Source organism: Bolinopsis microptera, chromosome 4, assembly GCF_026151205.1.
Source record: "Bolinopsis microptera isolate Bmic1 chromosome 4, MBARI_Bmic_1.0, whole genome shotgun sequence".
NCBI lineage: Eukaryota > Metazoa > Ctenophora > Tentaculata > Lobata > Bolinopsidae > Bolinopsis > Bolinopsis microptera.
The window spans coordinates 9860159-9982757 of NC_087075.1; the positions used below are offsets into that span (position 1 = coordinate 9860159).

At 37.8% G+C, this 122599-nt stretch overlaps 7 protein-coding genes and 1 long non-coding RNA gene across 17 annotated transcripts; 4 read left to right on the forward strand and 4 right to left on the reverse strand.

Moving 5' to 3' along the window:
* Window positions 1–9861: 9861 nt before the first annotated feature.
* LOC134813944 (glutamate dehydrogenase, mitochondrial-like) lies at window positions 9862–14132 on the forward strand. The gene is made up of 11 exons (XM_063821889.1): window positions 9862–10010; window positions 10411–10553; window positions 10785–10928; window positions 11113–11298; window positions 11425–11573; window positions 11711–11844; window positions 11969–12100; window positions 12304–12547; window positions 12847–13014; window positions 13147–13218; window positions 13506–14132. The coding sequence occupies exons 1-11, from the start codon at window positions 9891–9893 to the stop codon at window positions 13634–13636; spliced, it is 1623 nt and encodes a 540-aa protein (XP_063677959.1). The 5' UTR covers window positions 9862–9890; the 3' UTR covers window positions 13637–14132.
* A 1582-nt stretch (window positions 14133–15714) lies between these two features.
* LOC134814289 (glutamate dehydrogenase, mitochondrial-like) lies at window positions 15715–23505 on the forward strand. Its single transcript, XM_063822383.1, has 12 exons — window positions 15715–15818; window positions 15998–16147; window positions 16323–16458; window positions 16613–16741; window positions 16904–17098; window positions 17296–17447; window positions 17626–17751; window positions 20036–20146; window positions 20899–21037; window positions 21227–21359; window positions 21804–21916; window positions 22110–23505. Exons 1-12 carry the CDS (start codon window positions 15717–15719, stop codon window positions 22232–22234), a joined length of 1611 nt encoding a protein of 536 aa, XP_063678453.1. The 5' UTR covers window positions 15715–15716; the 3' UTR covers window positions 22235–23505.
* On the forward strand, window positions 23385–30052 carry LOC134814286 (uncharacterized). Of its 4 annotated transcripts, none has more exons than XM_063822372.1 (9): window positions 23385–23505; window positions 23645–23764; window positions 24130–24298; window positions 24681–25073; window positions 25679–25777; window positions 26028–26102; window positions 28135–28834; window positions 28997–29193; window positions 29452–30052. In XM_063822372.1, the coding sequence occupies exons 1-9, from the start codon at window positions 23407–23409 to the stop codon at window positions 29556–29558; spliced, it is 1959 nt and encodes a 652-aa protein (XP_063678442.1). In that variant the 5' UTR covers window positions 23385–23406; the 3' UTR covers window positions 29559–30052. The 4 variants fall into 4 exon arrangements, with proteins under 4 accessions (XP_063678442.1, XP_063678444.1, XP_063678443.1 ...); XM_063822374.1 differs by having other exon boundaries at window positions 23386–23505; window positions 24687–25073; XM_063822373.1 differs by having other exon boundaries at window positions 23407–23505; window positions 25682–25777.
* Window positions 30053–30102: 50 nt separating this feature from the next.
* LOC134814290 (cilia- and flagella-associated protein 107-like) lies at window positions 30103–72061 on the reverse strand. Of its 2 annotated transcripts, none has more exons than XM_063822384.1 (8): window positions 72036–72061; window positions 35808–35924; window positions 35523–35636; window positions 33880–34054; window positions 33683–33751; window positions 33093–33206; window positions 31417–31546; window positions 30103–30424 (listed from the first exon to the last, which is right to left on the reverse strand). In XM_063822384.1, exons 2-8 carry the CDS (start codon window positions 35916–35918, stop codon window positions 30379–30381), a joined length of 759 nt encoding a protein of 252 aa, XP_063678454.1. In that variant the 5' UTR covers window positions 35919–35924; window positions 72036–72061; the 3' UTR covers window positions 30103–30378. The 2 variants fall into 2 exon arrangements, with proteins under 2 accessions (XP_063678454.1, XP_063678455.1); XM_063822385.1 differs by lacking the exon at window positions 72036–72061 and adding an exon at window positions 67622–67631 and having other exon boundaries at window positions 35808–35926.
* Window positions 53660–55819, forward strand: LOC134813783 (uncharacterized). Its single transcript, XM_063821663.1, has 3 exons — window positions 53660–53686; window positions 54298–55113; window positions 55274–55819. The coding sequence occupies exons 1-3, from the start codon at window positions 53660–53662 to the stop codon at window positions 55817–55819; spliced, it is 1389 nt and encodes a 462-aa protein (XP_063677733.1).
* LOC134814528 (uncharacterized) lies at window positions 60873–62063 on the reverse strand. The gene is made up of 3 exons (XR_010160175.1): window positions 61963–62063; window positions 61711–61810; window positions 60873–61304 (listed from the first exon to the last, which is right to left on the reverse strand). It is a non-coding gene; the product is annotated as an uncharacterized LOC134814528 (long non-coding RNA).
* LOC134814287 (uncharacterized) lies at window positions 64574–97816 on the reverse strand. Of its 6 annotated transcripts, none has more exons than XM_063822381.1 (15): window positions 97705–97816; window positions 95141–95255; window positions 86726–86858; window positions 81984–82125; window positions 81667–81773; window positions 81389–81472; window positions 81011–81164; window positions 80495–80650; window positions 79856–80000; window positions 69705–69810; window positions 69378–69538; window positions 68853–68968; window positions 68473–68630; window positions 67765–67898; window positions 64574–65556 (listed from the first exon to the last, which is right to left on the reverse strand). In XM_063822381.1, the coding sequence occupies exons 3-15, from the start codon at window positions 86843–86845 to the stop codon at window positions 65442–65444; spliced, it is 1698 nt and encodes a 565-aa protein (XP_063678451.1). In that variant the 5' UTR covers window positions 86846–86858; window positions 95141–95255; window positions 97705–97816; the 3' UTR covers window positions 64574–65441. The 6 variants fall into 6 exon arrangements, with proteins under 6 accessions (XP_063678451.1, XP_063678447.1, XP_063678450.1 ...); XM_063822377.1 differs by lacking the exons at window positions 95141–95255; window positions 97705–97816 and adding exons at window positions 67107–67224; window positions 90423–90494; XM_063822380.1 differs by lacking the exon at window positions 95141–95255.
* Window positions 97817–97900: 84 nt separating this feature from the next.
* LOC134814285 (uncharacterized) lies at window positions 97901–113314 on the reverse strand. Its single transcript, XM_063822371.1, has 19 exons — window positions 112896–113314; window positions 112051–112133; window positions 111682–111823; window positions 110394–110552; window positions 109652–109839; window positions 109339–109503; window positions 108976–109101; window positions 108055–108143; window positions 107016–107106; window positions 106528–106592; window positions 106152–106282; window positions 105817–105922; window positions 105315–105421; window positions 105091–105161; window positions 104391–104517; window positions 101570–101709; window positions 100583–100663; window positions 100289–100415; window positions 97901–99330 (listed from the first exon to the last, which is right to left on the reverse strand). Exons 1-19 carry the CDS (start codon window positions 113037–113039, stop codon window positions 99196–99198), a joined length of 2277 nt encoding a protein of 758 aa, XP_063678441.1. The 5' UTR covers window positions 113040–113314; the 3' UTR covers window positions 97901–99195.
* Between the last annotated feature and the right edge of the window lie 9285 nt (window positions 113315–122599).

Consider the following 122599-nt stretch of genomic DNA (forward strand, 5'->3'; position numbering starts at 1 on the left):
AAACTGATTAAATACTATAACAGACCATGAACGAGCCATCATTACAATTCGCAGTAACCCGATTTATAATATTTTATAATCAATAATTATTTATTTGAAAATAAACATACAATTTGAAATAAACATACAATATCCATTACTCCAGGAGTGATGACAGGATATATAAAAAAAATAATGGTCTTGTTTGTCAGAATATTTAATCAGCATTTTTGATGGCTCTTACCAATTCACTCGCCCAAAAATCATCACGTGACTTTGAATTTAATTGTTTTGCAGCCGAACAATACAGTTTTATATAAACCTTAATCCCAACCCTAACCTAAACCCTAACCCGAAATCTATCGCCATAACCTTAACCACAACCGTAACGCTAATCTGAGCCTTAAACAATTGAATTCGTATTTTACTAGCCTGTCACGTGAGCGGAATGGTTATTTGCCTATGAATCTTCAGGGGTGCATTTTACTTTACTATTTTACCTATTATACGTTATGGAGGTGCGAGAAGCATTATTTGATGCGCGTGCGACCCAGTAGTGCATCGCGCTAAAATTTTGGACATTGATTCACGATGTCAATCCTTCGCATCTCGCCGATCTGCATACGGATTGATGCATTCCAACAAGACACGTGCCAAAGACGCGCAGTTTACTGAGTGATGCCAACGATTTCTTTAGACACATTGATGTCATTATAATTTAGCGTGACCGGTAATAGTCTGGAAATCAGAAGGAGACAACACATGTATAATTTACTAAAAAAGGAGTATCAGTTTACAGGATTGACTTCGAATAATATTAGGTAGGAAATTAATAACTCTCGTGTCAACTTTAGAGACGGTAACCACATTAAACTGATTATGCGACATCTGTCATACTCAGAAAATAGGTTATTCGGACAGTAGTTCATTCATATCCTACTGTACGATTTTCTTGAAACTTTCCATAAAGTATGGTGGTTTTATGACGGATAATCCGTGTAAGTTTGAAGTTTGAGCGAGTTTCTATGTGCCAAATTTGAGACATCACTTCAAACACAAGAAAATAGTACTGTCGGACAGATGTCGTGTTACCTAAATTAAGAGGACGTGTAATATATTCATTATCATATTAATTCATGACCTATATCTCCTTCGAATAGAGATTAGGCGGAATGACAGGCTGATCGCGGCCCAGTAAAAAAATTGTTAATAATGAATAAACAATCAAGTGACAAATATACCGTAAAATCTTTACCTGACACGCCCTTTCCTATGCACGGCGTTTTTTCAAACTTCATGCAAATACGTGAGTTGTAGCGCGATGCACTACTGGGTCGCGCGCGCGCATCCAATAATGCTTCTCGCAACCACACGTATGCAGATCGGCGAGATGCGAAGGATTGACATCGTGAATCAAATACGTGAGAGAAGCAAGCATGATATTACCAAGTTAAAAGGTAAATAGAAAGTGCGTTGTTTATACATTATAACAAAATGAATATTTTGGCAGCGCATCAAATCACACATAGTTTCGCTCACCTGGGGATTACCGGGGGATACTCGTAAAATATTTGTTTCAGCATTCAAACTCGAGTCAAACTCGGCGCGCGTCCTGGTATGGTAGGTTACAAACTTACCCTTAGGGTATCATGTTCATAAATTTTATTAGATTAGGCGGAATGACAGGCTGAGCGCGGCTCAGTAAAATTTTGCTAGCATCCCCAAGAAACCTTACTGGCTGGAGCCTAACTTTGAAAGTAAAAGAGATAGCGTCTTCCGGTTTTTTGCAAAATGTTCGTTTCGCAAAAATAACGTTTCCCCCAGGGGGAAAATTGAAAACAACGTAGATTTTGAATTATCGCGAAAAGTCATATTTTAGGCCTTATAAAACTGCGTAGCTTTAACTTTGCAGATTGTTGTGCTCTGATTGGCTGAATCGTATCACGTGGTACGCGGTACAATTGCATTCTTGGAATATTTGAAGCGTGCAAATGCAATGAACTAGCGAGCGCGCGCGGAGTTCAACATGCTGTGAAAAGGCGATCACCTTGTAGTAATATCGCTAGCCAGTAAGGATTGCTGGGTCTCTACTATAATTCAAAAAATTATTTTTGTTGTTTGTTGTTAGTCTCTCTGTACGACTGCCCAATTGCAAATCAAACGAAAAATATGAATTTAGGTAACAACCAAAAGGTTCCATAGCACCGGTGTTTTAATGCACACATGCACGTGCAAAGAGTGTTTTAACGTCATTTTGATCGGGTTTGTGGTAATTACGTTGTGTTTAAAGTGTTTTATATCAGGACACAGCACCTAACAAACAGCACCTAACAAACAAAAGGGCACTGGAGTAGCCCTTTATGTTGACGATAGATTAAATGCTACAGTAATTGAAAATATATCACAAGTCACAGAACATCTAGAAATACTTGTCTTATCATTAAGTAACGAAGATCAACCTGTTAATGTAGGTGTCTTGTATCGTCCACCAAGTGGCTGTATTTCCCAAGCTCTAGTTGAACTTTCTAACCTTCTTGATCACATGCCGAAGTTCAGTTATCTAGCTGGAGACTTTAATATTGATCTTCATGATAAAGATAACAAAAATGTACAAAAATATGAAGAAATATTGTTCAGTAAAGGATTTTGTCCGTTAATATCTATTGCTACTCACGAAAAACCAGGCTGTAAAGCATCTTGCATAGACAACATAATTACCAACGACATTGAGAATGTTATTACTTCAGGCACCCTAAAAGAACGAATAACTCACCACTCGCCTATTTTTAACACATTTAACTGGAATGTTGAAGTCAACTCTGGAAAAACTCCTATTAAACAGTATTACGATTTCTGTCAATCAAATGTTAACGGCTTCCTAGTGGATCTTGAAGATGAGCTTAAAACTAAAATAATCCATAACTTTACTGAATTCCATGACACTTACAAAAACTGCATCGAAAAATCGTTTAAACTAGAAACCCCGAAAACCTCTAAGAGAACTGTTAAGGTTAACCCTTGGATAACTCCCGGTCTCATTTGCTCAATTAATAATCAGCATAAACTGTACGAAAATTGGGTTGAGATAAGAAATAGAAAATGTAAACTCGGGGAAACTGATAACAAGGGCGGGATTTGCCAGTGCCCTGAATGCTCACTAAAACGTAGTCGCTACCTTATCTACAAAGAATACAGAAAAGTCCTAAAGAAAACACGTCAAACTGTGAAAACAGATTACTTCTCTGGTAAATTTGCAGAAAATAGCGGAAATAGTAAAAAGACCTGGGAACTAATAAATAGTATAAGAGGAAAACGGCGGCGTGAAATAAAGCCGCTGTTCACCATAGACAACGTTAAGATAACAAACAGGAGGATCATAGCAAACGAATTCAATAAGTATTTCGTATCATTGGCCTCTGACCTAAATACTGCTTACAATGAACTTGGTCAAATGAACATAAACAATCTACCTAGTTTCTATGACTATTTACCGCTCTCAAACACCTCCAGCATTTACATGCATGACTGCACAACAGACGAGGTTAGCAAAATCATATCTGAACTTAAGAACGGTAAGGCAAGTGATATACCAATTCATGTTGTAAAACAGTCCTCAAAAATAGTCACTCCTCTACTTACTGTACTGTACAATGAATGTATGAAAGATGGCATATTCCCAGATGACCTTAAGATTGGAAGGATTAGTCCAATTTACAAGAAAGATAACCAGGAACTCCTTGAAAATTATAGACCTGTGTCGACACTTGCAGTATTTGGTAAAATATTTGAAAAAATTATATTCAACAGATTATATAGCTTCTTTCATTCACAGAATTCCTTGTATGAAAACCAGTACGGATTCCGTAAAAATCATTCGACTAGTTATGCTTTAAATTACTCAGTTAACCACATAGAATCACGTCTCAAGAAAAAACAACACGTACTTGGAATATTTATTGATCTTAGCAAAGCTTTTGATACAATCTCACATGAAAAGTTACTGCATAAGTTAGAAAATTATGGGATCCGTGGAAATGCAAACAACCTTATAGCAAGTTACCTGTCGAATAGATACCAGTATGTCTCAGTATTAGGTGAAGACTCTGAGAAACTGCCCGTTGTCTACGGAGTGCCCCAAGGGTCCTGTTTAGGTCCCTTGCTGTTTATCATCTATATAAATGACATCCGAAACTCATCAATTATAGGAACGTTTATACTATTTGCCGATGACACTAACATATTTATTGAAGAAACATGTGTCAGAAGACTGTACGAAAAGGGAAATGAAGTTTTAGCATCTGTTTATAAGTATATGAAACTAAACTTATTACATATTAACATTAAGAAATGCTGTTTTATCCACTTTAGACCGTCACGTGCCAAAGAGGAAGTAGAAAATGACGAGAACATATTAACTTTGAACAATGTTGTCATTAAAAAAGTCAAAGAAGCTAAATTTCTAGGTGTCATTATCGATGATCAACTTAATTGGAAAACTCACACACGGTCAGTTAACTCTAAACTTAAATGTGAAGTAGGTAAGTTATGCAGAATACGACACATTGTCCCTAAACAGTATTATAAGGATTTATATCATACTTTATTCGAATCACATTTGGGATTTGGAATATCTGTATGGGGTGGTATTAGCAACAACCGACTCGAACCTCTCTTTAAAACACAGAAAAAGTGTATAAGAATTCTATTTGGGGATAAAGAAGCTTACTTAGAAAAATTTAGAACTTGTGCCCGGACACGACCATTTGGTGAGCAAAAACTAGGTGTGGACTTTTACAAAAAAGAACACTCTAAGCCCTTGTTTAAGAATCAGAAATTGTTAACTGTTCACAACCTGTATAAGTACACTTGTCTCTTAGAACTATTCAAAATCAATAAGTTAGAGGAACCATTATCACTGTACTCATCATTCAACAGGTCACCACGACGAGAGAATTATTTCATCACATCACAACCATCCTCACAATTCATCTACCAATCATCCTACATGTGGAACAGCTGTCGACAAACATCAAGTAAGATAAGTTTTAATACTCCGACAAACGGCTTTAAGAATACATTGAAAATTGCTTTACAAGAATTGCAATTCAAGCATGATACACTTGATTGGTGTGAGCTTAATTTTGCCACAAATGAGCTCAAGTTTTGATTAATGTGATTTACTAAAATAACCACTTATATTTCCTCATACATGCAACCACTGCACTCCAACTAAAAACATTATTTACCACAGTCCACACACCATACTCCACAGATGATATATATATATATATACACACAAACACACTAGTACCGAACAATTGCACTGTAAAACATGCTCACGATACACTCAAAATTGGAAATATTCAACGGCCCGTATATGAAACTTAGCGACTTACACTCAGTGTACACCCAGTGTTAACCAGTATTACACACTAGTAAATTCTACGTAACGCGCGAAAACAATAATTCTGTAGCGTTTTCATTGTCATATCTCACGTCGACGGGATTAAACGCGCGCGCGCGTAACAACTTATCTTCCTGCTAACTCAGCGACTAAACACACAACGACTTTGACAATTGACAGATGATTAAACAATTGTGAGTTATGACGGACTTAGCTGTATGGGTCAACTACTGAAACTGTATTGTTTACTATCTTATTCATTATACTGGACATGAGATGACGAAGTATCTTAAGCAGCACTTTATACCCCCCACTTAGAACTTGATTAGTCACGCACAATAGAATCATCAAAAACCAATACAATAAAACATCTTGATCAATAAATGCCTAGCAGCACCAGACAGCAGCCGTGTACCTTTTTCGACTCCGTGGAGCCCCTGATGGACTTTTGTTTACTTTTGTTAATAATCGGACCAACCTTTCTTTCTCGAAACATGTATCCTATTGTATTTCATTATTGTATTAAAATGTAAAGATATACTAGATATTACAACGAAATAGCGGTATACCAAATTGGCCCTTGATATTAACCGTGTTGATGGTTTTAAATTTTGTATGTTGTTAGTATTATATTTTAGTTTGTGAAGCGTTTACTCCTCCCCCTCAGCAAGACAGTTAGATGTAGATTAATGATAATAATTGTCAAATGACGTTATATATTATATAACAGTTATAAATGTTCAATAGTTGTAGAGCGATTTCAAGAGTAGTGGTCCACAGGGGTCCGAAAAAGCCGTACAGGCACTTGGGTCCTTATCCTTGTCACTAATCTCAATTGGATTCAGTTCACACAAAACATGAACATTTAGACGTACACATTGACACGATAATTATTTGTTATTAGAAAGCAAAAAGTATAAAATAATAAGTGCGTGCGCGGCTTGAGCCGTGCCGCATAAGAACGGATGCGTGCAGGGGCTGGAGTACGCTTGTATGTAGATTAATGAAATGTTGCATTGTAAATATTGAGATTTGACGATATATTATGATCTAATAATAAATTTTACAAAGCTGGCTTTGGATTTAGGTAAGATTATAATTTATTTTAAAAAACCACGGATAGTTTAATTTATTTCTATTTGACGTATAATCATAAACAATTTAATCCTGTTTTCAAGAATGCGCGGCTTTGGCGGCCAGTTATTGACTTATACATTAAATTGAATTTTAAATAGAAATGTGAATATATTAAAATTTAAAACTTTCAAAACGGAGGCTTATAAATATTATTATATTATGATTGTAAAATAAAGGATAAAATTTTAAATTTGTTTCACTAAAAATTTGTTTCACTATTTAAACCGGCTGTATCTTCGGTTGGGCTGGATATTTTTTGATGCGATTAAAAATTTCTTTCAAAGAATACTACTAGATTCGTCCCTGTTACCACGGGCTTTCTAGTTCTTAATAAAATCGTTATCAAGCTACAAAACTACAAATTTGAAATTGTATTTATTGAAAAATTAACATCTTTAATCAAATCAATGACCTTTCCTATCTCAATTTTACTTTCACAGTATGGTACAATCAGTGCAGTTTGTATATCCAAACACAAAACACCTGCAAAAGAAAACATACTTCGATCCCCAAATTAATTGCGCGCATTTTGTTAATTAATTTCAAACTTTTTTCAAAATTCCGTTTTGTGTGTTGTGTAATATGTTTAAAATCAACATACGCAGTTGTACAAATTACGTTTACTACTTTTTAAATAAGAATGACGAACTCAAAAACGTTATTCTGTATTCAACTGTTTTCTTTTTCCGTTAAAAATAGGACGGCAAGTCTTTTGATAGTTACAAATTATAAAATTATAAACTAAATTATTAACTGAATTGTATTCTAAAATTGATAGTCCATAATGCCTTGTTTCACGTTGTAGCTCTTCCGCGCACAAGTGCGCGGCCTCGTCATTCGTGGCTTTCGCCACAAATACCTAGCCAAATTTAGTTTTTCCAACGTGCAGTAAAGTGGTAATTTATTACAATTAAGGTCTCATGACTTTTACTGGGCCGCGCTCAGCCTGTCATTCCGCCAAATCTATGTTAATGAACATAATAGCCTGGGGTCCTCAGGTAACATTCATTGTATTACCTAGCTTCAAGCTTGTCAGTATCTTACTCCATACCTGCTTTTCTCCCTGTGCATAAATGTAAAAAGAGCGCCGCGCGTACATTTAACTTTGTAAGTATTGGCGTGTCTGTGGTCCGGTAACTATTGTATCTATCCAAGTAAAGACAGTTTACTCTATGAAAGGGGAGGTACAGATAAAGTACCAAACCGTATTGTGTATATTTGGTTGCAACTCCGTTAAATGATGAAACATGTCTCTTATGAGAGTGATACCGTGAGTTGCTTCCTTTTAAAAAAAAAAGAAAAAAAAAAGAAAAAGTAAAGACAGTTTTATTGAGTATGAATCTTCAACCATAATTGCTGAATTCATCTGTGTTAACTGTTGGTATTAACCCTATTGATTTACTTTGCGCTACACTGGGATGTTGCGGTTTACCATTTGCAATTTGGGGGAGGAAATCTGGCTGAAGATGAATCATGACTCACTTTAGATTAGTGTGTAACTTTTGAGTTCTCCCCCATTCCAAAAGAAGTTTATCGATTTTGGTTAAAACCTCTTCGCTCTGACTTCTTCATGTATAGGGACTAAGTTTAAGTAAATTAATAAGTTTGCTTAATTTGAAGATTTGTTGATTTATAAATTCACTACAATGACTACACATAGTACGATGACATTTTGTAGACAAGTGTGATAATGTGAGGTCATAAATTTTACTTAACTTTTCTTAAATTCCAATAGAGTTAATTTTTTAATGCTTGATCAAGCATTAAAAAATTCAAGCTTGAAGTCTTCTGCATTCTTCCGGTTTTCCCCGCCAATTGTACATGTCACCTTCTTAAGTGATTTATCGTTAGGTTTTTTTAAACGACAGTATAGTTCAGTTGTCTTGCTAGTTCTATCTACGAACTCCTGTGACTATTGTGCAGGACTATGACCCAAAAATGAACTGCAAAATGTCCAGAGAAGGTTCACACGCCTTATTGATGATATTGGAACACTTCCTTACAGTGACAGGTTGGATGCCTTACAGATTACAACACTCGCAGAGAGACGGGTTAGAGGAGATTTGATTGAAGCCTACAAAATTGTAAATGGATTGGTTGAGTATGGAAAAGATATTTTCAATTTAAGTAGATCGGGAGATAAAATTGTTAGCACTAAATCTAACAATATTGATAGAAATATTAAAACCTTGTCTAATAATTTTTTTATCAGAGCGTGTTATCAGCTTTTGGAATAAATTGCCATCTTTTGTTAGAAATTCAGTGTCTGTTATTGATTTTAAAATTAATCTAGAAGAATTTAAAAAGACTAATAATTTAGTAGACACAGGCAACTTTTGGGAAGTGTCAAATATAGTTTTAGCAAAAATAGAGGGTGTAAATTATATCGAAAAGAAGAAGCAACAAGTCCAATATTTATATAAAAATCCGTGTGTTGCCAAGAGAAAGGGAATAAATATCTCATGAATTTGTTTTTATTTATTTATTTTTTAAATTAACGGTTTTTAACTTTTTAAACTTTTTTATATGTAAATAAATTATGACAATTATGTTAGTTATAGAATTTGTTTGTTTTTTAATGATGAAGGCTGTGAAATGTTCACAGTTCTGATAATGAGGAAATCAGAAAGAATGTTTAAAACTAGTGATGATGTTTATGTCATTATTCTTAATCTAATCTAATCTAATCTGCATTCAGGAAACGAAGCAGTTTCCTGAAAACAATTATGTTGGCGCATGGTCAATGGTTAGAGCTTTCGCCTGAGCAGCACCTTTAACCCTCCTTATAGCTGACATTTCTTGATTGATGCTTTATGAATGGAGATGTTCCAACGCCATTCCTCCTGCGGTATTGAAATCTAGTGGTGTGAAGGGGCCTGTTAATAATATGATAAATTAGTAGTTATTTTAGATTTATTAAAGAGCGGTGTGAGGATAGCTCTTTCTACATTTAAGACCTTCGTTACATACACGATCTTGTTCTTCTCATGTGTCTAATACGTCTGTGAAATGCTTTTGTCACTTTTGGACTGATCTTGAGGGTGAAGTTCCCTTGTACCTGTGAATGCTCTGTCTAGCAGCGATCAGCTCTCACAATGAAGTCTATCCTTGCACAATGAAGTCTATCGGTACCATTCGATAATTTGAGTGTTAGTGGTACTGAAAGGAGCGGAGTCTCTGTTTCAACATCTTTGCATCTGATAACTTTTAAATTTTTTTTCTAGTTCAAAATTTAAAACACTGATATAGAAATGTGATACTATTTTCATTTCAACATGTTTAGGATAAAACAGTTTTCGATTGAAAACTCAAAGTTGTCCTTTAAAAATGTGTTATTATAATAGGTTATATGGAAAGTAAAAACTGAAGGATGCTGTGTACAAAATTCAGCCGGGGTGCATTCCCTAAGCTTATCTCGAGCTTTCGTGGGTTGCAACAACTTGATCTAGAAAATGAACTTGGTCTGGGCTGGGCTATAGATCTCAAGAAGGTATGTCTCAGTGTTAGATTATTCAAGAACATAACTTTTATTGATCAATAATCAGCAAATATTTACATATTTGTTCTATGATTATAATAACTTATACTAATACTATGGATAATGGATATTGATTAAAGAAGAACGTATATACATGATCACAAGCCTTACATTTCGATCACAGTGATTTTGAAAATTGTGCGTTCAGAAATATTGGTAGCAATGGACCATTTCCGTTACCTATGTATTGTGCTCTGCCAATTGCATCACTTGATTTAATTGAATGTATATATTGTTTGAAACTTTATCTAGCTAGTGATGCTAAGTGAGTGCTCTCCTTTAAAAAAAACTATTGTATTGTAGAGTTACTGAAGAAGTCAGATCTGTCGTAAATGACCTGATTTCTTTACAGGAGGTAAAAGCGGGTCTGGCAGATAAGCCTGCAATGAAAGACATTGTAAATTACTACTTCAACAAAGCTGCTCCCATCTGTGAAGAGGAGTGCCTCAAGAATTTTAGAATTGGTAGCTATGAAAAATCTCTTCAAATGATTAGGTGAGTGTGGTTTTAAGTGCTAATTAATGAATCTCATGGCTACTGCAGACCAGTATAAGTCTAAAACAGCTGTATTATAAGATGATACAGCTAATACAGATAAAATGTTCGGATTGATGCTAGAAGGCTGTGCATCATACCGATACAATGCAAAATGAGCCATTTCTAAAGTACTCTAAAAATAAAGCAAGAAAACCAAAACATTCTCTCACAGAGAATTCCACTACACAGGGGAACACTGGGTGTGATAAAACCGTGTAACAACGTCATAACAATCTCGTTTCCCCTTCGTCGGGAGAGCGGAGAGATAGAGACGATAACTGGTTTCAGATCCCAGCATTCTCATCATCGTACTCCAACTAAAGGTGGTCTCAGGTATTTTACTACCTTCATCTCTTGGTCAATTTCTTTTTTGATCCCTTTATTTCAAATGCCTTGTTAAATCTATTAGCATCTTCGATATCCAAACTATGTGTATTGCATGAGCTAAGAAACAAATCTAGTTTAATTAAAATTTGCCGAATCCACGAAATTCCTTTTAACATTTTTTTCATCTCAGGTTCTCAGAATCGATAGATGTAAGTACAATCGACTGCCTGGCTCAAATTAACAGTTTCACGTGTTCCCTGATGGACGTTCCCTTTGGAGGTGCTAAGGGAGGAGTAAAGATAAACCCTGCTAATTATACTAATAGAGAGCTGGAGAAGATAACGAGACGTTTCACTGTCGAGCTCGGCAAGAAAGGGTTTCTATTTTCACCACTTGATTTATCTTGCTTTTCTAAGTCTCATATCTTTATATAATAAAATCTATACGTAATAAAATGTCCAGCTACTGCCACTTCTATGCCATGCTAATAAAAATTCAACAGGTTTATTGGACCGGGAATAGACGTGTTGGGACCTGATCTAGGAACCGGAGAACAGGAAATGAACTGGATAGCTGACACATACCGTAATACTCTGGGATCCCAGGACTTAAACGCCACCGCTTGTGTTACGGGCAAATCTCAACTTATGGGTGAGTATTGAGTAGTCACTAGTCAATACTATTTCTTGTTCTAATTCAGACACCAGCCTTAAGGGGTACCAATATGAGCCAGTAGCAAATGTCTCTCATCTGTTTAAGATTTTAAATAAATCTCCCAAACACAACAGGTGGTATCCACGGTCGAGAAAGTAGTGCTGGTAAAGGACTCTACTTAACCACATCTCACTTCCTGGACAACGCGGACTTCATGAAGATAGTCCAGCTTATTCCTGGGGTCTACAGCAAGTCTATCATCATTCAGGTTAATTATTTTATTCACTTATTAAACTACTTCGAACAGATGGCTATTTAATATTTATAAGCGCATTATATTTAAAAGTTATTTAAATGACCGGTATAGTATTTGTAACACTTCTCTACTACAGGGATTTGGTAACCTGGGTAAGCACACAAGCAAATACTTCTCCCGGTATGGAGCTAAAGTTATTGGTATAATAGAGAAGGATGCTTCTTTGTATAACCCTGAGGGTATCAATCACCAAGCTCTTCAAGACTGGGTCAGTGAACACTTTCTATTTCTTTTATCCATCGGTAGAAGTTCACGTCGTGAAATCTCCGTTATTTTGTATAAATTCAACCGTTTTTAACTTTCTCATTCTTTGAGCTGTCATCTATACCTGTTTTGTCTATCTCTTCAATCTTCATGAATAGAAATCAAATTAACAAAAAAAAAGCAAGTTTTTATGTCAATCTTGTCCAGGTGGAACAAACAGGATCTATAAAAGATTTCCCCGGAGCAGAAATGACAGACAGAGATCTTCTCCACGAACCTTGCGACATCCTGATACCTTGCGCCGTTGAGAGGATTATCACCAGTGACAATGTCAACAAGATTCAAGCTAAGATTATTGTTGAAGGAGCTAACTGTACTATGTCCCCGATGGCGTATGAAATGCTGCTCAAGAAGAATGTTCTTATCATTCCTGACATCCTTGTTAATTCCGGTACGTGATTTTCCCTAGTCAGCCACATGGGGTTTTCTTTTCCCTCTCCATATAACATATATCCACATATCATAATGTAAATTAGGCTCTAGCCTGATTTCCGATTTAAGCATTTAAATAATTTTGGCGGCGTACCAGGGAAATCGCACTGATAAGAATCGTTTTTATCAACATCATTCATTATCTACATAACATAGCGACTAGCGTACAGAACTTTCTAGCTCTAACTTCATCATGGGTTGTTTTAGTTCAGCAGCAACGGAATCCGGGAACAATACCAATAATACCAAACATTCCAGGTAGCGTTTGCAGCTCGTACTTTGAGTGGCTGAAGAACATGAGACACGTTTCCTTCGGGAGACTCACCTTCAAGTATGAGCGTGAGGCAAACCAACATCTCCTCAACTCTGTTCAGAGCTCTATTGAGACTCTCTTCAATATTGATTGTCCCATCATACCATCCGCTGGTTAGTATTTTACTTACATTTTCTGATGTACTGGTTATGGGACTTGTTTTTGTGAAGTGGCTTATTTCAATGTATGTCCAAGTTGGTGTATAATTAGATAAGTAAAGTTGCTGAAAGAAATATTATTCCCAGATTTTGAATCGAAGATGTCCGGTGCTTCTGAGAAAGACTTTGTAAACAGCGGTCTCTCGTACACTATTGAAGGTAAGCCTGAAAAAACCTTACTTGTCTACCATTTCCAGTTTCCTCATTGTGCTTGTACAGATCAGCAACCTCTACTTTCCAAGACATATTTCTGATAATTCTAGTTTCTAGTATCAATATAATTTGGAAAATTCTATCGATATCAGTTAAAGGGGTTAAAAGTTGTCTGAACTCTAATACTTATCAGTGAAACAATACTCCACTTCTCAGCAAGTTGCAAATTCTAAACCTAATTAAAATCTCACATTACCAAACTCCTACCTATACTAATCTCCAAACCCTCACAGGAACTGTTGACGACGTTAACAAACTGAGAAAAAGACACGATCTAGGTCTGGATCTCCGTCAGGCTTGTTATGTTCTAGCTATGTCTAAGATAGTGACAACCTACGCTACTGCTGGCTACACCTTCACGTAGTCAGGTATGTTTTGGCATGTTGAAATTTGTATTATATTTGTTTAAAAATCATATGATGCATGATTTATTCATTAATATCGTAGATTTATGGTCGACTTTTAATCATAAAAAGGTTCAGAATTTTGAGATTTTTGGGTTTTATGTTAAACTATCAAACCAAATTCGAACTTCAGTATTTTAAATCTTAAATTGATTTGGTATAACGATTAGCTGATTTTAATTAACTTATTGATTTATAAAACCTAATAGAGAATAAAACTTTTCCGCTAATACGATTTTTTAACCTTTTGAGGGAGATTCTTTTGGAAATATTATAATCGATCCTGGTAATATTTACCCTTTGATATTACATTTTTATATGGAGGTTCCAGGGTTGGAGAAACTCGAGAATTATCTGTAATAATAAGAGAAATATTATATATTTTTGAAAAGTAAATGTTAAGTGTTCAGTATGTTTAGTAGAGTTCATTTTGTATAAATTTTTAAAAAGAATGGAGATCCGAGTTTCTTTCCTCTAGAATCAGCTGGAACTGGCAACCAGTGTAAACGTTTAACAAATTAATAACGTTTAAACAGCTGCAACTGGCAACTAGTGTAAACGCACAACAGATAAGGAACGTTTTAACTTATTAAAATTCTCGATTACATGCTTGGTAGGTATTTGCACTGGCAAGCATGCAGCAGAGGGTATTGCTTCTCAACATACGATTGTTCTGCGTGATAATCGCTTAAACTTATCTTATTCTGGCATGATGGAATTATGAGTCAGGTACAAATAAATATTCAATTTGTACGAAAATAAGGACATCTGGAAACAAGTTTATGACAAGATCAGTTACGTAGATATTTGAGTAGTGCAAAGTTGATAACTGTACATTTGACACTACTTATCAGTATGTATTAAACAAGTGTATTACTTTACAGCTATAATATTAACGATATTGTACTATTGACTATTGTACACGACAAACCCTGATTTAGCAAGCGGTTTCTTTCTCAGGTCCCCCGAAAGTTATAATTTACTGGGTGTGTTCTTTAGTATTTACCGGGATTATTTAGTATTTACCGGGATTATTTAGTATTTACCGGGATTATTTAGTATTTACCGGGATTATTTAGTATTTACCGGGATTATTTCATTTCTCCGACAACTCCGTTAAATCGGATCCGACTGTATAGCACTATACGACTGTATGTATGTGAGTAGAGATATAAAGATATAAAGAGAGTATACTCGCAGTATTTTGTTACAGTGCCTCCTAACTTGACACAACATACCACTGCAACTACTGTACTTTAGCAGGCTTCTGTTCGTTGCTTTACACTCCTACTTTGGTACTTGCTATACTCGGTAATACACCGTTTATCGCTTACTCCAGATTATCGTTAGGTAATTACCGAGTGGTAATTGCCCCATTACGGTAATTACACTCTGTCCGTTGCCTGGTGAGATATTTAGTCGTTGGCAGTAGATTCTGCAGTACATGTGTGACGTGTGGTGCAGTGTGTGGGTTAATGTTCTGTGTGGTTGTGGTAACTTTCAATGCTTACATACAACTTTTATTTAGTGTAAGTATGCACAATGAGTATTAACTATACATAGTTTGTCGCAGTATTCACAGTGCAGTGTATACTGTGTGTATTGAATTGTGTGCTCCACCCTGTATTACTTACATCACAGTGTTTAATGTTAATCTGCAGTGTTCGTTTCCTTACTCTCCTTTATCTGGTGTGAAGTTAGTTTAACCGTGTGTTGTTTTAGCGTCCCTTTTTTTGTGTGTCTTTTTTCATACTCAGTGTGGAACAGGCTGTAGATCTGTTGAATCCTTTTAAGTTTTTATCAGTTTTTCTGTCCAACCTGTTTCCGGTATAAGGCCCAAAGCAAAATATTCTTCAAACCATGGTAACCTGTGAAACTGTATGAACCGTTTTATTATTTAGCCATTTAACCGTTTCATTATTTAGCTATTTAACCGTTTTATTGATCAGCTATTTGAACTATTTAACTTATTAACCAATTAATTAACCAACCAACTAATTAACGAACCAACCAACTAACTAACCATTTATCGTAGCCAAGATGTTCAGTAAGGGAGTAGCACTAAGACATGTGCTCAGAAGGGCGCCCCTCACACAGACTAGGTGTATGGCTGATAGTGGCTGGCGTAGTGATGTAGAAGAAGTAAGTAAAAGTTTAACTAATTAATTGATAAATAAACTTATCGAAAAATTAAATGATTGATTTATTTTCCGATTGATTTATCTATAATGAACTTCTTATTTATTGATCAATCCACGTGGTCAGGACATGAATATTTATAAGTATTTAAGAACAGTTAACTGACCAGGTAATTTTCCCAGGTAAGAAAGATAGCACTGAGTGAAAATCCACCCTTCTCTACAATTGTTGATTACTACTTCAACAAAGCAGCTCCTTATGCAGAGGAGGCGATCAAGGCTCAGACTCGCAGTACTAAGATGCCAACTGAGATCAAGAACCGCCTCGTCTCGGTGAGAAATTTAATTAATTAGCTCATTAGGGAACTGACTAGATAATTATTGAAAAATTTTCGGTATGCAAAACTATGCGACATGACATTCCACAAACTAAACATAGAAAAATGTCTAATTCAGCATAATAGTTTTTGATAATTCTTAATAAAAACCTAATAACTTTTGTCTTCAGGGTGTACTCTCAGATTTGAAGCCATGTAACTCAGTTCTGTCCCTCTCCTTCCCTCTGAGGCGAGATAACGGAGAAATTGTAACCATCCACGGATACAGAGCCCAGCATTCCCAACACAGGACTCCTTGCAAAGGAGGTCAGTTAATTAGCTAGTTGGTTAACTAATTTATCGCTAATTAGGTTATCAATGTTTCATTCTAAATGATTTCATGGCATTAAATTCCTTTTCCTGTAGAAATGAAATGACATTCCTTTCCTCAAGGAATAAAATAACATTCCTTTTCCCCCAGGAATGAGGTTCAGTGATGAGGTACACGAGGACGAGGTTAAAGCTTTGGCTAAACTCATGACCTACAAGTGTGCTGTGTGTGATGTACCTTTCGGTGGTGCTAAGGCTGGAATCAAGATCGACCCAAAAAGTAAGTGTTATTTCTCTTATTTTTAGTGTTTTTAAAGTCATGCTATCAAGTCGAAGTCTCTGGTGAATATTTAACCTCCTTCATCTTCATCAGATACAGTTTATGGCCCTAATTAACCAATAACCCCATTTAACAATCTTAACAAGTTCATCACCCTATCAGTGTTCTCTGATATGGAGTTGGAGAAGATCACTAGGAGGTTCACAGTAGAGCTGGCAAAGAAAGGATTCCTGGGACCTGGTATTGATGTGCCAGCTCCTGACATGGGTACTGGTGAGAGAGAGATGAGTTGGATGGCAGACACGTACAAGAACACAATTGGAGTTACTGACCTCAACTCTCACGCTTGTGTCACTGGTTAGTCTTTAGCACGTGATTTGTTTGTGTTTTTAAGGGTTTTAGAGGGAAATCAAATCTTTCAATAGAAAGAATCTGTGGACCTTTGAAAATTCAGTTAAAGATTATGCCAACTTTGCCAAGTACAAGTTTGCAAAACTTGATAAAAAGATATCCTTGTATTTAAACTATGATATAAATATATCCTTGTGTTTCAGGTAAGCCAATAGTAATGGGAGGTATCCACGGCAGAACCTCAGCTACAGGACGTGGTGTTTACCACTCTACCAACATATTTGTGGAGGACCCTGAGTTTATGGAAATGGTTGGACTTGTTCCCGGACTTTCAGGAAAAACTTGCATCTTACAGGTTAGCTAACTTAATGACTCTTACAATTTTCTGTTTTAAATTCATATCGGAATTGATGAAATGCGGATACTTATACTGGATATTAGGAAAGAGTCCATCGCGAAATATTGATGACCTTCTATCCCGTTTTCTTTCGTCGCGATCACATGACCTCTCACGATCACATGACCTCTCCCAGGGTTTCGGTAACGTAGGTCTGCACACAGCACGTTATTTCCACCGAGCAGGAGCTAAGATTATCGGAGTTATCGAGTGGGACGGCAGTATTTACAACCCATCTGGTATCGACCCTAAAGCTCTCGAGGTTAGCATATTTCTACTGCCTTATTTATCTGGTTTATTTATTATATGGTCTCTTACTTGTGTTTAGCTGATTTCATTATATTATATAGGGTATATACTGCTGAGTGTTTCTACTCCATTCGGCAGAGGCTGTACTGACCAATTTCGATCATTTTGATCTGTATCGTATGTATCCGCGACGCGACTGTTGCTCTCAAAGAACTATCAAAGAATTTACGACTAACAGAATATATCCCCGTGTAGGGGGGGTTGCAACGACCATTAATGTCAGTAGATGGAATTTTGTCAAAACTGACATTGTCATTAATGGTCATTAATGGTCATTAATGGTCATTAATGGTCATTAAATAATTGAAATTCTGAACTATCTTGGAAGCAACATGTCCAAGAAATTTACAATTATGATCACTTTGTATCACTTCTATAAAGTTAACCACTGCCCATACCCGGGGAAAAACATTATTCCCAAAGCGATGGAATAAGCACCAAGATAAAGGTGAAATCGTGGAGCAGGGAAGCACAATTAAGATGAATAAGCTTCTAGACAGCATGAAAAGGGGTTCAAAATCGGGTGAGTTGCTGTTCTCCTCATCTTCTGGGTACAAAAAGTCCTACTTGAATAGTGACAGTGATTTAATTCGTGCGAAGGCCAACCGTGTTGCATTGCAGTTTTCCGAACTGTACCCTGGTGATGATGAAAGAGAAGAGGAATCAGATAATGAGTCAGATTTCGTCGCACCAGATAGTGAAAGTGAAGACAAGGATCTTCATGACTTAGTTACTATAAAAGACAAGAAAATCAACAAAAACGGGAAAAACACCGCTATTACGAAGTTCTGTAATTTTGGTAAGACGATATTTGGAAATAAAAGTCGGAGATCGAAATTTTTTGGTACCGGCTGTTTGCTGTTTCGAGGGTTCTGTGCCATACCAACCGGGCTGCAAAAATTCTTCTAAGCCCTGTCAACGTCGAACAATTCGAAAGGGCGACTCATTAAGTGCTACCTTTGTTCCAAAAAAGGCTAAACGTCCCCTTCGTTGCCTCGGTACCATCTTATCAATGAGTGTTTCTGCTTCAAAAAAGGGCAACTGCAGATCTAGACGAATTCCTGCCGCATCAATTTGTCCCTATCATGATGACAGTGCTCGATTTTGGGTCAAAACTGCCGAAGGCAGAGTATTGAACTGTAAACGAATTGTTCGATATTTGGAAATAAAAGTCGGAGATCGAAATTTTTTGGTACCGGCTGTTTGCTGTTTCGAGGGTTCTGTGCCATACCAACCGGGCTGCAAAAGTTCTTCTAAGCCCTGTCAACGTCGAACAATTCGAAAGGGCGACTCATTAAGTGCTACCTTTGTTCCAAAAAAGGCTAAACGTCCCCTTCGTTGCCTCGGTACCATCTTATCAATGAGTGTTTCTGCTTCAAAAAAGGGCAACTGCAGATCTAGACGAATTCCTGCCGCATCAATTTGTCCCTATCATGATGACAGTGCTCGATTTTGGGTCAAAACTGCCGAAGGCAGAGTATTGAACTGTAAACGAATTGTTCTATCTAATCCTAGGAAAAGATCAGCATTTTTGTTGTCCGATTCAGACTGATGACGATGTATTTCATGAATAGAAGTGCTAAAGTTGAATAAGTTCATCTACTATACTGTGTAATTACTATATAATCGACTAGCATAATGATTTGGCTAAAATATAAATCTTGATATGATATAAGAACGGGAACGAAGTATTTAATTTTAATACCCGTGTTATATTTATTTTATTATTGATTGTTATTTTACTATTGATACGATCTGATACTCCTAAATTGCCCTTTGAATTATTATTATTGATAACTATAAGTCACCAACTGTTATCTGGTTTAAATCCCGTGGCTGCAAAATTTGTTCTTCATTACATTCGAACTTAATAAATGTAATCCCCCACTCAAGTGATATTCTGGAAGGTCTGCCTAACCACGGAAGATTCTATCCTAAGTTTTCTCTTTCGAATCTCTAATTGTAAATGTAAAATAATAACATATACTTGTAGTTAGTTAACTTAAGGTAGGGTCTAAGTGATGCAGGCGTCCGTCCTTTTCGCTCTAAGAAGTGCCGGAAAAAACATGACCATTAATGTCAGTAGATGAAATTTTGACAAAACTGACATTGTCATTAATGGTCATTAATGGTCATTAATGGTCATTAATGGTCGTTGCAACCCCCCCCCCCCCCCCCCCCCCCCCCCGTGTAAAATGACACCCTCCCAGTGATCTAACCCTTATACTCCCCCCCAGGACTGGAAGTTAGAACACGGCACAATTACAGGATTCCCCGGAGCTACTGCTACTGATGAGGATTTGCTGGAGGGAGAGTGTGATATCCTGCTACCTTGCGCTAAAGAAAAGGTTTGTACTTGTTTTCAGTGTAGTTTAGATGGAGGATGACCCAATATTTTTTGAAATTCCGATGTTAAATGTCTTGCATTTTTAGGCCAAACATGAAAGTAAACACATCGAATTCCCACATTTAAAACTTTCATCGGATGTGAGATATTCCGGCTTTGTTGAAACCTACCACTATGCTACAGGGCTACTACAAATATGTAGTGTGTACGAGTGTAAGGTAATTAGGTTCCGATAACAGTAAAAAAGGAGGAAACAGGTGTGAAACATGAGAACTAAATAGCCACCTTCGGCCCACTGACTAATGGGCCCTATTAGTTAACGAGGCCACCCTATACCTAGGCCCTATTAGCTAACGAGACGAGACTGTAGGATATATCAGACAGGTTTATTAGGTTTTGACATGTACGTGACTGTACACCACCAGTCTGATAGATATGTAAACTTTATAATAGCGTGTGAAATTGTGGTTAATGAGAAAGTTGTGCTTGATAGCAAGGATTGTATAATTTCATAATTTCTTTGTCCTAGCTTGAGTCTTAATTCAGTTTATCCACTTCACTTTGTTGCACGCCTTGCTTATTGAGCTGAGCTAAATGGTGCCGTTTTGTCACAGTCAGTAACCAGTTGCAGTGGTAACGTGCCCTTATTCTTCAGTTGTTACAAGGGGGATCAGTAGACCCTTAAGTTTAGGGGATATCTGAAAGATAGGGCTTATTCCCACTTGCAGGTAAATAACGCGCACTATCTCCCAGGTGATAACAATAGATAACGCACACAAGATAAAAGCACGTGTAATAGCTGAAGGAGCTAATGGTCCTATCACCCCTGCTGCGGATGAGATTCTTATCGCTAACAAGCAACTTGTTATTCCTGATATCTACTGCAACTCCGGTTAGGGTTATTATTTTGTTTCTTATCGGTTTTTTGCTATTGACATTTTACTGTTGAAATCACAATCTTGTTCAGCAAATTTCGAATCATTCTTTACACAATAGGCAAGAATTTGTTTGCTATTGTGATACTACGATATAGATCAATTAGCTAGTTAATTAAATAATTAATTAACTAATCACTTGTCAGGTGGTGTAACCGTATCTTACTTCGAGTGGTTGAAGAATTTAAACCACGTCAGTTACGGTCGTCTTACCTTCAAATACGAGTTCGACTCAAACAAACATCTTCTCCAGTCTGTGCAGAGTTCTCTTGAGAGCAGGTACTTTCACTTTCACTTTCTCTTGTTGTTTCGCTGATAAGTTTGTTTCACTGATACCCTTGTTTAGAACTGTTTGTTTCATTCTTCATCTTACACTGTTTATATATAAGTGCTTTCTTCAACGAGATGTAAGTTTACCGTGGCCGTGTTGTATTTTAATGAATTCTGGGATTTTACTTGTTGAAGAAAGAAATTTTAATGCATTTTTGATATTCCGCTTCAATATTCATTTGTATTCGTTCTTCGTTGACGTATCAATTGAATGGGCCTAGAGAGATTCTTGTTTTAGCTCAGCTCTGGCGGTTTCTTACCGATGGCAAACTTAAATAACCCTGATACATATTTTCGCCTATTCACCTAAATCGATTAGATCAATCATCCAATTAACAAATCAGTTAATTAATTAATTAATTAATTAATTAATTAATTAACCCCTGTGTCCAGGTTCTCAGGAAAGATCCCAGTAACTCCAACCCCTGAGTTTGAAGCAGCTATGGGTGGTGCATCTGAGAAGGATATCGTACACAGCGGTCTATCTTACACTATGGAGCGATCTGGTGGGTTATTAGATAATTAATTAATTAATTATTTTATTAATCAATTAGACAGATAACTGAGTGATTACGGCTCTTATTAATTAATTCATAAATCTTCTTGCTAATGAACTATTTGTACCTATTTAATTTGTATCCCTCCCTTGTTTCAATATCTTAACTTGTTATCTCTGACGGAGCTCTATCTATTTAACAGGTAAAAAGATAAAGGAAGTAGCGCTCCAGCACGACCTCGGAGTGGATTTGAGAACTGCTGCGTTCGTCTTGGCTCTGACCAAGATATCCAATAACATCATCATGGCTGGTTTCACGTTCACGTAAATCCAGGAGTTTCACTTTCACCTAGAATTGGAGACTCGGAATTTATTGGAGCTGGATTGAACTTGTAGCTGAAGTTTTGGAATGAGGCAACAAATAATATTGATATTTTGCAATGATTGATTGAATGAAATCTGTTCCTAGATTATGATATATTTTGAGAGGATCGATTTTGATGTAAGCTACCCGTTTCTGAACCATAATTTATTGCGGTATTTGTTTAAGAGGTAACGAATGATGAAAATTATGTAAATTATGAATATGATATAAATATTGAATATGATAGTTAGAATTATAATTCGAGTTAGGCAGTCTTTTCTAGGGAAAGTAATTATTATCTATCAAAATGTGGACGACCATTTGCATTTCCTAGCTTAGGTACCTCTTAGTTTTTTCTCTTAAGTATAATTCTGTATTTAACAGCGTTTTCCGCTGTATTTATTTTTGCTCGGTGATATATATAGCAAGTTACTTAATTATTTTAAGTTAACCACCAAGCTATTATTTATCGCATGTTGACCTTAGGTTACTTAGTTAATTCATAATTAGTAGCATAATTATTTCAGTTACAGTCATGTATTACCTACAATTCATCTCACTGATCATACAAAAAAAATGTTATTACAAAAAATAATGTTATTTACCCCTATACGTATTCGGCATATTTCGGATATTTGAAGTTTGATCCTGTTTTAGCAGTGAAAATTGTAAATAATACTTAATTAAATATATGTGTATAAAGAGTAAATTACTCTAAAATTCCTGATTGCGGGGGAAATTAAAATTATTCTGATTAAATGTCATTCAATAAACATAACACTTGTCCTGCCTTATGATGATGAAATAAAATGAAAATGAAATCCATGGGGCGGGTATCAAACATCAAATATTTGAAATATGTGATTATTAATGAGGATTGAGTTTATGTACAAAGTTTTGTTCTGTTCATCGTTAATTTTGCCTAATTACATTTTGGTTTGATAAGATACCCATTTGATAACTCGTCCGACTATGAATGATTACCTGTCTTCCATGATTATAAATCCTGTTGCTGTGTAATAATAAATATTTCACATTGCTAAAATTTTATTTTATTTCAGTTGATGTTAATTGCTAATGTAATCAGTCAATATATCTAAAATCTTAACTAAAACTTTAATTTAGCCTCTTTCAAAATGGTCACCCTTGAAAAGAAGAAGAAGACCAAAAGATCAGTGGAAGCAGTCATTGCAGAGGCCAAAAGTGCGGTCGTAGAACCAGCAAAACCCGCCAAGGTGAGGCTTTGATTAATATTTTATTTTAAATCCCCTTTTCTTGACCTTGATTAACTTTACTAGTCTAAAACATAATGATCTTAGCAGTCTAACTAAATTTTAGCTTAATTCTAAATTGTAACCAACTTGTGTGCCTCAGAAAAAGAAGAAATCAGTCCCTGTGGCTGTGGAGGTTGCCGCTCCTGTAAAGAAAGTGAAGAAAGCAAAGGCCGTAGAAACACCTGCGCCTGTCCCGGTTAAGAAAACCAAGAAAGCCAAGGTAAGCGCCAGATGTCCAGAATTCAAACACGCCAATAATTATGAAACCATGCCTGTAGGACCATTTTCATATACAGCGCCTCCTCGTGGCCCGTTCTGACAAATGTCATGCGTCTTGACTTTTGCCATGTTTTTTACCGGTCACAACTTTTCTCAAGCATCTTTTTCTACTAGCTATCTATCTAGACGCTACAGTTGTCAACATTTTACTGGTCCCTTTTTCCGCGCAAACGCGCGCTATTTCCATGTGAGCGAAACTCGAGGCCTGTGTTTAGTCCGCTTTGTCCGCATATTCATGACGTAATCTTCCCGCTTCTTTGATCTTATTACTTTTTGATGTCGTTTTAATATTAAGTTAACTCTCAGGCTAATGGAGCCGCAGCTGCTGGTAACGGTGCCGCAGCCGCTCCAGTGAAGAAAGCCAAGAAGAAGGCCGCCCCTAAACCACCTACTCCACCACCAGCTGAATCAAGCTCTGAGGAAGAGAGCTCTTCAGATGAGGAGGAAGAAGCAGCTCCAGTAGCCGCCGCCCCTGGTATGTGTGACTGGTATTTTATGTGTAGTACCTCACCGTTCTGTCAATACTCATCTAAATTGTATCCACGAAATATGGAATGTGGATTCATCTCTTGATCTAAGTTTTGGCGAAATAGATGTTTTTTGTTTATTGTTTATGCATTCAAATACTGGGGCGTCATTGCAACTCGCTATTTGCTCGGGAAATTGTTTCGGCGAAAACTAGTTTGTAGCATGTTTTTCACAATATTTGGCTTGGATTGGGGAATACCGTTGGTTCACCTTTTGATACTGCTGAAAAGTTGATAGCGACAATGGTGATGACGCCCCTCAAATTGCTTGAATTAAGTATGTCGACCTAGGGACTGCAATTGAAGTGTTTCAAACTGTTGAAATCTCAGCCTCAGGTTTAGTAGCTCCTGCTAAAGAGGAATCCAGCAGCGAAGAATCAGACAGCGACGAAGAAATCAGTAAAGCAGATGCCATAAAACAAGCTGCTGCTGTCGCTGTCAAGGAAGAATCCAGCTCCGAGGAAGAATCTAGCTCTGAAGAAGAGGAAGAAGCTGCCGCCCCAGCTCCAGTCCCTGCTCCTGCTGCTGAAGAATCTTCATCTGAGGAAGAATCTAGTGACGAAGAAGCAGCACCTGCTGTTGTAGCTGCTCCAGCAGCGGAGGAATCTTCTTCAGAAGAAGAGTCTAGTGATGAGGAAATGGAAGTAACACCAGCTCCCGCTGCTGCTGAAGAATCTTCATCAGAGGAGGAATCTAGTGATGAGGAGGAATCAGCCGCTCCTGGTAATTCTATTACAGTAGAGGATTTAATAGTTGTCCCCTGTAAGGATAACATCCCGATCACCTGCTTCTAATCAAAACAATTTTCTGATCACCGCGCTGAGGCTCTTCGAACATAGTAACGGGACTACTAATAAATCCTCCACTGTAAATGAGATTATCGTTGGTTTTATCGACTAAGAAGAAAGTTGTATTCAACACTCACGAAGATAGCGACGAGATCAACACGTCCAAACAAGAAGAATAGAAGACATCTAATTCTTGTTATACTTTAACAAGGAGGGTCCAGCTACTATCCAACTATTTGCCCCAAATTTCCCCTATAAACGAAATTGTTGAAAATACTAAGTACTACTGGATAGTTCTAAAATGAACGGAATGAGCAAATTTACGTATGACTTTATAATGTGACTGTGAACAACCAAGTAGCCTTAACCTCAAGAAAAATAACAAAAATCGCTCTAACAATGCACGTAAAATACAGCTATATAGGACCATCAACTTTGCCCCAAGAAAGCGATGTTCGCTGGACCCCCCTTAAGTTGAAGAGCATGGTCTTGTTAAAATGGTAGTTCACGTCCGGAAGTCTGAACATAGGCGTATTTCAGTAGCAGCTGTCCCAGCCGCCAAGGAAGAATCCAGCTCAGAAGAGGAATCCAGTGAAGATGAGGAAGAAGTTGCTGCACCCGCTGTAGTTGCTGCACCAGGTAATTATATTTATTCAAATTACTACGTTTAACTCGCATATAAATTGGTCTTTACACGCTAATTTTCCACCCAAATATGAAAACAACTCAAAAAAGCCAAATTGTCGACTAGAATAGCCGAGAGTTGTTGTTATTAATATAAATCATTAACATTTAGCTCACAAAGATCAAAATATTGACCAGTTTCTTCGTGCCGTCAAAAACTAAAACCACTGTCATTTGCATTTGTCTGTAACCAAGTTTGTTTCAGCCGCCGAGGAGGAGTCCAGCGAAGAAGAGAGTAGTGATGAAGAGGAGGAGGCTGCTGCACCAGTAGCTGCACCCGGTAATTTATACTTTGTTTACAGTTAATCTTTAGATAGTTAAAATAAATCATTAGATAGAATCATTAGATAGTTAGAATAAATCATTAAATATCAATAGAATAAGTGCAAAGTTAGCTTGGATAAACTTACCCCGTTCATAACGGGTATAGGACGCAGCGGCGGAAGTCACTGCGGCGGTGTACAGTCCGGCGGAGGACGGTACAGCGGAGGACGGTACGGCGGTAGTTTCCAAAAAGGTTGGACGGTACGGCGGATCACATGACACCCACTTTACTTTGGACAGTACGGCGGTACTACTACTACTAATTACTAAACTGTACCTATAAGATAGACCTAGCACTGCTAATATAACAAAATCGATTAGCTTTAAAAAGGTCTATTTTCCTCTTTGTTACTTCGAAATTAATTTTAATTAAAATTAAATTTGATAAAGTTTAATATATACATTGTGATTACTAAGAGCAGTTCTTGTTCCACTTTCTGGTTCGTATCAGATCGCGTCCGGTCTGCACAACGGTGGTTAAGCGAGTGCACGATGAGCTTGTTACGGTGAGATCTCATATCACTGCGCCGAGATGCAATGGGTAATAACAAGGGCATGAGAACACGTCACGAGGGATCAAATCCAGGAATCTGATCAACCGTAGCCAAGAAGAGAGGTTGCTCAGTGAAACGTAGATAATGATAGAGGCAAACAGTATATAAAGCGGATCAAAGTTGAGGAGATTATCTCATTAGCACTACCATCTCCACTCTCCAGTACTGCAACACAGTGCCGACATAGCTGACCCAACCATCTACAATTTCACCACAGCACTTCAGATGGAGCAGAGTTCAACAGATGGGAAGCACGCAGCCTACCTGGTCGGAGAGAACCCACCGAAGAGGAAGAAAGCTCACAGCGATAAGGACAGGAGGATTCACCGCATCGTGCAGAACTACCACTCTTACGAAGAGGATGTCTTGACTTACCTGGATCTGCTCAGAAGTGTTACGTGAATTATTGATTGCTGTAACTTCTTGATAATGATTTGTGGGATTTAGATATTGCTATTGAGTGTGTCAAGTTATATTAACTTTTTGATTTTCAACAACTCAATATTCTCGATTTACATTGTCTGCAAAGCCCTGAATAAAAAAAATGAACAACTAAACTAACAAGAATTATACAAAATGATAAAGAGAAAATAAAAAATAACTTATAATGCGAATCTAGAACAAAACTTAGAAACAAGTTGAATGTGTAAGTTCTGTCTTAGGTACAGTTAGTAGGGGGGGGGGGGGGGGGTCCAAGGGGAACTTTGGGGAACTTTGGGAAAGTCCCCCAAGATTTCTGAAGTTCCCCAAAAAAAAAGTTCCCCAAAACTCCCCAAAGTTCCCCAAAATTCCCCAAAATTATTCAAAATTATTCAAAATTATTCAAAATTATTCAAAATTATTCAAAATTTCTCTAATATACATTAATACCCATTAATGTTAACATGTATGTTATTATAAGGTATAATCTTAACTTACTTGTTGATACTTGCAGCATGATAATTTTTTAGGCATGATAATTTTTTTGGGGAACTTTGGGAACTTTGGGGAACTTTGGGGAATTTTGGGGAACTTTCTGAAGTTCCCCAAAAAAAAGTTCCCCAAAATTCCCCAAAATTATTTGTTTCATTGATAATTTTTTGGGGAACTTTGGGAAAGTCCCCCAGGTTTCCTGAAGTTCCCCAAAAAAAAGTTTCCCAAAACTCCCCAAAGTTCCCCTTGGACCCCCCCCCTTAGTAGTAGTACCGCCGTACTGTCCAAAGTAAAGTGGGTGTCATGTGATCCGCCGTACCGTCCAACCTTTTTGGAAACTACCGCCGTACCGTCCTCCGCTGTACCGTCCTCCGCTGTACCGTCCACCGCCGCAGTGACTTCCGCCGCAGTGACCGGTTCCCGTTCATAACATGTTCCTTCACTGTTATCCTAAGTTCACCAGACTTAGGAATTTTGTTATTGCAGCGTCTGGTGTAAGTCTGTAACATTACACCATTCCAGCCGCCGAAAAAGAATCCAGCTCAGAAGAAGAAAGCAGCGAGGAAGAATCTGAAGAAGAAGAGAAACCCGCAGCACCCAAACGAAAAGCAGAAGCAGCTGTCGTCCCCGCCAAAGCTAAGAAAGCCAAAAAGGACAGTTCAGATGATGAGAGTTCAGAATATGAAAGTTCAGAAGATGAGAAATCAGCTCCTACCACACCCAAAGCAGCCCCATTCGCCACCCCATCAAAAGACTCAGAACCCGGAAGCATATTCTGTGGACGATTAAGTTGGGACACAGACGCAGAAAGTCTGGCCAAATTCTTTGCAGACAATGGATTCACAGTCGGTAATGCCCGAATTATCTACGACAGAGAAACCGGAAAATCGAAGGGTTTCGGTTATGTAGATTTTGACGACAAAGCTCAGATGAAAAAAGCTTTAGAATATGACGGTTCAGAACTTGACGGCCGAACGATCAGATTGGACGAGAGCCAGCCCCGACAAGTTACCCCTGGAGGTCGAGGAGGAAGAGGTACCCCCCGAGGACGAGGTACCCCCGGACGTGGAGGTCGTGGGGCTCGTACCCCTAACCCTCCCAGTGCTAACATGTTCATCAAGGGTCTGTCTTGGGATACCACTAATGACTCTCTTCATAATGCGTTTGATGGTGCTACTGGAGCCAGAGTTATTACTGACCGAGACACCGGCGACTCTAAAGGGTAAGCGTCTCATTTTTTGCTCCAATATATTCACCATGATGTTATTAATATTAATACCTGGTTGTCACTCTCTAACTGAACATGATATTATGGACTACAAAGGTAAAGTTAACAAGTTCTCCTTATTTTTCTCGTCTTATTCTAATCACACTGTTCACCCAGGTTTGGTTACATTGACTTCCCTGACGTAGCTACAGCTGAGAAAGCCTTTGCGAAAATGCAGGGTGCCCAGGTAGATGGCCGAGCAGTGACACTTGACTTTGCCACGCCTCGTGACAACAGCGGAGGAGATCGAGGTGGTAGAGGTCGAGGAGGACGAGGAGGATTCGGACGAGGAGGTGGTGGTGGATTCAGCCGAGGTTAGACTTTTTCTCCTTCAGAGCGTCGAGATGGTTTATTAAATTAATCAATATCTCGAAATTTCGTTAAGCTGTGTATTAATTCACTCTCGAGCCGTTTTGAAGGCTACTGTATGATAGGTAAAACTATAGTTCATTGGTAATTTTTGCAAATCCTATGAGGTAGAACAATATGAGAACATGATAATTAAAATTTATGTTTTATATTAATATTTAAAACACGTTATTTAACATTGAACTAAATACTTAACTCTCCAGGAGGTCGAGGAGGCCGAGGAGGCTCGAACCCAGCAGCTGCAGCGAACAAAGGTGTCATTCAGGACTTCGCCGGCAAGAAAATGAAATTCGACAGCGATAGCGACTAAATAAAGTCTTTTAACTGTTTTAGTATTTTTATACGATTCAGAGCACAATTTAAATCGGCCTTTTTTCTTTTATTAAGCTAATTTATTTAACTTATTAATATAATCATTATCCGAAAACAATTCGCCGAACTTGATTTCACGTTTTAACTTTTTGTCACATCGTGACACGATGTTGACTTAATCTGAACAAAAGTCCGAACATGACATTTGCTCTGTTATCACAATTTTATTTCCGACGATGTACTTTTGAAACTGAAGTTACTGCTAAAGTGCTGTATTTTTAAAAGTTTTAACTAATTTATTCTATCCGTACGTGTGGGCTTATATTCAACAAAATCTGTAGTGACTTGGGAAATTTATTGCGATCCAGCTCTTGAGATTGATTATTTTAAAGGTTCTGAACCATATTTTCTACTGAACGTTGGCCGTGGTTCGTGTTGTACTTTGGTCATGTTTGTCAATCTTCAACTTTGACACTTTTCAACCATTTTAAATTCGGGAGTCTCTTTTAGTTTACAATTATGAACAAAATAAAGAGCCTTCATTTAAAAACACTAAAATTCCGATATAAGTTTGCCACAATACTATCACATTTTACACGATAAGGGTAACAGGATTGGCGTAAATTTTACTCCTTGATATGAAAACCAAGTTTAATCTATACCTCCTGATCAGTTAAAAGGTACCCTCGTTTACTCTAAACAATAAATTACTTAATATGTACACAGATCAAATTGAGTCTCATCTTCTAAATTGGATACATCCTCAGCAGTAAATGTTCCTTTACAAGTGTCTGTTAAATTACGCTCTCTGTCCTAGTTTAGTCAGCAATTGGAGGCATTGTCTGCTTCTGGTGAGCTGCGACTCTGAAATGAATAAAGATAAGTTAATACTCTTACAAATTCTGGTTAAAGCCAAAAATGTAAAGGTTACATGGGGGCTGAAATTGGCCGAAATCTGGCTGACGTCATGTGTGAACGCTCCCTTAAGTTGATGATTTTTAAATTCAATTTTTAATATGGACGGAAAAATTGAGAGTCCATGAAGAGACCAAGAAGAGGGAAATATTAAATTGAGAGCTGCTCTTAACCATTAACATTGTTGGTGAGTGCAATTGGAGATAGCTACAAACAGCCCTTGCCCCCTCGATACGGAGTCTGAGGTTGAGGTGGCCTCACATTGAGGGTGATAGGCAGGATTAGATGAAGTATGGGGCCCTTGTTTGTGGAATTGTGTGTGAAGGGGCGCCCCGGGGCCAGATTGTGGGCTTCAGAAAAATCGGAAACTGAAATGTTTGACAATTTGGAGGGAGAGATTTAAAGTCGAATGATGGACTGTATTATGTGTATCGGTTGGAAAATTGAAGGCAGGAGAGCTAGTCGGATAGTAGTGAGTTCATAGAGTTATTTTCACTTGCTACACGTTGCAAGGCTTTCTGAGGCTCTCTCGTGCACAAAAAGGGGTTACAACGTGTATCCAATTTTTACACATCGAATGTTGAAGGGTTTTGAGTCCCTTCCGCAAGTTTTAAACAAATGTATAATGTATGCGATCAATTTATTCATAGCAGCTGTAATGAATGAGAGGCCGTAGCAGAGAGGTCAGGGAGAGTGTGAAAACTGGGAGGCTACAGATTTGGTAACCCTGGGAGAATTTAAACTTAGAAACTCGCCTCAGTCGATACTTACAAAGTGTATCGTGGTTACCATGACAACTGTGAATGACGCAATCAACTTTCATCTTTAGTATATGATTTGGCGATCGCGCGTGCCTGTTTTACGCCGAAGGCAGACAGGATAAGAATTGAGTCGCGAATTAAAATCTGAATTCTTTAATCTTGAAAACTATAGTTACTTACACATTTCTAGTTCTGAGCTGATCAATGGTAGCGTTGGTAAACTGAGGCAACAGGAACTTATTAGGAACTTTCAGGTTGGCAGGATGTTCAGGTCTAGGCGGGATGATGGGACCTCCTCGAAGTGCCAAATCTGTAAGTAAGTAGTTAGTAGTTTATTCACAATCAGCTCGTAAAGAGGTCAGTTGGAAAACTATCTAAGAGTTGAACTTGGTATGAATATAAAATATTTGATTTATTGATGAAATAACTTTAAAAAAATAACCAGGGGAGTAGCATATTCAACAGAAAATGCATAAGAGAAGTCAATTTTTGTTTAATCTTCAGTGTTCCAATAATTCGCATGGGTGAAATAAGCAGTTACATCACTGCTTATAATGTGATAACATTATTTTCACAACTTTGAGTTGTGAAAATAGTTTTATCCAACGAGTTTGACGAGTTGGATAAAACGAGTTATATTATATCCCGAGGTTTGACCGAGGGATATAACTCATGTTATCATATTATAAGCAGTGATGTAAATGCATTCTCTGATGATCTACGAAATGATGTTAGCGAATGCAGCATTTACATCGGAAATTAACGACCGATAATATTACTACATAGAACATTCCAGAGTCAAACTTTCTAGAGGACACATCCTTATTCCTTATCTCTTAAAATTGTTACAGGTCGCTGAGATGTTGCTAATTATTTTAAATTGGTCAAATAAGCTCAGTGAAGCTCACACTCACACAAAACTTGCCACAAATGGCTGACTACTTGTTATTGACATTCTGTAAAATTTTGAAGCAAAAATATTTATCAGAACATAAGTTATACCACTTTCTGTTTTTAAAATAATTAGCAACATCTCAGCGACTAAGGATGGACCAGGGAGATAACAATAGTTACATCCCTCCTATTTACCTGTTAATCACAGCCTAAATGTAGTACCAGGGAGATAACAATAGTTATCTCCCTCCCAGTTATTGCACCCCTATTTAATGCATTATATTAGCGTAAACAAGAGTGAGATAACAACTTTTACATTATGGACAGTTACACACTGATCATGAGAGAATTAGATATACTAAATGTGAAGTGTTTGAAAACAGTGATTTTATTGAGATCTTATCTTCTTGACCGGGATAATCCAGTAAACGTTTTCATGTAAAAATTGCGCATCCTTGAGATTCTCATCTTATCTAAGACGGGCCTTATCTAAGACGGCTCCCGCTCAACAAGCTTGTACATTTAACCATTATTTCCGATCCTTCTAACAGATTATCGATAAAATTTACTAAATTTTCATCACTCGTCTAGCATTTTTTCCCCTGCTGATACATCATTCTCGGATAATAATGCAATACACGATGATCTATTTATGATTATAGCTCATCTCTCCTAACCATCATTATTGTTATTTTTTCCTTGAACTACAAAAAGAAATCACTCTCTTCCAAACACTAGAATCAGAAAGAGATAAAAGAGGATATTATTGATATTTATAACCAGTAACTAATTAAGTTACTTGAAATAAATTTAATCAAACACTCCCAAACACTAGAATCAGAAAGAGATAAAATAGGAAACGTGCTCGCTCACCTCATTGATATTTATAACCAGTAACTAATTAAGTTACTTGAAACAGATTTAATTAATTAAACCAGTAAATAATTAAAACAATAACTCACCCTTGTTAATACTCTGAGGTGTAAAGTGAGAGCTGAGATGTTTTGCTGTAGCTGCACGTTTAGTGACCATAGCAGAAGTATCGTGAACTGGATACGAGCTCTTTGTTACTGAACCTGTGGTTACTGAGGTATTAGGGTTAGTAATCTTGTGGCTACTGTGGTGTTAGGGTTAGTAATCTTGTCCGCTACTGTGGTGTTAGGGTTAGTAATCTTGTGGTTACTGGGGTATTAGGGTTAGTAATCTTGTGGCTACTGTGGTGTTAGGGTTAGTAATCTTGTGGTTACTGGGGTATTAGGGTTAGTAATCTTGTGGTTACTGTGGTGTTAGGGTTAGTAATCTTGTCCGCTACTGTGGTGTTAGGGTTAGTAATCTTGTGGTTACTGGGGTATTAGGGTTAGTAATCTTGTGGTTACTGTGGTGTTAGGGTTAGTAATCTTGTGGTTACTGAGGTATTAGGGTTAGTAATCTTGTGGTTACTGTGGTGTTAGGGTTAGTAATCTTGTGGTTACTGAGGTGTTACGGTTAGTAATATTGTGGTTAAGCTTTAATAATAAATAAGATAAGATGATAAGATAATAAGATAACCGACCTGGACCTTCAGCTTCAGCAGCCCATTTAGCCCTCAGCTTATCAGCTAGACCAAACTTGCTTCCGTTTCCTGAAATAAACAAAGTTAATCATTACAATATCCCTGATTATATGTACATGTTCTAAAATGTATGGGATTTCACTGTTATACTTGATATCATCAGGTCTATAAAGTCACCACCAACAGTTTCTATTTACCTTTAGTGGGAACATCACTAGTCTCGGGTAACCAGCACAACTTATGAGGGTCCCAGGTTCTCTTTTCTGGCAGTTGTTTGTTTGCTCTACCATTGTAGTCAACATCGTACCATGAGATTATGTTGCCCTCGTGTGCGTCACCATGGTGACGGAACAGATAGTCCTTGCCAAGTCCCTGTTAAATGTGTACTGTAAGATGTAGGCTGTGAAACGAGTGGATGTTGTAAACGTTTACTATGAATGCTAAATGTAGACTGTAAAATGAGGACATCAAATTGAGTTCTCAGCTAGTCAGTTATTTTGCTGTGGGAGCCCAAAATTTTAAAAATCAAATAAAATATAACTAAATAATTTAAACAATACGGTGCCCATGTCTAAGCGGCTCTCCTTGAAAAAACTTCCTCCCTTATCGGAGCAGAAAGTTTAAACATACACTTGCTTTACAATTTACTCCAAGGACTAGATACTCAATTTATGAATAATATAGTAACAAATATACTGAACCAAAACGAACTTTAATTGACATTTTAAAAACACCTATATGGAATATCGATGTATATCATACATCAATCATTATTATATAATGCTCACACTTATAATTTATCCTCACAAAAAATGTCCTCACAATAAATAATACCACTTCTGATATAATAGCGTCTATTCAAATCTTTCTTTGCCTTCTGTTTCATCTCCAATACCAGCAGATGGTGTCTGGCTTGCTGCTCAGGTGACCGATCCGGATAAATTAAAACTGTTTTGTGATGCTGACTCAGTCTCAGGTCCTTCGATTTCAATAATATCTCACGGAAATTATTAGAATTTGTGACCGATATTTTGACTGATCTCCTTCCAATCCTTACAGCTTCAAAGTGTGGTTTCACTTCGATCTGTTCAAACAGTTCGTTTACTTTATCGGATAGTTTCTCATCATCTGTCTCCTTTAAACACGACAAAATTCCTACTGCGGTTCTCTTTCGATACAGCACTCTGAACTACCTTTTTCGGCGGGACCTTTGAAACAGCTTTACTGTATGACCTGATCTCAGCTTGTACACTTTCCTGAACGGCAGATTCCACGGTGGTCTGAACAGATTCCAACTGCTTTGATTTGCCCTCAAGAAGTTCACTCTGCAGTTTTAAAACCGAATTTTGTGACCGAATAAGAGAGCTCTTCAACTCCTCCACATCTTTTTTCATTTTGTTAGCTTCTCTATCTAAATTTGATTTTAATTCTAATTCTCTGACAAATTGCTTCATATCTCTGTACCCACTGCACTGCACTGTACACCAACTTTGACATAGCTTTCTTAGTAGGTTTCCCTGGTTTTTCAAATTGTTCTGCTGAAAACTCTGACTCATCACAGCTTGAGGCTTCTTCAAGTTCTGTAATCCAAGTATTAAAGTCCTGATGCGCTTCAGTCAAAAATACGGAGTGAGCTGACAATCGTTCTAATGATTCCAAATCGTCCATCATGATGTACGGTGAGCGCAGTGCAATTAAACTATTCTACTGATAAGTGAGCAACTGTTATCAACACTCAAGCTAAAAGGGTTCATAAAAGGCCAAGGTTACATACAGTTACTAAGATAAACCTCAAAACGTGTTCTAATGAATTAATCGCGAAGTAGAACTAAACACAAACCTCGCTTTTAGATAGAGCGTTACGTCTAACAGCTGTATCCGGTTTAACCTCTGGACCGTACGGTTTGTAGTCTTGTCTGTTGGAGCTAGTGGCTACCTCATTTCCTTTCATAAACTGAAATAGTTATTAGTTTCACTTTTGGTCTACTGTTTACCATTTAAAAACACAGTAAAAAATGTATGTTATAATTCTAGGTAGTACCGTGAAAAAGAAGACGCAATAAAGGGCATCTCGATTATCTGATTTACTTAATTTTGCGCCACCCTAAAAACAGTCACTACAAACCTTGCCACGTCGGTCCTCCTCCCAGTTCCCTATAAGACATTTCCTGCTGTAACTCTGTTCAATGCGCCATCCTGGCAACTGCCACTTCGCAGCGTCAGACGAGTGCACCATGTGTTACTAATGTTAATGTGTAAGTGTATAGGAGACATTTTAATGATATGGAAAGTTATCAAGAAACAAATTAGAAGAGGCTAGGTGGCCAAGTGGTTAGAGCTTCACCTTCTGTGAAAAATGTTTAGGGTTTCAATCCCAGTGTCTCCTAGTCTAGGGAGATAGCTAAGGATCCGTTAGATAATAGATATATGCAGAGTTACACATTTGTGTAATGTCTCCTTGGTTGACTCAGATGAATGATCGGAAAACAGTGATTGAATGTTAAATGAGGAGGGCCAGGGGTCCTGTCAAAAGATCAATAATCTTCTTAGGGGGCAAAATTATAAGGGGGCGCCAAATTGTCGTTTGAATGTGGGAAAATTTTAAAAACTTAACACGGTACTAGCAAAATTGCGCGTTCTGATCTAGAAACACACTTTCTTAAAGATTTTTACGATATATCCTCTAAAATCATCTAATTTGTCCAATTTTAGGGAGGGGCGCCAAAAGGGGAGGGGCGCTTTTCAGCAGGGGCACCAACAGGCAACGTTATGCCACTGTAAATGATACAGAAAAAGTTTAACTTACTTAAAAGGCACAGTTTTTATCTCCACAGAAAGCAGACTCAGTGGCGTAACGTTGCCTGTTGTCGACCCCGCCAAAAAAGCGCCCCTTCCCCTTTTGGCACCCCTCTCTAAAATTGAACAAATCAGGTGACTTTAGAGTAGGCTATCCATTATCGGTATGAAATCTTTTATCTAGATAAACAGATAAAAATTTAGGTTTTATCTAGATAAAACCGATAAAACCGATAATTTTTCTGTTGAAGGCCAAAGCCAAAATGTTTTCCAAATTTCACAAAAACTGATTGTCGACTTTTATTACTGTTTACCAGTAATCTTGCTAAAGTACAACTTCCTTTCTTTTGAAAATATTAGAGCTGTCTGTTTTCTTCTCCGGGGAACAATAGTGTACCAGTTCTCTTCAAAACAGTAGACCAAGGGTTTTCTTCTCCTGAGAACAGTAACGCACTAGTTCTCTTCAAAACAGTAGACCACCGGTTTCCTTCTCCTGAGAACAGTAACGCGCTAGTTCTCTTCAAAACAGTAGACCACCGGTTTCCTTCTCCTGAGAACAGTAGTGCAACAAATACCAGTTCTCCTCGAAACAGTAAAACATTTAAAGTGATTCAGTGAACCGTTTCCTTATCCTGTGGATAACTTGGAGCAACAGATTCCTTCTCCTGAAGACAATGTTTCACGCCTAGAACACTTACGGAATTTAATTGAGTGCCCTGCCGGTATTTTTGACTCTCGTTAACAGTAACATGCTCGTTCCTGTCTCCAGAATGGTTGTAAGGTAGAACGCCAGCACCCTAGCCTCAAGATAACAATGTCAATAACTTTCTCTAGACTTCTACAGTTCTACAGTTCTACAGTTCCATAGGTATACAAATGTAAATAAACCTCTTAAGCTCACATTTAAGTAAACTACCTCTTCTATCATACTATAAAACGTTTGGGACTGTTTCTTGGATTACTTGGGAAGGCAAAAAACCTTAGTTGTAGTGAACGCTGAACTTAGTCGTACTGAACGTACGTTCCAATCATTTTGTAGTGAACGTTTGTGAACGTTAGTGAACGTTAGTCAATATTTTGATAATTTTTCTGATAGTTTTTAACTTTAGATGGATACAATGAGATAAAACCATGTTGTCGGAATTAGACAGTAAATAAACAATAATGAATAAAAATAAGTCACTAGTATAGCAAATAGTAATGAAATTATTGCTCCTTAATTCGTGAATTGTTCATAAGACGCTAACATAAATAAGGTCTCGCTGCTTGTCAACTGTGAGGCGGTTTCTTTTTTTGTTTATCACCCAGTCGTACAAGCTCCAATTCGTCTCACAGGGTGAGGCTGATGTCGATTGCAACAGCGCTTTCATTGCAAAACTCTGTAGATCGGGTACCGCTGTAGTTCGGGTACCTCGCAACTGAAGTTGCTCCACCAAGAGACTGGATCGTCAGAATCTTTGCTAAAACTTGAGGCAGCGTCAGTAGAGAATAAGCCTCTTTTCTCTCGGTAGAACGTGTACTGCGAAAGTATCTTCTTCTTTGTTGCGCCGTCACACCACGTGTCCATGACATCTAGAAACTCCTTCCAGACATCCTGATTCGGGTGCTGATCATATCCCTGATAAGCCGGGTGAACACAAAACCCTACTGAATGTAGGGGGGAATGGAGCTCGAGCCACCTTTTGTTGGCAAGACTAACCATATCACTTTTATGGTTTCTATTGCGGAAAGCAAAATTTGCTAACTTTAAGGTGAACAGATAATATTTGTAATAAATTACACCGATAAAACCAACAGGAATCTTAAGACTATTGTCTGAAAATCTAAGCAAGACTTTTATCGGCTCGAGAATTGAGCATAAATAGTCGACTTCTATCCAGAAATGGGGGTCAAACACTAAATCTTTAGCGCACTCAAACAAATTCTTGTATTCATTACTTTTATTGGCTATTGCTAACAGACTCAGTAAGGGTTGGATCAATATAAGTCTTAATCAAAGTATCCTTGGAACCCTTCAGTCTCTCTAAGTCTAACATAATAAACTGGGTGGCAAACCGAGTTTCCCCTGGTTTTAGCAAATTGACATGAGAATGGGTTCCAAACGTTTTTAGAATCATGTCGTAATTCTTCACATTTGTAACTATTTTGTTACAATTCGACAATGTCTCCTTGGTCCAGCTCAACTTCCTCGGCAAGTAAATCGAACTGGTGGGTTACACAGCATGATCCTATGATGTGTTCATAATCAGCTTCGATTAAGCGTCGTAGAGATTTATTGACATTTGGATTGTCTGTTACAACGTGGCAAATCCTGTCGGCGCCAATTTCTTCAATTTTGGCTTTTACAATCTCATACTGACCATTCGCAGTTTTCTCAACCCCTGTAGCATTAACCGCGTCATGAAAAATAATGTCCTGCCTTTGCACGAGGGTGAAGTTAACGAGAGGGTGAGAGGATAGATCCTTCCAACCATCAGTTGTTAGGGTACATGGGAATTGCTCAGTGATCACTGAAGGCCTGGCAATGGAAACGCTAGTACTTTGCCGGATAATTGGGCTATGTCTGGCATTTTAATTTCATAATAGTAATTAACGTTCCTTATGTTCCGAACGTTAAAATCTTTTAGCGAACGCATTCACAAACTATTTTTAGTGAACGTTCCGTACGTTCACTACAACTAAGCAAAAAACACTAATATTTCTTTAAAATTGTACGGTATTGTGGCAGTTTTTTCGGTAATTTCTAGTGAATTTTTATACCGATAAAAATATGTTTTATCTAGATAAACAGATAACCTTTTTTAACGAATTATCGGAGATAATTATCGGTTACGATTATCGGAGTGGATAGCCTACTTTAGAGGATATACGCCGGTAAAATCTCTAAAAAAGTGTGTTTCTAGAGCAAAACATGCAGTAAAGTTTTTCAAAATTGTCCCACATTCAAAAGACAATTTGGCACCCCTCAGCACATTGCGCTTATTGCAGTGGCGTAACGGTGCCTGTTGGCGCTTCCCGCCGAAAATGCGCCCCCCCCCCCTGTTGGCGCCCCCTCCCCTTTTGGCTCCCCTCCCTAAAATTGAACAAATTGGGTGATTTTAGAGGATACACCAGTAAAATCTCTAAAAAACTGTGTTTCTAGAGCAAAACGCGCAGATTTGCTAGTACCTCAGTTAAGTTTTTCACTGGCGCATTGCAGCATTTAGACTTCATAAATCGAGATCAAATCCCCATCATAGCCCCATAGCTTGTCACAGAACATAATATTGAAATTATCTCTGTGATCACATCTTTCTCTGGGTGCAAAATGAATGTATAGGTTTATTAGACTATTATTATTAAATCTAAAATAGCTTTTAATTTAATTAATTATTAACAGGCCCCTTAACATGGGCAATAACATACGCTTTGTAAATTAAACTAGAAAACCCGTGGTCACAGGGAGGAAGCTAATATTGATAGTATTTTTTGTTAGTAAGTTTAAATCGCAAAAATATCCTACACAACTGAAGATACAGCCAATTAAAATGTTGCTCGTACTAAACACAGCGTAATATCAAGAAAACCGATCAAAATGACGTTAAAACGACCATTGCACATGCATGTGCGTGTAACAATCCTCGTTACCATGGTAACCACTCAACTTCCTTTTTCTCGTCTGATTTGCACGTGGGCGGTTGTACATTATACATAATTCTTTGAATTATAGTATAGATTATTTAAAAAACAAGTTCAAGTTTATTTTCCGATTCTGTTACTTGTCCAATGTCTCTTTAGATGTGTTTCAGTTTTTCATTGTGGGAGTTTCCACATTTGTTGGTTGAGAATGCTCAACAGAATATACATGACACTTGACTGCTTTATTGATATGACCCGGGCAGGCACCAGGGGCAGACATCCCAACACCAGTGCGTTGGGACATAGTGTTGGTCTGCTTCAGGATTTGTCTAGACCGTATGGTATGCAAAAATTAGACCATAAACACTTTGAAAAGGAGCATACAAAACCCATTTTTAATAGACTAAAAATTCTAACGGCTCAAAACCTGTACAAATATCACTGCATTTAAGAATTCTCTAAGATTATCAAGTACCACTGCCCCTACTCCCTTTATGAGGCCATCAACATTTCAAACCATGCAACGAGTCTAACTGTTATTCTTCTAAACAAATCAAATACCTTTTTGTTTAATGCAGCCAAGCTTTGGAACACAGTTCATAAAAAATTTTTAACTTCAAGCAATTGCCTAGAAACTTCCATTAACTTGATAAAATTGAGAACCAAAGCACTATTAGTACAATCACAGGCAGCTGACTTAAAAGATACCTGGACTCCAACCAATTTTAAATTGCAGTAATTAAATTGCACATGCAGCGGCACACACCTTATATTGCTATCATGATTGAACTATAAGCTGATAAGCTTTCAGATCCATTTTTAACCACTTGATGTAATGTTTTATTAATTAAATATTTTAGTTTAATTTATATCAGATCGAACCTATACTTGATAATCGAACCTATATTCGATAATCAAACCTGTATTCGATAGTTAAATTTATGCGATAAATTGATATTGATATTATTATATTTTTGATTATATTATTTTTGATTAATAAATTTTATGAGACAGTTTTCTCACATATTTACCAATTTTGTCAGCATGAATAAGAAGTTGTTACTTTGAAACGTCGTTTATCCTAACAGTGCAATATCATTTGTCGCAAATCAGAATAATCAGAAACTATTTGGAAAAACCCAAAAACTGTCTGATATTATTATTGTTGAATGAAGTTAACTCCTGAGATAAATTTTATTAATTTTAAACAAAGGGACTTGGAGTATAAACGACCAAGTTCGCATAAATGCCTACCCAACCAAGAATTTAGGAGGCAAGGGTGGGTGCGTAAACTTTACGGTCTGCACTCTCCGATCCTGTATCACCCTGGATTCTTTTTGACGTATTTTTGTAATAGGTATATACCTTCTATCCATTCTCTTGCTACTCCAAGTCCCCTAAGATATCTGGTAAAAAGGTCCTGCTAGTTATATATAAAATATATTTATGTTTGCTTTAATTGATACTAAATAAAATTGTTGTTTTCTTGAAATTGTTGTTTTCTTGTTAGATTTATTAGAGTTTTATAGAAATTTATACTTAGAAATTATTCAAACAATATATACATAATATAACAATTACCCCAGTGGCGTAACGTTGCCTGTTGGCGCCCCCCTGCCGAAAAAAGCGCCCCCCTGTTGCAGTGGCGTAACGAAGGGCCCTGCTGACCCCGCTGTGCAGGGGGGCGCCGTCTTAGGGGGGCGCCAAATCGTCGTTTGAATGTGGGACAATTTCGAAAACTTAACTAAAGTACTAGCAAAACTGCGCGTTTTGCTCTAGATACACACTTTTTTAGAGATTTTACCGGCGTATCCTCTTAAATCGCCTAATTTGTTCAATTTTAGGGAGGGGCACCAAAAGGAGAGGGGGCGCCAACAGGGGGGCGCCTTTTCGGCAGGGGGGCGCCAACAGGCAACGTTACGCCACTGCCCTGTTGGCGCCCCCTCCCCTTTTGGTGCCCCTCCCTAAAATTGAACAAATTAGGTAATTTTAAAGAATACGCCGGTAAAATCTCTAAAAAAGTGTGTATCTAGAGCAAAACGCGCAGTTTTGCTATTACTTTAAAAATCAAGAGGCTTGCATATAATGAACATATTGATACGGGTGCAGAGTTGAGTCTGTACGGAACCTAGTAGTTTCAGATCCTTGTTTAACTTGCCGTACAGCAAGGTCATCCACTACTTTAGCCCGGCGAGGCACATAACTCCCTCTACAACTCCATGACAAATGTTTCATATATACTAGCCGAGTTCACAAGTTATATCCTTGTGTTTGAGAAGAGCTCGTTAGAACTGCTTCCTTTCCCTTCAGTATCCCACAGTCTCTCGAGTTTCGTAACTGCCAGAGAACTCTCTTAAACAATTACTAGACTCGGTGATTATAAATCAAGAGGCTTGCATATAATGAACATATTGACACGGGTGCAGAGTTGAGTCTGTACGGAACCTAGTAGTTTCAGATCCTTGTTTAACTTGCCGTACAGCAAGGTCATCCACTACTTTAGCCCGGCGAGGCACATAACTCCCTCTACAACTCCATGACAAATGTTTCATATATACTAGCCGAGTTCACAAGTTATATCCTTGTGTTTGAGAAGAGCTCGTTAGAACTGCTTCCTTTCCCTTCAGTATCCCACAGTCTCTCGAGTTTCGTAACTGCCAGAGAACTCTCTTAAACAATTACTAGACTCGGTGATTATAACTTTAGTTAAGTGATTATAACTTTAGTTAAGTTTTCGAAATTGTCCCACATTCAAACGACGATTTGGCGCCCCCCTAAGACGGCGCCCCCCTGCACAGCGGGGTCAGCAGGGCCTTTCGTAACGCCACTGAATTACCCTATATAAAATTCAATATAAATTCAATAGAAAACCCTTGAACACCCTTTAAGTAGTATAAGTAAGCCAGTTTAAAGAACTGGCTCCAAATTTATATCTAATTCTGCTATTTTTACTGCACTACTACTTTTAAACCCTCTCTCTCCTCTGAGAGCTATGATTGTTGTTCTCAATAGGTCAAATCTTACTCTCTTCCTAATAAATGTCATTGCCTCACTATATCGTTGGCCTGATTTCCTAGATAGTTTATCCGCTAACTTCTTGAAGAACTTATTTGCTTCCCTTCCAATACCCCCAGTGGTTGATAGGACTATCGGTGTAAACGTCCCATGTTCGACTTCTACAATTCTTTTATTGTATAAATTCTTTTTCTGTCTCTCATGGCTATTGTACATAGTGGTTGGAGATCCAAGAGCCTTATTGGAAGGAGCTTGAGCATGAAATACTCTTACATCTAAAAATGCCCTTTCCAATGGGTTCCATACACTCCTAGCACTAACATCTAATCTAGCTCCATCTGCTATAGAAATTTATATAAATAGATTAGAAACATGATCTTGTTTGTGTGTTTTGTGTTGTGCATTTTTTTATAGCTAATAAAGATGAAAGTATTTTAGCCAAGAGATTTCGAGCGTGCTAAATCACTGTACAGTCGATCTTCGAGTCTCCAGATTGTTCTAGAAGGGCCCCCATAGTAGAAACCAACTTCAATTGATGTATTTTCGGACGCTGATTCCGAATCACCCCCCATGTGCCATGACATAGGGTTAAAATGCTCCCCTGACGAGATTTTCAGCATATGCTTTTGTTAAGGATTGGGTTAGGATTAGGGTTGGGATCAGATTAGAGGGTTAGGGTTTCGAATAGTCGTTCAAGACCAGCTAGAGAACGGGTTGAAAAAGTCACGTGACAGTCAAGTGTAAAGTGATTAATCATCATCCAAGAGTAAAACAAATTTTTTAGTAAAACAAATTTAGATTTTGGTATTTATTAATAACAATCAAAACATATCATATCATAAAAATAAAGCCGCGCGTTGGTTGACTGCCTCAGTATGGTGAATAATTTAAGCTTGAAGGTGCCCTGCGCATTTACAGAACATTATGCGGCGATCACATGATCACGAGGACCTGTGAGCGCCAAATTTAATTTAAACTTTCTAGAAATCGTACATCACTACGAGTTACTCATGCTTTTGAATTATAGGAGTGCGGATTGTCAGGTATTTCATTCATTCATACTTAATCGGTTTAAAGCTGTATATTTAGAGCTCACTATTGTTTGAACTATGAAAGCAGAACGTAAATAATGGACAATATACCGACGACAATACCAAGGACCCGAGTGCCGCATTGACTTTTCCGGATCCGTTTTTACCGAAGGCTTATCCACCAGTTACTCATGCTGCATGTATAGTCTGATAATATTTTGTTTTATCTCTAGCAAGCATTCTGTAAGTTGGAGTGTCGTATTTATTATAGAAGAGCCAGCCAACCTCCGCAGTCCGCATTACAATCTTTTGTATGCCAGGTTCGTTTATAAAATCTAATCATATAATAAGATTGATCCAATAGTCTAAGATGAACGGTATATCTTAGCTCATCGTTATTAAAATCCTAATGGATGAATTAATCAAGTAATGTTCCCTTCCAACACAACTAAACAACAAACAAATGCTTGCTCACCAGTGGTGACGCAATCGTAGGGGCATGCAGTTGGTTCAGTCTCATTAAACTATATAAAAAATAAGTATAAAGAATAAGGAAAAGGAACGGGAATGAAGCCAATACCAGAAGTGAAACCCCACCAAAGAATAATTGATCCTTAGGTAGACCTGGTGAAATAAAGTAACTGAACTGTAAGTTTAAGAAAAGACGGAAGGAATAAAGGAGAGAGGAAATAATGTTATGTGAACATCATCAGCAGATGATTTGGCACACCGGTTTCGGGGGTTAATACCTGTACCGGTTTAATGTGCCAAGACCCCCTAGCAATCACTCGTCAGTGATCACCTGTTCACGTTAAATGTAACTCTCACCCCGACGACAGCGTCGAGAAATTATCAAATTATGCATTTGCGCCATACTGGACACATTTTATATTTAATATTTTGTGGTTTGTAGAAATTAGTGTCATCTAAAGTATAGCTTAACTGGCGAGCAAGCATCGTCCCACTCGGCGGGGACGAAAATACCGAGTCCAATCACAGAAAGTTAACCAAAAGATAAAAACAAGAGCTCGGATATTAACAAAAATCACACGCTCCAGACGACGGGGGAAGAGAGGATAGGAAGTAAGCTGCTGGGCTCAACAAATTTTGATAATTGTAAACAAATTTGTTCTTGTGCCCTATAATAATTTGGTATTGAGGTATGACCCTGTACTGTGCGTGATAGTGAAAATGAAAGTGAATGTGAATCTGTAATGCGAACGAAACAGAGGCACATATTAGGTGCGGTAAAAAAATCGAAATTATGCGGTACCGCACCCGACTATAAAGGTAAAATGTGCGGTAAGTTGCGGTAAATTTTTACCAATTATGCGGCAAATGTGCGGCGATTTTTTCGAAATTTGTGCGGGAATTGTGAGATTTGTATAGAACGTTAGAACTGCAGTAGGGTCAGTTTAAACATAAATGACATAATTGCCATGTCTGAAGTGGGTTGTAAATGGGCCATTTTTAGCCTCGAGCGTTTTGGTCCTTTGTTCCTGCCACTCAGCATTGCCTAATGCAAAGTTGTCATACGTTGTATGACCCGCCGCGCACGAAGTGCGCGGCTCCCCCTGTATCGTCGAAGACGATTGACGATACTCCACTATAGTGAAGCGACCGTGGGGGTCACCACGTGATACAAATGCAAAGTAGACATTTTTCTAATACAATAGAGAAATTGACTGATGTTACTTGTTTAAATTTCTTCGAAGTAGCACGCGCCGCTTTCTTCTCGAAATGTCATCGTGTTGGCCCGATGGCACGTCACAGGAGGAGCATTTAAGGGTGATACTCGTAAAATATCTGTTCTATATATTGACCGTCGACGAGTCCAACTCGGCGCACGTCCTGGTAGGTTGTAAACCTACAACACTTGTAGCGCGATGCGTTACTATGCCGCGCCGCGCACTCAATAAGGCTCCTCCTGGCTAGATCGGCGAAATGCGCTACTGTGCCGCGCCGAGCTGCCATGAATTGACATCGTCAATTAACTACAACACTAAATTCAATCACTTGCCATAATAAAAATTTTTGCTCTAACCAGAGCCCTCTCGCTTGCAATACGCGTAGACACATGGCTATGTGAATAAAAATACTAACAATCAATTATCAAATAAAGTTTAATCAATAATTATATACAATCACCAAAAAATGTTTCCTCAAGTTTATTTCTAGTCAACTAGTTCGTGGTTTACAAAAGTGTTATTTTATTTACGATTTATAAACTTAAAGGAATTATTAAATCAAAGTTCTAAACAAGGTATAGTTAAAAAAACAACGCCCAAGTCTAATCTTTCCCTAAAACAAAAACAAAAAATTAAAACTTCATTGCAAATTCCGCCAATATCTCTTGTCATAACTCAAATTACGGAGATAATGCAGGTCAAAGATATTATTCAAATAAAGATTTCTTTTACATAAATCATGCACAATCAGCGAGAATAGATTGCTTTGGGGTCTTCTTCTTCTCCCTGGTAAGTCCAGTGTATTGTTGGCAAAAATGAGGGAAGAAAACGCTGGTCCGTCAATAGGACCCCGCAAAACATGTTTTAACATTCTCCACCGACTACGGGCCACTTTTTCTGACAATGGTTCAGAATTGCAGCGTTTATACAAGTTTTTGTTGGAGATGACTCCTGGGTACTTTATATTCAAAATAGTGCGAAGATGTCTGCGGTGAACAACATTTAGTTTTTCAAGGAATATTTTGGGGACGGCCCAACAGGATGAGTTGTACATAAGAACCGATACGACTAAAGCATTATCAATTATACAGTATTAGACGCTTGTTTAGGGGCAGTTTATCACTCCAGGCCTTTTTGTAATTGTTAAAGGAATGTAAAATAAAATTTTATTTAAATAAACACTAATTGTTTCATTGAAAATTTATAGCTTTATTGAAATTTCTTGCAAATATATACTTGTAACGCGATGTGTTACTGTGCTGCGCCGCGCACTCAATGAGGCTTCTCTCGCTAGATCGGCGGGATGCGCTAATGTGCCGCGCCGAGCTGCGATGAATTGACATCGTCAATTAAATATATACACTTATTAACTAACATAAATTACTTGGAATACTTTGAAAGAGATCAACAAGCTTAAAAACACTTATGTCTTATTTCTTTGTAAAACGCACAATACGGTTAGTAGCTTTTGTTGAGGTGCTTCAAACGTGATTTTAATATAATAAAATATTTTGGTCGATACACGTACACGTCAACTTTACGGGTTTTACTAATTCGCCGTTTTTGTGGGTTTATAACCTACCAGGACGCGCGCCGAGTTGGACTCGTCGACGGCCCCGTTCGTTAATGTTTCGACACGCGCGCAAACTAGCATTCTTGCTTCGCATCGAAGATGGTTGCAGAGCAACGATCTGGAAAGGTTGAAATCATCAATCAATGCACAACCCTAACCCTAACCAAAGCCCTAAACAATCGAATTCGTGTTTATAATTAACGAGTGATACTTGTAAAATATCTGTTCCATATATTGGACCGTCGACGATCAGTCCAACTGCCAACTCGGCGCGCGTCCTGGTAGGTTGTAAACCTACAAGTTTATAATAGATTCCATCATGCACATAGCAAACCAAATTGTATTAATGATTACAAATTAAATGAATTTGATTTAATCTAATTTTCCTTGGTTTACTATAATGTATACATACACATATTGACATAGCATAGAATGTGAGGGAGTTTTAAAAATCGCCATCTTTGACTTATTTACCGAAAAGGCTTATTTTATACATCGACATTTTGACATAGAGATTTCTACCAATACATGATACATTTAAATGTATTTTTAAAATTTACTGTTTTGGGGTCCTCCGGAAATCTGTCAGCATAATAATGTAAGCCAATCACTAATGACATTAGTAATGTAAACTAATTTTCTTAATTAACCGCGTTAAAATACAAAACGATATTTAAAAATCATAACCACAAACTCTTTATTATGTATTAATAATTATACTCCGTATAGATTCACTGTTTGAGTTTCTATGATTGTTCCCGATTTACTCACAGCTGATCACTAATGTGGTTTTACTTCTAGATGCAGTCAGAGTTTACTGGGCCTTGACGGATGTTACTAGTCTAAATTTCTTCGAAGTAGCGCGCGCCGCTTTCTTCTCGAAATGGCCCGATGGCACGAGCTACGAATGACGAAGTAGCGCGCGCCGGGCCAGATCATTAACAATGGTCAAACTGGGCGCTCAGCCTATCATTCCGCCGAATCTCTATGTGCATGAACATAATAGCCGAGGTCCCCAGGTAAAGTCAAAGTCGGCGTTGTAGTCTGAATCCGGTGTCCACCTGTGACCTGAGGAAGATTAAAATTTAGTTTAATGACAGTTTTTTTATTTGCTTCATATTTACCTTTTAATTAATAACTTTCTTGAAAAAAAGGCCAAATAAAAATTGGAAATGTCTGTCTCGGTGTATCAGTATGTTGCAAATTTCACAATAAAGTCAACAAACAATTAGTGGTAAAAACGAATTTATATGTATGATGTACCTTGTTTATCACTTAGCATTTTGAAGTCCTATTCTTTATCTATGGTGTCGTATACATTTTCACTGTCTGATGCTATGAACTGTCTCTCCTCAGCTGAACAACTCACCCCAACTTCAGCCATGATAATTGGACTCTCACTTGGCAGCTCAACTAGTTCCATTTCTTCCTGGGCGCCTATATGTGCACTGGCCTGGGAGTTATAGACCACTCTTATAACTGGATCTATTTCCTCTAGCCTACCTTTTCTTTTCTCACAGTAAAGAAGTAGACTTAGTGTTAGGGACACCACTGCCAGGAGTCCCGATGTGCATGACACAATAATCAGAATATAAATTATTTTGTGAACACTCGTTTGAACTTTATCAGGCGACAGAGACTGACAGGATCCACTTCCATTCTTAGCACAGCAATGTTGAGAGCCTGCTTCTGAGGATGTTCCTGTAGGACACATGGAACATGAGGTCATGTCGGGGTTTTTGAAGGTACCAGGTATGCAGGAACAACTCTCAGATCCAACTGTTGAAGTTGAGAATGGCGAGCAAGGGGCACAAGCAGACATTTGGGAGTCTTTGTAGGTATTCTGAGGGCATAAGACACAGGTTTCGCTAGTATTTTCAGTCCAACTCCAGTTAGTACCAATTGGGCAGTTGCAAGCTGTTCCGTTATATATGACCTTTGATCCAGGCGGACAGCTTAGGCATTGTAAGGATTTGCTCCAATACCTATCCTCAATACAGGCACACCGGTCAGAACTGGCTGCTGACGAGGAGAAATCAGGGCAGAATGTACATGATGTCCTAGTCCCAGTTCCAGCTTCGTAAGTGTTAGCAGCAGGACAGGGTCTACAAGACCTAGAACTAGTGTATTGACCTGGAGGGCAGGTCACACTGATGCAACTGGAGGAACCAGTAGTGGAGGTAGATGTGGCTGAGCATGAAGTACACCATGTCCTAGAATTAGTTCCAGATTTGTAAGTGTTAGCAGCACAGGTTCTACAGTACCATCTATTATAATTATTATAACTATAAGCGTATTGACCTGGAGGGCAGGTCACTGGCAGGTCCCCTAGCTCATTCCAATTCTCATCAACCAGCAGGAAGCTGCATTCTGAAAAAAGTGCAACTCATTCTCTTGTTGATCTACTTAATCGAACTATATTATAGCGACACTGCTATAATACGACGTGGTTCTCATATCTCTGTATACCTCTAAACATTAAACAGTGTATACGATATAGTGCACTAATTGAACTGTAATGACAGCACTTAACTTTATTGTGACATAAATAATTGCACTACTTATCAGTTTAGACTTTAGCACACTGCTAGTAGCACACTGCTAGTAACACACTGCTAGTAGCACACTGCTAGTAGCACACTGCTAGTAGCACACTGCTAGTAGCACACTGCTAGTAGCACACTGCTAGTAGCACACTGCTAGTAGCACACTGCTAGTAGCACACTGCTAGTAGCACACTGCTAGTAACACACTGCTAGTAACACACTGCTAGTAACACACTGCTAGTAACACACTGCTAGTAGCACACTGCTAGTAGCACACTGCTAGTAACACACTGCTAGTAACACACTGCTAGTAACACACTGCTAGTAGCACACTGCTAGTAACACACTGCTAGTAGCACACTGCTAGTAACACACTGCTAGTAGCACACCGCTAGTAGCACACTGCTAGTAACACACTGCTAGTAACACACTGCTAGTAACACACTACTAGTAATACACTGCTAGTAACACACTGCTAGTAACACACTGCTAGTAACACACTACTAGTAATACACTGCTAGTAACACACTGCTAGTAGCACACTGCTAGTAACACACTGCTAGTAGCACACCGCTAGTAGCACACTGCAGGTAGCACACTGCTAGTGGCATACTGCTAGTAGCACACTGCTAGTAGCACACTGCTAGTAGCACACTGCTAGTAACACACTGCTAGTAACACACTGCTAGTAACACACTGCTAGTAGCACACCGCTAGTAGCACACTGCTAGTAGTACACTGCTAGTAGCACACTGCTAGTAGCACACTGCTAGTAGCACACCGCTAGTAGCACACCGCTAGTAGCACACTGCAGGTAGCACACTGCTAGTAACACATTTCTAGTAAGTAGTAGCACACTGCTAGTAGCACACTGCTAGTAACACACTGCTAGTAACACACTGCTAGTAACACACTACTAGTAATACACTGCTAGTAACACACTGCTAGTAGCACACTGCTAGTAACACACTGCTAGTAGCACACCGCTAGTAGCACACTGCAGGTAGCACACTGCTAGTGGCATACTGCTAGTAGCACACTGCTAGTAGCACACTGCTAGTAGCACACTGCTAGTAACACACTGCTAGTAACACACTGCTAGTAACACACTGCTAGTAGCACACTGCTAGTAGCACACTGCTAGTAGTACACTGCTAGTAGCACACTGCTAGTAGCACACTGCTAGTAGCACACCGCTAGTAGCACACCGCTAGTAGCACACTGCAGGTAGCACACTGCTAGTAACACACTGCTAGTAGCATACTGCTAGTAGCAACCTGCTAGTGTACACTGCTAGTAGTACATTGCTAGTAGCACACTGCTAGTAGCACACTGCTAGTTGCACACTGCTAGTAGCACACTACTAGTAACACACTGCTAGTAGCACACTGCTAGTAACACACTGCTAGTAACACACTGCTAGTAACACATTTCTAGTAAGTAGTAGCACACTGCTAGTAGCACACTGCTAGTAACACACTGCTAGTAACACATTGCTAGTAACACACTGCTAGTAACACACTGCTAGTAACACACTGCTAGTAACACACTGCTAGTAGCACACCGCTAGTAGCACACTGCAGGTAGCACACTGCTAGTGGCATACTGCTAGTAGCACATTGCTAGTAGCACACTGCTAGTAGCACACTGCTAGTAACACACTGCTAGTAACACACTGCTAGTAACACACTGCTAATAGCACACCGCTAGTAGCACATTGCAGGTAGCACACTGCTAGTAGCACACTGCTAGTAGCACACTGCTAGTAGCACACTGCTAGTAGCACACTGCTAGTAGCAACCTGCTAGTAGCACACTGCTAGTAGCAACCTGCTAGTAGCACACTGCTAGTAGCACACTGCTAGTAGCAACCTGCTAGTAGCACACTGCTAGTAGCACACTGCTAGTAGTACACTGCTAGTAGCAAACTGCAGGCAGCACACTGCTGGTAGCACACTGCTAGTAGTACACTGCTAGTAGCACACTATTGATAGCACCATATTTAGTCACGTAATATATTCGTTATACTATTAATTAAAACAGAAAATTAGTTTTAAAAATTAAGATTATAAACTAATAAACTTACGGTAATTAGTCAGAATTAGAGCGAGCAGCAACGCTATCTTTGTCGGAAGCAGCATCTTTCACAAAAACAAACAGGGGTGAACTCTCCGATCAGACGATGAAATATGCGATCAAATTGCGACGTATCAATGTAACGTTTGGAATTATCTACCAACGTGATTTGTTGAGTTATGTAAGAGCACCCCAGTGAGCACCTGTATTATCTACCATTCAAAATAATCCGGTTTATGGATTTTGAGTTCCTCATTTAGTGGTATAGAATTTCAATTCAAACTTCAAAGAGAAGTCTTTTTGTTGACAAGTAAAACTCTATTACCGGTTACTGAGCTGGTTACCATGGTAATTGAGCTGCTGGTTACTGTGGTTACTGCTGACACGAACTCAAGATTGCCTTTAACGAACTTATCATAAAAATGTGCTGTCATCTTTCACTGCTCCCACGATTCTTTGAGTTGATTTTGAGTTCCTTATTTTGTGGTGTAAGCAGATATACTGTTGATCATGTGGAGATTTTAATTTCAAATTCTCAATATGGTGGTTGAGGTGGTCGAACGGCTAAATTACTAGAATTTGTTAACTCACAGATAATTTTACTACAGCGGATCATCCGATAATCAGAACAGAGACTGGGAACGTTTTGTGATTTCATAAGTTTGTATACGTTTTAACTGCTAAAAATTCATCAAATATTTTGATTGATGATAGGATGCATACTGCATAGGAAAGTACTCGGCACTAACTCAAACCGAACTTGTTACAATTTGCTGGCCGTGAATGAATGGGAAAATCCAGCGACCGATTTCACAAAATGTATATTCCCTTTTGTGGTGCTTTATGTGGCCGGTATGTAACTTCCAAAACATCTATTGGGTCTCATGTCATCCTTAGTAAACCGACTAATTGATCGCTGGACAATAATTCCGTAAAATATTTGAAATTTGTGTTTGAAAATAGGACAGGAGTTCGACAGTATCAATTTTCCACTTTGTAATGCTTTCTTTGAAATGCTTTATCCAGATGGAATCAAAATTCCAGCAAAGCACAATTATTCCTTGAATCAGAACTTCACCATTTTGACGTTATTATTTTCCAGGGACCAATTAGTGAGTTGATGGCACATTTAGGTTTTGAAAGGTAGATTCGCGGAGAAAGCTTTCGCCTTTCGAAGAAGGCTTCATATCCGAGTTTGATCGTTTCTGATACAAGATTGCGGACTTTTTACATAAGAAACACAGACACAAACATCAGTATTAAAACATTGAACACCAATTTATTGACTGTGTAGTCTACTTATTTTACAAAGTAAATATAGCAGTAAAACTTTTGCGACCGACTTTTTCCAGAAAACAGTGCAATTAAAAATAATTGTCTCTATAAATCATCTTGAAATTTAAAAAAACTGAGTACCCCAGGTTTTTCTGTATAACTAATTGCTAGCTTCTCTGATACAGTAATCTTTGCATGTTGTAGGTGAAGCACCTCATTTCACTGTAAGTAATCCTTCTACCCGGTGTATAACTAAGTTCTAAGCCCAATGACGTAGTCGTATCACCTGATGTGACGTCACTGCTCTTCTAATAGTTATTTTACTAGTTCTACTTCGACTAGTTTACCATTAGGGTCAACATGCATTTCAACGTTATGTTCCAGCAGGTAGTTGACATGTTCAGCACAGAAATCCTCTCCTTTCATTCTGCTTTCACATTTCTGGAAAATTTTAAAAGTTTGGTCGACAATGCCAAACTATTTGTGTGTTAAATAAGACAAATTGTAAACTTGAGAAAGGTGGTCCTACAAAACTTTTCCATCTCAGATCTGAAAAATTGTAAACAAATTCTCAGAAAATCCGTGCACTAGCGAAGGATCAAATCGAACATAATATTAATATTATAGAATTATGAGGGGATCAGTTTCACAAACCGTATTGGCACAGACAACTTGACAGTTGAATCTTCCAGAACACATTCCGCAAATGTCAGGTTGACACCATAGATCACCCGGTACAAACTTTCGATTAAACCTGCAACAAACTTTCATTGTCGGCATGTGAAAAATAATTCGTAAGAAACTGTAACTGACATAATATTGGAATGCATTAAATGCAGGTTCAGTAGATTTGCTTGGAAAATTATGATTATTTTTTAGCTTTATGCAATTCATAGATCCAGAATAGGTTTTCATATAGTTTTAAGAGTTTTAATTATCTTTCCTTCCATATTATTTTAGCCTTTATTGAAGGTATATTGAGTAAATGTGCCGTCCAGGTGGTTGGTAAAGTGCCCCCGGGGAAGCCTCATCAGTACAGCGACGATCCAACTGTCGTTAAACTTTCAGCAGAGAGAAAGTCCCTTCAGCAAGAATGTAGCCTCACAGGGATAAGTGACAGGAGTGGCCTCAGAAAAAGAATCAACCATCTCAAACGTACCATCAAAAAGAGGTTGAAATCTATCAACGAGGCCACTGCTAACGCCCTAGTAGATGTCATCAACAACACCGACAGCTGCAGAAGCATGTTTGAAGCGAATAGAACTTTGGCCCAGTGTAGGATGAAGAAAGATGGAGTGACTGTCCACGATGCAGACGGCAAAACCTTAGGTTCTGACTCATTAAAAGCAGAAGCTATTAAAGAATACTTTAATAATGAGTGCAATGAAAAAGATGAACCCCATCTCCCAGCATTCATAGACCCTCCTGGAAGCCTCCTCTGTCCCATAACACCTGAAGAAGTTGGCCGTGCTGTTATGAAGCTGAAATCCGGTAGAGTGTGTGGCCCTGACGGTATACCTAATGAGCTAATGAAAGCTGCTGGATATCCCCTCCACTGTGAGTTGGCTAGGATCTACAATCTCTCCTTTGACGCCAACACATACATCCCAGCTATTGGAGAAGGTATCCTGACACCCCTTCAGCAGCCAGGAAAACCCCGAGGTCCGGTAAAGTCTATCCGGCCCCTCACATTGCTTAATGGAACTAGAAAAGTCCTATCCCTCGTAGCCTTGAACAGAATCAATTACCACGTTGATATGTACACTGGACCTTGGCAGGCGGCATACAAGCAGGGTCGCAGTTGTGCTGACCTGGTTTGGTCTCAGAGAATGTTGACATCAGTGGTTACCAGGCGCGAGTTTGAGTATAGTAAAATCAACATTGACCGCTGCGTTTAATACCATCCGCAGACAGACCATCATCAACCTCCTCATTGATGCAGGATGCTCTAGAGACGACATTCGCCTGGTTCAGTACCTCCTCTCAAATACAAAGCTCAAGGTGACGGTCAACAGAGCTGAGTCTGGTGAATTCGTGATTAATATTGGAGCTTACCAGGGAGACAGTCTGGCAGGTAAAGTGTTTACATTGACCCTTGCCGGTGCCCTGAATCACATCAGAGCCGTGATCAGTGTCACAATCCCTAGACCGAACCCCCCAGTCTCTGATAGAAGCCTCCCGTTAGAGTCCGCCTATGCTGACGATGCTGAGCTTCTGAGTGAAGATGGTCAGAGTCTGGTGAAGATACTAGAGATTGCCAGTGACATACTAAAGGACTGGAGTCTCTTTGTTAACGAATCAAAGACGGTGTTTACAAGAGTGTATTTGGCAGGAACAGATGCTTTAGATGCCCATGGCAATAAAATCAGAGGAAATGAAGAGTGGCGACAGTCAGTGCTATTAGGATCAAAGCTCTGTTCAGAAAGAGATATTGTCAACAGACGCAACAAAGCCAATGTTGCCTTCTACACCTACAAGAAAGTTGTACGAAGCTCTTGTCACTTCAGTGTTGTTGTATAACTGTAGCAGCTGGGCTGCTCCTGAAACCGTAATGGCATCTGTCGACGTTCTTCAAAGGAAGCATCTGAGACAGATAATCAACACCTATTGGCCTACGGTTATCAGTAACGAGAACTTATATAAAAGATGTAATGTCAGTCCCCTTACTGAAACGATCAAGAAAGCACGATGGAAGATGCTTGGGCACGTTCTCAGAGGCGGTGATGACACTCCCGCTTTCTTATCTTTTAGATTTGCATGTTTAGGATGTCTTGACTACAAAGGAAGGAGGCGCAGACCTCGTTCAAATTTATTTGATTTATTATTAAGACATTATGACGAAGAATATTATTATATATATATTGTGATTGTAATTTCAACGATTTAGTGTACAAAGCTCATGATAGACGTTTATGGAGAAGCTATGGGTGAGTCGAGACTACTCGGCCACTCGATTTTATGATTTATTTCCTATTATCTTGTGTTTGCTGTATATAGTTGATTAATAAATAAATAGGTAGTTCACTTTTAAAAACTTTACAATTTACCAGATACCGTGCCTTTCGCCACTTAAACGAAATGAAATGAGGATCGCGAAGTGAAACAAAATCAAACCTTGAGAAGAAGCAAAGGTTGTGGTCAGCTGGGAAGGAGGTTGTCAGATGAAGTAAACTCAGGGTACCGATTAAGAAGAGTAGCTTCATCATCCTGCAGCTGACAGCATAAAGAGTGAGAACTCGCAGAAATTAGCTGCATTACGTACAGCGTACCTTACTTCCCAAAAATTAAAGATAAAAAGAAGATTAATGGAAAATTAGATGAATGGCAACTAATCAAGTCCAAATGTTTGGTAACCAAATTATTGAGCCCAAAGTTTTGGCACATAACTTTTAGGGAAATGGGAACTAAGGTACCATGTAATTTGTAGATATTAAAATAGCAATTAAAATAAGAGTTAAACAAAAAATGTACGATGCAATGCGAGGTAAGGACAAGTTTCAGGATTAACTAAACGTTTAATGAATTAACTAAGTTGTATTCTAGACTGACTCCTTTCAATGTTGCTCAATATATGTTTGACTAATCAACTAATGCTAATGCTAATGAATAACGATGCTTAATATTATTATGAATAATATTATATGTAAACTATATATATATTTATATATATATTAGGTTATATAATAACGTATATGATGTGGAATGTGGATTCTGATGGGGAAGTGCCGAGGTGAGGCATATTTGTTTGCCATAAATTTGACACGTGATCGAACACGTCAATCCACACCAGAGTTCACATCTACAGGTCTATTAGTATTGTATTTCCTTAAGTGCTATATTAATTGTATTATAATAACGTAATAAATTATCATGTGTTTTATTTGTGTCTAATACTAAAATTGAATAAAATGTTCTAACATATAAGACTATATTAAAATGGAACACAAGACTTAAGTTTATTTTCGAAACAAAATACCAATGACACCAAAAATCTGAGAATACCGTTCGTGCATGTCGTGCAACGCTCACTGAAAAATACAGCTAACTCCAAAATACTACTGATGAGAAGCTAATGTCCGAGCGACATGCGGACACTGAGCTCAATGTCTGACTGTAGTCAATGAGCAGATAATGACTCAGGTCCTGTACAGGGAACCTGCTAAACTGCCAGTACTCTAATTGTAACTGTAACTGTCACATTTAGCTCGTTTACTAACTTTATTAATTAGAGTTTGACACGGTAGATGTGGTAATATACTGCGTTATTGTAAAAATAGTTATACTTTTCGAGTATATCTTGAGGAGTATCGGGCGGAAGTCGAAGGAACTCTATTTTAAGTTATACTATAAGTATAACTCAGGAAACACCCCTGATGGCATCATTACTCGAACTCAATAATTTATTATCTTTATTTGGAATCGAATCTATAAATGTTTCAAAATTGTCCCACATTCAAACGCACAGCGGGGGTCAGCGGGGCCCTTCGTTGCACCAACTTCAAGTACCTCTGCTTGTATGTCGATCCAAATTGGTAAACCTATCATCTATCACTATCAACACAATTGTAACTGCAGTTTTGCAGAACTTTAAAGTTAGACACTTAATCAATGAATACCTTTACAGGTACCATTTCCCAATACAATACGAGATTAGCGGACGTAGTTAGGGAATTATGCACAATGTCTGGGAAAAATTTGCGACAAGTAGCTTTCTGCAGGAATTTGTTGTCCATAGTGTCAGGAACCACCCCAAAGAGTTTTGAATCTAAATCTGATTGGGAAAAAAAGTTAGAGCAAATTTTCTCCAAGCGCCTAATTCAGCCTGAAAACCGCACTTGTAACTATTGTAAGAAAGACACATAGGAGCCCTATAGGGGGTGCAAAATGACCGCAATAATGACATTATTATTATGTATTTTTCGGTAACCATTGTAATTGTACAAGGTTGGAGCAGTGCTAAAACTAACAAAATCCAAAAGGGAACAAAAAGGAACAAAAGAGAAACAAAGAAATCGCGGGGAAGGGAGAAATCATATCGCCCACAAGAAATATTGGATTGTGGAAAATGGGCAATTAACTGCACGACTATTTACCGAAATGAAACAACTTTACAGTAAGTATACTATTAATTTTGTTGTTGTAAACTGTTGTTTTCCAGTACCCAGACTCCGAAAACAAATTGATGAATTAAAATGTTGTATACCTCTTCAGTTGCCAACTTTGTAACATGTGTTATGTAGGAAGAACGGTGCAGCCCCTCAGGGCACGAGTAAACGAACATCGCGCCCATTACTACAAACTCATTTCGGACAATACCTTTGTCCCTGAAGAAAACGACGACGGATTCAGCTTGGGTAAACACCTTGTAGAAGTTCATAACATGAAACAACGTGACAATTTCAACCAGGCTTATAAAGTGTCAATTCTCAGTAATAGTAGCCCAAGAACTCTAGAAGTGGATGAACACCGTTATATTCAGAAACTAAGAACTATACGTCCATTGGGGCTCAATGCCGTGGACCCGTTTGGGATTCCATTATTGGATTTATCTTAAATGTTTTCTATTGCATTGGGGCACAAGAGTTATGTTTTTTAAAAATATTCATATCGTTTTTAGTTGTGTCATTTCATTCCCAATGTTACACTTTGTAGGAACTGATATTAACCGAGTTTCTGATTCAGGATGTTACTGAAGATAGTAATGAAAATGTTTTAACACCTCAGTACTGTGTTTTACTACAGCTCAACCTGCTCAGTCTGACTATTTGGGAATTTAAACTCTTGATACCCATAAGGGTTTTGAAACCAATATATAATTATAAACTATTAACTGAGATTCTGCCTACGGAGTGCAAAGGAGACAGCTGGAAGAGTCTGGGTGTCAAATTTGATGAAACTCTAAACATGGAAAGACAGATCAATAATGTCAAAAGGAAATGCAGCTGGACAATGATGAACCTAAGAACCATTGGTCGTTACCTGGATGAAGGCATTAAATTGATGCTGGTGAAACAACTGGTCATAACTAAATTAGACTACTGTAATTCTCTTTACATGAATCTACCCAAGACCAGATTGAACAAACTTAGATCAACCCTTAATGGGGCAGTTCGTTTCATCTACAGCATAGAAGAGAGGACCACGGACTTGGTTCCCTTCTATAAGAAGGCCCACATACTCCCTATAGACCAACGAATCTTCTTCAAAGTTTGTCTTTTAACCCACAAATCAGTTCACGGTACTGCACCTGATTACCTCAAAGCACTACTGGATGTGGATGTAGTGGATATAGAGCTTTCAAACACCATGACCAGGTCGAAAAGACCGGATGACCATCTCATGCTCAAGATACCAAAGAATAAAAGATCCAAAGTTGATGACAGACGTTTTTCAAGCCATGCACCGGTTGCATGGAACTCTCTTCCGCTGATGTTGAGAAGTATTACTGATACCAACTGTTTAAAGCGAATGTTAAAGAATCATTTATATAATCACTTCTGATGTTTTTTTTTCTTTCCATTGTCTTCACTTTGCAAGACACGTTAGCTTTTATTTTTTACCGCACTCCATTTTATGTCTTGATGTCTAACTTTCTAGGATCTGTCTCTTTCTTGATTGATTATGTCACTGTACCTTTATTTTACCTACATGTATTGTATGGTTTCTGCTTCTACTTAGTTTAGTGTGGTTTACAATAAAAGATGTTTTAATTTTGTCTTTACCTTATGACGAGTTATACTTTAGTTCACTTTTACACATTTGCTCACATCACTCACAGTCAGCCGCTCTGACATGGTTAACCACCTTCCTTGTGTTGTTGGTTAATCATATGAGCGGGATATAAATACCTCATTTCATTTCATTTCATTTCAACTAATATAGTTTACAAATGTACAATAGTTTATCGAACTTACAACTGCATTAGAATTACACTGAATGTTCGAAATTTATAAGAAAAGTTTAATCATAGTTGATTGTGTGTCCTTCTAAGGTATGGTTTCATTCGACCTCAAATATTAATAAACTTTTTGAGCAATTTTGAACATTATAAAATTGAAAATGTAAATAGTACAATGAACAATGATTTAATACTAGTCTGATGACCCAGAAACACTGATTCGCCCCACATAATGTCATTATTGCGGTCATTTTGCACCCCCTATGGGACTCCTATGTGTCTTTCTTACAATAGTTACAAGTTTTTGAAGTGCGGTTCTCAGGCTGAGTTAGGCGCCTGGAGAAAATTTGCTCTAACTTTTTTTCCCAATAATTCCAGATTCAAAAATCGTTGGGTGGTTCCTGACACTATGGACAACACATTCCTGCAGAAAACAGCTTGTCGCAAATTTTTCCCAGATGGTTGTGTATCAATGTTAATTGTTCCCTAACTAACGGGTCAGAAACGATCTACTATTTACTAATAACGATATTGAGTTCAGGTTTTATTGAGTGTGAAGTCATCTTATTTTATTAATTTTTTGTAGCAGTAAAACCCTAAAAAATTACAGTCAGAGAATTTAATTTTACTTTATTTTCAATTAACAATATGCCTGAGAACCCGGTCTTCGTCGAAATTTAAATATTAACAATTTAACTAACCACCCTTATAACTGATACAGCTACAAATCCTTGTACGGTCCATTATTTTAATGTTACTCATTTGCTTATAAAGATTTGACACATCCAATTGGTAATGTTTAGGAATAACTATGACAAAGTGTAAACAACATTTCGGGTGCAATCGTAGTAATTATTTAGTCTGGAGTAACTAAGTTCATTTTGTATAGCCTAGTCGTATATCACCTGATGTGACATCACAACATTCCAGTATTCATCAGATGAACCTGGATTACTCTACTAATAGTCTTTCTACTAGTTGCACTACTCGTTCCAGTTCTAGTTCTAGTTCTCCGTAAGGGTCAACATGCATATCAATGTGATGTGCATGCAGGAATTTAACATGTTTAGCGCAGAACCTCTCCCCCTTCACTCCCTCGTCACACTTCTGAACAATTTAATGTTAACTTTATATTATATATGTATGATAATAACATTATTAATATAATGTTAACTTAAAAAACAAACACCTATCCTCTCGATCTCGTTAGAGTTCTGAAAAATGATAAATATTCTAAACAACATGATTTACCTTACAGGCTCTTATTTAAGTAATTTGCCCTTCTTTTCTGATAATTAAATTTGGCTAGCTTATAATGTTGGCAGCCTTCAATTTGCCTGTTCAAACCGGGCACTTAGTGGAATGTATAATTCATTAAAAAGGACCACCGAAATAAAATATAAAGCTCTGTTGCATAACCACCGTAATAAGTTGAATCGGGACTTTTAGGACTATTTATGGGTTATAACTCATTGTAACAAGTACATAATGTATAGAAACTGAAATTGCTAACCGTATTGGTACAGACAACTTGGCAATTGAATCTTCCAGAGCATATCCCACAGGTTTCCGGTTCACACCACAATTCACCAGGTTTGTAACGTTTGTCAAACCTGTGATTGAGTAAATTGAAATGTATGAAGCAGTGAGTTGGTGACTGGTGAGTCGATCATGTTCATGTTTCCTTCATAAAACAGATTGGAATTTGGACAATTAACTGACATTTTACCAATCCACAAAGAATACAATAGTCTGGACGTCAAACCTTTTCAAGTAACAATAGCCGTCATCATCAGGAGGAGGGCAGGTTACCAGATGAAGTAGAATCAGTATTATAACAAATGAGAGCAGCTTCATCATCCTGCTGCTGCTGGTGGTAACATTTATTAATACAGGTAACTCAAGTCAGGGAAAGACTAAAGACTAACCCCCCAGTTCCATAGCGGATATTATGCCAAATTATTAGACGGAGGTCCATTTCTAGGGTGATGATTCTCCGGCTCCGTCTACTGTATTAGACGGAGATGAAGCTCTCCGGGAATTTCTCGGAGATTGTAGCAGTTTGTGGCAGTTTCTTTGCACTTTGCTCCATCTGTGAGAATCAACAAAATTACCGTAGATGGTCTCCGGATAAGGTTATGGAACTGCAAACCGGAGAAATATCCGAAGAAATATTAGTTGACGATCTCCGTTTAATAATTTGGCATAAAATCCGCTATGGAACTGGGGGGTAACAGGTAAGATAACGACTATCCGTGAAAATTTAATAGAATTTATAATTCGCTCAAGTTTTGATTTTGTAGTAGACCTGCGACAGACAGTGAACATAAAACCCTAAATGATATAATAGAACCTAGTCTGTTGAGCCAGGCAAAATTTACTATAATTCATGTCCCTGAGGCCTGAGATGGAACGCAAGCTTAAAAACCCGAAATACCGATGACATAAACCTAAAATACGAATATTAACACGACGAAACTTAACGTAAAGCACTAAAAATCTTAATGCTTAAGCTCACTGAACAATACATCTTGTATTCTAGCTTCAACACGCGACTGACAAATGCTAATGTTCAAGCTGTACACACAGAATCACACAGCTCTTTCCAGCTTCCACAATCCGCATATGTTATCTTAATTCTTATCAGCCCTTATCTGAGCATACTAAACTATGAGCGACCCTAATTATATTTAGAGAATGGCAAACTGCTCAAATAATGATCCTTATCTCAACATACGACTGAAGATAAAGCTAATATTGGAGCTGTAGAGCATGCAGTCAGTGAATCACGTAGCTCCTGTACAACAGACCTACTAAACTACCGTTACTTGAAGTGCCTCTAACTGTAACTATAACCCAGTATAACGATTAGTATTGTGATGAGTATGTTAAGTATGATATGTAAAGCAAATCAGAGAGGAGGTCATTGGTTGAAGTGAGACTAGGAGTTAGAGTGCAGTCTTTATAATGTACAGGGGAGTGTTCCTGTGTGGTGTTTTCAGATAGTAGCTAGACGGTACGTGATCAGATTATAGGCAATATATAGCTGAATTTCTGTGGAAGTGAGAGAAGTAAGAATTGTCAGTGTGTTTCATCAATCATCAACAAGGTGCTCGACTAGTGAAGCAAAAAGCAAAAAGATAGTGTTTATCTTTTTGCAAGACTTTACTCTTACACCGACCACTTTGTCATCACAGAATAAAATAGAAATAAGCATAACAATATGGAATCGGTGGAATAGAATTGGAAGAGTCATGTTTTATTTACATTTATTTAAGGGGAGGGGGGGGGGGGGGGGGGGTTCACCCTGATTTTTGTGTGAAACTTGGTTTCGAGATAGCAGTTGACCAACAAACTAGGACCGGTGGCCGAACTTTTGAGGGGGTCCCGGACCCCAACCGCCAAACGGCGCCCGCGGGGCAGCCACGCCCATATTTGGTCCAAATCAGGCCCAATTTAGCCAAATACCCTGAACATGCCCAAAACCCAGATTTTAGGTGGTCTACTTGTAGCTAGTGGTCCCTTGAACTCGTATATGAATTGTCATCACGATTGGACAAAATATGGGCATATAGTTTTTAGCTCATAACTCAGTCATGTTCAGGGCCTGATTTGGACCAAATATGGGCGTGGCTGCCCCGCGGGCACCGTTTGGCGGTTGGGGTCCGGGACACCCTCAAAAGTTCGGTCACCGGTCCTAGTTTGTTGGTCAACTGCTATATCGAAACCAAGTTTCACAAAAAAATCAGGATGAACCCCCCTATAATTTATGAGTAAATTATTGGTTGTAGGAGAATAAAATATAATACAGATAATAATGTAATATAATTTGATGGTGCAGTTTTTGTTAACAGACTCGTATCACCAATGTTCAAAGATCGATTAATTCTTGTTATGCTTAAGATTGTACATATACAATATACATAAAACAATGTGAAGGCCGTTTGGCGTTTGTGTTTGATCGTTCTCAAGCGCAAAATAATACAGAGAGTGAAATCGAACGCTCGATTATCCTATTTATTTACGTGACCTGCTAACGTGACCTAGCTATTGCGTGACCTGTTAACGTGACCTATCTAGATTATGACCTAGCTAGAACGTGGATATGCCAAGACTGAGAAAAATAAATAAATCGTGAATTATTAATTGTTGGCTGCGGTCACATTTTGAAATATTATGAATTTTATTTAAAAATTAAAGGCACTCAAAATTCAGCATGCACTCGATCGAGGGAAATACAATTTTTAATTTTAGACTAGTTTAATGATTTAATTTCAATTCTTTGTCTTTGAAACGTGATTGCATGATATTATATTAAAAGCTGTGGTTTACATTTTCTACCACTCAAAAATCTACAAAGAAAAGATTTCTTTAAATTGGGATTGATCTATCATTTGTATTCACAAACTACAATTATTAAAAACATTCTTCAAAGCGACCACACGGTTTTAAAACTATCGACAGTTATATTGTAATTACATTCAGTTCATGATACGATCATCATCAAGGTGTCAGCCATTTGAACTTGATATTTAAATTGATGAAAGATTTTACAAGAAGTATAATAAAAACTCTAGCTCTTAAATCTTCAGCCAGACAGCCAAGATAAGTCTTCATATTATTAAATTAATTCAGACGTTTATGATGACAGGATCAATGATCATGGTATATAGTCGAACGATTGTTTTTTTCGGTTTGTTTCGCAAAAAACATTCAACTTCAAATAATTGAATAACTGTCTTCAATATCGCATTCTTTATCAGAAAATTCCCACGCTTCAGTTCCGTCAAGATGACCATGGTATAACTTAGGTTCATTCAGTTATCTGGTTCTTGCATCGACACCAAAACAGTGACTCAACGATGTAAAACGGTTTTAACAATTCCGTTTCCCATTTTTGATACAAAAACGCTCACAAACAGGTAGATTTCCAACGAGATAATGATTGCAGAATTTTAGAGCAACAACCGTAGTGAAAAAGGTTAAACAATGCTACGTGCTGGTCCAAATGTTTCCACTCTGTTAGTGCAACTCGTCTGCATGGCATTATCCATGATTTTTGGCCTGTGTTTTCAATTATTTTCAATCGAGACATTATTTTCCTCAACTAAAAGCTGATCACACGGTCTTTAAAAAAGAATCACTCGAAACCTGCTTCCTCTGACTAAACTCATGAAACTTCAAAAGTATCATCTTTCGATAAAGCACTACATTGATATCTAAGATTGTCGGATAATTGTCCTCTCATTCTCCCTGTCCTCCCTGTGATATGATGGGAAGGGAAATACCGACTGGTTGAGGTAGGGCTGCACCCTGACTTGGTAGTTTGAAACTTCGCATACCCATCTTCCATTTGTTTCTGAAATGTTGGTTGGAATGTTTATTAATATTGCTTTGAACCCTCAACCCACATAGAAGCAAGGCATTGGACACCATCGGACTTTACTTGAGAGATTATGAGCAGTCTGAATCATGGACGAAAAAGTTCAGAGTTGTTTAAAACAGGGCTGTGAAATACCAATACGTGTTTTACGTTTTTTTGAATTGGAGCGTTTTTACGTTTTTTTAACAGGTTTTTGCGTATTTATTTAAAAAACGTTATTATTTGTACGGAAATTTACAATGTTTTGACGGTCACCGACTACCAGTAAACGAACCAGCGAAGTACGAACACTGAGGCCTGGGCCACAATCACATAAGCAGATTGCAGTCTTCAGTTACACTGCAGTACACTTACATTCCTATTATAACTGCAAAGTATCGAAACGAGCCATCACATATCCTCATTACTCACTTTATTATTGTAGTTAAGCGAACATTCCAGACTCTGCTATATCATACCGTCAGATTATATGTGTAGCAGCTAAGCAAACGTGCGAGATAACGCTAATTCTATAACTTAAATGATAAATTAGCGCATATTAAGATGTTTCATATTTGATATTTTCAGAAAGCATAACCGAAACTCTATTTAACATCTGATGTTGCTCTCTTAGTAGGTGGCATGGTCATAATCTCATTTCTTGCTTACTGAATGAAAGATGAAACTGCAGCTGATTCCCACCCCTCTTAGTTATTCGTGTTACATGTACAGCAACTTAGAAAGCAAGAGTATTCAACAGTCAACACAACTGGCAAGTTTGATTGGTCATATACCGCTACATTTTGAATTTTCACGTGAGTCGGCTTGATTAGATTATGCGAACGTTTTTCTCGTTTTTTGAACGTTTTTTGAAAAAGATAGAAAAAATCACGTTTTTAACGTTTTTGAGTTTACCATTTATGTTTTTCACAACCCTGGTTTAAAAAACGTAGTATCAAGACATTGACAACAGCATATAATACCGATAGAATATTAATAATCTGAAGGGCTTTTTAGTATTTCTTTGGTGAAAATTAGCGACAAGAATTTGTAATTGTGCGGAGTCGAAGACAGAGACATGACAATTTAGAAGTGCTAAAGTCGATGGCGTTTTAAAAGTTTTAGAGGTTTCACATGCTCGAAGTTTGGCAATGTGTGTATATCACTGTATATAATAGTATAATAGCTCAGCAGGTACGAGAAAGTTAACAAGCAATACCTCCAAACCGAGGAATCTATAAAGGTATCACAATAAAAGAAGGGTGCGTACTTGAAGTAATAAACTGTTTTATATGCCCAGAGTTTATGCCCTCAGATTTAGCCAGAGTAAAAGTTCAAAATTGTAAGATTGATATGTTTGGTCAATGGTGATTCATTATAAACGGTGTAGTAGCGTGATTTATGTTGTAATGATTGCAGAGAAGGAGCGAAATTAGGGGATCTGGTCAATCCAACAAAGCAATTAGATGGAAAAAAGAAGTAAGAAAGCTTTCTTCCCGGTTATTTTAGGCAGTTCATGGTTATGCTGGTGAATACTGAATACCCACAACAGAGATGAGTTTTTAGCACGACTTTTCATCAAACGATATTCCCAAATTCACCCTTGGCAAGATTTCTACCCTCGAACTTCTTCGACGGACGGTATTATGTTCCAAACCGGCTTTTCTGAGCGAGGGTGAAGTGTTTAATAAGTTAATTAGTTAATTAGTTAATTTAGCAACACTTTTACCAGTAGCTTAAACAATAAAAACATTTAAAGGCTTAGCTTATCAAGGATTACCCGATCAAAATTAGGGTGGTATATAAGTATAACATATCACAAGCTGATATACGAGGCAGCAGAATAAAATGACGTGGTAGTTGAAGGAACTGGATTATTTTACTGTTTTGTTATAATTTAATTTTAGAAAAATTCAAAAATTGAGGAGGGATCATTTGAAATGAAAAATGTTTTAAAGAAAGGCAATGGACTGAGCTACATTTTATTACTTATAAATAAGAGCAAGTGCCAAACTTTATATGAGAAATTTCCAACTTTAATGGCTTGGCAATTGGTATTTAGCAAATTATTTTTGATGACAATTTATCTTTTGTGCAAAGTTGACAATTCCAATAGTCGTACATTTACATTTTTGCATTCATAAAAAGATGAACTGTACTGTTTTTAATTTTGAATGACATGCTTTACCACGAAACGAAGAATACCTAATTTGAACACGTTTGGATACGTTATCCATAAGAGTCTCAATATAAGCATTTCGTCTTTCATCCAATCGCTCGGGATCTGTTCGAAGATATTTGCAGTTGCAAAGTGATGCAAACGACCGTAGGATTTTCAACTGAAAAAGAGTTGGAATTATGTCTTTCAGTTGTGGTAATATTTTCGTTTTCTGTTTATATACGAATTTTAGATATGATCACATGCAAGACCTGGCAGCCGTCCAACTCCAATAAAACTGAAGACCTGGCAGCCGTCCAACTCCAATTAAACTGAAGACCTGCTAGCCGTCCAACTTCAATAAAACTGAAGACCTGGCAGCCGTCCAACTCCAATAAAACTGTATTCTATGGACTGTTGCTATTCGTAGCAGCGATATTTGTAATCTTGATTAAAATTGAGCAGTCAGCATCTTATCGTTATTATAAATATCTTTAATATAAGTATCATGTGCGAATCAATGTATCACTCATCATGGTGAAAAGTAACACCTGTTTGTTAAATTGTAGGCGTGGCTCTGTTATAAATCTACCGCTGGCCGCAGAAAAAGCGGAAATCATGGACACTGTCCATGATTGCCACTGTAAATTTTACAACTCGTATTAAATTTAATATCAGGAACATTATAATACTCAGTCCTACAAACAAAGACATAATGAATAATTATGTAAATATTTTTATAAGAAATGTGTTACCTCTTCAATAAACCTAGTACCCTCGCCACTTTGATGGATTATCTGAGCTATGTTCTTAGCTCCTTGATCCTTAGCTTTCTTAGTTGGTCTTATCGTCTCTGCTCTCACCTTAGAAACCTTGTCAGCAATGTGCTTCGTCTTCGAGTTCAGCTGCATCTCTGAAATAATTAAGTAGTGTAATATTATTATAGATTTCTGTATAAACATTAAACATGTGCTACCAATCAAACTTGTATATTCTTGGTAGTTCTTTGTACCAGTAGTGTGACTATTATACTGGAAATTGCCTTCTACGTATACCATTAAAAGATTAAGCAAGAAAAACGAATATGAAACAAAACTCTACCGATATGAATTAAATTGTAAAAGCAAAAGCTTACCGATAATTGATTCAGTTCCAGTGTAAGCGACCTGCTTGTTCTGTTTAGAAGGCATCTTGGTCATAGCCTGACTGAACTCCATATCTCCTGCACTGCTGGCAAGCCCCTGTTGGAACCTGGGAGGGTATCACGTTACAACGTTACCACAAAAAATGAAGTCAGTATTGTAAGTCAAAGATAGGGGTGACTCTAGCAAGCTAGTGGACAAGGGGCCCCTCTCTATTCTTTCGTGGTACGGCTAGAGCCCTTTCGGTACAGACATCACTGAATCACCGTCGGGACGCAACGCCAGGCATATGCACTCGTGTTATTTTCGCAGCTCTAATGAGAGATACTATCATTCACAGGTAAGTGACGGCTGCCCTTCAGCTTTGAGATCTTAGGCCCGTCCGGAACTCAAAATCGCTAGAAAAAGTTATTATAACCAACTGCACCCAACTGCACCACTGACTCACTGAGCTACAATAAAATGACAGTTTGCAATACACTATTATTTCTTTTTAAATCCCCATAATCATATCTTACTTTTTAGGGTTGATCTTCTTCCTGTAGTTAGCAGTGAGTTCGTCCTCGTCCATGATGAAGTCAGGACTAAAGAGACCACTCTGTATGGGTGAGAGAGCTACAGGGGAGTAAAGGGAGTCACCCCTCTTCTCACGTTCTCTCCAGTTCGTATGGTAAGGCGGCTGTAATAGTGGCAAATAAAAGTAAAATTTTTGAATTTCATGAAAACAGAGTTTTGGAATTTTTGATTTTATATATTTTGTGATATTTTGAATTTTTTTGATTTTTTGACGTTTTTTACATTTGTTTGTCATTCTCGCTGCAGGAGAAAGTATGAATTTGCCTTACCTTGGGTCTAATAGACTCCTCCATGAACGATTCAGCTCTGCTGTCAATTTGTTCCACAGTGTTGTCTCTAGTACTGAGTTCCACATCACTGTAGAGTGTTGGCATACTGTAACAGTGCAGGGTTAGTAACAGTTGCATGCTATCATTTACTGCATAGAAACAGTGTGGTGTCAGCTGCATGTTATTGCAATTTACTTGTGCATGTTCAAATTTATATCGGTGCCTTGCAAGTGCAAGATTTCATTAGTACCTGAGAGCAGACGTTGAATGGATGATTTATGTCAGGTCTGGATAGTGGATATGTTGAGATTGAAAGATTAGATATTATACTCCGATTACAAAACTATAGCATTGTATTCCGAATGTGGTGATCATTTGCAAAAATCTGCCTTTTAAGTTCATCAAATTGGTTGAGAAAATCCCGTTTGGCCGGAAAAATTCGTGTGCTCTGCAGTATTATAAAGGTCGTAAAGGCAAGCTGTGTTTATGATTACTATCAACCAATCAAATGATTGATAATTTACTTATAATACCTATTAATGCTTTTCATGCAAACAAGTTAAAACGAATCTTTTATGTCATGCATCCTGGGTTTGGACAGGATATGCCCGCTTAAAATACTTCCATATTATGTATTATCGATGTTGTATAAATACAAATAAAAGCATGATATTTATGTCCGATAAGGTTAAATGGTGTGTAAATGAATATGAAACTACTTTCAACACTACTGTATATAACAAATAATTTAAAAAAGCGATGAAACAGAGCCAATAAATCAAATGTTGCCATGCCGACCTGGCAAGTCCCTATTCATTAATTCATTGTAGCCCGCTAGTTACACAGCCTCTCAATATGAGTATATTCGAGTACTATTCAAATCATATTATGTAATTGAATAATTTTAGTGATTTAATACGTACAACGGAATTTTCTCGTCTTTCATTTTAGTATGAGGCAATGATGATTGATGATTGATGAATAAATAAAATAGTTTTGTTGTAGACCCTGGTCATTAGAAACACCCCTAAAGGTTCTTGCTGTGACAATCTTCTAAAGTTAAATTGGGAAAACGTGGTCCATCTCGTGCGAACTTTCCTAATGAAATAATGACCAGGGTCTGTAATAGTATACCATTTAATTCAACATCGTGGAGGGGCGGCAATATGCGTGTAATGTATATATAAATTATATATCATGAAATCCTGATTTATCATGATAATTTTATAGGTTTGTTGTATGAGCTGATACGTTTGTTTTCCTTATCGTTTTAATTTGAATAATCTGTTGCAGTAATACTGTAAAGTAATTCTTCAGACACTCAAAAACTACTTTAAACTTATTTTTGCATATCCTTGATGCTTCATAGTGAACAGTTTCCCCATGACGACGGAATAAGATTAAGTCGGTTTAAGTTTAGATATATAGTTTCAAAACAATCGAATTATTCAATCGATAAAGTCAGCGTCCAGTGGGTATTTATTTAACGCAGAAATATAGCCAGCAGGTATATTTGTCTATTTGTATCAATCCCGGCTTTTCCCGGCTATTGTCACTCAAATACCGGACGAATCCATATTATATATCGCAGCCCGCTATTTAAATTTTAAACTGCCTCTCAGTATGAGTATATTCAAGAACTTTTCAAACCATCAGGTCATTCAATAATTTTAGTGACTTAATGTGTTGAAAAGAATATTCCCGCCAAATCGTTGTTTGAATGGGGGGAAATTTTGAAAACTAGCAAAATTGCGCGTTCTGCTCGTGAAACTCACCTTTTTTAAACATGCAACGTTACACCAGTCTCCACTGGTATGTGCTGTGTGTATATTATGAAATCCTTATTTACCATAATAATTTTATAGGTTTGCTGTCTAAACTGGTAAATTTGGTGTCCTTAGGCTTATCGTTTTTCTGTGCCCTAACTTGTTAATTTGTTTAAGTAATACTGTATAATAGCATTTCTTCAGACACTCAAAAACTATTTTAAACTGCCGTTTTTTGCATAGCGAAGAAATTTAACCTGACTTTCTTATCGCCTAGAAACTTGTTTTAATGTTTCAATGCATATCCTTAAAGCTTCGTAGCGTTTATATATTAGTCAAGTATTAGTAGTCGAAATTTAATTCCAATATTTCTTAATTACTAATTTTCGTTAAGTACTTCATTAGAAATATGTACCTTCAGTACTCAGTAGAGCTATAATTCAGCTAAATTTATACATTCTGGGTAAAAATTATCTTTATCCCGGTTGTTGCGACAAGTAAAAATGCGCGTATTAGGGAAAGGAGATTACTCGACGTTTCAATGTAACTACATCGTATTCATGATCTCAAATTATTTGTTATATAGTAGTGTGTAGTTTTGTTACGCGTTGATTATTGAGCTCTCTTATCTCATCTCTTATCGCTACAATTTAACGACGACTTAGCTGCTAGTTTGTGTCTGGTGCTATACAATTCTGAGTACATTATGGGAAATGTGGACTTTCACTCTACAATGTGGTCATGTAAATATATGGACATGTTTGCTGATTCTGCTAATGATCTTGGTTGTTGGGCAGAGGAAGTGATGAAGACAATAAACTGTGATGAAGATAGTCATATTACATTAGACAAGTTCAAGAAACCAAACAAGGACGTTGTGGTAAAGCACCTTTTTGATGCCTTTAAGGGAATTGTTGGATATAAGGAATGCTTTCGAAAAGCGACAATAAGACTGGAGGAAATGAGAAGCGACATGATTAATACTCAGAAATCAGTTATTCAGTTGCAAGGGGAACTCTTGGACATAAAGACTAAAGAGCTAGATTCAGTCCAGAGAACTGTTAAAACCGCTGTAGAAAATACTGTTCAAGCTGAGATTAAGTCTTACAGTGCTGCTGTGTCAAAACATTCCCACAGCTCTGCCTCCACTTTCACGGCAGAGAACTTTAAGAAAGTAGTTCAGAATGTGGTAGCTGAAGAGGATCGCAGCAGAAATGTGTTGATTTTTGGTCTCAAGGAGGATGCAGGTGAGAAACTTGCTGATAAAATTTGCGACGTGTTTGAACAAATGGCAGAGAAGCCACGTTTTGAAGCTGCTCGAATTGGGAATAAAGCTGGTGACAAACATAGAGCTGTTAAAGTATCATTTGGAAGTTCCAGCACCGTTCATCAGATACTGATCAAAGCTAAAGAACTTAGACTGTCTCAGTGTTTCAAAACTGTCTTTATTTCACCGGATCGGTCGCCGGAGGAGCGTGCAGTACATAAACAGCTGGTTCTAGATTTGAAGAAGAAGGTCACGGAAAATCCTAATAAACGTTATTTTATCAGGACTGGTAAAATTTGTGAGATAGATGAGTGAGATATAATAGTTTATTTCTTATTCAATAATATAGATATTACATATTTCTTAAGCCATTTTACACTTTACATTTAATGGGAATATACATGCATTCTGGAGTTTAAATTATTACTTTTGTCACCACGCCAGCCGCTTTGAAGTCGGCAATTTTTTATTTTAATAATATTGGTTGTTGATATAAGCGGGATATAAATGCTTTATTTCATTTCATTTCATTTCATTTCATTTCATTTCATTTCATTTCATTTCATTTCATTTCATTTCATTTCATTTCATTTCATTTCATTTCATTTCATTTCATTTCATTTCATTTCATTTCATTTCATTTCATTTCATTTCATTTCATTTCATTTCATTTCATTTCATTTCATTTCATTTCATTTCATTTCATTTCATTTCATTTCATTTCATTTCATTTCATTTCATTTCATTTCATTTCATTTCATTTCATTTCATTTCATTTCATTTCATTTCATTTCATTTCATTTCATTTCATTTCATTTCATTTCATTTCATTTCATTTCATTTCATTTCATTTCATTTCATTTCATTTCATTTCATTTCATTTCATTTCATTTCATTTCATTTCATTTCATTTCATTTCATTTCATTTCATTTCATTTCATTTCATTTCATTTCATTTCATTTCATTTCATTTCATTTCATTTCATTTCATTTCATTTCATTTCATTTCATTTCATTTCATTTCATTTCATTTCATTTCATTTCATTTCATTTCATTTCATTTCATTTCATTTCATTTCATTTCATTTCATTTCATTTCATTTCATTTCATTTCATTTCATGTCATTTCATGTCATGTCATTTCATTTCATTTCATTTCATTTCATTTCATTTCATTTCATTTCATTTCATTTCATTTCATTTCATTTCATTTCATTTCATTTCATTTCATTTCATTTCATTTCATTTCATTTCATTTCATTTCATTTCATTTCTCAGTTATTTAGAATATATATTCGCATTTATCCACACTATATTTACATTACACGTACAACGCGATATCGTTATCAGTGCAGTGTGTACAACACCAACTACACCGATTAATTGCCAATATGCGAAACATTTAATTATTATTATCACTTCACTGGCCATCATTTCATTTCATTTCATTTCATTTCATTTCATTTCATAGTGTTGAAAGTATTATTTTAATACTTTCAACACTACTATATAACAAATAATTCATGAATACGATGTAGTTACATTGAAACGTCGAGTAATCTCCTTTCCCTAATAAGAGCATTTTTACTTGTCGCAACAACCGGGATAAAGATAATTTTTACCCAGAATACATTACAACAATGCGACTCATAAATAATACTCCAATCCGGATTTTACATAAATTTATACAATCCTTATTAGATGATAAGACGGCAAACTAATCAATTGTTGAGCTAAATCGGATGGGATCTGTCTATCTCGGGGCCCTTCCCGGCTATTGTCACTTAAACACCTTGTCATTAAAGCTGAATTTATACTATTCCTAGATGATAAATGACTGTAGAGCTCATTCATATGGGTGCTCTGAAAACCACTCCAGACATTTTTGTCGACTGTGTGATGTGAATGACTCGGATCATCTCTCCAGAAACTGTCCTCAAGCAAGTACGCTATATCATGGAACTACAGCTGATGCAGCGATAAATATTACAGAGGAGGGACTGAAGTGTAGTCCAAATGGCAGGTTAGGTCGAGGGATATACTTTGTTGAAAATCGTGATGATGCTCTAAAAATAGCTCGCAGCAGAAATCCCAACAATTGGGCTGTGTTACAGTGTAGAGTTAATCTAGGGCCTCCCATAGCGGGAAATCAATCTCCTGATACAATTAAAAGGTTACATGGAACAGTTGGTGTTCATCCTCCATGGGCAGGCATTACAGCCGACTTTATGGAATACTGCTTAACAAACGAAAAAAAGTGCAATGTGGTTGAAAAAATCTCTGAAGGCGGAGAATTCATCATCAGGAACAAAGTAGCTATTCCCAAAGAAACTGATCAAATGTTACAAGCCAGAGATTTTCCAGCAAGACAACCTGCAGCAGCACCACAGCAAGTGAGGCAACCCACATTTGTAGCGGCAAGACAGCCTGCAGCTGTGCAATGGCAAATGAGGCAACCCCCAGCGCCATGGCAAATCCAAGCAGCTCCAAGACGACCTTTTAGTGATATTTGCACCCATATACAGCACTGCTTAACAAACTTTATTGTAAACTGTAGGAAAGCTGTGACTGGAATCTGCCTACAGATACTAATCTGTTTAGAGTGTTTGGCTGTGAACTGTGGAAAATGTCTCGTATGCTTATGCAAATGGAAAACTTTAAAACATTTTCCCAGTATTTTAATCTTGCTCAGCTTCCTCCCGAATCTCGCGAATGCGATTTACTGCATCGTTTTGCATGAGCCTGGTAAGCTTAAAAATGAAACGCTTAAAAATGAAACGCTTAAAAATGAAACGGTCGAGACTGTTCTTAGAAATATCCAGAACAGCTTTATTTCATTCTCTGTGTTATTTGTTTTACACTCTATAGGCAACATCCTACTTCTAGGCACGTGTTTGTTTACAGACAAGTGGAAGGTTATGAAAACTTGCAGCGTGATATCCTTAAAACTCGGAAAATATTTTCTGCTGGATATGCCGATGTACGTGTTACATGTATGTTTGATAAAATCAGAGATGAAGTTCATAGGAAATGAGGATTGGGATCCATACTTCTGGGATCTACTACTGCAGCTGGGATTCTTCATAGAAACGATTATAATAATTGTGATCCTGATCACGACCCAAGCAACTCGTAGATACAAAATGATTGCTTTTATGATAATGTTTTTGTTGTCATTTTACGCTCCCATGTGGCTGGCAATGAGTAAACCTTTCAGTAAAGAACTTTTCTCTACTGATCCTTCTGATTTAGGACAAAACAAAACAGGAAAATTCACCGAGGGAGGACGTTCTCATAAAATACTGATATTTTTATGTTTTACAGGGGTTGCGAACTTGTATGGTTTTATAACAGTTAGTGTCCTTATAGGATTCGGTATTGTTCTATGCATATTGGGTTGTTACTGTAACTGCGGAGATGGATAAGATAACTATAAAGATCTTATCAACACATAAGACCGGTTCCGAACCCGCATCGACCGTTTGTTTTTGTAAAGCTCTTAAAATGTCTTTCTTTACAATTACAATAAACGACGTAGTTATTAACTTTTAGCAATTAGCATACTTATAGTTTCATCTCAAGAGATGTATTTTGATAAAGTTTATCTTTCTAAAAGCGTCTAATTGATATTTAATTTGCAACTCGACTAATGCGGGTAATGCCAAAAAAATATGATGAGGTATGGAAATATTATATGGCATGATATGGCATGTGCAATAAATTCATAAAGTTTCATCATAATAAATTCAACATTTGGGCTAAATTTGGAGTAAATATTTACTTAGATTTCATTAAAGTTAAACTGTTTGATCGATCTCACTTACTCACATTCTTTTATTTTTCATGTTAATGAGGTGGTATGATTCACTTTCTTTTGTAATTCCTATTTCTTCTTCCGTGTTTACACGTTATCACTGGTTGTTTATTTATAATTTACGTGTTTATTCATGTCGATTGTTTACTTTACTGTAGTAGTATATCATTGTTATCTGAAAGCAGACACTAAATGAATGATGTCAGGTATGCATATGTGTTCACATTAAAACATGGCAAACATTTTAATATGACTTAATAAATGAGATTAGTTGTTTGTATGGCATAAATCTATATTCCAATTGACATTTGTTATCTATTTCATTGAGGTGGTATGCATGTACAGTAAAACCCTGATTTACCACGCCCTGATTTACCGCGGGTAATTGAAATTCCGTTTCCCCCAAATTTTCCTTTAAAACGTTACCATTATCTTGAATTACGAAATTTGATACAAGCTGGGTAAGTAAAGATGTTACATTTCACTTTTCCTTACTGTATTATGCAATCCTGAATATATCATAATTACTTTGTCTGGACTGGTACAACGTTCGTTTGTCCTTACCCTATTTCTGTGCAGTGGAATTTTTTATTTTACTAATACGTAATAAGTTTTACTCCCCTCTCCGAATAATATAAATTGTTTTTTAGCCTGCGAAAAAAAATAACTTACTTAACCAAGAACAAACGGTTTTTGTCGTTTGATGTTTTTTCGTTTTGATGTTTCATAACTTTAAAAATATTTCAAGTCGAATAATTAATTCCTTTGTTACCTTAAGGCTTAAGTAACGAAGTTATTTGGGAGGTCGTCATGCTTATAACCATGGTCTTGCTAGTTTTATGATAACTTGGCTGAATGTCCCAAGATGATTACAGATCACAGAGTCTTCCAATGCAAAGCTAAGTCGGATGGCTGCATAGAAAATCACCGTAAACATTTCTGTCGACTGTGTGATGAGGATAATTCAGATCATCTTTCCAGAAACTGTCCTCAAGCAAGCACACTGTTTCATGGAACTACAGCGGATGCAGTGAAAAATATCACAGAGGAGGGACTGAAGTGTAGTCCACAAGGTTGTTTAGGTCGAGGAATATACTTCGTTGATAATCGTGAATATGCTCTAACAATAGCTCGTGGCAGAAACCCCAACAATTGGGCTGTGTTGCAGTGTAAAGTTAATCTAGGGCCTCCCATAGCGGGAAATAAATCTCCTGATACAATTAAAAGGTTACATGGAACAGTTGGTGTTCATCCTCCATGGGCAGGCATTACAACCGACTTTATGGAATACTGCTTAAAAAATGAAAATAGGTGCAATGTGGTTGCAGAAATTTCTAGAAACGGAAAATTTATCATTCCAATACAACCTACAGCAGTGGCAAAACAACCCACAGTGGTGCCAAAACAACTCGCGGTAGTGCCAAAACAACCTGCATTTGTGCCAAAACAACCCGCATTTTTGCCAAAAAAACCTGCAGTAATGCCCAAACAACCCGCAGGACAACTCGCAGCAGTTCTAAAGCAACTTGCAGTAGTTCAAGGACAACCTGCAGCAGTCCCAAAACAACCCACAGTATTTACAGGACAACCCGCATCGACCCACAAAGCCTCTGTAAGTGTAAAAGAGCGAATTGCCATATTGAACAAGACAGCTGATGGTAACAACTAACAATGCAAAAATGAAATAGACCAGTCTTCTTAGATGAATTTTAAAATAACCTCAAAGATCTCACAGTGAAACCTAAATTTCCTATCATTGCGGGAGATTTCAACTCAAAAAAAAAGGACAGTATTAAAAAATTGTGTTTTCTTATAGAGAATGAAGGAAAAGATACCCCTGTATGTACTTTTGATCAAATCAGAGATGATTTTCTTGAGAACCAAGAATTGGGATACGTCCTTTTTGGAATTATTACTGCAGCTGGGATTCATCATCGAAACAATAATTTTCATTCTGATCACGACCCAAGCAACTCGTAGACACAGGATCAGTGGCGTAACGAAAGGCCCTGCTGACCCCGCTGTGCAGGGGGGCGCCGTCTTAGGGGGGCGCCAAATCGTCGTTTGAATGTGGGACAATTTCGAAAACTTAACTAAAGTACTAGCAAAACTGCGCGTTTTGCTCTAGATACACACTTTTTTAGAGATTTTACCGGCGTATTCTTTAAAATCACCTAATTTGTTCAATTTTAGGGAGGGGCACCAAAAGGGGAGGGGGCGCCAACAGGGGGGCGCATTTTTCGCCAACAGGCAACGTTACGCCACTGCACAGGATTATTCCATTTATGATTATTTTGTTACTTATTGTTGTTATTTTACGCTTCTATGTGGATGTCAATGAGTAAACTTGTCAGTATCTGTCCATTTTTCTGATTTAGGAACATTCAGGGAGGATGTTCTCATAACATTTTGATATTTCTATGTTTTATAGGGACTGTGCACTAATTGTTTGTAATTATAACTTGTTTGTAATTATTACTTGTTTGCTATTGCAGAAGTTAATTACCCTTATTATACACATACTGTTTAGTTTCATTTCACATGAGATGTATTTTTCCCCTACTCTTGCCGAAGGCAAAAATATCGTAGGGAATAAGTAATCGGGTTTGGATATATGAGGTGGCCCGACGGTCCTACGATGTCGACAAAAGTCTGCTCCTTCGCAATATAGACCACTCCCCTATATTCTATAATTAAGTGTATAGGAAGCGTATGTTATGCTGCGCGCGACGCTAGCCATGTGTTAATTAATTACGGTGAAATTCCTCCTTCGCAAAGTTATTTTCCGCAATTTTCTGCATTTATTAAATGTTGATGCGCGGCGCTGCATTGGTGAAATAAATCGTCAATTTTTACCATGCACAAATCCTACTCATTTATAAAAAACCATTGCATAGTATGTAAATATGTTGCACTTTTTTCCAGTCACACTTTTCACTCAAAAGAATTGATGGTACAAGTACATCGTAGGGAAAATTGATCGTGCGTGGTTTAACCGCGGCGAAATTCTTGTTAATGTCAATTTGCAACTTGAAATATGATGAGGTTCAACAAGAAACATGATGATGCTTTAAAAGTAAATACGTGACACGGCATACGATATGCTGGGAAATTTACTGTAGGAACTAATATACAGCACCTGGGAGCACGTTTCTGAGCTTGGCACAGAATAGAGTTCAGTCACAGTACCCAATCTCTGTATCAGAGACGTTTCACGTTAGCTATAAAGGGGGAGACAGCTTCCATTCGACTACGAAATTAATGCTAGATTACCCCACAAACGAACAAACAAACAAACAATCACCTGGGTATGACATCATAAGAGATCCTCCTCTGTCTAGGTTTGTTGCCAGGGGAGGAGTTGTTTGTGATAACAGGTTGACTGGCACACCTCCTCACACTACCTGCTCCTCCGTACCCTTTCAGTTCACTGTCGTCTTTAGAGGTTACTGCGAGGTTTTTGCATAGTTAGGAATGTATTATTGGGAGAAGAACATAGTGAGCGTCGTCCAGCCCCAGGAATTTGTACCCAATAGCCACAGTGAGCTCGTGCCCCAGAGCATCGAAAATACTCGAAATACTCGAGCTTCTAATTCATCTATTGCAATGGTATTCGTGTTGTTTTCGGGCGCACTGATCTGCGAAACAAAGTACTGGGGCCCGACGTCACTGCATGGCTGAAAATCTGAGACAAAGGGGTCTGGGGTAAACGGTTCAGCAGCAGGAAGAGGTGAATACTAGATACATTTTAGTATTATCAACGGGAATTCGCTACAATTAAATTCTTTAAAGAATGTATGAGCTTGATCGTCTGTTTGGTGCTGGTTATGTTGTTGGACCACGGGACTTGTCTGCAGGGTGTATGTCCCCTTAAGCTATATTTACTTTACTATATGACATGGGATACCATTAATAATCATGCATATCTAGAGTCTAGACTCACTCTTGCCGTTTCCGATGCTGGGAAACCTATTGATGGTCTGCAGCTCCGCAGGGGCCTCCAAAGCCTGACCCCTTTTAAACCTACTCCCGAACAACACAGGACTTTTCTTTTCACTGACTGGCTCTGGGGAACCTTGCTCACTGGTCTCCTTCTTCACTGAAAATAAGGTCTTGGATGTGATATTTTGTTAAGGAGTTTTGAGCGTCATAGGCGTCTAGCATTCTCTTTGAGACCCAATAAAATATATACCATATAATACATATACATGCATAAAGTATATATGGAGACTAGAATATTGTTGATCATCCTTAAATTATAAATGTCGTTTAATGATTTGTTGAAAACGAATTACCACTTTCTCGATCTGTGGGCTGTTGTTATGGCCTTAAAAAATCTGAAAACTTAAGAAAAACTTATGAAAACCTTAAGAAAAACTCAAAAAAAAACTCAAAAAAAACCTAACAGTGAATTGACTAATTAAATATTTAATTGATCGCAAATAATCACAAATTAAACCTGGTTCCTTGTTCTGTCCCTGCATGATATATTTCCACTGGGGGTTCTTCTCAAAGTCTATCATATTAGACATATTATTAAGCTCATCTAACAGGTTATTCATGCTCTCTGTCTTCTTGTCCCCGGAGGTAGTATCTGAGGCTTGGTCCCCATCCTGGTGTAATACAACAATCAATCACTTTGACAGCACAATCAAGATTGCAACTTTCGATTGTATTAAATCATATATAATACTTTTGTAAATAAACTATGCACCAAATTATGAATAACAATATTTGTTTAAAGTGGTGAGTAGTGCTCATGGTATAATATTGTGTAGAAATTTCAAATTGAACAAAGAATAAAATAAATAAATAAAATAAGGGACATAATGTGAACCTGATTTGAAGTGTTAGAAGCTGACTTGTTGTCGTTCCTCCCTCCAACTGCACTAGCATTGTCACTATCATCTGAGTCCTCTACCTGAGGGAGAACATACGTGACAACAGTGTCATTATACTGGATAGTTACCTTAACCGAGGACGATTAACACAAGTCGTTTGAAAGGTTCTGTAGCAACATCCAAATATATTATTCAAATGTTTGACGCCCCCTACCACTACCAGAACTACGTAAGTGGGTATTATTTTGAATTACTTATTAATTAAAAAAATTACTTTGAATTTTGCGAACAGCATTGTGAGGCGCTTGTTTTCTTTAACCTTCTGAACTCTCTCTACAAACAGCTCCAACTCCCTGGCCTCCAAAGAGTAACGCTTTAGCTCTGAAATATATCATAGAGAGAAAAAGCACAATGGCTGTAAATTATTAACATGGAGTAACATTTTGGCTCTGAAATAAATAGAGTATGAGGATTGAGGACCAATCATGAATGGATATTAACAGTAGAAAGTTATTGAACTCTATGAGCTATCTAATAAAGGCAGTTTCTCAATTTCAATCACAACATTTCCCTCTGATTTAAGTAAGTTACCAATGTGACGCATGCTCTCCAATGTAGCTTTCTGCTGAGCAATTTCCTTTCTCGCAGTATTTTTTATAACTCGCCTCCTTTTATTTAGGACACTCATTTCTTTGATGCTTTTTCTTGGCCGTCTCCTATCACGGACCATCACCTGACGAAAAAAGAGTCAGCTGATAATTTGGCTGCCAGACCTTGGGTCAGAGGTGATATGACCACCATATACGTCATCAAGTAATTAACATACACTCATACTAGAATATTCTAAAAGATCGATAATGTCGTGTTGGAGCAATGGCCAATAGGCATGCACTCCAGCTTCTTTTGGGGGCCAAGTCGGAATATTTTGAGAGCAGTTTATCACCCACCACAGATTTTGGATTGATTTTGGATCACAGCTCATTATGTACTTTAACTTTTACAATTAATTTATACCACTTTTTAAAATATTCATGACTTTAGCACACCGAAAAATGGGTCAGCTTATTTTGTGATGTTTTGGTATCACGTGACTTAACATCACGTGATTTGAAGCTTACTTGCAATATTTAAGGAAGCAAAAAAACACCATCGAATATTTATCCCTTCACAAAATTTCGGCAATGCTGGTCAATTATCACGTGATGTGAAAAAATGACATTCGTTGTGATTATACCCGGATGAAAAACCACCAGGAAAACTCTAAGTTATAAAGCACATTACCTGAGGAGATGCCTATTTCATATACTCGACATCAACACGACTCAAAAAATGAATAAAAACGTACGGTATTGTTCAACAGTGAATATAAATATCCACATAGGTCGGGAGAGCGGAATATTGATTAAAAATTTAATATCACGTGATCAACATTTTGCTTAATATAATATCGCTCGTGGTCGGACTTTTCTTGACTTACGAAGAGAATCATATCCATGATTGCATGTCAATAATTTCATTGTGGCGAGGAAAATATCAAATTTTCAATCACGTAAGGACATGCATCATGTCAAAATTACCGGTGTCAACCATCTTTTGTTCTGGATGAATTTCAGTGTTGTACCACAGCTGCAGAAATGTTGGTTGATATAAAGGTTGATAAAAGCTCTTGTTAACTATAATAATACATTAACTGATCGAAGTTAAGTGGCTATTTTTTGAGTTTTTTGCGGACATGTTTTAGATAATTGTTATGACCATGGTATATGGTAGTTGCGAACTAGACAAGATTTCTAAATAATGAAAATACTGTGGCAGAATCACCCCACAAGTGTGGTGATCTTGCATAGATAGCAATTAGCAGCAGTGTTAACTAAGTGAGATGTACGTTTCGCTTGGGCGCATTTGTCTAATTCAGATCCGCTGTGCTTCCATAGTGATTACCACAAGCTTACCGTGGAAATGGAAGTCAACTTTTTCAACCTTTAACACGATCATGATGCAGTTGACATCTTAAACATTTGTTACGATCCAACTGTATATCGTTCATTGTAATTAACACAGTCGTGAAACAAAAAAGAAGAAGCACAAATTTGGAGAGATAATTGATATGCTTTTAAATGTTGCCGGTAGATATGCACGTTTGCAAAAAGGCGATTTACCGACAGCCTTGATTGAGAAATTTAACATAACGTAATGAACGGGATTTCGATTGAGGAGTTAAACATTTTTGGAATGAGTGGGTTTATGATCAATCGTCACCCGACGTAAATAAAAATAATATTCTCGAGCTATATTAGATATCACTCACAAAAACTTTAATCGTGTCCGCCTCTTCTTCAGAATGAGTATGAGGAGACCGACCTGTAAACACATTGTACCAGCTGTACAGTGTACATGATCAGTGATCACATTAGTTAGACTGTATTCTGAAGCAGTAATGTAACTACATATTCAATAATAAAACCCAGCCATTGAGCCATCTTCTGCATAATTCAGAACTTGACCTTGAGTACCTTATCACCATGTCTCCACAGCTGAAATGTGTGGCGCGGAACATTCTCCGGAGACTGTATTTACTGAGCACACCTCACTTCTTTATCAGTTTATCTTCATTGTATAGTGTTCAAAATGTATAATAAACCCGTAAATACAACCAACGAAACTTCACTTCATTCCCTATCTTCTGAGCACATCATTCTCTTATCAGCTGCGGACAATGTTCGAAAGTACTCTTCTGCATAATTCTCAGCCTTACTTTGAGTACCTAATCTCTATATCTTCACGGTAAAAGTGTGGAGTAAAACATTTCTCATCAGAAAAGATATCTACTGAGTACTTTGCCTCCGTATCAGCTTATCTATTAACCACTTCCTTGTTCAGCTTATATAGCGTACCCTGAGGCAACAATGTACTCAAGTACATATTATCTCAGTTTTGCTTGAGTGGTTTCCGCATATTCCACGAAAATCATCCCGATTTGCTTGTGTGATCTCTGCTGATTTCTTACCAAAACATGATATACAACTACTCTAACCAGACGCTGTTTGGCATAAAAAGCAGCCCCGAAAGATACACTTTTGTAACCTGGGTAGTATTCGTAGTGCTCTGCTCGTTTATCGGGGACACCAGTATACTCATCGCCTCCCTCAAGTACAAGGCCCTGAAACTCCACAGTGTCATGATAACGTTCATCCAGCACCTAGCTGTATGTGACCTCCTCAACTCCCTGGGTAACTTCCTACCTTCCGTTATCTCCGCCTTTGCTAACTGTGAGTACTTTGGGGAGGAAGTGAGGTACCTCAGGTTCTGGATAACCTACTACAACAACACTGTTAGTATAGGACTGATCTGCGCTATGACACTCACCAAGTTACTCCTAATAAAGTACCCGCTACGAACAGCTGCCTGGCACTCTGAACAAGCTAACAAGGTGAATATCATTCAAGTTTTTTTATTGAATTGATGTATAGCCAAGACGAGTCCGTTATAGTGTTTTTCTTGGTAATCTCATGTTTAATTCTTGTTTAATTCCAAGGTGTGTGGAGGAATCTGGTTGCTGTCCGTCTGTGTGCCTTCTCTTCACATCCTGGTTGATAAACACGATGTTATCTTCGATTACCGAGTTTACAGCTGCATGTACGCGTACTCGTCAGATGTTTGGAAGGTTTTGTTGCCATTAACGGCAGTTCTGATTGTGTATATCCCGACTATCACCATCATAGTTGCAACAGCGATGCTACTGAGAGAGGCAGTGAGAGTAGCTAGATCTCAGCTCCGTTGGCAGGGTATTATAACTGTGGTTCTTACTGCGGCAGTTTACACTCTCTCTTTCTTGCCATATGGGATATACTGCATTGCAGAGCCGCTAGTGGTGAAGGATCCCTTAACTCCGGGATATTTCTACACTTATTACTACAGGTATTCTTTAAGTTTACTGAATATTACAGAATGAGCGGATATTTCCTAGTACAATAAATGTTAGGACCATTTATATTGGCATAAGTTACCGAATTAAAGTATTATTTTCTAATAATTTTGCATGTTGCATGCACGATCCAGTTTAATATTGTTTTGTTTTATTTGATAATGTACTTATTTAATAATAATAATATCCTTGCAGGATGACGTGGGTGTTTGTGAGTTTCAATGTTCTCGCCAACTTCTTCATATACAGTTTGACTGTTACTAGTTTCAGAGCATTTCTGAAGACAAAGATGGGGAATGTCATGTCGAGTGTGTATCGTTCATCTTCTAATTCAGGTGAATTGTTAAATTTTGAAAACCCAATCCGTTCTGCTCATATTGAGAATATGATATTCTCATATTTTTTAAATAACTAGAGGTCATAAATACGCATTTGTGTTTTATTAACTCTCAAAATCATTACTTGGTATAACAGGCGTACATGATAAATTGATTTTAGTAGTAAAATGTCATTTAACACAGATGGAAGAACTACTGATAAGAGTAATAGATCCATACAAGCAAGCAACCTAGAGGAGACGATAAAACTAAAAGAAACATCGGTGATATGAAAACACATCCTGTAATTGAAATACAAGGAACCTATACGTATAAGACCAGGGTGAACGAAGTACACTTCAAACTATTCCACAGTTCCACTGGTGGCTGATGTGGCAGTCTAAAAAGATCAAATGATATACAGAGGGATTAAAACTGTTTTGTAGATCACATTTTGACCACTCCATAAAATGTGAACTCTGAACTGTGATTTGACACTGGTATAAGATGAGCCATCCTATATATAGAAACGGAATAATAAACCTCGTTTTGGCAGGCAAAAGAAAGTATGTCCTCCCACAGGAATACAAAAATATTAATGAGGGGAGAACTAAAATAATATTTAATAAAGCATCCTGGTTCGTATCATTTTTTCTTAAAAAATCTTAGATTTTAAAAACATTTTAAAGCATTTTCCGCGAATTTTGCTTATGTTAAATATGCAAAAGGTGGCAGGATTGTTGAATTGAAATTGTTTTCTATTTTTATGGTTTTGTTTGAATGCGTATGTGCTTTGTAATTGCAATTCACATGATTATTTTTTATATTATTAAAAAAATTGTTGTTGTTCCTACATCTGACATTGAAATACATGATTGATAAACAAAATCTGGGTAGACAGTGGACAAGAAAATCACGTTACTTTTGTTTTCGTTTCTGCAGCCGATCAAAACGCTCTTACCTAAATCCCAAACCCAACCCTAGCCCTAACCCTAACCACAACCCCGACTAAAAAAGGTTTACACTTTAAAAGTAAAATAATTAGGTAAACAAAATGATCAGTCACTGAAAATAACTGGTGACATACTAACCGCGTTATTGGCATTAGCTAAGCCTTCCTGTTCCTTTAGCTTCTTGAGTAGTTTAGCCTTCTTCCTTTTACTTTCTTCATCATTCTTCCCGTTGGCAGTCGTATCAGCTAACTCCAACATTCCACCGTCTTTCCTGCAATTTTTGATAATTAATTATTAGTTACTACAGTTGAATAATAATTAATAAGTATGACTGAGTACAGTTGTAAGTAATTTATAGATAATGAATTTGTTATCCTGACCCTGACCCTGACCCTGACCCTGACCCTGACCCTGACCCTGACCCTGACCCTGACCCTGACCCTGACCCTGACCCTGACCCTGACCCTGACCCTGACCCTGACCCTGACCCTGACCCTGACCCTGACCCTGACCCTGACCCTGACCCTGACCCTGACCCTGACCCTGACCCTGACCCTGACCCTGACCCTGACCCTGACCCTGACCCTGACCCTGACCCTGACCCTGACCCTGACCCTGACCCTGACCCTGACCCTGACCCTGACCCTGACCCTGACCCTGACCCTGACCCTGACCCTGACCCTGACCCTGACCCTGACCCTGACCCTGACCCTGACCCTGACCCTGACCCTGACCCTGACCCTGACCCTGACCCTGACCCTGACCCTGACCCTGACCCTGACCCTGACCCTGACCCTGACCCTGACCCTGACCCTGACCCTGACCCTGACCCTGACCCTGACCCTGACCCTGACCCTGACCCTGACCCTGACCCTGACCCTGACCCTGACCCTGACCCTGACCCTGACCCTGACCCTGACCCTGACCCTGACCCTGACCCTGACCCTGACCCTGACCCTGACCCTGACCCTGACCCTGACCCTGACCCTGACCCTGACCCTGACCCTGACCCTGACCCTGACCCTGACCCTGACCCTGACCCTGACCCTGACCCTGACCCTGACCCTGACCCTGACCCTGACCCTGACCCTGACCCTGACCCTGACCCTGACCCTGACCCTGACCCTGACCCTGACCCTGACCCTGACCCTGACCCTGACCCTGACCCTGACCCTGACCCTGACCCTGACCCTGACCCTGACCCTGACCCTGACCCTGACCCTGACCCTGACCCTGACCCTGACCCTGACCCTGACCCTGACCCTGACCCTGACCCTGACCCTGACCCTGACCCTGACCCTGACCCTGACCCTGACCCTGACCCTGACCCTGACCCTGACCCTGACCCTGACCCTGACCCTGACCCTGACCCTGACCCTGACCCTGACCCTGACCCTGACCCTGACCCTGACCCTGACCCTGACCCTGACCCTGACCCTGACCCTGACCCTGACCCTGACCCTGACCCTGACCCTGACCCTGACCCTGACCCTGACCCTGACCCTGACCCTGACCCTGACCCTGACCCTGACCCTGACCCTGACCCTGACCCTGACCCTGACCCTGACCCTGACCCTGACCCTGACCCTGACCCTGACCCTGACCCTGACCTGACCCTGATCTAGACACATTGCTCTGGGCACGATGTCTTGCCTGACATGACCTGACCTGACTATCCTAATCATGAAGGATCAGTAAAAATACATTTTGGAGTGAAGGGAAGAATTGAGAAAAATCCCTAAAAATGGAAATTAAAAGGATCAGTAGGAAATAAATCTTGGAGTGAAATGAGGTAAAACTCCAAAGATGGAAATTAGACTGGTCAGTTAGAAGTAAATTTTGGAGTGAAACTGAAAGGAGGCAAGACCCCATAGACGGAAATTAAGCTGATCAGTAAAGAATACATCTTTGGAGTGTAAGGACTAAGGAGGTAAGACCCGAAAGATGGAAATTAAACTGATCAACAGGAAATACATTTTGGAGTGAAATGAGGTAAAACCCGAAAGATGGAAATTAAACTGATCAGTAAGAAATACATTTTGGAGTATAAAGAAAAAAAAATCCAAAGATGGAAATTAAACTGATCAGTAAGAAATACCCAGTTATCGGAGGTAGAGTCGCCATACTATCCCTTCTACCGGACATGACGTAGAATCACCAAACTTTGCGGAGTAACTTTGCAGAGGAACGACGATAAAACTCGCTCTAGTTAAAGAAATGGTCCGGTTTTCTGACGCACTGCTGTAAGGATCGAAACGAAACAATTCCTTCTAGTACATTAAAACACATAATCCTCTCAAGAGAACAATATACGTATGCATTAAAATCGAACTCTCTGATTAATCCCGTCTAATATATATATATAATATATATATCGTATCATATATAGCTCTCTATAGCTGATGACATTAAAAATTCTCGTCTTACGACTGTTCATATCACACGGTGAAGAGACCACGTGACTGGCTTGTGGTGAGAGACTAGGCATTGTTCTTGGTCAGCACGGCTGGTGTGCTGTAAACTGTAGTGTGCGGAGAATAACTTTGCGGAGGGAGCTTTAGTGAGGGTTTTTTAACTTTCTGGCTGGTGATTTTCAAGTTTGCTAAATTGATTATGGTTTTTTAAAACGTTGTTTTAAAATGTTGTTCAAAACATTCCTGTAATTGCTTTTTTGATCATGTCAGCTCTTGGAAGGATGACTTTTGATGAATTGAATAAGAATGTGTTATCAATAGGATGTTACACAAAGCCTGATATGCATCGTAATTTGTAAAAAAGACGGTGAATAGAAGATAATTCAGTTTAACACATAGTTGTAACCTCACCCGCACCGTGTCTGTGCAGAAAGGGCTGGATCTTTTTTGAAGCTTTAAAAGCTGGTTTGCAATCTATGCATGATACCTCTTGTACCATGGTACGCTCAGCTCTATTACTAGTTTGAGTTGATTTCAAATAGAGATAAGAGTATAAAAGGTGGAAACGTCATTTTATCATATCATTATGAGTCATGTGCAATTTCGATCTTTCTTAAAAACATGATGATGAAATTATCTTTGTTTTGTCTATCCACGATGCTGTCGACCAATAACAATATGCATTAACATTAATGTTTTTTGTTCCACGAATAAATTTTAAAATGATCCTAATAAGATCATAAGAATTCCGCGACCGTACGAATACAGAATGCCTATTCTCTTCTAGATTAATCTATGATTATGAATATATAAATCTTCAGTTGATATTTGTATTGCATAATCTAAATCAGCCGCCAGGATGTTGAAGCTGGGCGTAATCGTGATAATTATGTTAACGTCTGCAACTGATTGTGTCATAAATACGGGAGAACGGTAATTTTTGAACAATTTTGGCAAGCAGCAAAAAATAAGGATACCAAATGTTACAAAAGTTAATTTATATAACGCACGATGCTTGTCTAAATGGTATACAATTCGGTATCCACCAAAAGTATTGTATACCTTATCGATAATTATATCTACATCTATGTATATACCTTATCGGGAATTCCTACTTACCGATAGCGAACCAGAATTTAAAAATTGTTACTTTAATTTTTCGAGTGTAAACCTGATATACCGAAGAATTTAGCTTTTTTCCACTTAAGTCAGATTTCTAATGTACTTATCCCGATTGTTGAAACTAGCACGTCGGTTGACTGTTGAGCCACAAAATAGAGAAATGATTGATTCCTTCCACAAAATGTTGAGTTATCCTTTACTACAGAACTAATTTAGTAATCTAACTAATATTAATTACAAAATCTAGCATTAAATGAATACCTCAGGGACACACACTTGGTCTCCTGGATTAAACTTACCTGTGTATTGAGGGCAGCCTCGCAGGTTTCCGAATAGTAACAGTAAAACCTTCAAGCACCATATCAAGAAATGTTTCTTTGAACAGTGAACCAGTCAATAGATAATATAGCAATGCTCAAAATAAAATTGATATTCGCAAAGGTCCGCCACCAACTTTGATTTTAAACTACGTCATAACAAAATATGTAATGAGAAAATATTTTATAATGAAAATATGCAATAGAAAAATATGTAATAACAGAATTAAGTAAAACAGAATAAAAAGTTATTAAAAATGTTCTATAGAAAGTTTTTAATATTTATCTAATTTTTATTTTTATTTTTCATGTGCATTTTTTAATATACGTTGGGACCTTCACTTTATAAAACATACGATCATGTATGCATCAATTTTATCATTAATATGTGCTGTACCTAATATCTCCTCAATCCTCATATTCATTTCTAGACTTTGTTCAAAATTGAACCACTGTTGTATGGTTGTGGATGGTTTTTATTGCACATAGACCGTCGGATTATAATAAAGGGTCGAAAAATTTCATCCCGGAAACCAGTGATTGACTTGTTTGACTTTGCCAAACGAATTATCTATAAATAGCTGAGTAACTGTAAGAAGGTTCTGCATATTGGGACAAGTAATTGTGGGACAAGTAATTGTGGGACAAATAATTGCGTGACACGTAATTTTGGGACAAGCAATTGTGGGACAAGTAACTGTGGGGTAAGCAATTGCGGGACAAGCAATTGTGGGACAAGTGATTGTGGGACAAGTAATTGTGGGACAAGTAATTGTGGGACACGTAATTTTGGGACAAGTAATTGTGAGACAAGTGATTGTGGGACAAGTAATTGTGGGACAAGTAATTAAGCGACAAACAATTGTGGGACAAGTAATTGTGGAACAAGTAATTGTGGAACAAGTAATTGTGGAACAAGTAATTGTGGGAAAAGTAATTATGGGACAAGCAATTGTGGGGCACGTAATTGTCGGGCACGTAATTGTGGGACAAGTAATTGTGGGACGACGTAATTGTGGGACAAGTAATCGTGGGACAAATAATCGTGAAGTTGTGAGACAAGTGATAGATCAAGGGAAGTTTGTTGATTAAGACACTCAAGGATCAGAGAACACTTGAGGAACATTTAAGCGACTCTTTAATTATTTACTTAAGTTAATAAGTTCATTTAAGGTCCTTAAGTTTCCTTTCAGTGATCCCGATCTGTATTTTAAGTATGCTAAAATTAATTTTGTTGCATCCCCTACATTTCTCAAAGCTAACAATTTGAGTCACCTCAAGTCTAGTGTTTATGTTATAAAACAGTTCATGGATTCTAGTTTGGAAACATGCCATATTTGCTGACACGTGACAACCATAAACCAACAAGTCTCCAGCAACCCTCTAGCAACCCTCCACCATTAATTAATCTGCATAACAACAATTATTGTCACGTGTCAAAACAAACAAAATTGACCTTCCCACCGGATTTATTGACAGTAGACACAAATATTATTTTTATGATAGTAATATGTGAAAAAAGAAAGATTTACCTGTTGACTGCAACCATTCTGTACAATTTCTAACCACAAAGCTCAGACTTAGAAGCAGACCAATTCAAATGTACATGCGAAAAAATACTGGAAATATAAAAAAACTGCAGCGTTGCCGATATAGATAATTCGAAAAAAACAATATGACGCGTAAAATACAATACTGTAGGAGAGAGCCGTAAAATTTCTAGATAACAGATTATGCGTAATGCGTATTGCACTACGTATATTAAGCAAATCAGCCTGCCGACTTTAAACACGGTCTGAATATTATTCATCGGTGAAACAAAGGACTTATATCTGTGAGCCGTCAAAATTACATTGGATTTCAACGAGTTTGTTGATGTGGAGTGCTTGATATAAAACTAGAAATCCCTCGGAAAAAACCACTTCGATAAGATACTGGTTTTAAAAGCAGGCAGTAGAGTTGTTAACTGTTCTCATATGCACATGCATATTAATCCATCGTAAAACTGCATCAAATCGGGTTTTAACTCGAAATTTCGTATCTTATCGATCGCTTTAATTTGATTTTGCTTGAGAATTTAATTCTGTTTAAAAAACCTAAGTATATTCCAGCCTTATATCAAAGAGACCATCGTGGATATGTGAGGATATTCAAAATGTTAGCAGCTTATCAAATCACGTGAGATATCCTTAAGACCCTAAATTTATAGTTGTAGCATGTTAAGTCCAGGCCAACGTCTAGAATAAAAAATACTTTAGTTAAAGCGGTTCATTGTTGTTAATTTTAAATAAACGTTTGCGGTTAACATTTCAAGTTTAAGTTTTACGTTTTACATTATGTTATGCTGAGATACGAGTTGATTTGATTCTTTTGTTAGCTGATTCGTAGTCTGGCACATTGCTGCGGAAACATAGCTTTGCTTGATGGCTTGATGTCGGAATTCATCATTTATTTTGAACACTTAAAATCTAATTTGAAACGTGATTCGAATCTCACAAACACACATGTTTAAAAAGTTGTTCCACATAGTCATAATGAACAAGTTTTAGAGCTTTTTGTTTTGTAATGATGACTGTGAACAGAATACAGATCGTTGTGTATTATGATCGTGATCATTCGATGTTATGATCTTTAAATTTATTCTTAACGATATGATCAAAAAGCTTTCTTTTTCTTTGAGTACTCACGACCGAGTGTTTGATAAATTTGCAGATTTTAAATCTCGACTTTTTCTGAAGAATCATACTTATTTATTTAAGTGTCAAATCTGGGAGTATGTATTTATTTCTCGATCAAGCAGAGCTATATATAACGATGAGACTCAGTATTATACTAATACTATGTACGGTTTAACTTCCAATCAGTTTTCGGGATGAAATTCTTCAGGTTTGAAGCATTGGTGGTTCGTGTAAAGAAAGTAAAGAAAGGTCATCTTCAATTACTCGTGTTACGGCTGCAGATAGGTTAAGTAAGTGAGCTTTATATTTTGCAAAGAGCTTAACTTTCAACTTCATATAGAACCCTTAGAACAAATCTTTGGTGGCATATTTTAAAAGGACTGGAGAGGAAGCTTTAAATTCGATACAGTCTCATAAGTTTTAAGGAATTTTGGCATGATAGAATGCTGGCCCTAAAAACGACTATAATAATAAATAAAGGATTTACTAGACGCGACTGAATTATTTTCTAATTATGATATATATCAATATGTTATCAGATCAACCCTAAAAATACATGTCTGCGATGAATCAGAATAGTATAAGCAAAATAGTAAATATACGTGAATAGTGAACAACATATACATTCAAAATATATATAAGCTGACAGACACACTCGTCAGATGTACAATTGTACATCATCCCAGACAGCAAGTCAGGTTTGATAGCTATAATCAATAATCATAAGCTTATTGTAACTGTCAACTAATTAAAAGCTTATTCTAACTTTTAATTACCGAACTCTAACGATATCAATTATGGCTGATCACTGCCCATCAACTGCCATGGCGACAGTTTCGTTTTATTTTATCACCACCTCGTTATGTACAAAATATGTTTTGTCCCCTAATAGTCACAATCTTTGTCGTGGTTATGAGGAACAGTCATATAAACTGAGTATCACAGAGCTTACTTATTCAATAGTTACTGCAGTCTTGTGCTTATTAGACTATTGCGGATCCAACAATGACGAATCTCAATTCAACTATCGTCATTGCAAAACCAATCAATCAAGGAGTTCCACAGGGATTTGTACTTTAACTTGGTCCCCTGTTTTTTAAACTTACCTATAAATAGCGGGTAGCCTCGCAGTTTTTCGACGCGAAAGCGTGAAGCCATCAAGAACCATTTGTAACCAACCAATTGTAAACAGGAGAAAAATTAGATAAGACTTTTAATCTTATCTAAAGACTATAATAAAAACTAGAAATTTCGTTTGAAGACAAATTAACGAAATTTGGAATGAATTATAAATGAGACTGGTCAATAATTGTATATTTAACATTTAAACTCCTGGAAAATTCGAACAATTGATCAATCCGATCATGAAAAAGAATTGCGGTTACACATTCACGATCATGAATAGGATATGCGGTAACAATCCCATCACGAAAAGGAATCCGTGGTTAAATGAACGTAAATCTGAGCATGATCATTCACAGCTTAGTGAATGCTAAAGTTAGCGTACACTTGCTGTTAACAAGTGATGCAATTTTTAAAGTAACCAAAAACAAGTAGAACGTGGAGTTTTATATACCATGCTTGGTATATCGATAACAAGTAAAACTTTACAGAAATATAATATAATATATATCTACAAGACATAACCTCGAGGACAACGGTTAACATTAAAAACTTTGTAAAAAAGCAACCCTCAAGTGCACAAGAAAGAGTAAAATCAGCTGAGATCTTATCAAGTAATACTAAATGTAATGAAGAGATAACCTCAGCACTACATAGCGTTTATAACAGTCACACACACTGCGGATTGTCAGACAATGACAAGTAGGGTTTAATACAAAGTAAAAGACGATATCGTCAAACGTTTTATATGCAGCAAGTAACATACATTCAATTTTAAATTAATGTTACATAATTATAGTTAAATAAAAGTTAACACACATGGTGATATAATCAGCTCTTAACATTTATTTATAGCCATGAAGTTATCCGCCTATCCGGATCATGAAAACAACGACCTACCTATTGTTGAGTTTACTGTAAAGTCGTACTAGATGAGTAGACACCGTTCTGTGTACCCTTTTAACCACTGTTAACCGTTTTAACCGTTAACCGTTTTAACCACCCGAACTACCTGCTGTGTAAATAACGTCAGTCACAGTGCTGGTAAGCGCGACCGTCAGTTTGATCATAGCATTATTTGGCTTATTAAAAATCATTAAAAATATAATAGGAGTCAATATTATTGGTTCGTGTTCAATCTTTAACTATTTTTCTACTCAACGATATCAGTTCATAAGGTTTAAATTAAGTCTGGAAACTCTTGTTCGACGTTTTAAATCGATCAACGACACTGATGGCACCGGAAGTTTAGATCGAGCGAAAATGAAAATGTGAATACGGAAATGTAATCATTCAGCGATTGGTGGTGTAATGTTACGAGGTTACAGGTTCGAGCTCCACGATGTTCTGATGTAGCATCATGTCAACCACTGGGCTAAGGACTCCATCGGATCTAAACAGCCCCCAGGCCTCACAGTGAACTTCCTGCTCCACAAACAAGTCGCTTAGTATTTGATCACACAGAAATTGATTTCCCCGAAATTTTCTGGACCGATTTTTCACAAATCAGAATTTCATAGACCTTATCAAACATGCTTGGGCCCTAGCTTGATCGTAAGGTCCATGAAACCTTTATACGATAAGATTACAAGTCTCCCATGAACACCCCGCTGTCACAGCAGTGACACAACTGGAATTCTCTATCAGTGATGTTATCGAGGCTATTGATGATATTAAGCCAAATGCTTCATCTGGTCCTGATGAGATCCCAGTTGCTCTACTTAAGAATTGCAAAGATGCTATGGCGATTCCTATCCATCTGATCTGGTCAAAATCCCTTGCATCTGGAGAAGTACCTTCATTTTATAAGTACTCCCACGTTTCTCCGCTCCACAAGAAAGATAGCAAGGCGTTTCCTTCCAACTACAGGCCCATTTCACTCACCTCCCATATAATCAAGGTGTTTGAGAGAATCATAAGGAAAAAGCTAGTCTTACATCTAGAAATGAACAACTTGCTCTGTAGCAAACAGCATGGCTTTAGATCAGGCCGCAGCTGCCTTACACAGCTTCTCCACCATTTCGACGACGTTTTTGAGTCATTAACCAACAAAGCTGACTTTGATTCTATATATCTTGATTACGCTAAGGCGTTCGATAAAGTTGATCACAAATTGTTGATCAGGAAACTTCACCTCTATGGCTTAAATCCAAAAATCATCAAATGGATTGAATCTTTTCTGTCAGACCGGAAGCAAGCTGTAGTGGTCGACGGCCACTTGTCATTTCTCGCTCTGATCATCAGTGGTGTCCCCCAGGGAACAGTCCTCGGGCCGATCTTGTTCCTTATTTTCATCAATGATATTGAGCATTGCATAACTGAATCCATCATCAGATGCTTTGCAGACGACACTCGTGTTTCAATATCGGTAACCTGTGAACAAGACGTATCTGTGTTACAAAACGACTTGAACAGTGTCATAAAATGGTCTGAACGAAACAATATGGCACTACATAAAGACAAGTTTGAGTACATGTGTCACAGACACAATCGACGTAGTGCTCTCGTCGAACTTCCTTTTGTTAGTGAACTATACCAGTACTCAGTATCCAAAGACAAGTCACTCGCACCTGTAGGTCAACTAAGAGACCTCGGGGTTCTCGTCTCCAACGATCTATCTTGGCAACCCCACATCAAGACCGCAGCAAACAAGGCTCGACAAAAAGCTGCCTGGGTTTTCAGTGTCTTTCAGACAAGATCTCCAGTCATAATGCTTACGCTTTACAAGTCGATGGTTCGTAGTTTACTGGAATACTGTTGCCCGCTATGGCACCCCTCCAAGATATGTGACATCCAGGAGCTTGAAAGCGTACAGAAAGCTTTCACCGCAAGGATTACTGGAATGCGTGATCTCCATTATTGGGACCGTCTTCAACGGCTATCTCTGATGTCTCTACAGCGTCGCAGGGAGCGGTTCATTTTACTTCATATGTGGAAGATTTTCCATCACCATACCAGCAACGACATTAACGTGCAGTTTGTCTCCAGGCCACGTTTTGGAAACCTTGCAGTCATTCCATCTGCATGCAGACACAGCTCAGCTGCAAATCAGTCACTGTATGATAATTCATTTGCAGTCATAGGCCCAAAATTGTGGAATGCAATGCCTTACCATTTGAATTCCATCGGCGACCGAGAGCATTTCAAATCGCAGCTCACCCAGTTCATGCTATCTCTTCCGGATACACCGCCCATCAGGGGCTACACTCCTCAGAACTCAAACTCGCTGCTTTGCTGGAGGAATGACAGAGAGATCTCCTCTCTGTGGGGTGGTCACACAATGTGATGGCCCTGTTAAAGCTTAACGAATCTCAACATAGGTGACATAGGTAGGTAACAGTGTCACGACGGTGACAGTTCGGTTGTGATAAAACACCCATGAAACTATTTTATCATTCCAATTATCTTAAATTGATGTTGAGAAATATTCAAGTTAAAAGATGTGCGAAATTATAATTACTTACATGATTTTAAAAATAGATTCCTCTGAAGCAGACGATGTTATCCAATAGTGCAATGTCGAGGCATGATCTCACTATCACAAATAAATATAACTGTAAAGTGTGGACATTTAAAAGTCAGAATTAAATGTTGCCGAAACAATTTTTGAAGAAGTCAAGAAAACAGTGGCTTTTCTGTCATAACATATTCAAATAAAAACTTCACAGTGGCTTTTTCGAACAATAACTTAACATAAACTAAAAACAACTGCTGAAAATCCAACGAAATCTGAATTTAAAAACAGCATATTCCGATCATCTCGCGTACAATTACATGTTAAAAAGATGAAAAATCATTATATTTAGTAATTAGAGGATGATCTTATGATTACTTTAAATTGTGGGCAACAAGAAAAAACCACTTATTATGATGCGTAACTTAGCTCCATGATTGTTGAACATATTTATCCGCATGGACTGCATAACAATTACAAGTGTGACCTGTAGTAATTTATTAGTTTAACGTTAAGTAAGCCTCATGGACTTTTGGGCCACTTCGTCTTATGCAACAAATTATTTATTGAACGGAATCATCGCATTCGTGGATATTATCGCAAAAACATTACAAATGTATACAAATCATCGCCAAAACAGGTGATTCATAAGTTCCGTTAATATCACTAATTCTAAACATAAAATCAACCTCAAAACCAAACACACATCAACAAACTCTCCACCATTCTTCACAGTTTACAGCTAATAGTAATAACTAAAAGTTATAACGTGCAAAAAACAACTGCTCTCCCTATCATTCTGTTAAGTATGTTCACGGTGGAAGATTTCGAAAATAAGACTTATTCAGTTTTTTATTGATCTGCATGAAAAGCTAGCTCTGTGTATTTTAACAGACTGCTTGGTTCAATCTGTACGGGGGGCGGGGGCTCCTTTATTGATGCCGCCCTTAATCAGCAACTATTAGCTTTATATCTCACATAATCCGCATACAATTACGAAACTTAATCACGTTTGCAAAAAGTTTCTCATACGTAGACAAACTTTCGCCTTCTTTGTTTCAAAAATTTATTCAGTAAAAATCGTTTGAATCCAATTGTGCGACAAAAGAGATAAATTAACTATGATATGATCTATAATATATAACATAATAATATTATAAATACTAAAACAGCCTCAGAACCGCATAACACAGGGGTCTACGTGGTGACGTGAAGGAACACGCTGGAAATTTCCGATAATTCATCGAAATTTCCGGATTATTCTCCGCTCTGACTTACTCTTCTGCTATATTCAATATTCAGTGATTTAATGTGCTAGATTTAGGACAGGGTGGCTTGAATCCTTGAGCGGCTTCAGTCTAAATAACACGTCTTAAGCGGCTTTTCTTCAGTTAAGGTGGCTTGTCTGGGTGGCATCATATCTATCTCAACATTAACCAGAAGTTATCATTCTTACTAATCAGTAGTTATCTCAGATTCACTGATAGGTTATAATCCGTCATCAAACACATCTCGCATCTAAAGTTGCGTTATTAAGATTATTGTCCGTGTGATAAGAGTTGATAGCAGCTAGATTTCCGCAGAACACATCCCGTCTGTTCATGAGAAGGGAGTCAGCTTCACAACCTCGCATTATCTGGGAGAGAGGGGTGTTACTAGGTGTTACTGGGTGTTATTCATAGATGTTATTAGGTGTTATTAGGTGTTATTAGGTGTTATTAGGTGTTATTAGGTGTTATTAGGTGTTATTATGTGTTATTAGGCGTTACATATTATTAGTTGTTCCTTTTTATTTGAAAATTCAAATAATTATTATGTAAGAGAAATGAGAATCAAGCGTTACATTTCAGTCATGCAAAATTACAGTAACATCGCATTTTGATATAAAACTAATGGAAACAATGATATTGGGTTATATGTTGCAAACTGTGTAACCGGATGACAACTAACTAAACTAGAAAAATAAATTTTAATATATATAATAAAATAATTAATTCGGTTGAACCAATACATTGAGCTGCATTAAAGTTGAGGCCGTCAAACTAGGTGTTACTAGGTGTTACTAGATATTACTAGGTGTTACTAGGTGTAACTAGGTGTTACTAAATGTTACTAGCTGTTGCGCGGTGTTGTATCATGCTCGGTTTTACATGGCGAGAACAGTCAAATTCTGACCGAACTGAACATTATTGTTTTGGATTTGATTTCTGCAAACTGTTTCACTGCTTGCAAAGTTTATCATTTTGTGGGTTGGAAATTTGCTAAAAAACACATAGAAAAATAGAAGTTGCCAATTTAAAATAGCGGCGAGGTTGCGGCTTGAATGCGTAGAGAACTGCCAAAAAGTGTTGGTGTGCTTTGCAGTATCTAAATGAAATAGTTTTATCATATGGGGCAACTAGGTGTTACTAGGTGCTTCCAGGGGTAACTAGGTGTAACTAGGTGCTTCCAGGGGTAACTAGGTGTTACTAGGTGCTTCCAGGGGTAACTAGGTGTTACTAGGTGCTTCCAGGGGTAACTAGGAGTTACTAGGTGCTACCCGTGGTAACTAGGTGTTACTAGGTGTTACTAAGTGTTACTAGGTGACATTATACCTGATGTGTAATGGATTTAGGGACAGAGTGTCCCTGTTCTCTGATAGACCTACAAGTTCTGATCTCCTTGCTCGGCTCTGTCTGCACTAGCTCTTTAGAGTCAACACAGCTCTGGATCAACTTCCGTCTGAAATTTAGTTGGAAATTAACAATGTAATACTGTCTTTATCCCCGATGTTCTAAAGCCTCTTTCTAAATTTATCATAATGAGAATGCTATGAGCAAGAACATAATGATAGTCATTAATTAAAGAATGTTCATGTCTGAGAATATTTACAAAACAAAGAAACTCACTGGCTAAATAGTTGATGTCCGATAAAAACATCATTCTGACTGTTCTGAGAGATCGCCCCGCATGCTCCATTAATGTTAGACCTGGAGAGGGCATTATTTTTATAATTATTATGATATTGTCATTAAGATTTTAAACATTTTAGGATTGATGAAAAGAAATCAAAATCATAACCTTATTCTCATTTATTTCGGTTTGAGGAAATAGTCATGTTGCATAAGAAATAGAAATAATCAGGGTTGTAGGAAGCGGGGGGGGGGGGGGGGGGGGGGGGGCCAACTTTTTAATTTAGGTTTCTAAAAATTTTAGAGAAATAAATTGTTTTCCCGAAAATTTTCTAAGTCAAAAAACTACTTTTGTTCATGTTTCATGCTACCCTGATCATTCTGAGCCGAAAATATTTTTTTCGGTTTTCGAAGTTCGATATACGATTTTGGACTCGAGGGTTCCCCTTTGTAATGCGATCTCGAAAGGCAGGCCTGATCCCCTTCGCAATACGAGCTCGGCAGCGGAAGCTCTGCTTTCAGAGGTACGTATCGAGAATGACTCGGACCGAAGTAAAATTTTTTCAAAGTTTCTCTTGAAATTACTTTTGTTCATGTTTCATGCTACCCTGATCATTCTGAGCCGAAAATATATTTTTCGGTTTTTTGAAGACCGTACCTACATTCGGAAGGTTGTGGATGTGATACTAATTGGTTTCATATATTAATTATAGAAAAAGTGTCGCGGAAACGTGAAAAATCGCGATACCGCACATGTTGCAATTTCCTTTTGTCCTTACCCTCGAAATTCAGGCTTTGGCGCGAAGCGCCAAAAAATATTTTGAATTTGGCCCCCCCCCCCTACACCCCTGGAAATAAGGCATTAGTTTTATAATTGTGAGCAAGATTTTGGCAGTTGAGGATCGAGAAACAGATATCTACATTTTATTTGTATATTATTATCTTACTTTGATTTTATGAAAGTGTAACTAAGTTAATACTCACAGTTCATGCGCGTTTGTCCTGACAACTAGGTAGTTCTGGTTAGAGTACATTATCTGCAAATCCTCCAAAAGTAACGTCAGGGTTTTATCCTTCCTCGCAACTTTTACTTTGTCTCCAAACAGGCTGATTTCCGAGTTTACCTAAGTTGAAGGTTAGGATAAATGCTACAAAGTGTTACTTGGTGTTACTTGGTGTTAATAGGTGTTACCAGGTGTTACCAGGTGTTACCAGGTGACAGGTGTTACCAGTGGCGTAACGTTGCCTGTTGGCGCCCCCCTGCCGAAAAAAGCGCCCCCCTGTTGGCGCCCCCTCCCCTTTTGGTGCCCCTCCCTAAAATTAAACAAATTAGGTGATTTTAAAGAATACGCCGGTAAAATCTCTAAAAAAGTGTGTATCTAGAGCAAAACGCGCAGTTTTGCTAGTACTTTAGTTAAGTTTTCGAAATTGTCCCACATTCAAACGACGATTTGGCGCCCCCCTAAGACGGCGCCCCCCTGCACAGCGGGGTCAGCAGGGCCTTTCGTTACGCCACTGGGTGTTACTAGACTGATTTATGAGTTTACCTGAGTTCAATGTTACGGTAAACGGGTAAATGGTACAAAGTTACAAACGGGAGTACGGTGGAAGTTGCAAACCCCTCCCTTACTTCAAACCCCTGCCTAAGCTGGCTTACGTAATATCGTCAATTATCGGTGAAACTTCTAGAATTCAGCGCCAAATGGACTTCATGGAAACTTTAGATTTCGTTAATGCTTTTAATAAGTTTATTTTCTCAAGCATAGATAGTATTTTGGCCATGAAGATGTGCATTAAAGTTGATGCCACTTTTACCTTTATTATTTGCTGTAAGCTTTCTCTTCGTATAAATTCATTTGTAGTGTGGCTTTAAAAGCCATGTTTCTTAGCATGCGCGTCATCGTTGTTATTTTGGCGATCCTATTACTTGTTGAATGGTGCGAAGCAGCTAAGACAAGTAAACTCAAGGTCAAACAATCTAAAAAGAAGAAAGCAGGCAGTAAAAAGACCTCCAAAAAGAGCAAAGCAGGAAAGAAAAAGGAAATAACACTAAAAAGCCCGGCAGTCAGCGCAAAGAGTGTTCCATACGCCGCAGCTCCTGACACTGAATACTGGGAATCTGCCGGTTACAAGCGAGTCTGGACAGAGCAGGACAGCCCTGTTAACAACATTCACTTTAAAGCTGCTTACGATCACCTCCTTGAAACTATGACACTGGACAATTTACCTCTAACCGAGCTGACTGAGGTGGACATGTTCTTGAACAACACCAAGTTTCTGGAGTGGTTCATAGCCATGGACAGGATGGAGGAGCTGGCTGCTCCTAGTTTGGTGATTAGTCCAGATATCACCGGGTTTGACATTGAAAGTATCACGTGGGCAGCTCACGTTGACAGTTCTAGTAAGTGGTGTTACCTTATCGGAATTAATTTGGTCGGACTTTACGTTAGCACTGGACTCTAGAGGGCTTAGCGTCTAGCAATCACGTGATGTCTACACAAATTAAAGTATAGCTATCATGTACGTTCAAAGGAATTTTCGCCATCATAATTATGTCCGCCCAAAATTATGTCTGTCCACGTAATATCCTCCCAAGTAAGGTCCTTTAAAATATTTGATACCATCTGTTAATAGGTGTTGATATGTAAGAGAAGGCTCTTCAATTGCTATTGCTAGGTGTTACTACCTATTTTACTTCTATAAATTGTCCCAACAGGCGGAAGAGACCTGCCCCCTATCCTCAAGAATTACTGCACAGTACCTGACTGTTTGGAACGGGGTGTAAAGTTCAACTCGTGTAATGATCACGATTTCTGGGACCCCCACCCAGTATACCTGCCCACTGAGGTGTACACGGAACAGAGCTACACCCCGGCTGACACGTTATTAGACGACTTGCTCTCTAAGGTTGAGAGACACTCCCGCACATTCACGTTTGAGGACACAGTGAATATTTTGTGTGGAGATGGGTATGTGGGGTCCACAGAGAGCAGTCTGGATGCTGTGTTGGAGAAGTTGCTGGGGGAGGATGTGGAGGTGAGTTACTAGGTTTTACTAGGTGTATCAGGTGTTACTAGGTGTTACTAGGTGTTACTAGGTGTTGCTAGGTGATACGTGTTATAAGATCAGACATACTATAATTATAAAACCCTGACATCTGATAAAATGAATTCAGCTTCACTCTGAACCTCAACTATTAACGTCTCACTGTGTCCCTAACTAACAACTAACTAACAACTGCAGGTGTTCCTACAAGCTCCAGGACAGTATAGTAACTACCTGGCGGGGAGGCGACTGTTGGATCTTCACGAGATAAACAGTGCACAGTTACTGAGACGCGTGGTTCAGAACCTGTGTAAAGGAAAGGGTGGAGGAGCGGGAGCTGATAGTACAAAGGGAGGAGAACAGAAAGTGAGCGCTAAAAAGAAGAGCGGTAAGAAGCCTAAGGAAGCGGTGGTGATTAAGAACCTGAGTTAGGGACGAAGAAGACCCGAATGGAAGAGGATCCACATTAGGAAGATAAGATTTTGAAAAGATGGTTAACTATGTTAGAAATCTAACGAGAGTAAGATTATAGCGCATGATATGTATTACTGACTGAGCAGTTATTGTAAGGCATAAACCTTTTATTCATTTTTAAGTTGTTGAAGAATTTGGTAGACGATTATAAAATGCATGAGAGCACAGTTTGTTTAACGGTTTCAAGATCCTAGCAAAGATAAATTTAATATCCTAGCAAAGATAAGTTTAATTCCGTTTAATACGATGTAAAGTTACCAGAAGCTAAATATTTAACATTTCTAACCGGTAAGGAGACTATTTTATTTCCGTAGAAAATGTCGAACTCTAGAGATATCCTGACAAGATGCACTCTGTCAATGTATAGCTGTAACATTGTAATGCAGAACGGTCTTCCCTCGCACTTGGTAAATCTGAAAGTTGAAATGTTTAAATTAAGCTGAACAAGTTACGATGATTTGCTTTAGTAATTGACTGATTATTCAATAGAAAAGTGAGATGTCCACACGCATGAGTATTGAGAAGTCCAGTGTCTACACTATCAGTAACAAAACAGTAACAAAACAGTAACAAAACAGTAACAAAACAGTAACAAAACAGTAACAAAACAGTAACAAAACAGTAACAAAACAGTAACAAAACAGAAACAAAACAGAAACAAAACAGTAACAAAACAGTAACAAAACAGTAACAAAACAGTAACAAAACAGTAACAAAACAGTAGCAAAACAGTAACAAAACAGTAACAAAACAGTAACAAAACAGTAACAAAACAGTAACAAAACAGTAACAAAACAGTAACAAAACAGTAACAAAACAGTAACAAAACTGTAACAAAACAGTAACAAAACAGTAACAAAACTGTAACAAAACAGTAACAAAACAGTAACAAAACAGTAACAAAACAGTAACAAAACAGTAACAAAACAGTAACAAAACAGTAACAAAACAGTAACAAAACTGTAACAAAGAAATTTGATGATTACCTGACATAAAGATGGTATTGAGGCTTCCTGGAGTAATCACTTATTAGATCGTAGTAACAATCCGCCGACACCTTAAAAATTATCGTATTTAATATGAAATATAACAATATCATATATAATGTCAAGTGAAACAGTTCTTACATGGAGTATAAATAGTAAAAATGACAGAGAAAGAGAAAGCAAATTTGAAAATTTGCAGTGAGAAATCAAAGTAAAAATGTTACCTGAAAAACTGTATCGTCGTATTGTTTTATTCTCCCATTTCCCCAAACAGCACATGTTTTATAAGGACTACTTTTGATTGCAGCTGACTTCATTTCACAGTTAGCTTCTGCAGAGACAAAATTATTATAAAATGTTTTCTTGTGTTTGAGAAGTGAGAAAGAAACCCCCGTTTTTTTTCAAGACACAACCTTGAAGATTGTCATACGTATTGAACAATCAATATGTGAAACGTTTTAGAGAAAACCAGCAACATCCTAAGCGTAGTACAAGATCTAAACACACTGAGATAAAAATTAAACATAAAATTGATATAGCCCGTATCATATCGAAAATATATAGATGTGGACGATTCTGGTGGGGAAGTATGGTGTAAATTATAGTCCTGTCCTAGATCATGTGTCGACTTTAAGGTAAACAAATATGCTTCACTTCCCCACCTAAATCCACATCTATAGATACCAGGTATTATGTAAAATGGAACAGGAAATTAAAAGGTTTAACCTGGCGGGTATTGGTCAGGGAGGAGCTCTAAAAGAGGGTCTACCCCATTTTCACAAACATTTTCACCGACATCTTTTCTGAAGAACATTGGGCATTTCTTGTCTCCCTGAAACAGTTTCTAGATTGAAAAAAAAATCCAAAACTTGAACTCTATGCAATGCTTCTTTTTTACAAAAGCGTGATTATATCGATTCGATTTACCAATATTTTCGGATGGATCGAGTCTCAAGTCAAGTTTTAAGCCTTAAGTGAAATAGTCAAGTTTCAAAAGTTCATTCTTGCTGAGCGTGGTCTGTTTATTTCACTTTCACTTTCACTTTCACTTTCACTCTAACCTGTGGGTCAGTGCACCAACATTTGCCATCTGTCCGACACTGGAGAGGCTTGTAGTTCCCCCGATCATCACAACTAGGCATGTTACTCCTCTGCTTCAAGGCATACGTGTTTCTTTCCTTATAACACTCCCCTGAAATAGTGAAATGTGAGTGAAATATGAGTGATATAGTGAAATGTGAGCAAGACTCGGGTTATTTTGAGAAGATGCGGTAGGGGTTTTAAAATTACAGTGATGAGCATTAAATTATTATTCACTATGACGCAATTATTGTTCGCTATGACGCAATTTTCATCAAAATCCAGGAAAAGACCTCAGCCTGAATTATTAAGTTACAACCGTTGTGAGTGTTCCATAATACTTATCATGTCACTTACCGCATTCCTCAAGAAGATGACATACTCCGTCTGTATTTACAGGTCTATCACTAGGACACTCACATCTGAAAGGAAACAGTGTAGTAGTGGTGAATGATGTCAGATGAAATTGTAAAACTGCATAGCCCCAATACCTACCCAAGCTTTAGTTTTACTGCTACCTTAATATTGTGACCCTAGCTTCAACACCCTAGCTTCAACACCCTAGCTTCAACACCCTAGCTTCAACACCCTAGTTCACATAATATGTAATAGTCAAATCATAAACCAATCCTTTGACCCACATTTAAAGCGATAAGGGGAAAGAGTAAAGGGGAGCTATTTTTCTTGCTCAATTCTGTTCCCCTAAAGTAACAAGGTCTGAGTCAGAATGAGAGTTAATGTCTGGATCACCACGACTCGAGCAGGTGATGTGAAAGTGAAAGCGAATGCGAAAGCGAAAGAGAAAGTGAAAGTAAAAGTGAAAGTGGTCTCTAAAAGTAACAAACCTAGGAACACAGTCTGAGTCAGATTGGTATTGTTTTTTAGGATCCCCACAAGTCGGCTCTACCGGATTAGAACAGATGTTGAACACGGCTCCTGAGTGATAATGTTGTAAGTAGAAGTCATGTGGGACAAAATAATGTACTAAACTATATTAGAGATTATTATTAAAAGTAAACTATGTTAGAGATTTTAAACGTTGTCCAGCCCCAGAACCTAGTACCCAAATAAGAGTTCTCAGGTAAGAGGTTCAGGGACAGGACGTCGTGAATGGTTGGAAATAGGAGATATGTACAAAATAATGAATCTGATTGATTGTTTTAGTCACGTGATACAATTGGTTGTTTTACATCTGCTTGTGCAAGTAGCAACTAGCCATCAAGAATTACATTGTTGGTTTATTTTCGTTTATATGTTTCGAAATCTATAACTCGTGAAGTCTTTGTAATGATTTTTATTCATCCATGACCAAAAGTAAATTTATATATGGTTAAACGCAAAATAATCATATTAAGATCGGTTATAGTATAAAAATAATTGTTTTAAGATCGGTTAATATTGAATGCGAATCGCAAGTAATTTTTCGCAAATTTATTTCATGCCATAAACTAGGGCAGTAAACGACAAGCTAGCAAGATATTGGTGACTTAAGGTCTCATGTCTAAGTTTGTATGTGGTTGAAAATGCACAAATGCAGCCCTCTGATTGGTGCGTTTGTTTCACTGGCTGTGCTATGATTATCCGTTCTGAGTCAAATGGGATGATCGACAACTTTACCAAATAAGATCCAGTTAACAGGGTACCCAATAAGCCCAAATCCCAAAATGGCAACTTCACTCAGGTCATATTAAAATTGCACCCATGCGGGTGCAGTTTTAATATGACCTTTAATACGAAAACTTCACCCGAATCTCAGTAGATCAGATTCGGGTGAAATTTTCCTGCGTCATGAAATGACGTGCTATGATTGGCTGTTCTAAGTAACGTGATGTGATTCTAATTGGTTCTGAGTCAAATAAGGTGATTGGTCTACTGGTATTGTACCTTCAGGACATGAGAAGTCGCCGATTACTTGTCCTTTTAAACGTTCTGGGTGTCCACACTTTATCATATTCGGACTCAGCAAGTTGTTCCTGACACCAGGGATGGTTAAGTTGAAAATAAAAAAGATTGAGATTTTGACACTCAGTAAACAAGAAGTGTTGACTAAGCGAGTTGTTCCTGAAGCAAAGGGATGGTTAAGTTTTCGTTCAGTAACTTATTCCTGAAACAGAAAGGTGCTTCAATTTCAGCGTCCCATGTTGGTCCTGAAACAGAGAGATACTTGATACTTTGATGAGATTAAGCCAGACTGCTAGTGTTTTCTTGCTTGTTGCAGGTCTCCAGACTGGGAACTTGTCTATTAAAGGAATTCCTCAAGTTTCACGATAGCCAACAGTTGATGGTTTGTCTGGCATTTTTTCAAGAACCAAGGGATTATTTGCTTTAAAGTTGCTTGTTCAGATCCTGTTTGGTGCAGGTTCCTTTTGAAGTAAAGTTCCGCAGTTTAGCTGCTTAAGTGCTTAGACAGGGAAAGATCTGACAGCAAGAGATTGAAAGCGCTGAGAGTATGTTCTAACAGTAGGTGGGAAAATGTTTTGTTTAGTTCAGCAACTTGTTCTATTCCTTGAATAGAAAGATAGTTTAATTTTAGCAAAGACACTTGTTTTTTTTCTCGTTATAGAGGATGTTTCATAATTCTTGAGATTACCTTAAAAACCGAACGAAATGAATGTTTTTACTACTCATCCACTCATATCAGTAGATTATAGACGTGGGGGCTGGAGAGGTGTGGAATATATATTTGACACGTGACAGGAGTAAATCAATCAGCTTCCACTATTCACCAATATAACCCCAGAATCACTGTCACGAGTGCCCAAAAATACGCCTCACCCCCCAGTGGCTACTTCTAGATCTATTAACCTGGTGGATGCGAGGTAGTCAGTGAGTCTGAAGAGAAAGACAGGAGAGCAATATAGGTTATCGTTCTTGTAGATCCCCACTGAAGTTCTTCTTCCAGATATCTGTGTCAACAGGTCCAGAGGTAATCTGAGGAAATGTTCATTAATCAATCAGAACAACGCGATATTGTCACGCGATATTGTTAAGAACCAATTAAAACCCTCTATATGTTGCGTGGTAAGAACCAACCAATCAAGACACGGTATCATCATTCATCATAAAGAACCAATCAGAACCCGTTATATGTTGCGTGGTAAGAACCGATCAATCAAGACACGGTATCATCATCAAGAACCAATCAGAAAGCGGAGCTAATTTACCCACGTCTGAAACTCGTTGTGACTGAGGTCCAGTAATTTAAGTCTCTGGGGGGCTCTCAGCATAAAACTCTGATATTCTGGGTAGAAGGAGAGGATATTGTTGTTGCTGATGTTCAGGGATTCTAGCTGCCAGGAGTATCCAAACTCTGTCGTTCTCATGTTCATCAAACTGAAGTTAACAATTTTGTGTGAAGAAAAAAAATTTTGACCCAAACGTTCGGGAATCGATCTTTTTCACCAGAAATCTAGTTAAACTACTTAATATTCAGTCACAAACTCATCACAAAATTATGCAACTTTACGTGGCCATTAATTACTTGTTTCCGGAAAGGTCAACTATTCGTAATTTGTGGTTCTTCCTAAACAGTCCCTTCTCTGGCAGCGCACTAATCCGACTGTTTCTAGCGGTGAATATCTCTAAATGTTTACAGTTCACCATCTCATCACCACGGAAACTCCACAGTTCTAATCTGTTCTCGTCTAGATGCAGTGTTCTTAGTTCTACCTGGAGGAGAATCAGGGGTTAGGGGCAGTTGTTGAGATTCTAGTTGTAGAAAATTCTGGATTTTATGGTGCACATTCAGGCGCTAGGGGTGCGCTAGAGGTGGACTAAGGGTACGTTAGGGGTGCAAATTTGGACATCTGTTGTCTTTCACACGACCCTACACTTTGTGAAATATAATATAAAATACAAGTGTGCGGTGCATGAGTGTATAAAAATGCCTATGAATATATTCGAACGTTGTCGAATCTCTATAATTGTCTAAAAAATGAAAATTTGTATAATATGTGAATATCTAAGAATGTTTATGATATTTGTGAAAGTCTTATAATTAAAAGAACAATCTTGAACAGTAGAATAATTGGAAAAACTGCAAAAAGCCGCGATAACTGATAATGCACTAATGTTCCAAACAGATTGTTTTGGAATCTTCTAGAACGGGCACAGAGTGAAATGAGGACATATCCGCACTTGTTAACCATTTACTAAACAGGTTGAGAAAGAGGTTTTGGTCACATTATTAAAGAATTTTCGGGAAAGTTCTAGAATGTACTAACCAGATTAAGAAAGAGGTTCTGATGTTCCTCTTCTTCAAGAGAGATACCCGTGTCTGAGAGATCGAGAGTCTTAAGAGAAGTTAACGTGTCGAATATACCAAAATCTAGATACAACCGGGAGTTATGCTGTAGTGTTAGTTCCTCTAGCTTCTCCATACCCTGAAGTTAGAAAAGTTATAGTAATATTAAAGGTTATTAAATTGAATTAATAATTAACAACAAATGTTAATGAATAAACAGTGATGTTCTGATAAGCGTTATTTGACCTTTGATATAAAATTGGATGTCAGTAATGATGGTATTCAGTCGCAGCTTCGTCGACTGAATACCATCTGAATACCAGATAAGCGAGTGTGGAATCTTAAGATTGATGGTAGTCACGTAGACATGAAAACGACGTAACTCGAGGCGACCTGCTTGTGAGTAGACTATAGTTTCGGCTTTTTACGGCCATCCACAGTGAAATCTTCGCAATTCTTTGACGGGGAAATTTTCGTGGAAAGCCATCAGATTACTGGCTAGCACCTCAGAATCTGCAGTATCCACCACATAGTATTGACCTCGTACACCCCTTGTATTATTCTTTGTAAGGAGAGTACGAGGTATTTTATGACAGTGAACACTAAGGAGGAGTCTCGTACAAGCTCCACTATTAAATTGAAGTGGTAAGAAGAACCCAAGATCCTTAATTTCACTCTCACAGTCTCACTGGAGCAACATCCCGGTTTGGTCCCTTTCTCTTATCTTTATTAGTATATATATATGTTTATTTTTGATTTATACCTTTTTACCGGGCCAGCCCGATTATCTTGCTATAAACCATTTAAATTTTAGATCGAATAAAATCAAACGTTTTCATGTTTCTAATTAAAGTAATCTGACGTTCTTCCTGAATAATATCCATGGATAATTGATATGTACCACGTACACACTTTACGAAGAGCGTGGTGATCGAATCCGTAAAATTTAATTTGTCTTAATACAGCTAAAAATTGATAAAGTTATTTTTATACCATAAATGAATCAATACTAAATTTAGAAACAAGGACGTGCTTGAATTAATATGATACAATCTAAGAATAAATAAGTCATGCCTAGAATAAAATTTAGCCTTATTTTTCAGAGTTAGTATAAAACTTAGTATACAAATTAGCCTTAGAGTTTCAGAGTTTTTAGATAAACCTACTGTAAGACAACCCTTCAAGTTTCAGACTCTTTGATTAAAGGTTTTTTATAATTTTACTCCTGGAGTTTCAGAGTTTTAAAATTAAACATACTCTAATTTTACCCTGAAGGTGGATCCGGGAAGGTAGCCCAGTTGGTTCCCATGGAGATGCAGCTTCTTTAATCGGGGAGCATGGAAGTGTGGTCCCCAAAGCATGTAGATATCGTTATTATTTAGATTAAGTTCCATAAGATCTCTCAAGTCTCTAGGAAAAGAAGTCAGGGTTAGTTGGTTTATGGAGTATTGGTGTAGAGGTTCCGTACATTTTATTCGAAAATTGGTGGAGCTTTATGTCATATCTAGAACAAAACATAGGTGGGAAAAAAAAGTAATTACCCATTATGCTAACTACAAAATAGATATAAAATCAAATAAAAAATCACCAATTAATTAATTAATTCATAATTATTTATTCATTAACGTAATAATTACCCGTTGAGATATGCTATAGAATCTGAGAGTCTGTTATTTGACAGATCTAAGTGGGTAACATTCTTTGGTAAATTCTCTGGTATCTGAGGGGGGTTTTGTTTAATAATCACCACAAACCTTCATCACTTAGTCAAACAGAGACTACCCTGAACAACTCTTTAAGCTTTATCGGATGTGCTACTTGAACTGGATGTATTTCGGTAAATCACAAGGGCTATCACTAACCAGTAAAATACCAATAATAACGGTTATATAATTATATTATGATCCAATTATTATAGCTTTGCTACTCGAGTAGTTGTGGAACTTATTTTTTATTTATTCAGGTTTCATCTCTGAGAATATGCCGCGTTTTTTATTTTTATGTGATTTTTTGAGACAATGTTTTGGTTTATTGGGTATTAGGTATGAAGAGTTTGTATATTATTATATTTTCGTAAACGGTCATTAGAACCACCGGCACCGCCCGGATCCAAAACGAAAATCAAACTAAAAATCTGGTGTTGTAATAGCCTGTTGAATGCCGCTCATATCATTAGACATATTATCTCCATTACAAATTAAAAACACTTTTCAGTTGTCAGTCTCCGGTCACCAAAAATTTTCATTTTCGACGAAATTAAACGAATTTAATCCACTTCTCATAATGACCTATTGAAATTTGGATTTTGGGGTCAGAAGCAAATCCCTTCTCATGGATACAATGTAATAATGACAAGTTGCTCGAAAGGGAACAAATTAGACAATGACATGTTTGCATTACAATGCAGACAGGTCAACAATATCCTGCATTGAAATTATATTCCAAGTGACTGAAACTAAAAACTTAATGACTTTCCACGAACCTGAGATAAGTTTCTGAATGAGCAGTCAACCCAGAGGAGTGTCCCAAAGTCTTTACAATTACAAGGTTTACAATCACATTTAGTAAAGTGTGTTTCCACTAGAACAGTCAGGAGTAGAATTAGTAGGCAGTGTAGTGAGAACATAGCTGAAGGTAATTTATAAAAGTTTGATAGTAAAGAGGAGAAATGTTTGAGCAAATATCATCAAAGATGCAAAATTAACTTGCTCCAGTTTCAGATTATTTCAGTTTCGAACCATTTAAATTAGAAGAGAATTTGATTTTTGACGATAAATTGTCCGGTAAAGTATGATTAATGCATGTTGGATAAAAAAGGGGAATTGCTAAAACAATAAAAAATAGATCGAAATCAAAAATACAATAAAGAGACTCGGGCTCCAAAATTAGAGGAACAAGTAGACGAGACAAGATTAAAGTCTTGATCATAGTTTTGATGAAGGAGCAAAGAAGACAATAAAGTTTTGGACTCTACTCAAGTTCACCTCGTACCCTGCATTTTGTCGAATGATTTTAGCTTAATTTTACTGATTCATCATCTGAAACACAGGCATGTGATATGCAGTGTCCGATCAGAGAGGTGTGTTACTATTGTCGGGCCACCCAGTTAGGGAGCTTTATAAACTAATCCACGATTATTTAATCATGAGTGCAGAGATATGAAGTTTAGTAATATAAACTTATAAAGTACTGTAAAACGCACTGCATCATCTTTAAGTTTAACTGCGTAAACGTTCCGTTAATTCAAAGGGACATAAAACGTCTGGGACAAAACTTTATTATAATCTAAATCATGAAATCCAGATGAAGTTCGTCTAAACAGCTAGGTTTAACAACTGATTGAATGTTCGATTGAAACTTAAAAACTGGATTACTTTTAAATCTAAATAAGCAAATAATAAAGCAGTGCAAAAAGCCCTGCAATACTGCATCATCTTTAAGTTTAACTCCGTGAACGTCCCATTGAATTACTCCTTTGCAGCGGGACCTACCACAAATATTAATTAATAAATACGAATTAATGGGTATAGGCTTACGACGAGAAAGGATATACCGGGTCCGTCGAACGGAAGCGGGTCCTGATCATGTACGGAGGAACTGCAGTGACCAAATTTGTGAAGAAACTGTTGGCTAACTCCTTGTTTGTCAAATTAACATCACTAAAAGCGGACATTATTTTGAAGACATCTTTCCTGAGTATCCTATCTATGAAAAATATGATATCAATAAAAATACAATAATATAATATTAATAATATAATATTAATAATATATTATTAATAATATAACATCTTGTAAAGATAAAGTTGAGATAAACCGTTATCTATATAAACATCATATACTCGTATAGGCCTGAAATACAGGTGAACCTAACATGAGGAGCTACTCCTCGAATAAACTTTGTTACTTTATAAGTTTATGTCCGGATGTGTGTTCATCGGTAGAAAAGTCGAATGTTTGGTAAAACTTGAAAAGTGCTGGTCGAATGTTTGGTAAAACTTGAAAAGTGCTGGTCGAATGTTTGGTAAAACTTGAAAAGTGCTGGTCGAATGTTTGGTAAAACTTAAAAAGTGCTGGTCGAATGTTTGGTAAAACTTGAAAAGTGCTCGTCGAATGTTTGGTAAAGCTTGAAAATTGCTCGTCGAATGTTTGGTAAAACTTGAAAAGTGCTGGTCGAATGTTTGGTAAAACTTGAAAAGTGCAGTAATCGTCTCAATATAGACGGTCACTTCTGTAGAAGTGTAAATATTGTATCAGGCATCAGCTGTTATGAATAATACTAATATACATCCCAAAACTATGGAGTGGAAATTTTAAACCATTTATGTTTTCACGTTTTGATTACTTCACAAATTATAGGATTTATAATTTACTATTAAAGTAAACAAACAAGTATCACCTCCCCACGAGTATCCACATCTATAAGCCGTGTCTATTTTTAAAAAGGCGCAAAAGTTTTCAACGAAGTACAAAAATAAAAACTTTCGTTATCGTTCAATCCTCCTGGAAACAGAAAGAACAACACCCCGATTTTCTAACCATATTCCGAATCCCCGTCAATTAAAGTTCAATAAACTAATAACCTCAAAATTAAAATAGTCCCTTCATGACAGAAAAAAGGCACACATTCTGAACAGCATATTAAATTAGAATATCAGAATATCCTAGCCAGGAGCGATAGGGTTAACCATATAAAAATAAATGGTAGGAATAAGTTACTAATATAGAGGACCTCTCCGCGGCCGGAGAGTCAACTTTGCTAAAGTTTGCAGAACGCCAGGGTTCCGGTACCCGCAAACTCTAGATTTTACAAAAGTAGGCAATATCAATAAGAAGTGACGTCACGTACTAACCGGTCAGTCATGGCCCAGTATCTCTGTCACGTGACTCAAGCTAGCCAATCAGATAGGTCCAGACACGTGATTGAAATCTATCAATTAGAAGGAAGATGCAGAAGGTAGAACGAAGTCGGCATCTTTTTGTGTTTGTGTTCGCTCTACGATATCTAATTTTGGTAAAAACTTACCATGCTACAGACTCCCCCTCTATCAGTCACGTGACCAAGACAGACTGCCCCTTCTTGATCACTTGACTTGAAAAGGGGGAGTCTGTCTTGGTCACGTGACAAACTTTATTCCGTATCCTGGCACCAACAGATCAAATAATTTGAATATCCTGGCACTAACAGATCAAATAATTTGAATATTGCGTCAGTTTTGGGGCCATAAAAGGAACACCGGGATTTAAATAACGCTACTACAGTCTTGTTACAGCCTTGTTACAGCTTTGTTACAGCCATGTTACAGTCATGTTACAATCTTGTTACAGTCAAGTTTTGGGAGCTTTCAGGAAAACTGCATGTGCAGTTGACTTTACGTGCGAGAAAATTGAATCAAGGTATAAGCCAGACTAAGTTATAGCGTTTTGTAGGTAGACAACGAAATATAAACGAAAAATAAATAAGAATTAATGAGTCTTGGCTGATGACGTTAAGCAGTACCCCGGGGTCATTGCACGGATGTACTGCCAGCAAAACAAGCAGATGAAATCATCCTTACAACGTGTAACTAGACGTGTCACCAGACGGATGGACGGATAGAAAGACCCGGACGGATGAGAATTGATGTCTGCAAAATGAGTGAACCAGCTGATGAGACGACCAAGCCTAGAGAGTAGTGGCTACTCCCCAAACTAACGACACTGTGGAACAGAGTACCTGGTTTTACGAAACAAACAAAGTTCAAGTGTCATTCATTCACCACCCAACACTTTAATCAGTATGAACACGATGAAATTCGGTAAAAACGTAATTAAGAAGAGAGCTGAAGAGGAGTGAATATTAGTTTACCAGGGGGATGAAGATTAACGAACTATAAGTTGATTACTGGGCTGCACAAATGCAGTTACATACACTGGTCGGTGGTCTAGGATCTTCCTTCCCTCTCTCCTATTCTCTCACTCTCGCTGATGGGGGCAGGGTGTCGTCACTAACGTTAACAAGTATTTTTAGGATTCTGATCTGATTACCAGGGGAGGTACCCCGGATCCCTTCTGGACTATACCTAGCACTGATTCCAGACTTAACCGCAAAGCGCTGGTAGACAGCTCCAAGCTCGCCGGCTCCCCTCTGCAACTCTCTTCCTCCTGGTTTTCTCCTCTTTTCACTGTATCTTTCGTAACTCTCTTCTCCTCATCCGCTTTTATTTCTGGTAGACAGCTCCAGCTTTGCTGGCTCCTCCTCTCCTTCCCCTGCACCTCCTCCTTCTCTTCCTCCTCCTATCCTTCCCCTGCACCTCCTCATTCTCTACCTCCTCCATAATTCACTATATTCTGTTCTTCTCCACTACCTCAGTTATCATTTCTTTTTATCATGTCTTCACTCCTCGCTCCCCACTCTCCAGCTTCCTTCCCTCTTCACTCTTTCCTCCCTTCTTCATCCTCGCTCAACAAAATAAAATATTGTGCACAAACAGTTACACTTCGATAAAAGAAAGAACGGTTCAAACCCCCTATAAAGCGGGAGTAAGAAAGTTTTTATCACTAAGTAATGACAGACCCTTACCTATTCTTCCATTAGGACAATGGCAACATACAAGTTTTAGGGATATTGTAGGGATATTCACGTAGTCATTGATAAGAATCGAAATTATCATATGGTTACAGATTATTTATAATAAAATCATAATTATATTATTATAATCTAAACATAATTGTGTCACGGTTCGATTCATGGTAGAGTAAAATAACAAATAGTAAGCAGTTGTTGACAATAATAAATCAAGGAAATTACAATTATTGTTACAAAATCCCTATGTTTTGCCAAGCGGTTAGTGATTTAAACGTCTTCGGTTCCCTAGTTTTTAACATACTCATACATTAGCAGATAGTGATACACTCACTCATTCTGTGTTTAGTTAATTAATTATTTAAATGAGAAATACCTTTATTGCAGACTGGTAAAAATCTTTTTATATGACCTATCAGGGACCTATAATAATAATGCATGATAATATAAATAAAAACATACGTACGTTATTAAAGGATTGTACTTAATTATCGAAGACTATACAAATACAATAAATATAGCAGCTTGAAGAACGTGCCCTGCAATCTGCATGCTATATAATTAAATAATTAATTATCAAAGACTACCAGTACCAATGTGGTAGCAATTGGTATTAAAACGTGCACGGACAATTTTAATAGTGTTTTAAAAGTATATAATGGAGCGTAAATTACTTTTATATTAAATTATTATAGATGACGCGACAAGAAATTATTTGAAAATCCCTCTCAAACGTAAAGTTTCTCACCGATCTTGACCGTAATTCGTGACCGTAATTATCCTACAAACTATATTATAACAACCTAACTATAACAAACTAATTATAACAACCTAATTATAACAAACTAATTATAACAAACTAATTATAACAACCACCACTTTCATAGTCACCCTGACGCGGGGGGCTTATAAATCGTCAATAGTATATATTATCGCCTTTAAACAAGGCACCGCACCACATGCAGTGCACCGCACTACATGCAGTGCACCACAAGTTTAAAAGAGCACCAAGTAAATGCAATATGTGCACCAAACACTGACCTATATGCGTGTAACTCTTCAAAAGTGTTTTTAACACTTCGCGTTATCCGATAATACGCCCGAACCAATTGCTATAAGGTGAACCACGCTATAAAACGGTTTTTGATCTACATTTTCCCTCCCTCGATGCGCGTTATATAGCGAGGTGTTACTGTATTAAGCATTAGAACACACAAAATATGCAAAGAGATTCAATAATTTCAACAAATTTCAAGATTTAAAAGTGCAGATCTTACAACTATTTGGTAGCGCTTCATCAACGTGTGGACGCATAATTTACACTGATCGAACTGTTAGAAAGCTCAATAACAACATTCAATCTTATGAGGATGCAGTGCCAGTATGCACTCACTGTCTAAACATCCGTAAATTTCAGATCATTAGACAGTAATACCAATTATTACTACTATTATTAATATTATACTATCATTAAAAATATTACAAATATCATTACTTATCAGGGGTACCACCAGGCGCCAGTTACTGTTAGTTCAGGTGTACCAATTATCACACGAAATTCCTGTGCGAAGGTTTGAGCTAGCTACACTTTTGTCCGGTACACTCCTTTATAAAAATAATTATGATTGTAAAACTGATATAATGAATCGTATGAGGACAGCTGTAATAACGTGCGTCATTCAATTCGTGCGAAATTCCCCAAAATCGTTCAAATTTATACGGTAGGTACTAGAGCGACAGTCATACTTGACTTTATTTTGGATCTAAATATAGATCCCAATACAAACCAGTAGTCATACCAAGTGTCTTGTTTTCACAAAGAATTTAAAAATTTAGCCGTGAGTCAAAGCTACTTAAATATTTTACTGGTGCAATGTGATCGGAAAAAAATTTCGCACTATTTTTTGTGACATGGGACTGATAAAGTAATGCACAACTGAAGGGGATTTCTGGAATCATATAACGTGTCTAGTCATGCGTGCGTAAGGGAAATACACGGCCACTCCCGGCAATGCCCGCCGAACTTTTTCTCTACTATGGTCTCTGGTATTTGACCTAAAAACTAGCTGAATGTCCTCTCGTCCGGTCCCCAAAGTGAAGCTCCAGGTAGCGCTCCACTCTAGGAGTCCTACCGGGCAGGTCAATGTTGGGATTACAAAGGGATAAAAGTGTAATAAGCAGCTGAATGATAGTTTGTAAATATCATAAAATAAAGCTTCTGATAACGCTAGTAGATGAGAAATGAAGCACAGAAGACTGTTTATAGTGTTAAGAGCCCTGCCTAAATATAATTCTCAACACTGCAGAGTTCATCAGTAACTTACGTTTTTAATAATTCCCAAACGGTGCAAAATAAAGCATTTCTGTAAAACGTTTTTTAGAAGAGGCGAGTTCTTATTGGTGCATGGCGGATTCTGAGTTTTAGAAGTGTGCGTTATTCAAAGATACCCAAAGTCTTAAGAGAAGAAGTAAAGGCACAGCCTAGAATTCCAGCAGAGGGTAAAGAGTACACCATATTTATGAAACGAGTTGAGATTTAAAATGTTGAGAAATGCTCGGTGATGGTTCAGTGGCGTAACTTTGCCTGTTTGCGCCCCCCCCCCCCGCTCAGTGACGAAAAGTGCCCCCCCCCCCTAAAATTTTTTGTGTCCCTTGAAAAAAAAAGAAAAAAAAAAGGTCGGGTACTTTTTTTCTCGCCCCCCCCCCCCCCTACAGCTTTTTGCGCTCCCCTGAAGCAAAAAAGGGTACCCCAAATATTTTTTTCGCGTCCACCGAACGCTAAATTGGACATGAAAATACACAAATAAGGCGTTTTTTCAGTGAAAGGGCCTAAAATTCAGGAAAATTGCGCCCCCCTTATAAATTTGCACTTAGTCACCAGTTTGCTAATCTAGGGACCAGGGCTAAATAATGTTCAGTACACGAACAACATGAGGTGATCAAAGGATAAGAGCAGAGGATAAAACAGACAAATTATTAGCAGAAAGTTTGGTCAATGATGTGCTTAAAGTTACCACGCCTAGCAGTTGAATCCTATGAGTACATAATTGTAAACAATGAACAGTTCGTCTAAGATTTTATAGTCAAGCTTTCTTAGATCATACTCAAACTTTAGTGTATTCCAACTTAGAATTTGTAGAGAATGTAAGCTCTTGGTTGTAAAGAAGCATATAACGTTATAAATATAAGCTTGTTAATTATTAAAAGACTCATCTTAGTCGTACTCGTAGAGTCTTTATCACCTCAATCATCGAAACGTGCTCATCCCCTCGGCCTTAAAATTAATTAAATGCTCGGTTATATGTTAAAAAACTAAATGTAGCATTTTGTTAAATCTTCATTATACATGTTGTTTTAGGTAAGTGACCTTTAGTGGTATAAAATTGAAGTGAACATGAGAAATTTACTGAAAATCATCTTAGGTTACCATTTTTGCCGTTCTGACCGCACTCTAATATCGATATACCAAGGGTTTTACTCATTAACAGGGAAGTGCCTGATCTCCCTTATCTCAGCCGAATTCAGCTTCTTTTAGTTATTTAAGTAATTAGTAACAGCATAGCGTCAGTTCTGCAGGTAAATAAAATTTTGGTAAATAAACCCACGCTCGCGTGTCACCGTAGCTGAATCGTAAATTGATCTTCTTTTTTCCACAAGACAAAAAACGATCCGGCTAGTTTTCGCACCAGTCCCAGAGGTCGTCTCAATTTCTAGTTATAAAATAACTATACAAAATAATGACTAACAGGTACCGGACAACGTAAATAATAAATTTAAATTAATTCGACTCCGGAGACCTTTTTTGATTCATGGTGAGCATGGCAAATCACCATTTATTCCATTTTGTAGGAACTTTGTCCTACAAAATGGAATAAAGCATTTCATAACTTTGGCGCGAGCTGTGAAATGCGAAACGCGACGAAAGTGGGCACCGTCCTTCTCCTCACGATTCGACCGCTATTCCTGCCGTGTGCGGCTCCGGCTATGTTTTCCTGAGAACATGCTCTGTTGTTACGTACCGTCACACAACACCCGATCAAAGGTCTGTAATCGAGACTGGAGAAAGATAAGGTCAGGGCCATTGTACATCACGTAAACCGCCAGACCGGAGATTAAATCCAGTCTATAATGAGCAGAGAGGCCGGTATTTATCAGGAAAAAACTTTATGTAAAACCCTTGTCGGAGTGTCGGTGTGATGAGCCGCGCATTGCCACATGTAAGTGCGAACCTCCTTTAAGTTTAGTAACATATTAAAGATCTGGATACCAGCGGAGAGGCGAAGCATATAACCAATAAACTTCAAGCATTGACCAATCAAATACCAAAAACACTATCACGTGTCAAAATGAATATATTTTAACCCCCTCTCCCGGCCCCCTCAGTTGTACTTGTATGCTAATGCATATCTATAGAATACAGAATCTTATCTGATATGTGTTGTTAATGTTCGTAATATTGGGACTTACTGATTTCTGTTATTGACAATACTATAATAGAATACTACATAGTATAACTATGAAAATATGTACTGATATCGATAATATGGGACTTGCGTCAGTTCACGGATATCCAAGTCAACTTGATTCGTATCCTAACTTTTAAATGTCGCAATATCCAGATATTACTCGGACCTTGGCAACAGATCAGCTTGGAGGAACTGAAGCATGTGACATACAACAGCCAATCAACATGAAGGACCTGATTTCTGTGACCTATTTATAGATCAGCAATCAATGGACACTAATTGTAATTCCCTACTGAAATATTTTGTCACTTTCTCAAAGTAGACACTAGACAGCTCTTTTTTGACCTTGTTGATTAACCTAACAATAATCTTTTCCCAAAGTACCTGGATCCCTGAGGTTAAAATGAACTCTAGTTCAGCTAGACAGATCCACCAGGCATCGTCTCCCCCTGACCTTGCTCCCCCTTTACCAGGCTGCACTGCCCCGGTACTCAGCATGAAGTTGGCAAGGTTGCAGACTGAGGGCAGATGAGTGTAACGGTTCGAGGTGGCACAAACTAATTAACTCTATCTACCAGTGGTGAGTAGCTGCTCCTTTGTAATGCAGACTAGCCCGACTCTTGCTGGGTTGTAGTCAGCCTAGTGCCGACTAGAGTTAGTCTTGTTCAAGCTAGACTGGTCCTGCAGTGACTTTGGCTGGACACGCAACGCTGCACAGATATGATCGGGGAAGTTGGGAAGTATCCTGCACAACTTGTCACATAAACGTAACTTTTGTACGATTTCACGTGGTATGACGTCATAACTAGTGGGGACAGGGGTAGGACCTCAGGACCTGCACAACTTGGCTTTAAAGTAAATAAACGTACCTTTTTCTATAGCCCAAATAACGGAATAACGGGCTATTAGATAACTTTTCAAAAATCATGCGAACGAAAATAAATTACAAATATTAATAAGCAAGACACAAACTGCAGTAGACAAGCGCACTTTTACTTATATAGTTATATCAAACTCTATGCAATCACGTGACTACTGGCTCTTGGGTTATTTGGTAATGGTCATCACATTTCTGCCGTCACCACGTTGTTGGTTTTTAGGTAAGATTAAAGCAAATAACGTCTAAATGTCACATTTCGTGATAGTGATCCTTGAG

What these genes read in the sequence shown, in the direction of transcription:
- LOC134813944 (XM_063821889.1), top strand. Translation starts at nt 9,891, where the DNA reads ATGCTGTGTACAAAATTCAGCCGGGGTGCATTCCCTAAGCTTATCTCG. An exon ending in TGACATCCTTGTTAATTCCG is followed by an intron (nt 12,548 to 12,846) that starts GTACGTGATTTT and finishes CAAACATTCCAG; the next exon opens with GTAGCGTTTGCAGCTCGTAC. An exon ending in TCTCTCGTACACTATTGAAG is followed by an intron (nt 13,219 to 13,505) that starts GTAAGCCTGAAA and finishes AAACCCTCACAG; the next exon opens with GAACTGTTGACGACGTTAAC.
- LOC134814289 (XM_063822383.1), top strand. Translation starts at nt 15,717, where the DNA reads ATGTTCAGTAAGGGAGTAGCACTAAGACATGTGCTCAGAAGGGCGCCC. An exon ending in GGCGTAGTGATGTAGAAGAA is followed by an intron (nt 15,819 to 15,997) that starts GTAAGTAAAAGT and finishes TAATTTTCCCAG; the next exon opens with GTAAGAAAGATAGCACTGAG. An exon ending in TCAAGAACCGCCTCGTCTCG is followed by an intron (nt 16,148 to 16,322) that starts GTGAGAAATTTA and finishes TTTTGTCTTCAG; the next exon opens with GGTGTACTCTCAGATTTGAA.
- LOC134814286 (XM_063822372.1), top strand. Translation starts at nt 23,407, where the DNA reads ATGGTCACCCTTGAAAAGAAGAAGAAGACCAAAAGATCAGTGGAAGCA. An exon ending in TCCAGTAGCCGCCGCCCCTG is followed by an intron (nt 24,299 to 24,680) that starts GTATGTGTGACT and finishes TTGAAATCTCAG; the next exon opens with CCTCAGGTTTAGTAGCTCCT. An exon ending in GGAGGAATCAGCCGCTCCTG is followed by an intron (nt 25,074 to 25,678) that starts GTAATTCTATTA and finishes GGCGTATTTCAG; the next exon opens with TAGCAGCTGTCCCAGCCGCC.
- LOC134814290 (XM_063822384.1), bottom strand. Translation starts at nt 35,918, where the DNA reads ATGGTGCACTCGTCTGACGCTGCGAAGTGGCAGTTGCCAGGATGGCGC. An exon ending in AGGAGGACCGACGTGGCAAG is followed by an intron (nt 35,637 to 35,807) that starts GTTTGTAGTGAC and finishes TAACTATTTCAG; the next exon opens with TTTATGAAAGGAAATGAGGT. An exon ending in TGCTGAAGCTGAAGGTCCAG is followed by an intron (nt 33,207 to 33,682) that starts GTCGGTTATCTT and finishes CAGTAACCACAG; the next exon opens with GTTCAGTAACAAAGAGCTCG.
- LOC134813783 (XM_063821663.1), top strand. Translation starts at nt 53,660, where the DNA reads ATGCATTTCAACGTTATGTTCCAGCAG. An exon ending in TCAACGTTATGTTCCAGCAG is followed by an intron (nt 53,687 to 54,297) that starts GTAGTTGACATG and finishes TGTGCCGTCCAG; the next exon opens with GTGGTTGGTAAAGTGCCCCC. An exon ending in GTCGCAGTTGTGCTGACCTG is followed by an intron (nt 55,114 to 55,273) that starts GTTTGGTCTCAG and finishes CGCCTGGTTCAG; the next exon opens with TACCTCCTCTCAAATACAAA.
- LOC134814287 (XM_063822376.1), bottom strand. Translation starts at nt 90,484, where the DNA reads ATGGTGCTTGAAGGTTTTACTGTTACTATTCGGAAACCTGCGAGGCTG. An exon ending in CAGCATCGGAAACGGCAAGA is followed by an intron (nt 80,001 to 80,494) that starts GTGAGTCTAGAC and finishes AAAACCTCGCAG; the next exon opens with TAACCTCTAAAGACGACAGT. An exon ending in TGGAACTGAATCAATTATCG is followed by an intron (nt 68,631 to 68,852) that starts GTAAGCTTTTGC and finishes TAATTATTTCAG; the next exon opens with AGATGCAGCTGAACTCGAAG.
- LOC134814285 (XM_063822371.1), bottom strand. Translation starts at nt 113,039, where the DNA reads ATGTTCTCACTACACTGCCTACTAATTCTACTCCTGACTGTTCTAGTG. An exon ending in GTTGACCTTTCCGGAAACAA is followed by an intron (nt 109,504 to 109,651) that starts GTAATTAATGGC and finishes TGTTAACTTCAG; the next exon opens with TTTGATGAACATGAGAACGA. An exon ending in ACGACGATACAGTTTTTCAG is followed by an intron (nt 105,162 to 105,314) that starts GTAACATTTTTA and finishes ATAATTTTTAAG; the next exon opens with GTGTCGGCGGATTGTTACTA.